This window comes from Nerophis lumbriciformis, linkage group LG28, assembly GCF_033978685.3.
Source record: "Nerophis lumbriciformis linkage group LG28, RoL_Nlum_v2.1, whole genome shotgun sequence".
Classification (NCBI taxonomy): domain Eukaryota; kingdom Metazoa; phylum Chordata; class Actinopteri; order Syngnathiformes; family Syngnathidae; genus Nerophis; species Nerophis lumbriciformis.
This window is the reverse complement of record NC_084575.2, coordinates 2,717,021-2,839,082: the sequence shown is the minus strand read 5'-3', so window position 1 is coordinate 2,839,082 and position 122,062 is coordinate 2,717,021. Positions and strand designations below refer to the sequence as shown.

General features: G+C 40.8%; 2 protein-coding genes, 8 non-coding genes and 2 pseudogenes across 10 annotated transcripts; 3 read left to right on the top strand and 9 right to left on the bottom strand.

The window, feature by feature from the left end:
* Positions 1–4,367: 4,367 nt before the first annotated feature.
* LOC140680178 (uncharacterized) lies at positions 4,368–69,770 on the bottom strand. The gene is made up of 4 exons (XM_072916558.1): positions 69,749–69,770; positions 67,714–67,974; positions 4,437–4,973; positions 4,368–4,375 (listed from the first exon to the last, which is right to left on the bottom strand). The coding sequence occupies exons 1-4, from the start codon at positions 69,768–69,770 to the stop codon at positions 4,368–4,370; spliced, it is 828 nt and encodes a 275-aa protein (XP_072772659.1).
* Positions 37,149–37,221, bottom strand: trnav-cac (transfer RNA valine (anticodon CAC)). The gene has a single exon. It is a non-coding gene; the product is annotated as a tRNA-Val (tRNA).
* trnav-cac (transfer RNA valine (anticodon CAC)) lies at positions 41,610–41,682 on the bottom strand. Its single transcript has one exon. It is a non-coding gene; the product is annotated as a tRNA-Val (tRNA).
* Positions 43,882–43,955, top strand: trnan-guu (transfer RNA asparagine (anticodon GUU)). Its single transcript has one exon. It is a non-coding gene; the product is annotated as a tRNA-Asn (tRNA).
* trnan-guu (transfer RNA asparagine (anticodon GUU)) lies at positions 45,076–45,149 on the top strand. The gene has a single exon. It is a non-coding gene; the product is annotated as a tRNA-Asn (tRNA).
* trnav-cac (transfer RNA valine (anticodon CAC)) lies at positions 47,724–47,796 on the bottom strand. Its single transcript has one exon. It is a non-coding gene; the product is annotated as a tRNA-Val (tRNA).
* On the bottom strand, positions 50,840–50,911 carry trnap-agg (transfer RNA proline (anticodon AGG)). The gene has a single exon. It is a non-coding gene; the product is annotated as a tRNA-Pro (tRNA).
* trnap-ugg (transfer RNA proline (anticodon UGG)) lies at positions 53,304–53,375 on the bottom strand. Its single transcript has one exon. It is a non-coding gene; the product is annotated as a tRNA-Pro (tRNA).
* trnap-ugg (transfer RNA proline (anticodon UGG)) lies at positions 53,648–53,719 on the bottom strand. Its single transcript has one exon. It is a non-coding gene; the product is annotated as a tRNA-Pro (tRNA).
* On the bottom strand, positions 56,631–58,876 carry LOC133570730 (uncharacterized). Its single transcript, XM_072916518.1, has 2 exons — positions 57,925–58,876; positions 56,631–57,420 (listed from the first exon to the last, which is right to left on the bottom strand). Exons 1-2 carry the CDS (start codon positions 58,874–58,876, stop codon positions 56,882–56,884), a joined length of 1,491 nt encoding a protein of 496 aa, XP_072772619.1. The 3' UTR covers positions 56,631–56,881.
* A 7,978-nt stretch (positions 69,771–77,748) lies between the features above and the next one.
* Positions 77,749–77,857, bottom strand: LOC133571230 (5S ribosomal RNA; annotated as a pseudogene).
* A 1,359-nt stretch (positions 77,858–79,216) lies between these two features.
* LOC133571242 (5S ribosomal RNA) lies at positions 79,217–79,325 on the top strand (annotated as a pseudogene).
* Positions 79,326–122,062: the final 42,737 nt, after the last annotated feature.

The window sequence follows — 122,062 nt, the reverse complement described above, 5'->3', positions numbered from 1 at the left end:
GCAGCTCCGGAGCCGCGGGTTGCCGACCCCTGGCCTAAACATATCCACATATATAGGGTGTATCATGACATGGCCTAAACATATCCACATATATATGGTGTATCGTGACATGGCCTAAACATATCCACATACAGTATATATGGTGTATCGTGACATGGCCTAAACATATCCACATATATATGGTGTATCGTGACATGGCCTAAACATATCCACATATATATGGTGTATCGTGACATGGCCTAAACATATCCACATATATACGGTGTATCGGGACATGGCCTAAACATATCCACATATATATGGTGTATCGTGACATGGCCTAAACCAGTGGTTCTCAAACTTTTTTTGTCATCCCCCACTTTGGACAAGGGGGAGTTTTCAAGCCCCACCTGCCCCCATCGGCCTAACAGAACGCTAATGCCAAGCTTAACATTTTCAAATTTATTGAACATCAAGTAACATCAAGTTGTATACATTCAAACTCAATAACATAAAATAACATAAAGTTCAATAATGAATAAAATAACTGTGCAGTTGTGGTATAACTTGCCCATCCATCCATCCATTTTCTACCGCTTATTCCCTTTGGGGTCGCGGGGGGCGCTGGAGCCTATCTCAGCTACAATCGGGTGGAAGGTGGGGTACACCCTGGACAAGTCGCCACCTCATCGCAGGGCCAACACAGATAGACAGACAACATTCACACTCACATTCACACACTAGGGCCAATTTAGTGTTGCCAATCAACCTTTCCCCAGGTGCATGTCTTTGGAGGTGGGAGGAAGCCGGAGTACCCGGAGGGAACCCACGCAGTCACGAGGAGAACATGCAAACTCCACACAGAAAGATCCCGAGCCCGGGATTGAACCCAAGACTACTCAGGACCTTCGTATTGTGAGGCAGATGCACTAACCCCTCTCTCCCACCGTGCTGCCTGGTATAACTTGCATCAAGTTCAATAATAAATAAAATAACTTGCATCAAGTTCAATAATAAATAAAACAAAAGTGTTATAACTTGCATCAAGTTCAATAATAAATCAAAAAAAGTGTTATAACTTGCATCAAGTTCAATAATAAATCAAATAAAAGTGTTATAACTTGCATCAAGTTCAATAATAAATCAAATAAAAGTGTTATAACTTGCATCAAGTTCAATAATAAATCAAATAACTTGCATCAAGTTCAAAATAAATAAAATAAAAGTGCCACTTTGCAATCTTTGCAAAAAAAAAAGGAGGAGCTATGCATTTGGCAGGACAGGGCAAGTGACAGCACTTTGCCCCGGGAGAGCCACCTTGCTTCACTGTGAAACACATACTTGCCAACCCTCCTGGATTTTCCGGGAGACTCCCGAAATTCAGCGCTTCTCCCGAAAACCTCCCGGGACAAATTTTCTCCCGAAAATCTCCCGAAATTCAGGCGTACCTGAGGGACGTGTCGACAGCATGTTTTCACGTCCGCTTTCCCACAATATAAACAGCGTGCCTGCCCAATCACGTTATAACTGTAGAATGATCGAGGGCGAGTGCTTGGTTTCTTACGTGGGTTTATTGTTAGGCAGTTTCATTAACGTCCTCCCAGCACGGCAACAACACACAACAACAGCAGTCACGTTTTCGTCTACCGTAAAGCAGTTCGTCTGCCGTAAACAGCAATGTTGTGACACTCTTAAACAGGGCAATACTGTCATCTAATGTACATGCATATGTGACATTAACATCTAGGGCTTTTAGAGAGTGCAGTGCACAACTGCGCACACAACAAGGAGACGAAGCAGAATGCATCATCAGAGAGGGTGTTCAGCATGGTTAGAAAAATAGTGACAGAGAATAGAACAAGGATGGACAATTCAACCCTTAACTCAACAATGAGTAGATGAGTGTTATGTGTGTGTATATATGTAAATAAATGAACATATATATATATATATATATATATGTGAAATACTTGACTTGGTGAATTCTAGCTGTAAATATACTCCTCCCCTCTTAACCACGCCCCCACCCCCACCTCCCGAAATCGGAGGTCTCAAGGTTGACAAGTATGGTGAAACAGCACGGCTGTATGATCAGCTCCCATTTCCTCACACAGTGCAGAGAACAGTCGCGCTTTCAGTGGTCGTGTTTTGATCAAATTTACCGCGCTCACATCTGTTAAAACCTCATTGAGTTCGGGGCTGAGCTGCCATGACGCGAGTTCTTCCCAGTGAATGACACAGTGTCTCCAATGCGCATTTGGCGCAACCCTCTTTATTAGAGCCTGCAGCTTGTTTCTTGACCCTGCCATGGTCTGTGCGCCATCAGAGCAAAAGTCCACACAGTTTTCCCATTTAAGGTCGTGTTCTTTGAGGAAACTGTCCATTATCTTGAACAGCTCATCAGCAGAGGCTCTATTTTTGATGTATTTGCAAAACAGCAAATCCTCGCACAGTGACTCACCATTCACAAAGCGGACGTATGCGATGAACAGGAAGTCTTTATTGCTGTCAGTAGCTTCGTCCACTTGTAAAGCAAAACGACTTTCTTTTCATTTGTCTCCGAGTTGTTCCTCAAGATCACTTGCAATGTCGCATATACGTCTCGCAACTGTGTCGTTTGACAGTGGGACAGCTTTTCATTTTGCTGCGCTTGTCTCGTCAAGTTTGTTCCGCTTAGCCCCGCCCCCATTAGTTACTGTTGCTATGTCTGTCAAACTTTTGCTCCTACCTAGAAATGTAAAGCCTACAGGAAAAATAAGTAATTTACATTTATTTATATAGCGGATTTCACAGACAGAATCACAAAGTGATTTACAGTGTGTATAGAAAATGAAAGCATAGTAAAAAAAAAAAAAATCTAAAAAAAAAAAAAAAGAAAAAAAAATTAAAGTGAAATTCCCTCCCGTTCCTCGCGCCCCACCTGTCATGTCTCTATTCCCCACCAGTGGGGCGCGCCCCACACTTTGAGAAACGCTGGCCTAAACATATCCACATATATACGGTGTATCGTGACATGGCCTAAACATATCCACATATATATGGTGTATCGTGACATGGCCTAAACATATCCACATATATATGGTGTATCGTGACGTGGCCTAAACATATCCACATACATATGGTGTATCGTGACATGGCCTAAACATATCCACATATATACGGTGTTTCGTGACATGGACTAAACATATCCACATATATATGGTGTATCGTGACATGGCCTAAACATATTCACATATTAATAAAAGCCCATATCGTCCAGCCCTAGTTAGAATGTGATTTATTTATTTTTTTAGTGTATGAGCATGAAGTGATGAAGCCTACTTGGATGAGTCTTCTAAGACAAAGTGAACAGTCCAGTTGTGATGGATTGAATGCCCTGAGAATAAAATGATATGTGCTTACTTGGACTGTGATGAAGCTGTGAGGACTCAGGTGCTTTGTCTTCATGCTCTTCAGTCTTCACAGAGACAACAGTCAGTGGAAACTTGCTGACATCATCCTCCTCCTGCCCTACAACACACTCTCCCTCCTCTTCCTCTTTAAAATAGGGGGGCTGTGGATCCTCTGAAGTGAAACTGTCCCCCTGCAGATGAGGGAGACATTCTTCTTGGTGTCCAATCAGCTGATGGATGTCTACAGGACACAAACAAAACATATTTTAACTCCTACATGCTAAATATTAAATCGTACATGAAATATAGGGCTGTGGCTATTGAAAATGTTATTAATTAAGTGTTCTACTGGAAATGTTTACGATTAATCGAGTAACTGGATAAAACAGTGTGGCTTGGTTAAAGACGAATTTAAGCGACTTTAAGACAATTCACTTAATAATGAACGGCCAATTGGTTTGAGATGGTATGAATTTAAGATGTCATCTTTAGATCAGGCTTTGATGTTTCCACAATTACTGCCACATTTAAAAATTAAAGTACCAATGATTGTCACACACACACTTGGTGTGGCCAGATTATTCTCTGCATTTGACCCTCCACCCTTGATCACTCCCTGGGAGGTGAGGGGAGCAGTGAGCAGCAGCGGTGGCTGCGCCCGGGAATAATTTTTATGGTTATTTAACCCCCAATTCCAACCCTTGATGCTGAGTGCCAAGCTGGGAGGTAATGGGTCCCATTTTTGGAAATGTTCCCTTCGAGTAAAATCTTTACCGCAGATTGAACATGAAAAAGGTTGTTCTCCAGTGTGTGTTCTTATGTGTCCTTTTAAACTTTGATTTCTTACAAAACTCTGACCACATTCTGAGCAGGAAAAGGTTTTTCTCTAGTGTGTATTCTCTTGTGTTTTTTCAAATTGTGCCTATGAGTTAAACCTTTACCGCAGATTGAACATAAAAAAAGGTTTTTCTCCAGTGTGTGTTCTCATGTGTCTTTTCAGATGACTAGGATATTTGAAAGTTTTGTGACAGTGAGAACATGTGAAGTGAGTGTTGTCAGTGTGACATGTCTTATTATCTTTAGAGTCTTCATCATCAGTGTCAGGAGAGTGTGACGTTGTGTCCTCACTATCTGATAGTGGAGCTAAGATCTTGTCTGCTTGTGATCCTCCACAGTGGTCTCCATCAGCTTCTGTTGTCATGTGTTGTGTTGAGCTGCTGCTTGGAGGCTCCGCCTCTCTCTTCTCCTCACTTTCACTTTTGACCTCATCATCTTCACTCTTCACAGGGACACCAGTCACTGGCATCTTGGTGACATCAACCTCCTCCAGTCCTTCAAGATGCTCTCCCTGCTGACTGATGCTGTGTTCCTCCTCTTCCTCTTTAATGTGAGGGGTCAGTGGGTCCTCCTCTTCCTCTTTAATGTGAGGGCTCAGTGGGTCAAACGCTTCCTCTTTAAAATGGGGTGTCAGTGGGTCCTCCTTTTCCTCTTTAAAATGGGGGATCAGTGGGTATTTTTCTTCCTTCTTAATGTGGGAGGGCTGTGGCTCCATCCTGAAGCTCCACTGCTGTTGCTCAGGGTGAAGATGTTCTTCACAGACGTCTGCAAGACAAACACACCATCTCTGCTCAGTTACACAATGCATTCAGTACTTTTACATGGACTTAGGAAAAACAAGTTATCGTATGTAACTGTCTTGAAATCTCAGTGACGCACAAACACGCTGCTCTTTACAACATTATGCACAGGACAATAAAAACAAACCAGGACGACAGGACTTTTCACTATGGATAGACGATATGGTTTAAAATTGATTTTGCGATATATTTTTTCATATACAATTACTAATAAAACCATTTTAAAAACAGGCTACACAGGCTCCTTATTTAGTTGCTGAAATATGCAGTAAAATATTTCATCATTTCCAGTATTATTTTCTCAAAGAAAGTAACCAGATATTAACAGTAAATAAACAAGTACATTAATAATAATTGTTTCGACAAATTAATACAATTAGAAATGACACAATATGTTACTGCATATGTCAGCTGCCAAATTAGGAGCCTTTGTAACCAGTTTTGAAATTCTTCTATTAACAATCATATACCAAATGATATATGGTGACATGTATTGTTATTAGGATATATATTTTAGGTCATATCGCCCATACCAAACATTGGTTCGCCGAGTCATTTTGTTTGGCCCACCAAATATATTTATTTTTTATATTCTTCAGATGTGTGTGTATTAAGGGTGTAACGGTACGTGTATTTGTATTGAACCGTTTCGGTACGGGGGGTTCGGAGGTGTACCGAACGAGTTTCCACAGGAACATATTAAGTAGCGCACCGCACGTTGTGTAAACAATGCACACCGAGGCACAACACACGGCATGCTAGCAGCGACCGGGCTACTACAACGTGTAAAAGCCAGAGCTGGAAGACCCTCTTGCCTCGTTAAGATCTCCCGTTTGGGAACACTTCGGCTTCGCGGTGCGATACAAAAATGGATAACATTGCTTCAACGAAGAGAAAGACGAACAAACACAGCTACCACCGCATTCAAGCAGCCTCTCCTCGGTGAGTCAGGCAGGGCTAAAGCAATAACGAATGCCGTTGGTGTTTTTATAGCAGCAGTTTTAAGACTATATTGCATTAAAATCTATATTTTGAGCCACTTCTATGGTGGAAGAACAATGAGCCCATATATATCCCCTTACTGCCAAGTTAGCCAGGCACTACCTCGCCATACCTGCTACCTCCGTGCCCAGCGAAAGGGTATTTTCCACAGCTGGAGACATTGTAACTGCAAGCAGGTCTGCTCTTTCTGCACACAATGTAGATAAACTGATTTTTCTGGCAAAAAACATGAAGATTGAGTGAAAGTCACCAGGATAAAGGCTGAGGGGGGAAAAGAAAAGTTAATCTGAGGATGAGTTGACTTGAAACTGTTTAATGTTGCACTTTTTGTATGTAGAAGAAAAGTGTTGTCATTTTATTTAATCTGAGCAACAACTTGAAGCAGTTTAATGTTGCACTTTATATGTAGAAAGGTTTTGTTAAGAAACCAAGTCTGAGCCTTATCTTATTTAGTTTTCATTTTATATATATATATATATATATATATATATATATATATATATATATATATATATATATATATATATATATATATATATATATAAATATATATATGTATATATATATATATATATATATATATATATATATATATATATTATATATATATATATATATATATATATATATATATATATATATATATATATATATATATATATATATATATATATATATATCTGTCCAGAGTCGGGACCCGGGGTGGACCTGTGCATCGGTTGGGGACATCTCTGCGCTGCTGATCCGTCTCCGCTCGGGATGGTCTCCGGCTGGCCCCACTATGGACTGGACTCTCACTATTATGTTAGATCCACTATGGACTGGACTTTCACAATATTATACTAGACCCACTCGACGTTCATTGCATCCGGTCTCCCCTAGAGAGAGGGGGGGGGGGGGGGGGGGGGGTCACCCACATCTGCGGTCCTCTCATTCACATCGACGTCCCACTGGGTTGTGAGTTTTTCCTTGCCCTTTTGTGGGCTCTGAACCAAGGATGTTGTTGTGGCTTGTGCAGCCCTTTGAGACACTTGTGATTTAGGGCTATATAAATAAACATTGATTGATATATGTTGACCACATTAACCCTGGAAATGGACCCTGTGTGTATATGTATGTTATTGTTAAGCTTAGCATTCATGACTGCCTGCTGTTGCACTGATCAGCCTAGTGGTGGCTCACATCCATCACACACAGAGCTATTTTAAAGCAATGTTAAAAGGATAAAGTCATTGTTTACAAATGTTGGTAAATAAATAACCAGAAAATGTATATTTTGTTGTTTTCTTAGCGTACCAAAAATGAACCGAACCGTGACCTCTAAACCGAGGTACGTACCGAATCGAAATTTTTGTGTACTGTTACACCCTTAGTGTATATGTTTAAAATGTGGTACTCCTGTTCTACATCACGTGGAATTGTCATGTCATGGGGATGGTGTGCTTTTAACTAAGGGTGTGACGATACGGTCAGCTCACCAAAGAATACTCGATATTGGTTTTAGGAGAACGAGACGATATTCTGGTGGTTAACATGATTCTTACACATATGTGTACTTCATGTGTATATGAATGTACTTCCCCTTGTGTGCTTAGTTTTTACTGTAACTTCATTGTGGATAATATCTATAAACAACCTCAATTGTTTTTCATCTTTAATTTGAAGGACTGTTTACTTATCTGACAAATTCAAAGGAAACTGCACTTTTTTAAAATGTCGCCTATCATTCACAATCCTTATGTAAGACCTATGTTTTTCATTTTCATGAATTATAATTAGTGAAGAAACATGAGCAAAAATCAGCTAACATTGGAGTCAATGGGAGCTGTGACGACCGGGACGCATGGTGATGCGGGGTTTCGTTCTCCCAGGATGCAACGGACTTCGGACACAGCGTGAAGGTAAAATAAATGATTTATTTACCGGAATAAATTATACTGGAACAAAGAAAAGGGTGCTCATAGCACATAAGGCAAAAACTAAAAGAGCTAGCATGGGAGCTAGAAGGTAAAAAAGGAGTTTAGCGTGGAAGCTAACAGGTACAGAGCCAGAAGTCGTCAACTGTTGCATAAAAACAAACTACGAAGCCAGAACGAATGACAGGGAGGACAGACTTAAATAATAATGTCAGTGATGACAAACAGGTGCGTGTCGGGAACAAACGCGGCAGGTGAAAATAATAAGCAGCCATGGCAACAAACTCAGGTGTACAAAACAGGTACTCAAGGAGTCCAAAACTAACCAAAAACACAAGTATCTTGAAAACGTAAACAAAAAATATGATCCGGGCAGCGGATCATAACAGGAGCTCCTCTATTAGACCCACAAAGTCCTCCAAATAACCATCCAAAAACTGCCAACAATACTCCATTTACATTTTGTGACCTGAATAATAACCAAGTATTAGCGATATTGTTATTATAAGCGCTAACGTTAAGGACCTACTTTTAGCGGCGCATTGATCACAGAAATAACTAGCTTATGCTGCTATATTGGGGCAGCACAGTGGAAGAGGGGTTAGTGCATCTGCCTCACAATACGAAGGTCCTGAGTAGTCTTGGGTTCAATCCCGGGCTCGGGATCTTTCTGTGTGGAGTTTGCATGTTCTCCCCGTGACTGCGTGGGTTCCCTCCGGGTACTCCGGCTTCCTCCCACCTCCAAAAACATGCACCTGGGGATAGGTTGATTGGCAACACTAAAATTGGCCCTAGTGTGTGGATGTGAGTGTGAATGTTGTCTGTCTATCTGTGTTAGCCCTGCGATGAGGTGGCGACTTGTCCAGGGTGTACCCCGCCTTCCGCCCGATTGTAGCTGAGATAGGCTCCAGCGCCCCCCGCGACCCCAAAGGGAATAAGCGGTAGAAAATGGATGGATGGATGCTGCTATATTGACATACTGAGCTGCTTTCTCGCCTCTAAGATGGTGAAAGCTAATTCTAGATTATAAATCATGCCTCTCATTTATATGGTGAAGGTTGTGGACATAAACCGAGAACTTGGTCAACTTTGACATCCAACTTAGACCTGGAGATGGCAAGAAAGACACGAAAATATGCTCTTTTGCACCCACCCTTTTTTAACCCTTTGTGAGGATTAATTCTTCATCTAAACGGGAAGATATGAACATTCCATCAGTCGGCATCCCAGTGAGAGCAGACATTGTATGCTTAAAATGAGCAAGATATGTAAATATGACATGTTATTAAGAATGTTACTACATTACATACTGTATATATGTACAGTGTGTATTTAAAATGTTGATGAAGGTTTTAGGATGTTATTTAGAGCACTTTATAGGCAGAATAGAGCGGCTACTAATGACTCAATTGTTAGCTAACTTTTGCGAAGGTTTATTTTCTATTGAGGATGCATTAACCATCGACCTGCTCAGTGGCCTTGTGGTTAGAGTGTCTGCCCTGACACTGGAAAGTCGGGAGTTCAAACCCCGGCCGAGTCATACCAAAGACTATAAAAATGGGACCCATTGCCTCCTTGCTTGGCACTCAGCATCAAGGGTTGGGGGTTAAATCACCAAATGATTCCCGAGCGCGGCCTCCACTGCTCTCACCTCCCAGGGGGTGAACTTGGGGATGGGTCAAATGCAGAGGATCATTTCACCACACCTAGTGTGGGACTACCGTTGGGACCTTAACTTTAACTTACAAAGGGACTGTGAATGATTCCAAAAAGTGCAGTTCCCCTTGAAATGAGAAAACAGAACAAAAACATATCATGTGAAGTGAATTATATTTATATAGCGCTTTTCTCTAGTGACTCAAAGCGCTTTACATAGTGAAACCCAATACCTAAGTTACATTTAAACCAATGTTAACTGGGAGCAGGTGAGTAAAATGTCTTGCCCAAGGACACAACAGCTACGATGGCAGAAGCTGGGATCGAACCTGGAACCCTCAAGTTGCTGGAACGGCCACCCTAGCAACCGAGCTATACCGCCCCAAGTAACAAGAACAAAATACATGAATAATAAAATGCCTCATAGCAAATGTGATGAATTTATCTTATTACTGTCCTTTTTCGGGCTTTCCCTTTTAAAGGGCAAAGTCCTCGCAGGGTCTTTTGTCCTAATGACTGTCTGGTTCAAGTGAGGAGACTATAATTTAGACTTAGACTTATACAAACTTTAATGATCCACAAGGGAAATTGTTCAACACAGTAGCTCAGTTACAATGATGGAAAGTGTAAGGATGGAAAGTACAATGCAGGTATAAATAGACTAATATAGCGATAAAAAATCTAACATATATACGAATATATACATGATATGTGTACAGTATATTATATATACAGATATATTATATTTAGGAAAACTATTTATTTACAAATGGACTAGAATAAGTCACTCATTTTTACAGGTAGCTAAAGTTGGGATATAATTCAGTTAATGAAGGATAAGGTGATTAAGAAATGTTTAATATAGATTAGAATAGGCCGTGCAACTAATCATATGTCCTGAATTCCAGTTGAAACTGGGTGCAAGTTCATGCCCACGCACATACACTCTTATCGCCCACATTCTTGCCACGGTTTACGTGGCTTCTTGGCCCAGGTCTGAAGGACAACACCAGATATGAAGTCAGAGTCCAGGGAGAAAAAAGCACCAGTCAGTGTTGCACAGAAGGAACCTTCCTGGTGTTACCTGACGGCACGACCACCAAGCTGCGACACCACTACAAAGGCTCCTCCATGCTCGTGCTCGTACCACAGCCTGAAGTACCAGCAATGGCTGACATCTACTAGGTACGCCTCCTCCCGGGAAGGAGTGAAGGACAAGGACTGCTCCAACTGTTCTATCAGTGAAAGCCCTGGCTGACTGAGCTGCGTCCGTATGTACCACCACCTGTTATGATCACCAGTCAGACGACTCATACCAGGAGGCCTTAGACTTCTATATATGTTGGAAGTCAGGGTGTGGCTGATCATGTTGACCTTCCATTGCAACAACTAGCATGGTATAAGATGGACACCATTGCTGTCCCACATTGTTCCCTTGCTCTCTGTCCCGCCTACCAAGCCAAAGACTTAGGTCCAATGACGAAACAGGGCGTAGCTGCTGCTGATTGGACCGACACGCAAATACCACATTTTCAACCCTCCCTGTTGTCGGTTAAAAACATAGCTATGGGCTGCACTTTGGACACACCTGCTGTAGGAGCTAGCAGCTACACAACAGCTAAGCTAAAACAGCACATTTAAGCATATCAAATAATTATAGTTGCTTAATACGTACACAAAGTCTCCAAAACAGAAGTCGGATAGAAAATATCCAGTAACAAAGGTGTCCGCATCGTTCAACTTTCTACGCCATGAGCTTGACTAATGAATTATTGTGGCCACTAGGTGTTGTGAAAGATCAAATCAAACAATTGCAAAAGCATCCGTCATAAGGTTAGTGTTTTTATTATATTTGTGTCAATATGTATAAGCATCCTCAGCCTTCCCGGTAAGGTCTATTCAGGTGTACTGGAGAGGAGTTTACGCCGGATAGTTGAACCTCGGATTCAGGAGGAACAGTGTGGTTTTCATCCTGGTCGTGGAACTGTGGACCGGGTCTATACTCTCGGCAGGGTCCTTGAGGGTGCATGGGAGGTTGCCCAACCAGTCTACATGTGCTTTGTGGACTTGGAGAAGGCATTCCCTCAGGAAGTCATGTGGGGAGTGCTCAGAGAGTATGGGGTATTGGACTGTCTGATTGTGGCGGTCCGCTCCCTGTACGATCAGTGTCAGAGCTTGGTCCGCATTGCCGGCATTATGTCGGACATGTTTCCAGTCAGGGTTGGACTCCGCCAAGGCTGCCCTTTGTCACCCATTCTGTTCATAACTTTTATGGACAGAATGTCTAGGCACAGTCAGGGCGTTGAGGGGATCTGGTTTGGTGGCTGCAGGATTAGGTCTTTGCTTTTTGCAGATGATGTGGTCCTGATGGCTTCATCTGGCCAGGATCTTCAGGGGGATGAGAATCAGCACCTCCAAGTCCGAGTCCAAGGTTCTCGCCCGGAAAAGGGTGGAGTGCCATCTCCGGGTTGGGGAGGAGACCCTGCCCCAAGAGGAAGAGTTCAAGTACCTTGGAGTCTTGTTCACGAGTGAGGGAAGAGTGGATCGTGAGATCGGCAGGCGGATCAGTGCAGCGTCTTCAGTAATGCGGACGCTGTATCGATCCGTTGTGGTGAAGAAGGAGCTGAGCCGGAAGGCAAAGCTCTCAATTTACCGGTTGATCTACGTTCCCATCCTCACCTATGGTCATGAGCTTTGGGTCATGACCGAAAGGACAAGATCACGGGTACAAGCGGCCGAAATGAGTTTCCTCCGCCGGTTGGCGGGGCTCTCCCTTAGAGATAGGGTGAGAAGCTCTGTCATCCGGGAGGAGCTCAAAGTAAAGCCGCTGCTCCTCCACATCGAGAAGAGCCAGATGAGGTGGTTTGGGCATCTGGTCAGGATGCCACCCGAACGCCTCCCTAGGGAGGTGTTTAGGGCACGTCCGACCGGTAGGAGGCCACGGGGAAGACCCAGGACACGTTGGGTAGACTATGTTTCACGGCTGGCCTGGGAACGCCCCCGGGAAGAGCTGGACGAAGCGGCTGGGGAGAGGGAAGTCTGGGCTTCCCTACTTAGGCTGCTGCCCCCGCGACCCGACCTCGGATAAGCAGAAGAAAATGGATGGCTGGATGGCTGGATAGATGGATTTGTAACACAACTTGATGTTTCTTGAAAAAAGCGTCCAGTAGTTGATGTTGTCGCTCCTTCTCCTCTTTTTTGGACAAAGTTCCTCCTCATACTCTGCTATTGTTTTTTGTTTTTTCCTAACATTACAAATATTTCTTCAACGGCAGCAGTTAGTCGCTGATTCACCAACACTCACATCATTTGTAATGTAGACATGTTCACACAATAATAACACTTTACACTTACATTGGATCTCTACTTAATGTAGACATGTTCACACAATAATAACACTTTACACTTACATTGGATCTCTACTTAATGTAGACATGTTCACACAATAATAACACTTTACACTTACATTGGATCTCTGCTTAATGTAGACATGTTCACACAATAATAACACTTTACACTTACATTGGATCTCTACTTAATGTAGACATGTTCACACAATAATAACACTTTACACTTACATTGGATCTCTGCTTTGATGTGTCGATCACTTCCGCCTCTCTTTGTTAGCAGCTAACAAGCTAAGCTAAGCAGCAGGCTAGGCTAGCAGGTCAAAGTGCACTCAGACTAATGTATCCGCATACAAACAATGAATAAGGACGTTTACTCTGTTAAACGACATACATGTGCACATGGACGTTGTAATTAAGACCAAGAAACCATAATAACCAAAACAAGGTATTCTCCGTCAGACGCCAGCTTGTTTTGTTCTTCCTCCTGTGTGACGTCATCGAGGTGTTCTCAACCGCGGAACAAATGTTGTCCAAACACGTGTTTCACTGGGACAATAGTGAGTGGTGCACACTTCCTTCGCCCAGCCACAGAACAACAGAAAGTGCCATTTAAGAGTTGCTGGTGTAACAATAAGAAGAATATATTCCACTCCTCTCTTGTACATGCGGCTTATGAGGTAATATACATTATATATGTTTATATTATTTACCTGATATGTTGTTCGAAGCTAACGTGCTAGCGTTAGCCAGCTAGCAGGCCTTTGTAGCAAATGCGAGCGTCTGAGGAGTGTATTTTATATGTTCTCTATGAGAATTATATTGACTTATTTAATACCTTAACTGTTTTTTTGCTGTATAGTACAGTCACGCTTAACATCATTAAATATTTGTAACTAGAAAGGAACGAACGTCTCGTCATTTAAGTCTGGAATAAGTCACATGGTATAATACTAATAATAAAACATTTTACTTGGTATGGGCGAGGGCGGACCTACGTCACTTCCGCCCTCCAATCCCCTAGCAACGCGGTCGCCATATTGAATTCGTTGAAAACAAACCAGCTCACAGCGAACACAGCATTGACAGAAAAGGCATTTAACGAGGTTTCACGGCATTTTAAACTGTTCTAAATGGCGTATGATTATGTAAATAGTTTTTCCAGTGAGGCTAGGTTAAGATACGAGTTAAAATGTTCTGTAGTTGGATTAAACGACTGCCCTTACCGCCTTCCAGCAGATGCGTGGACTGATAATCCTACACAATGGCCGGACATGGAATTTGGAAATCTTTATGTCTACCTCACAAGCGCACCAGGTCGGTTGTTAGCTTCGGTTGTTATATAACAAATAAATCACATAAAAATTGTTAAATCACCCAAGGTATGTTGATAAATGATAATAAGGATGACACGGTGGCTACCAGTATCTGTATATTTATTATATCTGTAGAGAGCTCATTCAAATTCAGTTCAGTATTATGATTTATTATTTGCTGAATTACTGGAAATAGCCTTTATACCGTATGTTATTGTTGTGCAACAACAACAACTTCAGCTGTCGAACGTTATTCAGTAAAAATTCAACGGGTTCAACATTAGCATGGACGGTATAGCCAAGTTGTGGTTAAGAAGGTGGATTTTTGTTCCTTATATTTACCAGAAACGAAGTGATCCGAACACACGACCCGGGATTTTGGGGGACTCCAGTGAGAACCGTCCTCGTTTTCCCGGTGTAAAGCTGCGAGCCATTTGTCTCGTCTCTGTGGGCTTTTAGCACGCTTTGGCAGAACAAAATACGACCTTTGTTTTCCCTGTTTCCAGTTGTGGTTTGCACAACCAAAAAAACAGTTTTTTGGCATTTTGGAGGCAGAATGACGGGTTTAATCAGCGCAGGTCGACAGGTTAAAGAGTCATGGCGACGGTTTGTTTTCAACGCCAGTCAGGTTGCTATGGCTCGAAGAACCCGTATGTAGCTCAGTTGCCCGGATGTCGGCCCTGCCCCATAGCACTTTTCAGTGTACTCAAAGACGCTTTACAGGATAAACATTAAAATTATTATTATTATGACAGTGTAACATAATATATTACACATACATTGCAGTAGTCTACTTTGTGTTGGTGCTAACTTTATTAGCAATAAATACAAATTATGTTGTTTGCACGCACTTCTATTACCTTGATGACATCCACCCATCCATTTTCCTACCGCTTGTCTTTTTTTCGAATGGGCGGGGGTGGGGTGCTGGAGCCTATCTCAGCTGCATTCGGGCGGACATATGAAAATGCAATCAACTGATGCTTGTTATTACGAATACACTATTTGCACAATTGTAAATGATTATATATATATATATATATATATATATATATATATATATATATATATATATATATATATATATATATATATATATATATATATATATATATATATATATATGTAACGGGTATAAGAAATACTTTGACTATTTGAGTGAAATTTCTGCTAAAATATGTATATTGTTTGTTATGCAATGAGAGGTCCAATTGCGCCATCTGCTGGTACCTGAAAGTCTGTAAATATGACCGCAAACCGGAAGCTTATTGGCAGACTTCCTGTTCTCTGCTAATGGTAAGCCACGTTCTGATATTGCTCCGCAAAATATTATATATTACACTAAAGTTTACGTGAGATTTATTGTAAGATACACAGTTATTTAATAGCAGTTGAAATGCTACGTTGTGGAATTTTCGTTTTGAATTGGTTGTTGCTCACGTCAGATGTATTACTATTTTGCACTGAAGTCGATATTATTTTCCCCCTGTAGACATCGAAATCAGCAGAGGTGCTAACCACATATTGTGTGTCTGATCACTCATTGCAGGTAATAATTGTTGCACTATGTGCGTTTTACGTGTCAAGACGTTCATATTTAAATTTGTATTGTTCGCCATTTTAACACGCGAACAACGTGGTCTGTCATTTTTGCTAGTCACCACCAGAGGGTGCTAAAAGTCCATTTAATTATTTGTGTCATGTCTTGTATTGTACTTTGTATTTTTCTATGTTCTATTTCATAAATATATAAAAAAGGATGATGTTGGTTAAAAACCAAGTTAAAAGTATGTTGTATTAAAAGATAAAAGCAAGTTAAAACCACTATACGATCACACACACGTTAAAAAGTATACTGTTAAAAGCCATTGTATTAAGTCACATCTGTAATTGTATTTCATGTAATTGTAAAAATATGAAAATGTTATGTACTTGGGCAGACTTCCTGTTCTCTGCTAATGACATCGAAATCAGCAGAGGTGCTAACCACATATTGTGTGTATGTGCGTTCTGATCACTCATTGCAGCTACCAGTAAAGAACCACATCATCCAATCCAGCCTGTGTATGGGTTCTTGGCGGGACGGGTACACAGCAGTTACATATATATATATATATATATATATATATATGTAAGTAAATATTTAATGAAATAAATGTTAAATAATAAAAATGGCTTTAATATACTGTACACAAATTGAACATGCATCAATATTTTGTTTGTAATCGAATCATGAGGTACCCTAATATTCTCAAAAAAATATATATATTTATATATATATATATATATAAATATATATATATATATATATATATATATACACTATCTTTCAAAAAGTATTCGGCCACCTGCCTTCATTCACATAAGAACTTGAAGTGCCATCTCATGGAATTGTCCAACATGTTTTGGTATCCTGGAGCATTCAAAGTTCCTCTCACTGGAACTAAGGGGCCAAGCCCAACTCCTGAAAAACCAACCCCACACCATAATTCCTCCTCCACCAAATTCCACACTCGGCACAATGCAGTCCGAAATGTAGCGTTCTCCTGGCAACCTCCAAACCCAGACTGGTGCATCAGGTTGCCAGATGGAAAAGCGTGATTCATCAGTCCAGAGAAGGTGTCTCCACTGCTCTAGAGTCCAGTGGTGACATGCTTTACACCACTGCATCCCACGCTTTGCATTGGACTTAGTGATGTATGGCTTAGATAAAGCTGCTCGGCCATGGAAAGCCATTCCATGAAGCTCTCTGCGTTCTGTATGTGGGCTAATTGGAAGGTCACATGAATTTTGGAGCTCTGTAGCAACTGACTGTGCAGAAAGTCTTTGCACGATGCTGACCTCTCTATCAGTTTACGTGGCCTACCACTTGGTGGCTGAGTTGCTGTTGTTCCCAAACTCTTCACTTTTCTTATAATAAAGCCGACAGTTGACTTTGGAATATTTAGGAGCGAGGAAATTTCACGACTGGATTTGTTGCACATGACAGTTCCACGCTGGAAATCACTGAGAGCGGCCCATTCTTTCACAAAATGTTTGTGGAAACAGTCTCCATGCCTAAGTGCTTGGTTTTATAAGTGATTAGGACACCTGATTGTCATCATTTGGATGAATGGCCAAATACTTTTGGCAATATAGTGTATATATATTTTCACGCCAGCACATTTCTTAAGGTGTGAGTGAGGTTCAACCAACATACTATCGCACAGCCACACTTGCTGGCACTTGTTACACGTGCTTCGCTGCACTTCTGTTGTTTTTTTGTTGGGTTTAAGAATGTTGCTTTCGCAGAAGGAAGAACGAGGAGAGGATATTGCGTGTAAAAGTAAAGCCAACCGATCACAGCTCTGCAGTCCTGGTCACCGTTGACGTGAGGTCGGACTATTTTGGAGGTGCACGTGACACGTCAAGGTTGGCTGGTAGGTTGGTAGTGGGAGGAGCGAGTTGGCGTCACTCGATGCTGCAGCACAATGAAACTTGTATCTGTGCAGACTGACTTAATGCAATCATGACGGTATTAAAATCCCAGCAGGAGGTTTTCTATAAGTTGTTACTTTTTAATCAATAATTTATGTAAATGCAAAAAACAAGATCAATTACACAATTCATAATAATCAATAACTGATGATTATTCCATGTGTAGAAGAACATCACCAGAAAGTGGTGTCTGTCCACTTGGAAAATATTATATTTGATAGACTAAAAAATATTTGACACATCTGAGCTGAAGTCTGTTTGTGTTGTCTTGCGGACGTCCAACAGATGAACGCTCGTCAAGAAGAACGTCCCCTTCAGCAGCAGGAGGATGCACAGCCCCCCCACATTAAAGAAGAAGAGGAGGATCTCTGGGTTACTCAGGAGGAAGAGTTTCTTCCAGGGCAGGAGGAGGATGATGTCAGCAAGTCTCCACTGACTGTTGTCTCTGTGAAGACTGAAGAGCATGAAGACAAAGCACCTGAGTCCTCACAGCTTCATGACAGTCCAAGTAAGCACATATCATTTTATTCTCAGGGCATTCAATCCATCACAACTGGACTGTTCACTTTGTCTTAGAAGACGCATCCAAGTAGGCTTCATCACTTCATGCTCATACACTTCAAGTCTTAAATCTAATCAATGGAATTTAGAGGGGAACTGCACTTTTTTGGGGATTGTTTTCTATCGTTCACAATTATTATAAAAGACATGAGGGTGGATATATAAAAATAAATAAATCACATTCTAACTAGGGCTGGGCGATATGGCCTTTTATTAATATGTGGATATGTTTAGTCCATGTCACGATACACCATATATATGTGGATATGTTTAGTCCATGTCACCATACACCATATATATGTGGATATGTTTAGGCCATGTCACGATACACCATATATATGTGGATATGTTTAGTCCATGTCACGATACACCATATATATGTGGATATGTTTAGGCCATGTCACCATACACCATATATATGTGGATATGTTTAGTCCATGTCACGATACACCATATATATGTGGATATGTTTAGGCCATGTCACGATACACCATGTATATGTGGATATGTTTAGAACACGTCACGATACACCATATATATGTGGATATGTTTAGTCCATGTCACGATACACCATATATATGTGGATATGTTTGCCTTAGCCTTAAATGAACACTTGATGCATATAATCACAGCAGTATGATGATTCTATGTGTCTACTTTAAAACATTATTCTTCATACTGCATTAATATATGCTACTTTTAAACTTTCATGCAGAAAGGGAAATCACAACTAAGTCAATTTAGCAAAAGTGTATTTATTAAACAGTTATTAAGCAGTGGCACAAACATTCATGTCATTTCCAAACAGAAAGTGCAAGATTGTCAGAGACATTTTAAAACAAGCTATTAGTGCACTTTTGTGCATGATGTCACTAAGATGACATATCAAAACAACACTAAATTAAAGTGCACTTTTTGTACCGAACGCCACTACAGTAGTTAAAAACAAATAAAATGCACTTTTGTGCATGATGTCACACAAGATATTTCAATAAGTGTCAAATAAAAATGAGCTGCATAATAGGAAATCAAATAGTGTATATCCTTCACTATGTGGTAGGTTCCTGCGGACGTTATCTCGTTCTGTTGTTGACTATTTGTTTCATACGGTGTTGATGTGGAAATGGTTGCTTGGGCATTTTGTGGGTGTGGCACTGAACAGAGATGTTGACATGCAGAGTTTCAAGCACTCTTCATTCTCTAGCGGGTGACTTTTCAAATGATGCTACATTAGCAGTGCTGCTACTTTTTGTAGCAACGCTTTTGCCGCATACTTGACACATAACGGTTGTCTGTTCAACATCTTCCCGCTTGAAGCCAAACCACCGCCAGACGATGGACCCCCTGCTGTTTTTCTTGGGAATTAATTCTTCCTTCATTTGTTACCAGATTGGCACCTTCTTTCTCTCGTATTACCACTAGCACCACAGCTAACGTTACCATGCCGCTACCTGTCTGCTCCGTGAGAGCGTATGACGTTGCACACGTGACAGTATGTGACGTATGTAAGAAGGTGCGCTTGTTTTATGTCTCTGTGAGAAGGAGAGACAAGAAAGAGTGAGAAGAGCCTGTAGTGTAATGCCTGCAGCTAAAAGCAACTGTGTGAGAACGTATACTCCAATATCACCATATAGTCATTTTCTATATCACACAGAGACAAACCCACGATATATCCAGTATATTCCATACATCACCCAGCCCTAATTCTAACTCATAAATGTAAATAAAAGTCCACTTGCAATGGAGCCAATGGGAGGTCCTCTATAACCATCCAAAATACACCAACAATACTCCATATGCATTTTGTGGCTTGAATGTCCACCAAATGTTAGTTGAGTTGAGTTGAGTTGACTTGACTTTGAATTTATTTGGAACATGCAAGCATACAACATGATACATCACACATGCATGCATACAACATGATACATCATACATGCATGCATGCAACATGATACATCACACATGCATGCATACAACATGATACATCACACATCCATGCATACAACATGATACATCACACATGCATGCATACAACATGATACATCACACATGCATACAACATGATACATCACACATGCATGCATACAACATGATACATCACACATGCATGCATACAACATGATACATCATGATACATCACACCTGCATGCATACGACATGATACATCACACATGCATGTATACAACATGATACATCACAATTTCCAGTTTGTCTTTTCAACATGTTTGAAAAGGAGTAGGAAGAAGCAGAGCTTATTTAATTCTACCACTTTTCTTTTACATAACAGTTGCTAACACTTTAGTTCACTTCCTGTTCTCAATGTATTCACAATATACTCCATAAGTAATCACAATACAAATAAATAAATAATAATGAGTGAAGTAAGTTATATTTCATATGGTGAGATGAGTAAGATGATGTAGAAAATGAATGATGGATGAAATAAATTGAGAATGTTTATCTTCTTCTTTGTACTTTGTAAACACTTTAAGTGTGAAGAGTTTCTTGAAGTGGATCATATTAGTACATTGTTTGATTGCTTTGCTTCATCCATTCCATCATTTAATTCCACATACTGATATACTGAAGGTCTTAAGTGTTGTACGTGCATACAAATGTTTTAAATTACATTTTTCTCTAAGATTATATTTCTCCTCTTTTTGAGAATTGTTGTACATTCTTGGCTAGCAGGTTATAGTTTGCTTTGTGTGTCATTTTAGCTGTTTGCAAATTCACTATGTGGTGGAATTTCAGTATTTTTTATTCAATAAATAAAGTGTTTGTATGTTGTCTATATCCAACATGATGTATTATTATAACTGATCTTTTTTGTAACACAGTTAATGAATGAAGTGTACTTTTGTAGTTGTTTCCCATATTTCTACACAATAAGTCAGATATGTAACACTAGTGAGCAGTAGAGAATATGAAGTCATTTTTGGTCTACAACATGTTTTGTTTTATTCATTATTGACGTGTTTCTTGCTACTTTATGTTGTTTATTTTTTACATGAGATTTCCAGTTCAATTTATCATCAATTATTATACCTAGACATGTGATTTCATTTACTCTTTCAATTTCTATTCCGTCTATTTGTATTTGTGTTTGACTTTCTCTTCTACTGTTACCAAATAGCATTATTTTACTTTTACTGAGATTCAAAGATTGTCAAAGCATCTTTTTAATGTGTTCATTTCTTCTGTTATTATTTGTATTATCTTCTGTGTGTTCTCTCCTGAACAGAAAGCAGTTGTGTCGTCTGCAAATAAAACTAACTTTAAGTCCTTTGTAACTTTACAAATGTGGTTTATATAAAGATGAAACAATCTTGGTCCCAGTATTGATCCCTGGGGTACACCACAAGATATATCTAGCCGTGTTGACATATTTTCACCCATCTTCACATATTGCTTCCTGTTGGTTAAATAGCTTCTTACCCAGTTCAAGACCAAACCTCTGATGCCATATCCTTCTAGTTCTGTTATAAAAATATCATGATTAATTGTGTCAAATGCTTTAGTTAAGTCCATGAATACTGCGGCCGCACATTCTTTACCATCTATTGCATTGCTCATTTCCTCTGTTATTTGGATTAATGCTATCCATGTTGACATATTTGCTGTGAATTCTGGTGTGTAGTTAGTAAACTGGTGTATGTCTCCATTCTTAGAAATTGGTACGACTTTTGCAATTTTCATTTTGTCAGGGAATTTGCCGGTTAGAAATGATACATTGCTGATATATGTCAGAGGTTCTGAAATGTCTTCTATAACCTTTTTTATGGTTACCATATCTATTCCATGACAGTCGGTTGAGGTCTTGGATTTACAATGTTTTACAATTTTGGATCTCCTCTCTGAGCTGCCACCTTAACGTGGTAGAGGAGTTTGCGTGTCCCAATGATCCTAGGAGCTATGTTGTCCAGGGGCTTCTATGCCCCCTGGTAGGGTCTCCCAAGGCAAACTGGTCCTAGGTGAGGGATCAGACAAAGAGCAGCTCGAAGACCTCTATGAAGAACACAAACAAGGAACCCAGATTTCCCTCGCCCGGACGCGGGTCACCGGGGCCCCCCTCTGGAGCCAGGCCCGTAGGTGGGGCACGATGGCGAGCGCCTGGTGGCCGGGCCTGTCCCCATGGGGCCCGGCCGGGCACAGCCCGAAGAGGCAACGTGAGTCCCCCCGCCAATGGGCTCACCACCCATAGCAGGGGCCATAGAGGTCGGGTGCAGTGTGAGCTGGGCGGAAGCCGAAGGCAGGGCACTTGGCGGTCCGATCCTCGGCTACATAAGCTAGCTCTTGGGACGTGGAACGTCACCTCGCTGGGGGGGAAGGAGCCTGAGCTAGTGCGTGAGGTGGAGAAGTTCCGGCTAGATATAGTCGGACTCACTTCGACGCACAGCAAGGGCTCTGGAACCAGTTCTCTTGAGAGGGGCTGGACTCTCTTCCACTCTGGCGTTGCCGGCAGTGAGAGGCGACGGGCTGGGGTGGCAATTCTTGTTGCCCCCCGGCTCAAAGCCTGCACGTTGGAGTTCAACCCGGTGGACGAGAGGGTAGCTTCCCTCCGCCTTCGGGTGGGGGGACGGGTCCTGACTGTTGTTTGCGCTTACGCGCCAAACGGCAGCTCAGATTACCCACCCTTTTTGGATTCACTCGAGGGAGTACTGGAGAGTGCTCCCCCGGGTGATTCCCTCGTTCTACTGGGGGACTTCAACGCTCATGTTGGCAACGACAGTGAAACCTGGAGAGGCGTGATTGGGAAGAATGGCCGCCTGGATCTGAATCCGAGTGGTGTTTTGTTATTGGACTTTTGTGCTCGTCACAGATTGTCAATAACAAACACCATGTTCAAACATAAGGGTGTCCATATGTGCACTTGGCACCAGGACACCCTAGGCCGCAGTTCCATGATTGACTTTGTAGTTGTGTCATCGGATTTGCGGTCTCATGTTTTGGACACTCGGGTGAAGAGAGGGGCGGAGCTTTCTACCGATCACCACCTGGTGGTGAGTTGGCTGCGATGGTGGGGGAGGATGCCGGACAGACCTGGCAGGCCCAAACGCATTGTGAGGGTATGCTGGGAACGCCTGGCAGAGTCTCCTGTCAGAGAGAGTTTCAATTCCCACCTCCGGAAGAACTTTGAACATGTCACGAGGGAGGCACTAGACATTGAGTCCGAGTGGACGATGTTCCGTGCCTCTATTGTCGAGGCGGCCGATTGGAGCTGTGGCCGCAAGGTGGTTGGTGCCTGTCGTGGCGGTAATCCTAGAACCCGCTGGTGTCCAGCGGTAAGGGATGCCGTCAAGCTGAAGAAAGAGTCCTATCGGGCTCTTTTGGCTCATAGGACTCCGGAGGCAGCAGACAGGTACCGACAGGCCAAGCGATGTGCGGCTTCGGCGGTCGCAGAGGCAAAAACTCGGACATGGGAGGAGTTCGGGGAAGCCATGGAAAACGACTTCCGGACGGCTTCAAAGCGATTCTGGACCACCATCCGCCGCCTCAGGAAGGGGAAGCAGTGCAATGTCAACACCGTGTATGGTGAGGATGGTGTTCTGCTGACCTCGACTGCGGATGTTGTGGATCGCTGGAGGGAATACTTCGAAGACCTCCTCAATCCTACCAGCACGTCTTCCTATGAGGAAGCAGGGCCTGGGGAATCTGTGGTGGACTCTCCTATTTCTGGGGCTCAGGTTGCCGAGGTAGTTAAAAAGCTCCTCGGTGGCAAGGCCCCGGGGGTGGATGAGATCCTTAAGGCTCTGGATGTTGTGGGGCTGTCTTGGTTGACAAGACTCTGCAGCATCGCGTGGACATCGGGGGCTGTACCTCTGGATTGGCAGACCGGGGTGGTGGTTCCTCTCTTTAAGAAGGGGAACCGGAGGGTGTGTTCTAACTATCGTGAGATCACACTCCTCAGCCTTCCCGGTAAGGTCTATTCAGGTGTACTGGAGAGGAGGCTACGCCGGATAGTCGAACCTCGGATTCAGGAGGAACAGTGTGGTTTTCGTCCTGGTCGTGGAACTGTGGACCTCGGCAGGGTCCTTGAGGGTGCATGGGAGTTTGCTCAACCAGTCTACATGTGCTTTGTGGACTTGGAGAAAGCATTCGACCGTGTACCCCGGGAAGTCCTGTGGGGAGTGCTCAGAGAGTATGGGGTAACGGACTGTCTTATTGTGGCCGTTCGCTCCCTGTATAATCAGTGTCAGAGCTTGGTCCGTAAGTCGGACCCGTTTCCAGTGAGGGTTGGACTCCGCCAGGGCTGCCCTTTGTCACCGATTCTGTTCATAACCTTTATGGACAGAATTTCTAGGCGCAGTCAAGGCGTTGAGGGTATCTGGTTTGGTGGCTGCAGGATTAGGTCTCTGCTTTTTGCAGATGATGTAGTCCTGATGGCTTCATCTGGCCAAGATCTTCAGCTCTCACTGGATCGGTTCGCAGCCGAGTGTGAAGCGACTGGGATGGGAATCAGCACCTCCAAATCTGAGTCCATGGTTCTTGCCCGGAAAAGGGTGGAGTGCCATCTCCGGGTTGGGGAGGAGATCTTGCCCCAAGTGGAGGAGTTCAAGTACCTCGGAGTCTTGTTCACGAGTGAGGGAAGAGTGGATCGTGAGATCGACAGGCGGATCGGTGCGGCGTCTTCAGTAATGCGGACACTGTATCAATCCGTTGTGGTGAAGAAGGAGCTGAGCCGGAAGGCAAAGCTCTCGATTTACTGGTCGATCTACGTTCCCATCCTCACCTATGGTCATGAGCTTTGGGTCATGACCGAAAGGACAAGATCACGGGTACAAGCGGCCGAAATGAGTTTCCTCCGCCGGGTGGCGGGGCTCTCCCTTAGAGATAGGGTGAGAAGCTCTGTCATCCGGGGGGAGCTCAAAGTAAAGCCGCTGCTCCTCCACATCAAGAGGAGCCAGATGAGGTGGTTCGGGCATCTGGTCAGGATGCCACCCGAACGCCTCCCTCGGGAGGTGTTTCGGGCACGTCCGACCGGTAGGAGGCCACGGGGTAGACCCAGGACACGTTGGGAAGACTATGTCTCCCGGCTAGCCTGGGAACGCCTCGGGATCCCCCGGGAGGAACTGGACGAAGTGGCTGGGGAGAGGGAAGTCTGGGCTTCCCTGCTTAAGCTGCTGCCCCCGCGACCCGACCTCGGATAAGCGGAAGAAGATGGATGGATGGATGGATACAATTTTGATTATTTCTTCTTTTGTCACGTTCTTAAGAAACATGGAATTGGGATTTCTGTCTATGAGCTCATTCAAGTCCTCAACTGATCCATCATCTGCATTTGGAAATCTTTGTTCCACATTGTTTCCGATATTAACAAAGTAATCATTAAAACGTTCAACTATTTGGTTCATATTGTCATTTTTTGTATTTCCATGTAGAAAGTACTGGGGGTAATCTTTCTTAGCAGCATTTTTAATGATGCTATTTAGGATGCCCCATGTTGCTCTCATGTTGTTTCTGTTCTTCTTTAATAATTGTCTGTAGTATTCCTTCTTACATGTTCCTAGTATACCAATTAGCTTGTTTTTATATTTATTATACTTATTTTCTGCCTCTATAGATGTCTGGGTTATTAATATTCCATATAATGTCTTTTTTTTTGTGACAAGCATTTTTCAGTCCTTTTGTCATCCATGGTTGGTTGTTTTTCTTTTGCTTCTTACTAACTTCTTTCCATGGACAACATAAACATTGATATTATACATCTGGGCCAATACATACATACATATATATATATATATATATATATATATATATATATTTGATGTGGCAAGCTACTTTTGCAGTGTAGCTTGTAGTGTAGCGTGCTACAATTCTCTGAGGATAGCTTAGCTCCATTTAATTGAGAGTAACTTGTAGCTTAGCTTACTACATTGTCCAGGTAGCTTGCCCATCACTGTCTATTTGGCCTAGCTCACATGTCAATAGTTTGAATACTGCAAACTTCAATACAGTAACACCTCATTTGTTCTGCAGACGTCCAGCGGGTGTCAGCGGGGAGTCATGAAGAGGAGTGGCACACCAGTGTGGGACAGAAGGAGCTACAGGCCCCCTCCCACATTAAAGAGGAGCAGCTTCATGATGAAGATGAAGCTCAGTCCTTACAGCTTCATCACAGTCAAAGTGAGGAGAACAGAGGGGCGGAGCTTGTAAGTCAACACATCACAGAAGCTGATGGAGAGCATTGTGAAGATATCAAGTCAGAACCAGACAGCATCTTTGCTCCACTGTCAGACATGGACCACATGATGTCACACTCTTCTGATCACAGTGACCACATCCAAAAACCTTTGGAGAGTAAAAATGACTCTAAAGGTGATACGAGACATCACACTAACAACAAACACTTTGACTGCTCTGATTGTGGGAAATCATTTACATGGAAGAGTCATTTTACAAGACACATTAGAATACATACTGGAGAGAAACCTTTTACTTGCTCTGTTTGTAAGAATAGTTTCTCCAGAAAGGAACAAATGACCATACACATGAGAACACACACTGGAGAGAAACCTTTTGCTTGCTCAGCTTGTGCTAAAAGATTCAAAACTAAGAAGGAAATGATATTTCACATGAGAACACACACAGGTGAGAAACCTTTTACTTGCTCTGTTTGTAAGAAGAGTTTCTCCACAAAACCTACCATGACCACACACATGAGACTACACACTGGAGAGAAACCTTTTGCTTGCTCATATTGTGCTAAAACATTCATCACTAAGAAGGAAATTATATTGCACCTGAGAACACACCTACATGAGAAACTTTTAACTTGCTCTGTTTGTAAGAAGAGTTTCTCCAGAAAGGGTATCATGACCACACACATGAGAACACACACTGGAGAGAAACCTTTTACTTGCTCTGTTTGTAAGAAGAGTTTCTCCATCAAGCAAGTCATGACCACACACATGAAAACACACACTGGAGAGAAACCTTTTGCTTGCTCAGCTTGTGCTAAAAGATTCTACACTAAGAAAGAAATGATATTACACATGAGAACACACACAGGTGAGAAACCTTTTACTTGCTCTGTTTGTAAGAAGAGTTTCTCCAGAAAGGAAAACATGACCACACACATGAGAACACACAATGGAAAGAAACCGTTTAGTTGCACTGTGTGTGATAAGATGTTCAGGTATAAGTATCAGGTCAGTAAACACAAGTGTGTAACAGTCATGGAAGCTGCAGGGATGTAAAAACACTTAAACAGTGATTGTGCTAAATGTAGTTTAAAAACACAGCATGTTTAATATGAATGTATATTTGATGTTGTATGTAGTGCTTCTCATCTTCTAGTCTTATATGTTGTCCTGTACTTACTTTTTAAGTTGTGTGCATGTATTGAATATTATATATGTAGCTACTATTTTATTTTATTTTCTCATCTTTGAAGAGAGGACATCTTATTATTTTCATTTGCATTTTTTTCCACACATTTTTTCCATTGCATTTTATTGATGTTATTTTCCAACTAAAAGTATGAATGAATAAAATGGTAAACAAAATGTGGACTCTGGTAGATTAGCAGCATTGTTACATCATGGATGTTAACTACTGCAACACATCAACAAAGAAGAAAAATGCTGAAGTTAGCAACACATCACTGAACTTTAGAGCCATCGTGAGTGGAGTTGCTTGTTTTTATTGCTGCATTTGTACTTATTTCACCTCACATCTTCACTTTTAATCCTAAAGTCTTCTTCACATATATTGTTGTAGGCTTCTAACATTTATGTTTCTGATGTGTGTGTGTAGTCTGTGGAAAGGGTTGTTGTCCCTTGTGGATCCAATTGTTCACTTGCACAGATACATCCTCATCATCATCATCATCATCATCATCATCACCGGTCCGCTACTGGACGAAACCTTAGCATTAATGTTTTAATATAAGTGTGACCTCATTATTCCTTGATAATAAGACTAAAAATACAGATTTAAGCACTGTATTAGAGTGCTTCTTGTAGTACTCCAACTCGCCACACTGAGAAGTGGGGGCGATCATGAGCTAGCAGATGTTATTAGTTTATTATTCTTCGGTCAATGGTCAACAAAATAAACAAACAGTTGTACATTCATAGAATGAAAATGAAAATGTTGCAGACCGAAAGTGTTTAGGCTGAAGTTCAACACTTATAGCGCCTAACCCTATAAACAATGTCAAGTACAAGATGAACTTCCGAAAATTATGAAATGTCTTTTGTACAACATATTATAAATACACATTATACACAATATGAACATTGTTCAATTATATACACAGTAAAGGCATGTGAAATATCCTTATACGCGTATTAAACCTTTGTACCAATTTATATACGATATACAAACAATTATACTTCCATTATTATTTATATCCCACATTTAGTATATGTTGCTATCATGCTTTATCAGCGAGGAAGACAACATTTGTGTTTACTTTTTTGTCAGATCCAAGTTTTATTGCTCTGCTGAATAAATGAATCACTATGGCTGCCAATATGGAGGATTATTTATATATTTAAGATCAAATACTTTCCTTAACAGCTAGAAAAATGACACCACAATAAAAGTGAAACAGCAGCAGGACTCAGTAAATATTTTATTCATTGACTAATTAATAAACTATAAAGAGTAACATGACAGTGGATATTTCACAAGAGTTGACTAAAAAGTGTAAAATGGGAATGCTACATAAAATGCTTAACATAGACTGATACTGATACTGTGTAATCATTTATTTGTCCTAACATTATTTTGGGATATAAATTGATGTCCCCCCAATGTTAAACTCATTTCTACGCTCACTGTGTGAAGACTGGAGGTTAATGTACTAATAAAGTAAAAAGATGTAGCACAAATGATGTGTATATATGGTAGCCAATAACAAGTCCGCCTGTAAGGCACACAAACACATTTATTCAACATCGTTATGATGTAACATGGAAGATGCTAACGTTAAGCTAACTAGCGAGGTGATTCTGTGAAGAGCTGCTCCGCAAAGTTGGCATACAACCAAAACATACTTTAAAATGTTATTATTAATGTTCACTTTCAATGTATTTATTTGGAACATGTCAAAACTTTACAAGCATAACTTTTGCTCAAGTGATCAAGCGTCCAACATGAGTGGAAGAAGCAGAGCTTGTCTGGTCCCCCCCAGTGTAAAAACTAAATGCTTGTCTGGTCCCCCCCAGTGTAAAAACTAAATGCTTGTCTGGTCCCCCCCAGTGTAAAAAGTAAATGCTTGTCTGGTCCCCCCCAGTGTAAAAAGTAAATGCCACTCAATGATGTGTTGAGTTGAGTTGAGTGTATTTATTTCTATGTGACATTTAAAACAAGCTCAGTTGGCCAAAGTGCTGTACAGACATAAGACATAAGGTGCACATAGTGTCACATTAACATGGTAACACAGGAGGATGAATACAATACAATAGTAAAATATACCTTAAAAGAAGTGCAGAAAATATCACCTAAAATACTAAAATGTAGTAAATAAATACAAAAGGATAAAACAAGCAATAATTAAAAACAGCCAAGATGCTGCCTAACTGGATTTGAACGCCAGGGAGTAAAAATATGTTTTTATATTGAAATAGTCTCAGAGACTGGGAGGATCTAATAGATAGTGGAAGGTTGTTCCACAGTCTGGGCCCTGCCACTGAGAAGGATCCATCTCCTCAGCCCAGTTTTTGGGACAGCCAGGAGGAGCTGGTCTGAAGACCTCAGGGTCCTGCTGGGTTAGGTTTAGGGTTACCCTAGCCCCCTACTGTACTGTTTACTTGTTGAAATACCCTTTTTAGAGCAAATATCTACCCACATGGACACTTTGCTGCTGCCAAAAATGTATTTCAAGTAATATTTTGATATTGACACACAGGGGCGTCACTAGCTTTTAAGGACATGGGGGCTTAGCCCCCAGGAGATGCACAGGATGCGAGCGAACGTAGCGCACGAGCACAAATCTTCACAAACGTCTAACAAAGACTTAGAAATGATTCATTGTTATTATTATTATTTCAGTGGGTTTATTTTCAATGTGTGTTCAGTACAACAACAACAATGACATTTTGTTGACAGCATCAACAAGAAACAATGACTTGCATGATCCTTCAACATACACTGAAACACAATGAAAGTCATGGCATTAGCCTCGATGTTATTACTTCACAACATAGAGGCTAATGCCACCACTTTTGCTCACAATACTATAATTGTTTGTTCCCAAATATTTTGAAGTTGCACAGATTACATTTTGGGAACATATGTGACTAAAATGGTTGTAAATTCAAGCCCTGGAAATATTACTTAATTACTTGAATTAAAGTCATATCTGGACCGGGATAATTTGGCTTATATAATATATATATATATATATATATATATATATATATATATATATATATATATATTATGGCAAGCCGTTAAGGAAATGAAATATATATGGAAGTCTGAATAGAAATGAGAAAGGTTTATATATACTGTAAATACGAAAGACTGCTGATGTGAAAAAGAGCCAAAGCTGTCAAAGAGCTGAGGGACCATCTTCAAAGTGCAATGTTGAAACAAATAATGTAAACAATAAAATGTAACTTCCAGGGCTTGAGATTAATGTAGTCCCGTCGTCCCGGGGACGGTAAAAAAATGCACGGGACGAAATGAAATGCTCCCCGGGACGATGGCTTTTAACCATTTTTTTTACTTTTTCTTTTTATGTATTTATTCATTTTACATTTTGTATTCAATGTCTTGGTTTTTCCTCCCTCTGAAAATCCTATGAAATGATTAACACCCATCCATCCATCCATTTTCTACCGCTTATTCCCTTCGGGGTCGCGGGGGGTGCTGGAGCCTATCTCAGCTACAATCGGGCGGAAGGCGGGGTACACCCTGGACAAGTCGCCACCTCATCACAGGGCCAACACAGATAGACAGACAACATTCACACTCACATTCACACACTAGGGACCATTTAGTGTTGCCAATCAACCTATCCCCAGGTGCATGTCTTTGGAAGTGGGAGGGGCCTATCCCCAGGTGCATGTCTTTGGAGGTGGGAGGGGCCTATCCCCAGGTGCATGTCTTTGGAGGTGGGAGGGGCCTATCCCCAGGTGCATGTCTTTGGAGGTGGGAGGAAGCCGGAGTACCCGGAGGGAACCCACGCAGTCACGGGGAGAACATGCAAACTCCACACAGAAAGATCCCGAGCCCGGGATTGAACCCAGGACTAGTCAGGACCTTCGTATTGTGAGGCAGACGCACTAACCCCTCTTTCACCGTGCAGCTATTAATGTAACAATACAATACAACAAATATATTTAATGATGCTTTTTCCATTATTTTAACAATAGGCTAATGTATATTACTTGATATAGATTCTACAAGAAACACAAAAGTTAAAAAGTAAATAATTTGCAATTGCAGACACAAGGTTTGGTGCAGCTTCACTCATTGTAAAGGAGGACGGAAGTCCACGCAGGAGAAAAATGACTACAAAGATGGTGTATTTAGAGCGGGAAAGTAACTTTTTGTCAAACACAGACCAGGTGTAAAGTGGAGCTAATACATTTTACTACAAGCAGTGATGAATACTTACTTTCTTGAAAACCTTTCTTATCTCCATTTTGCATCCGTTCACGTTCTTGTTCTGCAATCTGCAGTGCTGTGTGCTAATGTGCTTCGTACACCTGCAGGACCGCAAGCAAGGTCGCAGAGAAAATGCGGACTGGATTTTGAGTGATGTGGGCATTTTCTATATGAAGAAGTGGAATGGATTGGATACCGACGCACTAAAGGGGCTCGCTACCTTACGCTATGAAGTGAGGGGAAACTGAGTGAATAATGACAGGTTATATGATTATTTATTTAAACTCATATTCGGGCCACTTTATAATGAATATGTCAGCATGTATTTGTAAAATAAAAATATATAACACCAAATGATTTAGGGGGGCTTAAGAATATTTTAGGAGGGCTTGAGCCCCCCTAAAATAGGCCTAACAACGCCAATGTTGACACATCTCATCTCTGCATACTCTACTAGAATACCCTTATGAGCATTACATATACTGTATATAAATCAAGTACCTATTTTACTGTTTACTTGTAGAAATACCCTTTACAAAGTTAAAATATGCCAAAACAACCACTTTGCTGCTGCCAAGAAATGATTTCAAGTAATATTTTGATATTGACACATCTCATCTCTGCATATTCTACTAGAATACCCTTATGAGCATTACATATATCAACACCTACTGTACTGTTTACTTGTTGAAATACCCTTTTTGGAGCTAAAAACTACCCAAATGGCCACTTTGCTGCTGCCAAAAATAGATTTCAGATAATATTAACAATAATAACAAAATGTCAAAGCATTTCTCTAAAAAACAACATTATACATTGTGAAAATGTAAACGATAGCAAGAATATACATACAAATTTAGGAAAATTTCACTAGCAAACACTTTGTTTAAAAGGTTTTTACTGTACCAAAATTCTAAATAAGTAAATAAAAATGACTGATAAACACTGGAAAACTGTCACTGAATGTCTTAGTGTGATGTCATTCTGTCACAGACAAATGCTACACAGCTCCATGCTGGTGCTGAGAGGAAAAACATGTGTTATATTTGTGTCATTTTTTTATATATATTTATATATATATATACACACGCACACACATACATATATACAGTATACATATATACACACAAACACTCAATTTGACATACAAAATAACTACTATTTTTAAGAACAAGTTACAGTAAAATATAATACATATAACATATAATATATATGTATATAAAAAAATATATAAACATATATACATGCTTATACATATGTATATTATATATATATATATATATATATATATATATATATATATATATATATATATATATATATATATATATATATATATATATATATATATATATATTATATTATATATACACATATAAACTATATGGGTATACATTTGCTCCAAAAAGGGTATTTCAACAAGTAAACAGTACAGTAGGTAGTTGATGTTGATATATGTAATGCTCATAAGGGTATTCTAGTCAAATATGCGATGTGTAAATATCAAAATATTACGTGGAATCACTTTTTGTCAGGCAATGTTACATTTAATGACAATGTTACATAAATGAATACATCCAAACACGTTGTACATATTTATTATGTGCAGGAAGAAATAACAGTTACAATTGTGTGTATCTTCCAAACAAGAAAGAGGTTTTATCACATCACCATGGGACTAACAACACTCCTTTAAATCTCATCAATACCACAGAAGAGGCAAACTGTCCTTTTCCAGGCACCATAAAGTCTTAAATAATGTCAAACACGTAGCGATACAACAACCAGGAAGATAAAGTGTTTGTCTCACACCTACTAATCCACTGTGGACACACCAAGACACAAATGGAGGTTCAGTGACCTCCGCCAAGGAAAGACATTTTTGACAGCCATTCACATTTTGCCACAACACACATGAGGGAAAGTCCTAGTTGGAAATACTAATATTGTGTGTAAGTCACGTGATACATGTTGTGTGTAAGTCACGTGATACATGTTGTGTGTAAGTCACGTGATACATGTTGTGTGTAAGTCACGTGATACATGTTGTGTGTAAGTCACGTGATACATGTTGTGTGTAAGTCACCTGATACATGTTGTGTGTAAGTCACGTGATACATGTTGTGTGTAAGTCACGTGATACATGTTGTGTGTAAGTCACGTGTGTAAGATGCCAAAAAGAGATGTGAGTTGTTTTCAAGGCTTTGGTCCTGAAAAGATGGAAGGCTTTTGCTGGGCGCGGTGGATATTTGGAATGGAAGAAACCTTGGAGGGGACCACAAGTGGTAATGATGATGCCAGCCTATTTCATCCTAAACTTCATTGCAAAAGGACGCTTTCTTCTTTCCTTTATTTTTTTCCGGAAAAACATTTCGGCGACGGGGTTTTCAATTTAAAAGCTTTAATTTGCATTTTCTTTGCAGCCGACTTGCTTCCTCTCGTCGAAACGAGGAAGTGTCCTTCGGCCCGTTCAATCCCGGGTTGGGGTTGATGGAAGGAGTTTGGAAAAAAAAACAAATGTGAGAAAAGTTGGGCCCCCCGCGACGGTCCCCTTTCCTCTTTGGTCCGGGGTCTCCCCTTACGACTGTCCTTCGCCATTCTTTCCTCCTCTTTTTTAATATTTGTACAAAACTTCACTCGCCCAAAAAAAAAGAAAAGTTTTCGAAAAATGTGGTAGGGGGGGGGGCTCCAACAACTTTGCCGACTTTACGCTTGGTGACAGAAAAAAAGTTTTCGTGCACAACTTGAGTCCAGCTTTTCTTCCATGTTAAAATCGGTAATGATAACAATCTTTTTTCGTGTTTTTCTGAGGTAAAAAACAAAAAAAAAAAAAAAGTTTCTCCCCCTTACCGTTAAACGCCGCCTCGGGAATGGGGGGGGGGAGAAAAGAAAAGGCCCTTTTTAGAAAAAATCTTTGACCTGGTCCTGGCTATTTGGGCGTGCTTCAGTTGGGACAAAAAAAGCATGTAAAGGATCTTGGACTATTTTGGACAAAAAGCCTTCCCACCTGACTTGTCAATGAGCTGCAGAGACTGAGAGGGCATCATCTTCTACCACCACAAAACAAATGAAGCAAGAAAAGTCTTTTCCCAACCTTGCAAAGGGAAGAGGCGGAGAGAAGCAGTTTGTCGCTACATGCGGAAACAAATGCCAAATGGTGTGTGCATCATCTAATAGTGGCCTTCAGATTTCTGTCCTGGGAGTTAAAGACATACACTTGGTTGTCTCCGGTACTGAGAAAGACATGATTCCGTAGTAAGGAGCCCACTTTCACAATACACCACTGTGAGAAATAAGCAAACTCCTTCCTTCCATCTTTATTTACAGCGGAAGAGAGACCACCACTGTTTCCCGCGCCTCAAATTCTGACCAATAGCAGTTTGCATTTAGCGGTCATCAAGTCTTTATTTTGTCTCTTACTGTGGTGTTGTCTTTATTTTGATATGGCATACAGGATGTGATGTTATTATGCTTGACACATTGACTCCTCTGGAGAATAAACTGATCATTACAACTCATATTAGTCGATTAAAGAAAGTGAATTTTGGTTTGATTTATTGTTTGAAATACTTAAACTATAGTATTGTTGTTACTTCAATGTTTACGCCAATCAAGCACTTGATGGCGTTGTGTTGCTAGACTAGGAAGCGGAAGTAGCGTTCATGAGGAGTTTCCATCATACAATTATTGATATTGTCTCTCAGTATGCAAAATAAAGGGACTTTGATTTATTGCATCAAATGTTAGTTGTAGTATTTACATGTTTTTCTTCAACAGTTGGGCAAGACAACCACAAGGTGGCGTAGGCCGCACCAGCACTTGTGTAGCTCAACCATGAAGAAGAAAACTATCCAATCAAAACATTTTCAAGAAAACTGTCATATTTCAATTCGCTTTGCATGTTTTTTTTTTTGCCATTTTTACAACTTTTATCCGGCTTTTAAATCAAGCCCAAATGGAGCTTTTTAACGAAAGTGAAACATTTACGATGTACTTTTGGGAGAATAGGTTACAAACTTTTGAAGGGTGGCCTTTTGACAAAGACTGGAAAATGTGAGTTTTGAGTCCAAATTGAAAAGAAGTCAGTTTTAATTGTAAACATTGCAGATAAAATGACAAGACGCATGTAGCAGCTTTTTGTTTATAGCATTTCTTTGTTGCAAAGTAGTGTTGTTGAAGCAAGTCTTTAACTCTTTCATTCTTAATAATCAAATGTAGATACTTTTTCTTATGCCTTCTGATCTCTCTCTCTCTCTCTCTCTCTCTCTCTCTCTCTCTCTCTCTCTCTCTCTCTCTCTCTCTCTCTCTCTCTCTCTCTCTCTCTCTCTCTCTCTCTCTCAAATTTGCAAAAAAATTTCTAGTTAAAACGTTTGCAACATAACTTTCAAGCCATGCTTTTTTAAACTAATGTAAATTACTGATAATCAATGCTATCGCCTCAAATTGGCTATCATTAATTCAGTCTAGGGTTATAGACATCGTGTTGAAATCCCATGCTGTTCCAGGCACTGTAGCTGTCAGTCAAGGTGCCTGTTTGTTAAATAGGAGATGTTGGGCTCAAATCCCGTCAGTGTCTTGACGTTTTTTCTGTAACACTTTCTCAGTTTGTTTTCAAACCACATGAATGCAAGCCAAATTATATTCGTTTTGAATAAAATCCCAATGGATCCACAGAGTTTGATGTTTACTGCAATGTTTTCTTCAAAAAAATGCCATTTTAAATGTGGATTGAACCAGGACTCAGAAAGAAACACAACTTCAGATGGGTTCCAAATCACTTTGTAATTTAAGACAGCAGAGTGGCGCAGCGGAAGCGTGCTGGGCCCATAACCCAGAGGTCGATGGATCGAAACCATCCTCTGCTATGATTTAGGTTTCAGGTGACTATTTGACTGGTTCTTAATTTGAAAGCAAGGCCAACACTCATTCAGACTGCAGCTGTCTTCTCTAACTCTTTGGGAATTACACCTATGATTCCTGCTAAAAGAGAGGTTAAACATCTTATCAGTCAATCTAAACAGTACAGTTGCAATCCATTGAAAGCCCTGAGAATACAGTGACTTGAATGAATGAGAAATTTCACAGGTTTGTGCGTGACATTTTCATGGAACCCAGCATTCATGATGTTGAAGCCTGAGGTCTGCCTATATGAGAACCCTCTAAATTTGGTGTTGTGTGTGCTCGGCTGTACATGAGGTGGTCAGCTATGTTGCAAACTACTTTATGATGAAACACAGGACCTTGCTATCATTTATTTCCTTGCTTATTTATAGAGGTAAGAAGGAAAGTAAAAAGACCTTGCTTCCACCCTGTTTCGAACAGGGGACCTTTCGCGTGTGAGGCGAATGTGATAACCACTACACCATGGAAACTGCTGCAAGTTGTAGACCTTTATCAAAACTTACAAGTTGATTTCCGGCCAATGGAAAACATGGTGCTCGCTAGTCTTATTGCTGTTATTAGCTGCATTGCATTTCTTGCCTTTTATGGATGTTGTTAAATCCCTTGTGCACGTAGAATGTGTTCTACTTTGTAGCATGTTTTGTCTGTCGCGGCCCGCATTTCAAACGTTCTTCCTCTTAACCGAGTTTAGAAAACTTTTTTTACTCCACAGGCATTGGTGGTTCAGTGGTAGATTTCTTGCCTGCCACGCGGGAGACCCCGGTCCGATTCCCGGCCAATGCATTCTGTTGCTTTTATTACATTTTAACTAATATTCATAAGGGACAAAAGCAATGTTCGTGAAAACCTCAAGACGCAGGCATTCCACCCAAAAGGCATATTGGACTCGCCGAAGGCTGAAGCAGTGTACTTCCAGTTACGCTAATCCAAAGACAACGACATCGGGACATCGTAACATAAGATTTTATAATTTTTTGGGGAGTAAGTAATCATGTAAACCAGTACCGTATTTTCCGCACCATTAGCCGCACCTAAAAACCACAAATTTACTCAAAAGCTGACAGTGCGGCTTTTAACCCGGTGCGCTTTAATAAACACGTAAACCAATAAGTCTCTGTGGCGCAATGGGTCAGCGCGTTCGGCTGTTAACTGAGAGGATGGTGGTTCAAGCCCACCCAGGGACGAAATCTTGACTCGAGCACAGGGGTTTGAGGGTTTTCTTGTAGAGCCCACGTCCTTCTCTAAATTTGCAAAAAAGTTTCTAGTTAAAACGTGTGCCACAATTGCAATATAACTTTCAAGCCATTCTTGTTTAAACTAATGTAAATTACTGATAATCTATGCTATCGCCTCATATTGGCTATCATTAATTCAGTGTAGCATGTTTGGTTCATCGCAGCCCGCATTTCAAACGTTCTTCCTCTTAACCGAGTTCATAAATCTCTTTTACTCCACAGGCATTGGTGGTTCAGTGGTAGAATTCTTGCCTGCCACGCGGGAGACCCGGGTCCGATTCCCGGCCAATGCATTCTGTTGCTTTTATTACATTTTAACTAATATTCATAAGGGACAAAAGCAATGTTTGTGACAACCGCAAGACGCAGGCATTCCACCCAAAAGGCATATTGGATTCCCTTAAGTCTGAAGCAGTGTACTTCTACTTACGCTAATCCAAAGACAATGACATCGGGACATCGTAACATGAGATTTTATAATTTTTGGGGGAGTAAGTAATCATGTAAACCAGTACCGTATTTTCCGCACCATTAGCCACACCTAAAAACCACAAATTTACTCAAAAGCTGACAGTGCGGCTTTTAACCCGGTGCGCTTTATATATGGATAAATATTAAGATTCATTTTCATAAAGTTTCGTTCTCGCAACTTCGGTAAACAGCTGCCATCTTTTTTCCCGGTAGAGCAGGAAGCGCTTCTTCTTCTACGCAAGCAACCGCCAAGGTAAGCACCCGCCCCCATAGAACAGGAAGCGCTTCTTCTTGTACTGTAAGCAACCACCCGCCCCCGGAAGAAGAAGAAGCGCGCGGTGCATGCTGGGATATGTGACGTTTCATTTCCATTTGTGTGTTTATGTAAAGACCCCAAAATGGCTCCTATTAAGTGTGTTGTCTGTCTAATTATAAATAATGCAGACGATGCGTGTTAACTGAGTTCTCAACGTTTACTCACAGCGTGCTCATAACCACATTCTAACTCCCAGCATACAACAACGCTTCTCAGGGCTACCGCGCATGCTCGTAACTATCGTTGCATGCTGGGTAGTGTAGTTGTTATATTTGCTAGCTCATAACATCACAGTAAGAGACACGCTTACGCGCTTAATTCAATACTCGCCGTCATTCCGGGTGGATTGACAAAAGACCTCCAGCCGCTAGATATTGGTGTCAACAGGGCATTCGAAGCTAGACTGCTAACTGCGTGGGAACAATGGATGACAGAAGGCGAACACACCTTCACTAAGACAGGGAGGCAGCGCCAGACGACGCCAACATCTGCCAGTGGATCGTAAATGCCTGGGCAGATATTTCGGTCACAACTGTGGTCCGAGCTTTCCGGAAGGCAGGATTCACAAAACTGCTGGATAACAGTGACAATGACTCCGATTACTTCGACGAGACGGAGCCGGCCATTTTGGATCTCACATTTGCCCAACTTTTCACTTCGGACACCGAAGACGAAGGATTTACGAATGAAGAATAACTTCAGAAAGTGAGCGCTATGTTTATTTTGTGTGTTGTGACATTAACGTTCGAGCAACATTATGTTGCTATTGCTCTGCACTATTTTGAATTTTACTATGTTTGTGATTGCACATTTGCGTACATTTTGGTAGTGAACAGAGTTGTTAGAACGCTGGTTTTTAATATATTATTAAAGTTTGACTGACCTATCTGACTGTTTTTTTGACATTCCCTTTAGCGCAGCGTAGGCGCGGCTTATAGTCCGGGGTGGCTTATTGGTGGACAAAGTTATGAAATATGCCATTCATTGAAGGTGCGGCTAATAATCCGGTGCGCCTTATAGTGCAGAAAATACGGTAAGTCTCTGTGGCGCAATGGGTAGCGCGTTCGGCCGTTAACTGAGAGGATGGTGGTTCAAGCCCACCCAGGGACGAAATCTTGACTCGAGCACAGGGGTTTGAGGGTTTTCTTGTACAGCCCATGTCCTTCTCTAAATTTGCAAAAAAGTTTCTAGTTAAAACGTGTGCCACGTTTGCAACATAACTTTCAAGCCATTCTTGTTTAAATTAATGTAAAATACTGATAATCAATGCTATTGCCTCATATTGGCTATCATTAAATCAGTGTAGCATGTTTGGTCCGTCGCAGCCCGCATTTCAAACGTTCTTCCTCTTAACCGAGTTCATAAATCTCTTTTACTCCACAGGCATTGGTGGTTCAGTGGTAGAATTTTCGCCTGCCACGCGGGAGACCCGGGTCCGATTTCCGACCAATGCATTCTGTTGCTTTTATTACATTTTAACTAATATTCATAAGGGACAAAAGCAATGTTTGTGACAACCGCAAAACGCAGGCATTCCACCCAAAGGACATATTGGACTCACCGAAGGCTGAATCAGTATACTTCTAGTTACGCCCATCCAAAGACAATGACAATCGGTCAGCGCGTTTGGCTGTTAACTGAGAGGATGGTGGTTCAAGCCCACCCAGGGACAAAATCTTGACTCGAGCACAGGGGTTTGAGGGTTTTCTTGTACAGCCCATGTCCTTCTCTAAATTTGCAAAAAAGTTTCTAGTCAAAACGTTTGCAACATAACTTTCAAGCCATGCTTGTTTAAACTAATGTAAATTACTGATAATCAATGCTATCGCCTCAAATTGGCTATCATCAATTCAGTGTAGGGTTATAGACATCTTGTTGAAATCCCATGCTGTTCCAGGCGCTGTAGCTGTCAGTCAAGGTGCCTGTTTGTTAAATAGGAGATGTTGGGCTCAAATCCCGTCAGTGTCTTGATGTTTTTTCTGTAACACTTTCTCAGTTTGTTTTCAGACCACATGAATGCAAGCCAAATTCTATTCATTTTGAATAAAATCCCAATGGATCCACAGAGTTTGATGTTTACTGCAATGTTTTCTTAAAAAAAATGCCATTTTAAATGTGGATTGAGTTGCCTATCGCCTCATTTTTGAGCCCATGTCCTTCTCTAAATTTGCAAAAAAATTCTAGTTAAAACGTGTGCCACGTTTGCAACATAACTTTCAACTTACTGCAATGTTTTCTTCAAAAAAATGCCATTTTAAATGTGGATTGAACCAGGACTCAGAAAGAAACACTACTTCAGATGGGTTCCAAATCACTTTGTAATTTAAGACAGCAGAGTGGCGCAGCGGAGGCGTGCTGGGCCCATAACCCAGAGGTCGATGGATCGAAACCATCCTCTGCTATGATTTAGGTTTCAGGTGACTATTTGACTGGTTCTTAATTTGAAAGCAAGGCCAACACTCATTCAGACTGCAGCTGTCTTCTCTAACTCTTTGGGAATTACACCTATGATTCCTGCTAAAAGAGAGGTTAAACATCTTATCAGTCAATCTAAACAGTACAGTTGCAATCCATTCAAAGCCCTGAGAATACAGTGACTTGAATGAATGAGAAATTTCACAGGTTTGTGCGTGACATTTTCATGGAACCCAGCATTCATGATGGCGAAGCCTGAGGTCTGCCTATATGAGAACCCTCTAAATTTGGTGTCGTGTGTGCTCGGCTGTACATGAGGTGGTCAGCTATGTTGCAAACTACTTTATGATGAAACACAGGACCTTGCTATCATTTATTTCCTTGCTCATTTATAGAGGTAAGAAGGAAAGTAAAAAGACCTTGTTTCCACCCTGTTTCGAACAGGGGACCTTTCGTGTGTGAGGCGAATGTGATAACCACTACACCATGGAAACTGCTGCAGGTTGCAGACCTTTATCAAGACTTACAAGTTGATTTTCGGCCAATGGAAAACATGGTGCTCGCTAGTCTTATTGCTGTTATTAGCTGCATTGCATTTCTTACCTTTTGTGGATGTTGTTAAATCCCTTGTGCACGTAGAATGTGTTCTACTTTGTAGCATGTTTTGTCTGTCGCAGCCCCCATTTCAAACGTTCTTCCTCTTAACCGAGTTCATAAATCTCTTTTACTCCACAGTCATTGGTGGTTCAGTGGTAGAATTTTCGCCTGCCACGCGGGAGACCCGGGTCCGATTCCCTGCCAATGCATTCTGTTCCTTTTATTACATTTTAACTAATATTCATTAGGGACAAAAGCAATGTTTGTGACAACCGCACGACGCAGGCATTCCACCCAAAAGGCATATTGGACTCGCCAAAGCCTGAATCAGTATACTTCTAGTTACGCCCATCCAAAGACAATGACAATCGGTCAGCGCGTTCGGCTGTTAACTGAGAGGATGGTGGTTCAAGCCCACCCAGGGACGAAATCTTGACGCGAGCACGAGGATTTGAGGGTTTTTTTGTACAGCCCATGTCCTTCTTTAAATTTGCAAAAAAGTGTCTATATAAAACGTTTGCAACATAACTTTCAAGCCATGCTTGTTTAAACTAATGTAAATTACTGATAATTAATGCTATCGCCTCAAATTGGCTATCATCAATTCAGTGTAGGGTTATAGACATTGTGTTGAAATCCCATGCTGTTCCAGGCGCTGTAGCTGTCAGTCAAGGTGCTTGTTTGTTACACAGGAGATGTTGGGCTCAAATCCCGTCAGTGTCTTGATGTTTTTTCTGTAACACTTTCTCAGTTTGTTTTCAAACCACATGAATGCAAGCCAAATTCTATTCGTTTTGAATAAAATCCCAATGGATCCACAGAGTTTGATGTTTACTGCAATGTTTTCTTCAAAAAAATGCCATTTTAAATGTGGATTGAACCAGGACTCAGAAAGAAACACTACTTCAGATGGGTTCCAAATCACTTTGTTACAAGTAGTTTGTCAGGATATTCACCAGAGTAAGCATCTTGTAGTTTAAGACAGCAGAGTGGCGCAGCGGCAGCGTGCTGGGCCCATAACCCAGAGGTCGATGAATCGAAACTATCCTCTGCTATGATTTAGGTTTCAGTTGTCTATTTGACTGGTTCTTAATTTGAAAGCAAGGCCAACTCTCATTCAGACTGCAGCTGTCTTCTCTAACTCTTTGGGAATTACACCTATGATTCCTGCTAAAAGAGAGGTTAAACATCTTATAAGTCAATCTAAACAGTACAGTTGCAATCCATTGAAAGCCCTGAGAATACAGTGACTTGAATGAATGAGAAATTTCACAGGTTTGTGCGTGACATTTTCATGGAACCCAACATTCATGATGTTGAAGCCTGAGGTCTGCCTATATGAGAACCCTCTAAATTTGGTGTTGTGTGTGCTCGGCTGTACATGAGGTGGTCAGCTATGTTGCAAACTACTTTATGATGAAACACAGGACCTTGCTATCATTTATTTCCTTGCTTATTTATAGAGGTAAGAAGGAAAGTAAAAAGACCTTGTTTCCACCCTGTTTGTAACAGGGGACCTTTCGCGTGTGAGGCGAATGTGATAACCACTACAACATGGAAACTGCTGCAAGTTGCAGACCTTTATCAAGACTTACAAGTTGATTTTCGGCCAATGGAAAACATGGTGCTCGCTAGTCTTATTGCTGTTATTAGCTGCATTGCATTTCTTGCCTTTTGTGGATGTTGTTAAATCCCTTGTGCACGTAGAATGGGTTCTACTTTGTAGCATGTTTTGTCTGTCGCAGCCCGCATTTCAAACGTTCTTCCTCTTAACCGAGTTCAGAAACCTCTTTTACTCCACAGGCGTTGGTGATTCAGTGGTAGAAATCTCACCTGCCACGCGGGAGACCCGGGTCCGATTCCCGGCCAATGCAATCTGTTGCTTTTATTACATGTTAACTAATATTCATAAGGGACAAAAGCAATGTTTGTGACAACCGCAAGACGCAGGCATTCCACCCAAAAGGCATATTGGACTCGCCGAAACCTGAAGCAGTGTACTTCTAGTTACGCCCATCCAAAGACAATGACATCGGGACATCGTAACATGAGATTTCATAAATTTTTGGGGAGTAATTAATGATGTAAACCAGTAAGTCTCTGTGGCGCAATCGGTCAGCGCGTTCGGCTGTTAACTGAGAGGATGGTGGTTCAAGCCCACCCAGGGACGAAATCTTGACTCGAGCACGGAGGTTTGAGGGTTTTCTTGTAGAGCCCACGTCCTTCTCTAAATTTTCAAAAAAGTTTCTAGTTAAAACGTGCGCAACGTTTGCAACATAACTTTCAAGCCATTCTTCTTTAAACTAATTTAAATTACTGATAATCAATGCTATCGCCTCATATTGGCTATCATTAATTCAGTGTAGCATGTTTGGTCCGTCGCAGCCCGCATTTCAAACTTTCTTCCTCTTAACCGAGTTCATAAATCTCTTTTGCTCCACAGGCATTGGTGGTTCAATGGTAGAATTCACGCGGAAGACCCGGGTCCGATTCCCGGCCAATGCATTCTGTTGCTTTTATTACATTTTAATTAATATTCATAAGGGACAAAAGCAATGTTTGTGAAAACCGCAAGACGCAGGCATTCCACCCAAAGGGCATATTGGACTCACCGAAGGCTGAATCAGTATACTTCTAGTTACGCCCATCCAAAGACAATGACAATCGGTCAGCGCGTTCGGCTGTTAACTGAGAGGATGGTGGTTCAAGCCCACCCAGGGACGAAATCTTGACGCGAGCACGAGGGTTTGAGGGTTTTCTTGTACAGCCCATGTCCTTCTCTACATTTGCAAAAAAGTTTCTAGTTAAAACGTGTGCCACGTTTGCAACATAACTTTCAAGTCATTCTTGTTTAAACTAATGTAAATTACTGATAATCAATGCTATCGCCTCATATTGGCTATCAATAATTCAGTGTAGCATGTTTGGTCCGTCGCAGCCCGCATTTCAAACGTTCTTCCTCTGAACCGAGTTCATAAATCTCTTTTACTCCACAGGCATTGGTGGTTCAGTGGTAGAATTCTCGCCTGCCACGCGGGAGACCCGGGTCCGATTCCCGGCCAAAGCAATCTGTTGCTTTTATTACATATTAACTAATATTCATAAGGGACAAAAGCAATGTTTGTGACAACCGCAAGACGCAGGCATTCCACCCAAAAGGCATATTGGACTCCCTGAAGTCTGAAGCAGTGTACTTCTAGTTACGCTAATCCAAAGACAATGACATCGGGACATCGTAACATGAGATTTTATAATTTTTTTGTGCAGTAATTAATCATGTAAACCAGTAAGTCTCTGTGGCGCAATCGGTCAGCGCGTTCGGTTGTTAACTGAGAGGATGGTGGTTCAAGCCCACCCAGGGACGAAATCTTGACTCGAGCACAGGTTTTTGAGGGTTTCCTTGTACAGCCCATGTCCTTCTCTAAATTTGCAAAAAAGTTTCTAGTTAAAACGTGTGCCACGTTTGCAACATGACTTTCAAGCTGATTCCCGGCAAATAAATTCTGTTGCTTTTATTACATTTTAACTAATATTCATTAGGGACAAAAGCAATGTTTGTGACAACCGCAAGACGCAGGCATTCCACCCAAAGGGCATATTGGACTCACCGAAGGCTGAATCAGTATACTTCTAGTTACGCCCTGTACAGCCCATGTCCTTCTCTAAATTTGCAAAAAAGTTTCTAGTTAAAACGTGTGCCACGTTTGCAACATAACTTTCAAGCCATTCTTGTTTAAACTAATGTAAATTACTGATAATCAATGCTATCGCCTCATATTGGCTATCATTAATTCAGTGTAGCATGTTTGGTCCGTCGCAGCCCGCATTTCAAACGTTCTTCCTCTTAACTGAGTTCATAAATCTCTTTTACTCCACAGGCATTGGTGGTTTAGTGGTAGAATTCTCGCCTGCCACGCGGGAGACCCGGGTCAGATTCCCGGCCAATGCATTCTGTTGCTTTTATTACATTTTAACTAATATTCATAATGGACAAAAACAATGTTTGTGACAACCGCAAGACGCAGGCATTCCACCCAAAAGGCATATTGGACTCACCGAAGGCTGAATCAGTATACTTCTAGTTACGCCCATCCAATCACAATGACAATCGGTCAGCGCGTTCGGCTGTTAACTGAGAAGATGGCGGTTCAAGCCCACCCAGGGACGAAATCTTGACTCGAAGACAGGTGTTTGAGGGTTTTCTTGTACAGTCCATGTCCTTCTCTAAATTTGCAAAAAAGTTTCTAGTTAAAACGTGTGCCACGTTTGCAACATAACTTTCAAGTCATTCTTGTTTAAATTAATGTAAAATACTGATAATCAATGCTATCGCCTCATATTGGCTATCATTAAATCAGTGTAGCATGTTTGGTCCGTCGCAGCCCGCATTTCAAACGTTCTTCCTCTTAACCGAGTTCATTAATCTCTTTTACTCCACAGGCATTGGTGGTTCAGTGGTAGAATTTTCGCCTGCCACGCGGGATACCCGGGTCGGATTTCCGGCCAATGCATTTTTTTGCTTTTATTACATTTTAACTAATATTCATAAGGGACAAAAACAATGTTTGTGACAACCGCAAGACGCAGGCATTCCACCCAAAAGGCATATTGGACTCACCGAAGGCTGAATCAGTATACTTCTAGTTACGCCCATCCAAAGACAATGACAATCGGTCAGCACGTTCGGCTGTTAACTGAGAGGATGGTGGTTCAAGCCCACCCAGGGACAAAATCTTGACGCGAGCACGAGGGTTTGAGGGTTTTCTTGTACAGCCCATGTCCTTCTCTAAATTTACAAAAAAGTTTCTAGTTAAAACGTTTGCAACATAACTTTCAAGCCATGCTTGTTTAAACTAATGTAAATTACTGATAATCAATACTATCGCCTCAAATTGGCTATCATCAATTCAGTGTAGGGTTATAGACATCGTGTTGAAATCCCATGCTGTTCCAGGCGCTGTAGCTGTCAGTCAAGGTGCCTGTTTGTTAAATAGTACATGTTGGGCTCAAATCCCGTCAGTGTCTTGACTTTTTTTTTTGTAACACTTTCTGAGTTTGTTTTCAGACCACATGAATGCAAGCCAAATTCTATTCGTTTTGAATAAAATCCCAATGGATCCACAGAGTTTGATGTTTACTGCAATGTTTTCTTCAAAAAAATGCCATTTTAAATGTGGATTGAGTTGCCTATCGCCTCATTTTTGAGCCAATGTCCTTCTCTAAATTTGCCAAAAAGTTTCTAGTTAAAACGTGTGCCACGTTTGCAACATAACTTTCAACTTACTGCAATGTTTTCTTCAAAAAAATGCCATTTTAAATGTGGATTGAACCAGGACTCAGAAAGAAACCCTACTTTGGGTGGGTTCCAAATCACTTTGTTACAAGTAGTTTGTCTGGATATTCACCAGAGTAAGCATTTAGTAGTTTAAGACAGCAGAGTGGCCCAGCGGAAGCGTGCTGGGCCCATAACCCAGAGGTCGATGAATCGAAACCATCCTCTGCTATGATTTAGGTTTCAGGTGACTATTTGACTGGTTCTTAATTTGAAAGCAAGGCCAACACTCATTCAGACTGCAGCTGTCTTCTCTAACTCTTTGGGAATTACACCTATGATTCCTGCTAAAAGAGAGGTTAAACATCTTATAAGTCAATCTAAACAGTACAGTTGCAATCCATTGAAAGCCCTGAGAATACAGTGACTTGAATGAATGAGAAATTTCACAGGTTTGTGCGTGACATTTTCATGAAACCCAGCATTCATGATGTTGAAGCCTGAGGTCTGCCTATATGAGAACCCTCTAAATTTGGTGTCGTGTGTGCTCGGCTGTACATGAGGTGGTCAGCTATGTTGCAAACTACTTTATGATGAAACACAGGACCTTGCTATCATTTATTTCCTTGCTTATTTATAGAGGTAAGAAGGAAAGTAAAAAGACTTTGTTTCCACCCTGTTTCGAACAGGGGACCTTTCGCGTGTGAGGCGAATGTGATAACCACTACACCATGGAAACTGCTGCAGGTTGCAGACCTATATCAAGACTTACAAGTTGATTTTCGGCCAATGGAAAACATGGTGCTAGCTAGTCTTATTGCTGTTATTAGCTGCATTGCATTTCTTACCTTTTGTGGATGTTGTTAAATCCCTTGTGCATGTAGAATGTGTTCTACTTTGTAGCATGTTTTGTCTGTCGCAGCCCGCATTTCAAACGTTCTTCCTCTTAACCGAGTTTAGAAAACTCTTTTACAGCACAGGCATTGGTGGTTCAGTGGTAGAATTCTCGCCTGCCACGCGGGAGACCCGGGTCCGATTCCAGGCCAATGCATTCTGTTGCTTTTATTACATTTTAACTAATATTCATTAGGGACAAAAGCAATGTTTGTGACAACCGCAAGACGCAGGCATTCCACCCAAAAGGGATATATTGCACTCACCGAAGACTGAAGCAGTGTACTTCTCGTTACGCTAATCCAAAGACAATGACATCAGGACATCGTAACATGAGATTTTATAATTTTTTGGGGAGTAATGAATCATGTAAACCAGTAAGTCTCTGTGGCGCAATCGGTCAGCGCGTTTGGCTAGTTAAAACGACGTTTGCAACATAACTTTCAGCCATTCTTGTTTAAACTAATGTAAATTATTGATAATCAATGCTATCGCCTCATATTGGCTATCATTAATTCAGTGTAGCATGTTTGGTCCGTCGCAGCCCGCATTTCAAACGTTCTTCCTCTTAACCGAGTTGATAAATCTCTTTTACTCCACAGGCATTGGTGGTTCAGTGGTAGAATTTTCGCCTGCCACGCGGGAGACCCGGGTCCGATTCCCTGCCAATGCATTCTGTTGCTTTTATTACATTTTAACTAATATTCATAAGGGACAAAAGCAATGTTTGTGACAACCGCAAAACGCAGGCATTCCACCCAAAGGGCATATTGGACTCACCGAAGGCTGAATCAGTATACTTCTAGTTACGCCCATCCAAAGACAATGTCAATCGGTCAGCGCGTTCAGCTGTTAACTGAGAGGATAGTGGTTCAAGCCCACCCAGGGACGAAATCTTGACGCGAGCACGAGGGTTTGAGGGTTTTCTTGTACAGCCCATGTCCTTCTCTAAATTTGCAAAAAAGTTTCTATTTAAAACGTTTGCAACATAACTTTCAAGCCATGCTTGTTTAAACTAATGTAAATTACTGATAATCAATGCTATCGCCTCAAATTGGCTATCATTAATTCAGTGTAGGGTTATAGACATCTTGTTGAAATCCCATGCTGTTCAAGGCGCTGTAGCTGTCAGTCAAGGTGCCTGTTTGTTACATAGGAGATGTTGGGCTCAAATCCCGTCAGTGTCTTGAAGTTTTTTCTGTAACACTTTCTCAGTTTGTTTTCAAAACACAAAATGAATGCAAGCCAAATCCCCCCCCCCCCCCCAGACCCCAGATTGTAAATAATGTAAATAATTCAATGTGATTCTCTTGTGTGATGACTGTATTATGACGTTAGTATATATATGAACCCCGACTTAAACAAGTTGAAAAACTTATTGGGGTGTTACCATTTAGTGGTCAATTATACGGAATATGTACTTCACTGTGCAACCTACTAATAAAAGTCTCAATCAATCAATCCCTTGAGTGTGTGCAGTTTGGAAAATTGAGCTAAGAGTTTTAAATCACTGTTAAGGGGTTGTCCAGGAATTGAACCCGGGACCTCTCGCACCCTAAGCGAGAATCATACCACTAGACCAACAAGCCCCAAAAAATATAATTTTAGATAAAAATCTCATGAATAGTGAGATTTTAACAGGGAAATCAGAATCCCATGCAGCCCTTACTCTTCCGGGCTACATTATACACCCCTGCTACCACCAAACCCCGCCCCCACCCCAACCCTGCTCCCCCACACATCAACCCCCCCCCACCCCCCACCCCCTCCGTGCGTCGGTTGAGGTGGGCGGGGTTTAGTAGCGGGGGTGTATAATGTAGCCGGGAAGAGTTAGGGCTGCATGGGATTCTGGGTATTTGTTCTGTTGTGTTAAGGTGCAGATGTTCTACCGAAATGTGTTTGTCATTCTTGTTTGGTGTGGGTTCACAGTGTGGCGCATTATTTGTAAGAGTGTTAAAGTTTTTTATACCGCCACCGTCAGTGTAACCTGTGTAGTTGTTGACCAAGTATGCCTTGCTGTCACTTACGTGAGCAAGTAAAAGCCCCGTACAACGTGTGGTTGGGCCGGCACGCTGGTTGTAGTGGGCACTAAATGCTGTACCATCACGGCACGTTCGAGAGAACAGTTGCCCTGAAATTTGTAGTCTGCCAAGTATGACGCTGTCAAGCGCCATTCATATAAAACTTGCGGGCCGCACTAACATTCAAATTTCATATTGAGGTGATGGCTGCGTGTCTGAGACCCTTGGTTTATACATAGCACAAAGCAAAAAAAAAAACTTTGAATGCAGTGTTATTTCATTCTAAATTTCAAAAGATTTTTGTGGCTCCCATTGTTTTCTTTAATTTGTGAAACTGGTCAAAATGGCTCTTTGAGTGATAAAGGTTGCCGACCCCTGGACTAGACCAACAAGCCCTGAAAAATCAAGTTTCATCAAAAATGTTCATGAATTGCGAGATTTTAACAGGGACATCATTCTGAAACTGGGTTGGTATATTGCACTTTTACCACTAATTTAAAGGTATGTCTATTTTCATGCAAAAAAGAACTTAAGGTTACAAGCTCTGGACCTTTTGCACCCTAAGCGAGAATCATACGACTCGACCAACATAAACCGCAAAAACATGTTTCAACAAAAAGTCTTACAAATTGTGAGATTTTAACAGGGAAATCATTCTGAAACTGTGTTAGTATATTGCACTTTTACCACTAATTTAAAGGTATGGCTATTTTCCTGCAAAAAAGAACTAAGGGTTACAAGCTCTGTCCTAAAACAATTAAAGGTTGTAAATTGAGCCACCACTGTATTCGATTTTATACATTTTCATTGATCCCTTCATTGTGTGCAGTTTGGAAAATTGAGCTAAGACTTTTAAATCACTGTTAAGGGCTTGTCCAGGAATTGAACCCGGGACCTCTCGCACCCTAAGCGAGAATCATACCACTAGACCAACAAGCCCTACGGCAACAGTTACCAAATTCTCAAAAAAGTTTATATTTTATCTGGGGAAACAACCTGTAACTGCACTTTTATTAACATAAATTTTGATTCACTACAATTTTCATGCATAAATGAACAAGAGCTTTTTCAGTAATTGAACCCCAGACCTCAGGCGAGAATCAAACAACTAGACCAACAAGTTCTGACTTGTCATTTTGCAAGAATCTCAATAAATGTGACATGTTGATAGGGAACAATCTAAAACTAGGTTAGTATATTGCACTTTTACCACTAATTTAAAGGTATGGCTATTTTCCTGCAAAAAAGAACTAAGGGTTACAAGCTCTGTCCTAAAACAATTAGAGCTTGTAAATTGAGCTACCACTGTATTTGATTTTATACATTTTCGTTGATCCCTTGAGTGTGTGCAGTTTGGAAAATTAAGTTAAGAGTTTTAAATCTCTGTGAAGGGCTTGTCCAGGAATTATACACGGGACCTCTCGCACCCTAAGCGAGAATCATACCAATAGACCATCAAGCCCTATGGCAATTGTTAACAAATTCTCAAAAAAGTTTATATTTTATCTAGGGCGATAACCTGTAACTGCAATTTTATTAACAAAAATTTTGATTCACTACAATTTTCATGCATAAATGAACAAGAGCTTTTTCAGTAATTGAACCCCAGACCTCAGGCGAGAATCATACGACTAGACCAACAAGCTCTGACTTGTGATTTTGCAAAAATCTCAATAAATGTGACATGTTGATAGGGAACACAATCTAAAGCTATAGGTTAGTATAATACACTTTTACCACTAATTTAAAGGTTTGGATATTTTCCTGCAAAAAAGAACTAAGGGTTACAAGCTCTGTCCTAAAACAATTAGAACTAGAAAATTGAGGTATCACTGCATTTTTTTAAATTATTTTCATTGATCCCTTGAGTGTTTGCAGTTTGGAAAATTGAGCTGAGGGTTCAAAAGCACTGTTAAGGGCTTGTCCGGGAATTGAACCAGGGACCTCTCGCACCCTAAGCGAGAATCATACGACTAGACCAGGGGTCGGCAACCCGCAACTCCGGAGCCGCATGCGGCTCTTTGATCACTCTGATGCGGCTCAGCAGCTTACTTGCTGAACCCCCCGATTTTCCTGGGAGATTTCCGGATTTCGGTACCTCTCGCAGAAAACTCCCGGGATTAATATTCTCCAATTTTCACCCTAACAATAATAATAAGGGCGTGCCATGATGGTACAGCATTTAGCGCCCTCTTCAATCTGTACAAACAGCGTGTGCCAGCCCAGCCCTTTGTTGTATGCATCTTCTACTTGCACACGCAAGTGACAGCAAGGCATACTTAGTCAACAGCCACACAGGTTACACTGACGGTGGCGGTATAAAAAACTTTAACACTCTTACTAATAATGCGCCACACTGTGAACCCACACCAAACAAGAATGATAAACACATTTCGGGAGAACATCTGCACCGTAAAACAACATAAACACAACAGAACAAATACCCAGAATCCCATGCAGCCCTAACTCTTCCGGGCTACATTATACACCCCTGCTACCACCAAACCCCGCCCCCACCCCAACCCTGCTCCCCCACACATCAGTTGCCCTGAAATTCGTAGTCTGACGGAAAAATCGGGAGGGTTGAAAAGTATGACGCTGTCAAGCGCCATTCATATAAAACTGGCGGGCCGCGCTAACAAACATTCAATTTTCATATTAAGGTGATGGCTGCGTGTCTGAGACCCTTGGTTTATACATAGCACAAAGCAAAAAAAAACAACTTTGTATGCAGTGTTATTTCATTCTAAATTTCAAAAGGTTTTTGTGGCTCCCATTGTTTTCTTTAATTTGTGAAACTGGTCAAAATGGCTCTTTGAGTGGTAAAGGTTGCCGACCCCTGGACTAGACCAACAAGCCCCGAAAAAACAAGTTTCATCAAAAATGTTCATGAATTGTAAGATTTTAACAGGGAAATCATTCTGAAACTGGGTTAGTATATTGCACTTTTACCACTAATTTAAAGGTATGGCTATTTCCATGCAAAAAAGAACTAAAGGTTACAAGCTCTGGACCTTTTGCACCCTAAGCGAGAATCATACGACTCGACCAACATAAACCGCAAAAACATGTTTCAACAAAAAGTCTTACAAATTGTGAGATTTTAACAGGGAAATCATTCTGAAACTGGGTTAGTATATTGCACGTTTACCACTAATTTAAAGGTATGGCTATTTTCCTGCAAAAAAGAACTAAGGGTTACAAGCTCTGTCCTAAAACAATTAGAGCTCGTAAATTGAGCTACCATTGTATTTGATTTTATACATTTTCATTGATCCCTTCATTGTGTGCAGTGTGGAAAATTGAGCTAAGAGTTTTAAAACACTGTTAAGGGCTTGTCCAGGAATTGAACCCAGGACCTCTCGCACCCAAAGCGAGAATCATACCACTAGACCAACAAGCCCCGAAAAATATAATTTTAGACACAAATCTCATGAATTGTGAGATTTTAACAGGAAATCATTCTGAAACTGGGTTAGTATATTGCACTTATACCACTAATTTAAAGTTATGGCTATTTTCCTGCAAAAAAGAACTAAGGGTTACAAGCTCTGTCCTAAAAAAATTAGAGCTTGTAAATTGAGCTACCATTGTATTTGATTTTATACAATTTCATTGATCCCTTCATTGTGTGCAGTTTGGAAAATTAAGCTAAGAGTTTTAAATCACTGCTAAGGGCTTGTCCGGGAATTGAACCCGGGACCTCTCGCACCCAAAGCGAGAATCATACCACTAGACCAACAAGCCCCGAAAAATATAATTTTAGATACAAATCTCATGAATTGTGAGATTTTAACAGGGAAATCATTCTGAAACTGGCTTAGTATATTGCACTTTTACCACTAATTTAAATGTATGGCAATTTTCATGCAAAAAAGAACTAAGGGTTACAAGCTCTGTCCTAAAACAATTAGAGCTTGTAAATTGAGCTACCACTGTATTTGATTTTATAATTGTCATTGTTCCTTGAGTGTGTGCAGTTTGGAAAATTCAGCGAAGCGTTTTAAATCACTGTTTAGGGCTTCACCGTGAATTGAACCCGGGACCTCTCGCACCCTAAGCGAGAATCATACCACTAGACCAACAAGCCCCAAAAAAAATCAACTTTCATCAAAAATGTTCATGAATTGTGAGATTTTAACAGGGAAATCATTCTGAAACTGGGTTAGTATATTGCACTTTTACCACTAATTTAAAAGTATGGCTATTTTCCTGCAAAAAAGAACTAAGGGTTACAAGCTCTGTCCTAAAACAATTAGAGCTCGTAAATTGAGCTACCACTGTATTTGATTTTATACATTTTCATTGATCCCTTCATTGTGTGCAGTTTGGAAAATTAAGCTAAGAGTTTTAAATCACTGTTAAGGGCTTGTCCAGGAATTGAACCTGGGACCTTACGCACCCTAAACAAGAATCATACCACTAGACCAACAAGCCCCAAAAATTATCATTTTAGATAAAAATCTCATGAATTGTGAGATTTTAACAAGGAAATCATTCTGAAATTGTGTTATTATATTGCACTTTTACCACTAATTTAAAGGGGAACATTATCACCAGACCTATGTAAGCGTCAATATATACCTTGATGTTGCAGAAAAAAGACCATATAATTTTTTGACCGATTTCCGAACTCTAAATGGGTGAATTTTGGCGAATTAAACGCCTTTCTAATATTCGCTCTCGGAGCGATGACGTCACAACGTGACGTCACATCGGGAAGCAATCCGCCATTTTCTCACTTTCGTCGGTGTGTTGTCGGAGGGTGTAACAACACGAACAGGGACGGATTCAAGTTGCACCAGTGGCCCAAAGATGCCAAAGTGGCAAGAAATTGGACGAAATTTGTTCAAAATACGAGGCTGTGGGGAAAGCCGACGAAATGGTCAGTCGTTTGTTCCGCACACTTTACCGACGAAAGCTATGCTACGACAGAGATGGCAAGAATGTGTGGATATCCTGCGACACTCAAAGCAGATGCATTTCCAACCATAAAGTCAAAGAAATCTGCCGCCAGACCCCCATTGAATCTGCCGGAGTGTGTGAGCATTCAGGGACAAAGGACCTCGGTAGCACGGCAAGCAATGGCGGCAGTTTGTTCCCGTAGACGAGCGAGCTAAACCCCCTGGATGTCTTGGCTCACACCGTCCCTTATGCCACCGAAGATGATCAAGAGAAGAATATCGACCCTAGCTTCCCTGGCCTGCTGACATCAACTCCAAAACTGGACAGATCAGCTTTCAGGAAAAAAGAGCGGATGAGGGTATGTCTACAGAATATATTAATTGATGAAAACTTTATTCATTACTCGCGGTTTTACGTAAATTATTATACATAAACTGTGTTTGCCAATAATTTAGCTTAACAATATTTATTTTTTTCAATCATTCGAGTACATTCGGGTAGTCTTGTGTAATGCAGTATTTTGTGTCTATTTAGGTATGGTTAACCTGAGTGCTGAAATCGTGGAAAAATATATGTTCTTAGCGCGCCTGAAATGGGCTGTCTGCACTCTCAAAGTGCATGTTGTTGCCAAATGTATTTCATATGCTGTAAACCTAGTTCATAGTTGTTAGTTTCCTTTAATGCCAAACAAACACATACCAATCGTTGGTTTGAAGGCGATCGCCGAATTCGTCCTCGCTTTCTCCCGTGTCGCTGGCTGTCGTGTCGTTTTCCTCGGTTTCGCTTGCATACGGTTCAAACCGATATGGCTCAATAGCTTCAGTTTCTTCTTCAATTTGGTTTTCGCTACCTGCCTCCACACTACAACCATCCGTTTCAATACATGCGTAATCTGTTGAATCGCTTAAGCCGCTGAAATCCGAGTCTGAATCCGAGCTAATGTCGCTATAGCTTGCTGTTCTATCCGCCATGTTTGTTTGTGTTGGCATCACTATGTGACGTCACAGGAAAATGGACGGGTGTATATAACGATGGTTAAAATCAGGCACTTTGAAGCTTTTTTAGGGATATTGCGTGATGGGTAGAATTTTGAAAAAAACTTCGAAAAATAAAATTAGCCACTGGGAACTGATTTTTAATGGTTTTAACCCTTCTGAAATTGTGATAATGTTCCCCTTTAAGTGTTTTTAAATCCATGCAGCTTCCATGACTGTTACACACTTGTGTCTACTGGCCTGATACTTAAACCTGAACATCTTATCACACACAGTGCAACTAAACGGTTTCTCTCCAGTGTGTGTTCTCATGTGTGTGGTCATGATTTGCTTTCTGGAGAAACTCTTCTTACAAACAGAGCAAGTAAAAGGTTTCCTCCCAATGTGTGTTCTCATGTGTAATAAAAGTTCCTTTTTAGTGTTGAATCTTTTAGCACAAGCTGAGTGTCAGGTTCAAACACTGATGACATATATTCATCAGACAAGAAGCAAGGAATCATGCAGAGACAGAGTTCAATATAGCTCATAAGGAGAACACATGGAGCTGCACACTTAGTCACAGTCTCGCCCTACGCTCTAAGGTTCAGCTCCCGCGTCCCTCTATTTATTCAAGAGTTCCACAGTCAACATCACTGAGGCCGCCTCTAAAAGGAGTGGTCACATATATTATGCAAAGCAGGTCCAGGACGCACAATACGTGACAGAATGTGGTGGGGGCCTTGTGATTTCGCCTTGTCTCGGCTTTGTCTGCATGTTGTCATCTTATCTTCATTGAGGTCCTTAAAGTCTCTGCTTCGTCTGCGTGTTGTCGTCTTATCTTCGTTGAGGTCCTTGAAGTCCTTGGCTGTTAGCGGGCTAAAACAAAGAAAACATCTGTGGCTGAGGCCACCCCTCAGACAAGAAGTTTTTGTCCTTGCACAAATAGAAAAGTCTAACTTGAGCACAATAACTAATAACTAAAGCAACAGACTTTAAGGATACTAAAGTTAGTGTGATAATATATACATAATTATTCTAACACTGAGCAAGCAAAAGGTTTCTTTTCAGTGTGTGTTCTCATGTGTAATATAATTTTCTTCTTAGTGTTGAATCTTTTAGCACAAGCTGAGCAAGCAAAAGGTTTCTCTCCAGTGTGTGTTCTCATGTGTATGGTCATGTCACCCTTTCTGGAGAAACTCTTCTTACAAACAGAGCAAGTAAAAGGTTTCTCTCCAGTGTGTGTTCTCATGTGTGTAGTCATGTGTTCCTTTCTGGAGAAACTCTTCTTACAAACAGAGCAAGTAAAAGGTTTCTCACCTGAGTGTGTTCTCATGTGTAATATAATTTTCTTCTTAGTGTTGAATCTTTTAGCACAAGCTGAGCAAGCAAAAGGTTTCTCTCCAGTGTGTGTTCTCATGTGTATGGTCATGTCACCCTTTCTGGAGAAACTCTTCTTACAAACAGAGCAAGTATAAGGTTTCTCTCCAGTGTGTGTTCTCATGTGTGTGGTCATGTGTTCTTTTCTGGAGAAACTCTTCTTACAAACAGAGCAAGAAAAAGGTTTCTCACCTGTGTGTGTTCTCATGTGTAACATAATTTCAATCTTAGTGTTGAATCTTTTAGCGCAAGCTGAGCAAGCAAAAGGTTTCTCTCCAGTGTGTGTTCTCATGTGTAATATACTTTTCTTTTTAGTGTTGAATCTTTTAGCACAAGCTGAGCAAGCAAAAGGTTTCTCTCCAGTGTGTGTTCCCATGTGTATGGTCATGTCACCCTTTCTGGAGAAACTCTTCTTACAAACAGAGCAAGTAAAAGGTTTCTCTCCAGTGTGTGTTCTCATGTGTGTGGTCATGTGTTCCTTTCTGGAGAAAATCTTCTTACAAACAGAGCAAGCAAAGGGTTTCTCACCTGTGTGTGTCCTCATGTGTAATATCATTTCCTTCTTAGTGTTGAATCTTTTAGCACAAGCTGAGCAAACAAAAGGTCTCTCTCCAGTGTGTGTTCTCATGTGTCTGGTCATGTGTTCCTTTCTGGAGAAACTCTTCTTACAAACGGCGCAAGTAAAAGGTTTACCACCTGTGTGTGTTCTCACATGTAATATAAGTTCCTTCTTAGTGTTGAAACTTTCAGCACAAGCTGAGCAAGCAAAAGGTTTCTCTCCAGTGTGTGTTCTCATGTGTGTGGTCATGTCACCCTTTCTGGAGAAACTCTTCTTACAAACAGAGCAAGTAAAAGGTTTCTCACCTGTGTGTGTTCTCATGTGTGTGATCATAACTTTCTTAGTGTTGAATCTTATAGCACAAGCTGAGCAAGCATAAGGTTTCTCTCCAGTGTGTGTTCTCATGTGTGTGGTCATGTCACCCTTTCTGGAGAAACTCTTCTTACAAACAGAGCAAAAAAAAGGTTTCTCTCCAGTGTGTGTTCTCATGTGTGTGGTCATGTGTTCCTTTCTGGAGAAACTCTTCTTACAAACAGAGCAAGCAAAAGATTGCTCACCTGTGTGTGTTCTCATGTGTAATATCATTTCCTTCTTAGTGTTGAATCTTTTAGCACAAGCTGAGCAAACAAAAGGTCTCTCTCCAGTGTGTGTTCTCATGTGTCTGGTCATGTGTTCCTTTCTGGAGAAACTCTTCTTACTAACGGCGCAAGTAAAAGGTTTCTCACCTGTGTGTGTTCTCACATGTAATATAAGTTCCTTCTTAGTGTTGAAACTTTCAGCACAAGCTGAGCAATTAAAAGGTTTCTCTCCAGTGTGTGTTCTCATGTGTGTGGTCATGTCACCCTTTCTGGAGAAACTCTTCTTACAAACAGAGCAAGTAAAAGGTTTCTCACCTGTGTGTGTTCTCATGTGTGTGATCATGACTTTCTTAGTGTTGAATCTTTTAGCACAAGCTGAGCAAGCATAAGGTTTCTCTCCAGTGTGTGTTCTCATGTGTGTGGTCATGTCACCCTTTCTGGAGAAACTCTTCTTACAAACAGAGCAAGTAAAAGGTTTCTCTCCAGTGTGTGTTCTCATGTGTGTGGTCATGTGTTCCTTTCTGGAGAAACTCTTCTTACAAACAGAGCAAGCAAAAGATTGCTCACCTGTGTGTGTTCTCATGTGTAATATCATTTCCTTCTTAGTTTTGAATCTTTTAGCACAAGCTGAGCAAGCAAAAGGTTTCTCTCCAGTATGTGTTCTCATGTGTTCTGTAAAATGACTCTTCTTTCTAAATGATTTCCCACATTCAGAGCACTCAAAGTGTTTGTTGTTAGTGTGATGTCTCGTATCACCTTTAGAGTCATTTTTACTCTCCAAAGGTTTTTGGATGTGGTCACTGTGATCAGAAGAGTGTGACATCATGTGGTCCATGTCTGACAGTGGAGCAAAGATGCTGTCTGGTTCTGACTTGATATCTTCACAATGCTCTCCATCAGCTTCTGTGATGTGTTGACTTACAAGCTCCGCCCCTCTGTTCTCCTCACTTTGACTGTGATGAAGCTGTAAGGACTGAGCTTCATCTTCATCATGAAGCTGCTCCTCTTTAATGTGGGAGGGGGCCTGTAGCTCCTTCTGTCCCACACTGGTGTGCCACTCCTCTTCATGACTCCCCGCTGACACCCGCTGGACGTCTGCAGAACAAATGAGGTGTTACTGTATTGAAGTTTGCAGTATTCAAACTATTGACATGTGAGCTAGGCCAAATAGACAGTGATGGGCAAGCTACCTGGACAATGTAGTAAGCTAAGCTACAAGTTACTCTCAATTAAATGGAGCTAAGCAATACTCTCAATTAAATGTAGCTAAGCTATACACTGCAAAAGTAGCTTGCCACATCAAATATATATATATATATATATATATATATATATATATATATATATATATCTATATATATATATATATATATAAAGATATATATATATATATATATTGGCCCACATGTATAATATCAATGTTTATGTTGTCCATGGAAAGAAGTTAGTAAGAAGCAAAAGAAAAACAACCAACCATGGATGACAAAAGGACTGAAAAATGCTTGTCACAAAAAAAAGACATTATATGGAATATTAATAACACAGACATCTATAGAGGCAGAAAATAAGTATAATAAATATAAAAACAAGCTAATTGGTATACTAGGAACATGTAAGAAGGAATACTACAGACAATTATTAAAGAAGAACAGAAACAACATGAGAGCAACATGGGGCATCCTAAATAGCATCATTAAAAATGCTGCTAAGAAAGATTACCCCCAGTACTTTCTACATGGAAATACAAAAAATGACAATATGAACCAAATAGTTGAACGTTTTAATGATTACTTTGTTAATATTGGAAAAAATGTGGAACAAAGATTTCCAAATGCAGATGATGGATCAGTTGAGGACTTGAGTGAGCTCATAGACAGAAATCCCAATTCCATGTTTCTTAAGAACGTGACTAAAGAAGAAATAATCAAAATTGTAAAACATTGTAAATCCAAGACCTCAACCGACTGTCATGGAATAGATATGGTAACCATAAAAAAGGTTATAGAAGACATTTCAGAACCTCTGACATATATCAGCAACGTATCATTTCTAACCCGCAAATTCCCTGACAAAATGAAAATTGCAAAAGTCGTACCAATTTATAAGAATGGAGACATACACCAGTTTACTAACTACACACCAGAATTCACAGCAAATATCTCAACATGGATAGCATTAATCCAAATAACAAAAGAAATGAGCAATGCAATAGATGGTAAAGAATGTGCGGCCGCAGTATTCATGGACTAAACTAAAGCATTTGACACAATTAATCATGATATTTTTATAACAAAACTAGAAGGATATGGCATCAGAGGGTTGGTCTTGAACTGGGTAAGAAGCTATTTAACCAACAGGAAGCAATATGTGAAGATGGGCGAAAATATGTCAACACGGCTAGATATATCTTGTGGTGTACCCCAGGGATCAATACTGGGACCAAGATTGTTTCATCTTTATATAAACCACATTTGTAAAGTTACAAAGGACTTAGTTAGTTTTATTTGCAGACGACACAACTGCTTTCTGTTTAGGAGAGAACACACAGAAAATAATACAAATAATAACAGAAGAAATGAACACATTAAAAAGATGCTTTGACAAAAACAGACTATCTTTGAGTCTCAGTAAAAGTAAAATAATGCTATTTGGTTACAGGAGAAGTCCAAATGGACAGAGTAGACATTGAATGGGTAAAATAAACCGGATTTTTGGGTGTAATAACAGATGATAAATTGAACTGGAAATCTCATGTAAAAAATATACCACATAAGGTGGCAAAAGACATTGCAATAATGAATAAAGCAAAATAAGTCCTGGGACAAAAATGACTTCATATTCTCTACTGCTCACTAGTGTTACATATCTGACTTATTGTGTAGAAATATGGGAAATAACTACAAAAGTACACTTCATTCATTAACTGTGTTACAAAAAAGATCAGTTATAATAATACATCATGTTGGATATAGACAACATACAAACACTTTATTTATTGAATCAAAAATACTGAAATTCCACCACATAGTGAATTAGCAAACAGCTAAAATGATACACAAAGCAAACTATAACCTGCTAGCCAAGAATGTACAACAATTCTCAAATAAAGATGAGAAATATCATCTTAGAGAAAAATGTAATTTAAAACATTTTTATGCACGTACAACACTTAAGACCTTCAGTATATCAGTATGTGGAATTAAATGATGGAATGGATGAAGCAAAGCAATCAAACAATGTACTAATATGATCCACTTCAAGAAACTCTTCACACTTAAAGTGTTTACAAAGTACAAAGAAGAAGATAAACATTCTCAATTTATTTCATCCATTATTCATTTTCTACATCATCTTACTCATCTCACCATATGAAATATAACTTACTTCACTCATTATTATTTATTTATTTTTATTGTGATTACTTATGGAGTATATTGTGAACACATTGAGAACAGGAAGTGAACAAAAGTGTTCGCAACTGTTATGTAAAAGAAAAGGGGTAGAATTAAATAAGCTCTGCTTCTTCCTACTTGTTCTGTCGCTGTCCTGGGGGCCGCTGTCGCTGTTCTGGGGGCCTCACCCCACCAGGACAAGGAACTGTGTAACCTTGACGAGGTGCGACAGCTTAAACCTACCTGGTGCCTGCCTGGGCTCAGTGCATGGTGAACCTGTAACCTTCGGGGGGCTCACGGCACCAGGATGGCACTAATGAGCAGCTTCCGCCGAACCCCCTGCCATACGTAAGGGGTTCACAGCCTGTCAGCATGCTGTAAGGTGGCAGCCCCACCAGCTGACTAGCCATCGCAGGGCCAACTACCCAGCATGGTGAAAACTAAACAGTTACGAATCCAACCAGAGCAACTAGATTTAACCGGACGGACTACCCTGGCAACAGACCCCTGCATGCCCTCGAACTACGACATTTGGATCTCCGTTACAAAACCCGCATTGCCTGCTGGAATGTCCAAACACTCCTACGCCCCGGCTATGCAACACTTCTCTCCCATGAACTCTCCAACTACAACATTACACTCGCTGGCCTTTGCGAGTCACGCTGGCGCGGTACTGGAGAGACCACCGCCGGCGACCACCTTTTTCTCTGGAGTGGCCCAAATGATGGTAGAGGCCTCTACGGCGTAGCCCTAGCCATCCCGCTATACCGGAGGAAGTCAATCATCAGCTGGAAACCAGTCAGTGATAGACTGCTCTCTGTCCGTCTATTACACCAACATGGGAAGATGACAGTTATTGTCGCCTATAGCCCAACTGATGTCACCCCAGACCAGGCAAAGGACACCTTCCACGACCGGCTACATGACGCCATCCTGGCAGCCCCCCCTCATGACATTGTCATCGTCCTCACAGATGCCAATGCTACAATCTCCACCCAGGACCTCACCCTCCCGGCAGTAACAGGTCCCGTCTTTATCAACAGCACCACCAATGATAACGGCCAACGATTGCTTAATCTGTGCAGAGCCACCAACCTCTGCATCGCCGACACTTGGTTTCCCCGGAAGCGGATCCATCATTGGACCTGGTACAGCCCAGATGGAAAAACAAAGAAAGCCATCGACCACATCCTCATATCCCGCCGCTGGAAAACATCCATCACCAACTGCCGTGTCTTCAGAGGTGCACAGCTTGGTAACACCGACCACCGCCTGCTGATAGCCGACATGCGGCTGAAGTTCAAGGCAGGGGCATTAACTAATGCCTCCCCCAGGCTAGACTCCTCACGACTGCAAGACCCGACCATCATGGAGACGTACAGATGTTCCATCGCAAACCGATTCAATGCCCTCTCCAGTGGGATTGATAAAGAATGGCCTCACTTTAAAAACAAGGTCATTGAGGCTTCCAAAGAATCAATCGGGCGGACGAGACCTGCCACCAAGAAGCCCTGGATATCACAAGACACACTAGATATCGTGAATAACAGACGAGCAGCCCGTCTGCAGGGAGACCTGGACCTGTATCGACGCCTCAACAGCCAACGCAATCTGCCTATTCGACGCGACAGGGCGAACTTCTGGAGCAACCAGGCGACAGCCATGGAGACGGCTTCCCAAAACAACAACCTGCGGCAGCTTTTCAACCTGCTCCGCAAAGGGAAAGTGGGCCCCCGCCAGCGCTGCTTCCTAGTCAAGGATCAGGCTGGCAACATCCTCTCCACTGAAGCGGATTGCATCAGCCGCTGGAAGGAGCATTTCAGCGAGCTCCTCAACCATCCCCCTGCCCCAGAAGACCCCACCCCTACCACCCACACCACCAAAATCCCGGACTGCTCCACCGCCCCTGTCTCTCCAGCTGAAGTCAGAGCAGCCCTAACGAAACTCAAGAATGGAAAAGCCCCTGGCTTATGTACCATCACAGCAGAGATGCTGAAGGCCAGAGGAGACAACATCATCCTCTGGCTCACACAGATCATCAACCATGTGTGGGTCTCTGAGTCGCTGCCTGATGACTGGAGGCGGGGCATTATACTACCATTTTGGAAGCATAAGGGAGACCAGCTGACCTGCAGCAACCATAGAGGGATCACACTCCTCTCCATCCCCGGTAAACTCTTTACCCGCATATTACTCACCCGAGCTCTACCTGCAACCAGAAGCAGACGCCGCCAAGAACAGGCCGGCTTCATGCTCAATCGTTCCACCATGGATCACATCTCTGCCATCCGGCTCTTAATAGAAAAGGCCCGGGAGCTCAGAAAGGACCGGCACCTCTACATTGCCTTCATTGACCTTAAGGCTGCCTTCGACACTGTGGACCACGGGTCCCTCTGGAACATCCTGAAGTCCCTCGGAGTCCCAACTAAAATCACCACACTCTTTCAGCAGTTGTATCAGGGTGCAGAAAGCTGTGTGCGGGTGAGCTGTAAAGACTCTGAGTGGGTCAGGCAAGGCTGTGTTGCCGCACCAGAACTATTTAACTGTGTCATCGCCCACCTGATGTCCAGAGTCTGTGTGCGAGTCCCCGGGGTGTCACTTGGAAACTACACCCTAAAGGACCTCGAATACGCCGATGACACCACCCTGTTCAGTGAGACCGCTGACCAGCTCAGGGAGGCCCTTGGTGTGTTTGATGAGGAGACCAAACAGCTCAGCCTGAAAATCAGCTGGTCCAAAACCGAACTCATGCATATCGGCGATGGACCAGACCCACCACCCTTCTTATTTGAGAATACCCCTGTCCACTTTGTCCCTACCTTCAGATACCTCGGCTCGACAGTCACCAACACCGGCGACCTCAAACGAGAGGTGGACCGCCGTCGCACCCTTGCAGCCTCCGTCATGCAGTCCCTGTGGAGACCGTTGTGGCGACACCGGCACATATCTCGGGACACCAAGTTGAGGGTCTACAATTCCTCTGTCATCTCTGTCCTTCTGTACGGCTCGGAAACATGGCCGCTGAATAACATCCTGGCGGCCAGGCTAGATGGCTTTGATTCCAGAGCCCTCAGGAGGATAGAAGGCATCACGTGGAGCCAGCATGTCACCAACAAGACCCTAAGAGAGCTAACCCAACAGCTCCCAGCCTCTCGTCTCGCGGCAATGCGGCGAGTGCGCTGGTATGGCCATGTCATCTGCCTGCCGGGGGAACACCCCACGCGCAAAATCCTGGACTTCAACCCGCAGCGAGCTGGCTGGAGACGCCCTAGAGGCGCCCCCAGGACTCGCTGGCTGGATGTATTAGCCCAGGACCTTAAGGCCTGCAATGTGACTATGGCACAAGCTCAACACCTTGCCCACAACAGACCCAGATGGAGAGACCTGGTTGCTATGGTCGGCTCTACGCGCCCTGAAGTGCAAGAGGACTAAGTAAGTAAGTAAGTAAGTCTTCCTACTCCTTTTCCAACATGTTGAAAAGACAAACTGGAAATTGTGATGTATCATGTTGTATACATGCATGTGTGATGTATCATGTTGTAAGCATGCATGTGTGATGCATCATGTTGTATGCATGCATGTGTGATGTTTCATATTGCATGCATGTGTGATGTATCATGTTGTATGCATGCATGTGTAATGTATCAAGTTGTATGCATGCATGTGTGATGTATCATGTTGTATGCATGAATGTGTGATGTATCATATTGTATGCATGCATGCATGTGTGATGTATCATGTTGTATGCATGCATGTGTGATGCATCATGTTGTATGCATGCATGTGTGATGTATCATATTGTATGAATGCATGCATGTGTGATGTATCATGTTGTATGCATGCATGTGTGATGTATCATGTTTGTATGCATGCATGTGTGATGTATCATGTTGTATGCATGCATGTGTGATGTATCATGCTGTATGCATGCATGTGTGATGTATCATGTTGTATGCATGCATGTGTGATGTATCATGTTTGTATGCATGCATGTGTGATGTATCATGTTGTATGCATGCATGTGTGATGTATCATGTTGTATGCATGCATGTGTGATGTATCATGTTGTATTCATGCATGTGTGATGTATCATGTTGTATGCATGCATGTGTGATGTATCATGTTGTATGCTTGCATGTTCCAAATAAACTCAACTCAACTAACACTTGGTGAACATTCAAGCCACAAAATGCAAATGGAGTATTGTTGGTGTATTTTGGATGGTTATAGAGGACCTCCCATTGGCTCCATTGCAAGTGGACTTTTATTTACATTTATGAGTTAGAATTAGGGCTGGGTGATGTATGTAATATACTGGATATATTGTGGGTTTGTCTCTGTGCGATATAAAAATGACTATATGGTGATATTGGAGTATACGTTCTCACACAGTTGCTTTTAGCTGCAGGCATTACACTACAGGCTCTTCTCACTCTTTCTTGTCTCTCCTTCTCACAGAGACATAAAACAAGCGCACCTTCTTACATACGTCACATACTGTCACGTGTGCAACGTCATACGCTCTCACGGAGCAGACAGGTAGCGGCATGGTAACGTTAGCTGTGGTGCTACTGGTAATACGAGAGAAAGAAGGTGCCAATCTGGTAACAAATGAAGGAAGAAATAGTTCCCAAAACAAACAGCAGGGGGTCCATCGTCTGGCGGTGGTTTGGCTTCAAGCGGGTAGATGGTGAACAAGTATGCGGCAAAAGCGTTGCTACAAAAAGTAGCAGCACTGCTAATGTAGCATCATTTGAAAAGTCACCCGCTAGAGAATGAAGAGTGCTTGAAACTCTGCATGTCAACATCTCCGTTCTGTGCCACACCAACAAAATGCCCAAGCAACCATTTCCACATCAGAAGGAGATATCGTCCGCAGGAACCTACCACATAGTGAAGGACATACACTATTTGATTTCCTATTATGCAGCTCATTATTATATGACACTTATTGAAATATATTGTGTGACATCATGCACAAAAGTGCACTTCATTTGTTTTAAACTATTGTAGTGGCGTTCTGTACAGAAAGTGCACTTTAATTTAGTGTTGTTTTGATATGTCATCTTAGTGACATCATGCACAGAAGTGAACTAATAGCTTGTTTTAAAATGTCTGACAATCTTGCACTTTCTGTTTTGAAATGACATGAATGTTTGTACCACTGCTTAATAACTGTTTAATAAATACACTTTTGCTAAATTGACTTAGTTGTGGTTTCCCTCTCTGCATGAAAGTTTAAAAGTAGCATATATTAATGCAGTATGAAGAAGAATGTTTTAATGTAGACACATAGAATCATCATACTGCTGTGATTATATGCATCAAGTGTTCATTCAAGGCTAAGGCAAAATATCCACATATATATGGTGTATCGTGACATGGACTAAACATATCCACATATATATGGTGTATCGTGACATGGCCTAAACATATCCACATATATATGGTGTATCGTGACATGGACTAAAAATAGAGATTTTAATAAAAGGCCATATCTCCCAGCCCTACTTAGAATGTATTTTTGTTTATATATATATATCCACCATCATGTCTTTTAAAAAGATTGTGAACAATAGAAAAATTCCCAAAAAGTGCAGTTCCCCTCTAAATTCGTGACATGGCCTAAACATATCCACATATATATGGTGTATCGTGACATGGACTAAACATATCCACATATTAATAAAAGGCCATATCGCCCAGTCCTAATTAGAATGTGATTTTTTTTTATATATATATAGATCCACCATCATGTCTTTTATAATGATTGTGAACGATAGAAAAATTCCCCCACAAAGTGCAGTTCCCCTCTAAATTCCAATGATTAGATTTAAGACTTGAAGTGTATGAGCATGAAGTGATGAAGCCTACTTGTGCTGAGTCTTCTAAGACAAAGTGAACAGTCCAGTTGTGATGGATTGAATGCCCTGAGAATAAAATGATATGTGCTTACTTGGACTGTGATGAAGCTGTGAGGACTCAGGTGCTTTGCCTTCATGCTCTTCAGTCTTCACAGAGACAACAGTCAGTGGAAACTTGCTGACATCATCCTCCTCCTGCCCTACAACACACTCTCCCTCCTCTTCCTCTTTCATGTGTGGATCTTCCTCTTCCTCTTTCATGTGGGTGTGCTGTGGATCCTCCTCTTCCTCTTTAATGTAGGTGGGCTGTGGATCATCCTCTTCCTCTTTAATGTGAAGGGGCTGTTGAACGTCTGTTGGGTAAATAAGTCAATAAGATAAAGAGAGAATAGAAATAGTTTTGGACTGACACTGTTAACACAATGACATTATTTGTGTTCTTTCGTGTGTTGTGTTAAAAGAGTGTAACAAAACAACCAATAAAAACACGGGATATACTTCCTTTTGTCCCAGCCACTAAAATTTATTCAAAAGTGAGTACAAAAACAGACTTGGAAATTTGATGAGGAGCAAGTTTTATTATAAGTACAAGGCAGCATTGATTGAGGCATTCTTAACTTTACACTCACTGATATAAAGTGTGTAAATATTGTATTCTGTATACGGTCTATGACACCTAAACTTTATCTCTAAACTTAACCACAATTTGTGGTGTAGAATGACGTCTGGAACTCAAGATAGTTCCACATGTCTGGGAACGCCACCGACGGATAATCCTTGATATTACTCAACAAATCTTTAGGGATCTATTCCGTTTCATAATTAGATTTTTTTCTCGTATCTGCTTTTCGTAGGAAGATCTCGGCCAGGGGTGTTTAAACTAATTTTAGATAGGGGGCCACATGGAGAAAGATCTACTCCAAGTTGGCCGGACTGTTAAAATCACGGCAAGATAACGTAAAAATAAAGAAAATTGCAGATTGTTTTCTTTGTTTACAAATAGAACAAACACATTCTGAAAATGTACAAATCATGTTTTTTTTTTTTTTACATACAATAGTATTCTATCTTTAGTTGTCCTTTTTTACACTTTCAGAATCAATTATGTGATAATGTTCATCAGTCAACTCATTGGTGTTCATTTTCAATCCATCAAGATAAATAAATAATATCAAAATCAAATTACAGGATGTTATTGATGTAGTTTGCTCATTTTCCCCGACTGGTGCGCTAACATCATGTGTTTTAGTTGTGTTTTAGATATGTAGCATCATATACAAAGATACAAAGAATTGCTATTGCGACATCTAGAGGACACATTTAGAACAGAAGTTTCTTTCATTCAAAAATTTCGACTCATTTTTGTACTTAGCAAACTCATCCCGTCTCATTCACTCATTCACACACTAATGGCGAGATCTGCCATGCAAGGCGCTTACCACGACCCATCAGGAGCAAGGGTGAAGTGTCCTGCTCAAGGACACAACAGACGTGACTAGGTTGGTAGAAGGTGGGGATTGAACCAGGAACCCTCAGGCACGGCCACTCTACCAACCGCGCCACTAGCCTTCCACCATCGACCTGCCTCCTAGCCTTCCACCATCGACCTGCCTGCTAGCCTTCCACCATCAACCTGCCTACCAGCCTTCCACTATCGACCTGCCTCCTAGCCTTCCACCATCGACCTGCCTGCTAGACTTCCACAATCAACCTGCCTGCCAGCCTTCCACCATCGACCTGCCTGCCAGCCTTCCACCATCGGCCTGCCTGCTAGCCTTCCACCATCGGCCAGCCTGATAGCCTTCCACCATCGACCTGCCTGCTAGCCTTCCACCGTCGACCTGCCTGCTAGCCTTCCACCATCGACCTGCCTGCTAGCCTTCCACCATCGACCTGCCTGCTAGCCTTCCACCATCGACCTGCCTGCTAGCCTTCCACCGTCGACCTGCCTGCTAGCTTTCCACCATCGACCTGCCTGCTAGCCTTCCACCATCGACCTGCCTGCTAGCCTTCCACCGTTGACCTGCCTACCAGCCTTCCACCATCGACCTGCCTACTAGCCTTCCACCATCGACCTGCCTGCTAGCCTTCCACCGTCGACCTGCCTACCAGCCTTTCACCATTGACCTGCCTGGTAGCCTTCCACCATCGACCTGCCTACTAGCCTTCCATCGACCTGCTGTTTGCCTCCAGCCATTGGCTTTGTCTACGGGCTTCCACCCGTCGGCCTTGGTTGCTAGTCTTTAGCCCTGTCTGCTAACATCTTCAAAAGTGGTAAAACAAGTGGAACTTCTCCTCTCACTATGTCACAAATTATTATATTGTGTTTTATACTTTCGTGTGGTTTTACTGGTGTCCCAAATGGGTCTGGTCACCCCCACCCACGAGCTATGCTACTTCAAGATGCACAGTTTGACATATTTGATAATTTGACATTTCATCATCGTGACAGCTACAAAATAACCTCGGCCTTATCTCAGTTGAAGATTTCTGTGACTTTGGACAAAACCAAATGGCTGCATACTATGGTAGAGTCCATTCATTCTTATTGTTTCCTTGTTTTGAGAGATCACGTCAACATTACTGCATCCTCCCCTATTGTGAGAACTTACTTTCACAGATTAAAGACTGACTCAAAAGATGGTAACTTTAAGCGCAAATGTTTAGTTATAATATTGTTATTGCTCTCGGGAAATGTTGAGACTAATCCAGGCCCTGATACACCTACACAAGGTTTTCCACCTACAGATTTTAAAACTAGTCTTGGGATTATTCATATCAATGTTCGGAGTTTACTCCCTAAGCTGGATATGATAAAGATCTGGATAAACTCAACAAATGCTGATATTGTAGTCTTATCTGAAACTTGGCTTAAACAATCTGTGCTTAATAAAGATATTTACATTCATGGCTATAATGTCTATCGTACTGACCGACAAAGAAAAGGTGGTGGAGTGGCCATATATATTAAGCAGAGGTTTGATGTTAAATTAGTGCTCTCTGAATCAGTAAGTAAAGAACTTGAACTGTTAGCACTTGAAATTGAATTAGCTAGAAATCACCACATTATGGTAGTGGGGTGTTATAGGCCTCCATCTGCCCCTAGTACAGGGGTCGGCAACCCGCGGATCCGGAGCCGCATGCGGCTCTTTGATCACTCTGATGCGGCTCAGCTCCTGATTTTCCTGGGAGACTTCCGGATTTCAGTGCCTCTCCCAGAAATCTCCCGGGACAAATATTTTCAGATTTTCACCCTAACAATTATAATAAGGGCTTGCCGTGATGGTACAGCATTTAACGCCCTCTACAACCTGTACTTACAGTGTGCCAGCCAAGCCACATGTTGTATTCAACTACTGCTTGCTTACATAAGTGACAGCAAGTCATACTTGGTCAACAGCCACACAGGTTACACTGACGGTGGCCGTATAAAACAACTTTAACACTCTTACTAATATGCGCCACACTGTGAACCAAAACCAAACAAGAATGACAAACACATTTCGGGAGAACATCCGCACCTTAACACAACATAAACACAACAGAACAAATACCCAGAATCCCATGCAGCCCTAACTCTTCCGGGCTACATTATACACCCCCGCTACCACCAAACCCCGCCCACCCCAACCTTGCTCTCCCCCAACCATCACCCCCCAAACCCCTCCGTGCGTCGGTTGAGGTGGGCGGGGTTTGGTGGTAGGGGGGGGGGGGGGTGTATAATGTAGCCCGGAAGAGTTAGGGCTGCAAAGGATTCTGGGTATTTGTTCTGTTGTGTTTATGTTGTGTTAAGGTGCGGATGTTCTCCCGAAATGTGTTTGTCATTCTTGTTTGGTGTGGGTTCACAGTGTGGCGCATTATTAGTAAGAGTGTTAAAGTTGTTTTACACGGCCGCCGTCAGTGTGACCTGTGTGGCTGTTAACCAAGTATGCATTGCTGTCATTTGTGTGAGTTAGCAGAAGCCTCATACATCCTGTGGCTGGGCCGGCACTCTGTTTGTACAGGTTGTAGAGGGCGTTAAATGCCGTGTCATCACGGCACGCTCGAGAGAATAGTTGCCCTGAAATTATTCGTAGTCTCCCGGAAAAATCGGGAGGGTTGGCAAGTATGACGCTGTCAAGCGCCATTCATATAAAACTCTCGGGCCGCAGTAACATTCAATTTTCATATTAAGGTGCGGGCCGCGTGTCTGAGACCCCTGGTTTATACATAGCACAAAGCAAAAAAAAAAACGTTGTATGTAGTGTTATTTCATTTTAAATTTCAACAGAGTTTTGTGGCTCCCATTATCTTCTTTAATTTGTGAAACTGGTCAAAATGGCTCTTTGAGTGGTAAAAGTTGCCGACCCCTGCCCTAGTAATTCCCTATCTACTCTTGTGAAGCTTCTGTCTCAACTGAAATACAATTAAATAGTGATTTGAACTGGGACTGGCTCACATTTGTGTCTGACTCTTTGAAAGCACAGTGTGAATCTCTAAATTTAACACAATTAATTAACTCAGCTACAAGACCTAATCCTAAATGCCCTCAAAAAGCTACACTCATTGACTTAATTCTAACAAATATGCCCTTTAAATGTGTTGTATCTGGTGTTTTCCCTAATGATGTGAGTGATCATTGTGTGATTGCAGTAGTGCGAGACACAAGGATTCCTAAAAGCAAGCCTCGTCTTCTTGAAAAACATAATATGAAATTATTTGAGACGCAAGCTTTTTTTACATGACTTGCATCTTTTTAATTGGGATAGAATTGCTCTTTTTGATCATGTTGAACTGGCTTGGAAATATTTTCACAAAAACTGTTTGAGTATAGTGAACAAACATGCCCCTTTTAAAATGTAGGGTTAAAGGACGTGACAATCAGTGGTTTACATCAGACCTGTCAGATGTATTGCATGAGCGTAATGCTGCTTGGGCCAGGGTACGCAAGTCAGGGTTGGAAGCAGATTGGTTGAATTTTAGACAATTAAAAAATCAATTTACCTCTCTCCTTCGGAAAGTCAAATCAGAATTTTATTTCTCCACAACAACTGAAAACCTCAAACACCAAAAGAAGTTTTGGAAAATCATCAAATCTTTGTCCGCCTGCTGTAATTCAGTCAATCTCCCACCTAGTATACTTGTTGATGGTGTCAGAGTAAGTGACAGAAGAGAAATGGGTAGTCATTATAATAATCATTTTATTTCCTCTGGTTTTCTCTATAATTCTGACAACTTTACTGAAGTTCCGCTAACAAAAAGAACCGTTGAAAATACCCAAGTTTTTAACTTTACGCCTTTTACCACAACAGAGGTAATGAGTGCTCTAAAACAACTTAAACCTAGAAAACCAGCTGGCTCAGATAAGTTGGAGCCGCTCTTCCTAAAGTTGGCAGCTGAAATTATAGCTGGACCACTGACTCACATTTTTAACCTTACTCTAATTTCAAATGAAATCCCCTTGGATTGGAAATCTGCCCTTGTAATCCCCCTATTAAAAGGAGGTGACCCGAGTAATCTAAATAATTACAGACCGATCTCTAAACTCTCTGTTCTGGCAAAAGTGCTTGAATCCCTTATCAGTGAACAGATAAAATAGTTTTTGGACACCAACTTTATTCTGTCACCATTTCAGTCAGGTTTTGGCAGAAATCACAGTACTGTTACTGCTGCTATGAAGTTTATAAATGATGTAACTGAAGCTCTTGACAAGAAGCAGTGCTGTCTGTCCCTCTTCATTGACTTTTCAAAGGCATTTGATACTGTTGATCATGTCATTTTAATCAAACGTCTTTCAGCTATTGGTTTTTCTCAGCAAGCAGTTGGATGGTTTGCAAATGACCTCACAAGCAGAACTCAGGCTGTTCAGATAGAGGGTTCCTTCTCGGACGTACTGCAAGTGAAAAAGGGTGTCCCTCAAGGTTCTGTGTTGGGCCCATTATTAATTAATAATTAATAATCTTGGACGGAATATTCCGAACTCAACTTTCCATTCCTACGCTGATGATACTGTCATATACTGCACAGCACCCACTCCTGCTGAGGCCTTTAAATATCTACAACAAGCATTTGACAGAGTACAAGAACAACTTTGCTATCTTCAACTGCTTTTAAATGCAGAGAAAACAAAGTGTATGTTCTTTACCACATCAAAAACTGTAAGATCAGCACTGTGTGAGAACATTTGAACAAGAAATGGGCTACAAAATTGTGTTAGTATCTGATTTTAAATATTTAGGATTTTTAATTAATGACCACTTGAGTTTTAAGGAACACATTCAGTGTGTTGTAAAAAAAACTGAAACTTTTACTGGGATTTTATTATAGAAACAAGTCTTGCTTTTCTTTTATTGTGAAACAGAAATTGGTGGAAACAACCTTTTTACCTGTTATTGACTATGGAGATGTGTTGTACATGAATGCTACTGCTGGTTGTCTCCACAAGCTGGATAGTGTGTACCACGGGGCACTGAGATTCATCACCAACTTACTCACCATTGTGTGTTATACTCAATGGTTAACTTACTCACCATTGTGTGTTATACTCAATGGTTAACTTACTCACCATTGTGTGTTATACTCAATGGTTAACTGGACATCTTTATGTGCGTGACGCCTCAATCATTGGTATGTGTTCATCTACAAAACCATTCTGGGTATCACCCCATCTTATCTGGCATGTCTTTTAACAAAGAAACAAGGAAGTCACAATCTGCGTTCAATGAATGTTCTGCAATTTGTCGTCCCCAAAGTAAGAACTGAACTGGGCAAGAAAGCATTTAGGTTTTCAGCAGCGAAGGCTTGGAATAACCTACAATCCAATATTCAACTTCAAACCCTTGTTACATTGAATGAGTTTAAAGCTTCTGTGAAAGGATTGCAGTCTACCTTGTCTGTATGCACATGTGTTATGTCAGCAAGTTTTAATGTTGTACATTTTATGTTTTATGTGTTGTTTACTGTTTTTAATGTAACCTTGCTGCTGCCCTCTTGGCCAGGTTTCCCTTGGAAAAGAGATCTTTGATCTCAATGGGATTTTTACCTGATTAAATAAAGAAAGAAAAAAGAAGAAAAAAACAGCTGTTTATTTGAAGTCTTAAAGAAGTCAACTATGTGTGCAGTGCAAGGTGAAATGCAGTTATGTCATCTTCTTGTCAATAACACACACACATCAAACTTTTGCGTGTTGTTGCTTCCTTATTTGTCATTATTCAAAGCTGATGTTAATGTGTAGCAGCGGCAGCTGAACTCAATGTGACAACGTGTAATAGATACGTCAGTCAGCTGGAATTAAAAATACAAATAGTTGTGTCATTAGTCCAGAATCTTCACGGTCCTCATGGACGACATAATTAGGAACCAGTACTAAAAAAAATGGTACTTGGTATACATCCCTAATCTTCACCACTAAACCTTTGAAATATGCTGACATATGTGCTGCTAAAGGTAAATAAACAGTAGCCATATTGAATGTTTGCCTTCATTTGACCACGTGAGGTAAGGAGGACGGCCTCTAGGTCACATGGTTACACCCCAGCAATTACACTGTTGATGATTGATGAGCATTCATTTTTAAATGGTGGTGTTAAAAAGCAAGTATATCTCCATCTTTAGTCATAAATACTACCTACTCAGTGGCCTAGTGGTTAGAGTGTCCGTCCTGAGATCGGTAGGTTGGGAGTTCAAATCCCGGCCGAGTCATACCAAAGACTATAAAAATGGGACCCATTACCTCCCTGCTTGGCACTCAGCATCAAGGGTTGGAATTGGGGGTTAAATCACCAAAATGATTCCCGGGCGCAGCCACCGCTGCTGCCCACTGCTCCCAGGGGGTGATCAAGGGTGATGGGTCAAATGCAGAGAATAATTTCGCCACACCTAGTGTGTGTGTGTGACAATCATTGGTACTTTAACTTTTAACTTTAACTTTAAATGTGGCCCCCGGATGAACATGTGTCACAAACATTGTATTAGATGATATGTGGATGTTGTGCTTACTTGGACTGTGATGAAGCTGTGAGGACTCAGGTGCTTTGTCTTCATGCTCTTCAGTCTTCACAGAGACAACAGTCAGTGGAAACTTGCTGACATCATCCTCCTCCTGCCCTACAGGACACTCTCCCTCCTCTTCCTCTTTCATGTGTGAGGGCTGTGGATCCTCCAAAGTGAAACTGTCCCCCTGCAGATGAGGGAGACATTCTTCTTGGTGTCCAATCAGCTGATGGATGTCTACAGGACACAAACAAAACACATTTTAAGTCCTACATGCTAAATATTAAATTGTACATGAAATATAGGGCTGTGGCTATTGAAAATGTTATTAATCAAGTGTTCTACTGGAAATGTTTTCGATTAATCGAGTAACTGGATAAAATAGTGTTGCTTGGTTAAAGACAAATTTAAGCGACTTTAAGACATTTCACTTAATAATGAACGGCCAATTGGTTTGAGATGGTATGAGATCAAGATGTCATCTTTAGATCAGGCTTTGTTTTTTCCACAATCACTGCCACATTAAAAAGTTAAAGTACCAATGATTGTCACACACACACTAGGTGTGGCCAGATTGTTCTCTGCATTTGACCCATCACCCTTGATCACCCCCTGGAAGGTGAGTGGAGCAGTGAGCAGCAGCGGTGGCCGCGCCCGGGAATCATTTTTATGGTGATTTAACCCCCAATTCCAACCCTTGATGCTGAGTGCCATTTTTATAGTCTTTGGTATGACTCAGTCGGGGTTTGAACTCACAACCTACCCATCTCAGGACGGACACTCTAACCACTAGGCCACTGAGTAGGTGGATGTAGCAGGTGTTGTAGTAGGTTAATGGCTGCACCAATATGAAGGAAATAACAGGTCAGTATAGCTTTTACACACATAAATAACTTGTCAAACCTGCCAGCTAGCAGGCTAGGTTTACAGCGTCAGTTACCATGGTAACTGACTCTGACTTTGTCTTACCTCTCTTATTTTTGGAGGTCAAACTCTGGAGCTTTACATACTCAGGAGTTTGCACTTAACCTGCTCTCTGGAATATTCCCCCGGTGACTGTGTGAGTTTTGTGTAAACATGTTGATACACTTTGTTACAAACTGAGAGGAACATCAACCTCTCATAAATATTGTGTGTCTGAACATCCTCACATGACAATTCATCTTCCTATAGACAATCTATTGAAGAAAAGTGTTCATAATAAATATAAAGTTAGTAAAGATGTGAGAGTAAGAAGTAAACAAACCTGTTGTGTGTAACACAACTTGATGTTTTTCATGTTGTCGCTCCTTCTCCTCTTTTGTTGGACAAAGTTCCTCCTCGTACTCTGCTATGGTTCTTTCGCACATTTTCACACAATCACAACACTTTACACTCACACTTGATCTCTGCTTAGCGATGTGTTTTCATCTCTCTTTGTTAGCAGCTAACAAGCTAAGCTAACTAGCAAGCTAAGCTAGCTGGAGAAGTGCGCTCAGACTAATATACAAACAGTTATTATGACTCTATTTAATAGAGTGTAATAAAGGACATATATGTGTACATGGACGCACAGATTAAGAACACTGAACTGTGACGACTGCAATAACGTCTTCACCGTCAGACGCCATCTTGCTTTATCCTCGCCTTGTTTGGTTCGCGCGCAGTTTTGTCAGATCTCGCGAGAGAAAAAATTAACCAGCTCTTTTCGAGATCTTGCGAGAGAAACAAGTAACCAGCTCTTCCCCCCCACCTCCGGTGAAAATAAAAATAAACTTTTGCATTTTCAAAACAAAGACATACAACTTATTTTGGTAAATAAACAGTAGCTTATATGACCCCTTTAAATCCTAAGTTGGCTGATCAGAGCGAGACGAGTCGTGGCTCCTCAGCTTCATGCAGGACGGAGTGGTAGGAGGCGTGGGCGAGGTTGACTGACTGCAAAAGACCACACCATTATTTTTAAATTAATCTAAATATTGCTCTAGTTGGTATTTATGTTTTAAATCCTGTTGTAAAGGTTTGTACCTTCAACTGTAGTTGTAAATATTAAGTGGAATTGTATTATAATAACCGAATATATTCCCTTATTTTGGAATAGTTGCAATTAAAGCAATACATGAATCACAACAGCTGTAGTCTCAGCACTTTGTAGCGCCCTCTGGCGTGAGTGTAAAAGCTTACAGCACCTGGTATTCCCAGGCGGTCTCCCATCCAAGTACTAACCAGGCCCGACCCTGCTTAGCTTCCGAGATCGGACGTGTTCAGGGTAGTATGGCCGTAAGCCGAAAGACGAGGTAAAAGCAACCTTTTTAAATGGAACTCTTACAGACGGGATGGGAGACAATTGTTATTTATCTTAGAGCCTGGCGCGCATGCGTACACTAATGTGCTTTTTCTGTCTGTGTGATTGTCTTCCTTTGCTACGGCGGTCAAGTTGCTTTCACGGTGGATATTTGCCTCCGGAGCTCCAGCGGAAGCTCCCCCTCACTGTGCCCACACTGCTCTCTCATGCTGCGGGGAGATTGCAGGAGAGGTGCCGCTCTCAACACTACTTTATGCTTAGGGACCGTCAATAAATTACTATTGTCTTCGAAGATGTATATCTGCTACATCAAAACACTGATTCATCTAAAAGGAGGTCAAATAAATAGTCATACATTTTTAATATCGTTCCTGATTTTATAATTTAAATATTTTTTTAATGTAAACAATAATTATTTGTTTTAAAAGCCTCCATGTCATCATGCAACTTAGTAACCAAATTCAACTTTATATTAGTCGTGTTAACCTTTTATTTTAAAATAGGATCAACAATATTTTTAAATTAAAAACAAATGTTTCTTTTCAATAGATTCCTGGTCATATGACCTAAAATCCCAAATTCACTTGATATTTGAAGTGTTTTCTCTAATGTGTTTCACACCTTTTTTGTTTTAAAATGTACGTTCAATTGGATTTTATATAAATTTGTAATATTGAAAACCATGGTTTCATTTTTAGCTCCCGCAACAACTACGACTATCCAACATAAAACCAACTTGACTCTCATTTGGAGCTCATAAAAATGTTGATAATTATCTGTATAAGACATATCATGCACATGATCTTTATTAAAACACTTTTTTTAAAATAAAACCCTATTTTAAAATAAAAGGGTGTGCGTTACACTAAAAGGTTAGCATGACTAATAAGTGGAATTAGGTTACTAAGTTGCATGACATGGAGACTATTGGGAAAATATCCTCTTTTTTTTAATATTAAACATGGATATATATGTTAAAATTTTGAAATAATGGACAAGCACAATAAGGAGGTATGACTAATTATTTACCTTCTTTTAGATGAATCAGTGTTTAGATGCAGCAGATATACATTTTTCAAGACAATAGTGATTTATTGACGGTCCCTAAGCATAAAGTAGTGTTGAGAGCTGTGATGAGGTGGCATCTGAATGCAGCTGGGATAGGCTCCAGCACCCCCTGCCACCCCAAAAGAGACAATGGATGGAGAGCTGCACCTCACACAGCCAGAAAAAGCACATTAGTGTACGCATGCGCGCCAGCCTCTAAGATGAATAATAATTGTCTCTCACCCCGTCTGTAAGAGTTCCATTTATAAAGGTTGGATTTATATCGTCTCTCGGCTTACAGCCATACTACCCTGAACACGTCCGATCTCGGAAGCTAAGCAGGGTCGGGCCTGGTTAGTACTTGGATGGGAGACCGCCTGGGAATACCAGGTGCTGTAAGCTTTTACACTCACGCCAGAGGGCGCTGTTTCTCACTTCTTGCAAAAAAAAAGGTTTTTATTTCACTTTCAGTTCAATTTACCCTAACCTGTCTAATATTGATCCATCTTTGGGCTGTTTTTGCCATCTTACCCGGCTACAAAAACACATGTCATATTATAAATTGACCAGTCACGGACTTTTGAGCGCTGATAGTCCGTCAATATGTTCAACACCGGGGTGATATGAACCAATCAGCGTGCCTTATTCCAACATCTCACACTTTCTAAGCCAATCAGATCCGCCTCTGTCCAACTTTCTTCAACACATTTAATATTTGGCCAATGACAGAACGGCTGCTTTACTTCCGGCCTCATTAGCATATTTCAACATTTAACCAATCACGGATGATGATGACATTCCGCTACCTCCCAAGAAAGGAACTTCTTTTCAAAACATTTTATACTTTTTTAACACTAGAACGTACAAACAATATTACATTTTCTGCAGCTGATAAGAAGAGGGGAGAGTATTATTCACCTGTTCACGTTTAGTAAGGTGAAGATACACAACTACAAGAAGTGAATGCAGTAACAGTTTGGCCCTACAGACGTTCTAGCAATATAACAATATAACAATGTATCATAATTAATACACAATATGAGAATGTGTGCTGTATAAATGAATGAATTAATTACTTAATTTAATTAGAACACAACACGAGCAAAACCATGACAGTAATATGCAGGGATTACTTAAACTGATGTGTTGTGTTATTTTAGTAATATGAAAGTGTTGTTGTTATTGTTTTATTTCATTTATAATTAATTGAACACAACATTAAACCGAGTACAAGACCAAATGTGCCAGATTTTGCTAATGTATTGTGTTGATTAACAATAGGAAATATATGACAATGATTTACTCGTCAATTACTTTATTTTATTTATAAAAGTTTAGACCCAAAATTAAAAGGCATACAAGAGCCCATGTATTTAAAAAGTATTAGTTTGCATTTCTCTTGAAGGACTTGGATCAATAAAGGCAGACACAACGTCTTCAAATCATGTCAGACTCGAGGTGGACTGTTGGCCTGAAACAGTTTGTCAGCACTGGGACCTGAAAAATACTTCTGACCTAAAAATACTCATACATAAAAACAAACAAAAAAAGAGCAAACAGGTGAAAGTAACGAGAAAAAGTTGCAATGTTGACTCTTATAATACAAAGTGTTTTTTTTCCTTTAAAGCTGTCATTGCTCAAAAAATAATAATGAATCAAAATAATGTTGTTATGAATTATTGACATATTGAAGGCTCCAATTACTGCACATTAAAAATTCCACTTTGAAATATTTGTTGGGGGAAATATTACATATTTTGTGTGTTTGCATATAAAAGGCAACATTTTCTTTGACAAAAATAGCATAAAATATAAAATATATTAACGTATAATTGACGGATATATCTCAAGTTGATATCAAAGTTAAAAAAATAAAAAATAGCGTATGTGGGAGGGGCGTGTTCTTCACATCACCTGTGGGCGGGGCATGTGCAGGAGCCAGCTGTGAAGCAGATGCCAGGTGAGTGGATATCTCAGCTGGAACGAGTTATCTAATCACCTGTCTCTTTATTAGCAGCGTTGGTGACCGCAGGGAGGGAGCTGAAAAGCCAGAGGAGGAAAGAGGAAAGACTTTTGGAGAATTGAAGAAGGAAAAAGACTTTGTAACATTGAAAAATAACACATTGTAACCTTGGCAACAAGCCTGGCCACAGTCTGTCGGTCCTGACAAGAACCCTGCGACACAGAATTGTCACAGATGTATTTTTAACACTTTTATAAGTGGGGCTCTGAAGATTTCAGTAGGATTTTGGTTATAAAAACGTTTCTTTGCTCAACATATAATAAAGAATCAAAATCAATGTTGACCTATAGAAAGCTCCAATTAGTTCACATCAAATAGTCCACTTTGAAATATTTAATAGGGGTGGAAATGTTGCATATTTTGTGTGTTTGCCATAAAAAAACAAGTTTTCTACCACAAAAAGGGTACAAAACAAAAACAAAACAAAAAAAAATTAATATAAATGAATAATTGATGAAGAGATCTGAAGTTGGATTGAAGAGGAAAAACAAGATGGCGGAGTAGAGCATGTCCAAAACTGAAGCTCCCCTGTGCATGCTCTAAAAACTCTTAAGCTACTTGGATTTCTGCCATAATTTTTTATTTTATGAACAACGCTTTCCTTATTTGTTGCACACCCGTTACACAAGTTTAATGAAAAGGGCAACAATGGAGTCGGGTGCGTCCTCGTCTCAAACTCCTGTCGTCACTGAGGCCTATCTTGAGACTTTACTCAGGAAATTTTTCAATGAAGCTGAGGATAGATCCCAAAAGAGATTCCAGAGATTGGAGGATCAACTTGGTTCAATTCAAGATACTTTATCCAAGCACGCTGCCGATATTGAATCTGTCCGCAATGAAGTGTCTTCTATTGAAACACGTGTCCAGAGCAATGAGGACGCTATGCTCAATTTCACTAGCATGCTCACGAAGATTGAGAAAAAAATGATAGATCTCGAGGACAGAAGCAGGAGGGATAACATTAGAATCATCAACATCAAAGAAGGCGAAGAAGGAAATAACGCGCTGTCTTACCTGTCCGCCAACATCCCCAAGTGGTTCCCCGCCTTGGCTGCAAATCCTCCGGAGCTCATGCGGGCTCATCGCATCGGCCCCCCGCGACAATCTCCCCGTCCCAGGGCGATTATTGTGAAGTGTCTGAGGTACACGGATAGGGACCGCATCCTGAAGGAGGCTCGGAAAGTTCCTCTTCAGCTCTCCGGTAACTCCGTTCGCTTTGCCCCGGACTACAGTGACGCGACGGCCAAGCTGAGACCACCCTGCTACTCCACTATGTACAGCGCTCGGAAAGCTGGTTTTGAAGCCTTTCTCATTTATCCAGCAACTATCAAACTCTCCAAAGGCTCCCAACAACACTTTTTTGACAATCCAGCAGAGGCTGAAAAGTTTATCTCCGCAGCCTCGTAAACTCCACTGAACTTGGGGTACCCACACAGAGACATGGACATACGACACTTGGTAAGACTATTTTTGTTTGATTTTTCTTCAGTGAGACTTTTTCATCGTTGTGCTTGTGTGCTGGAGACAGGCATGGATCTGTTTACTTCCTGGGTCGTTGACGCGTCATGTTGCCACGTGACTGTTTTTATTTTTTCTTTTTTCTTTTTTTTTTACTAAACCACTATTATTTTGTACACAGAAGATATATACAAGTTTTATTTTTATTTGTTTCTATTTGTTATCCGAACCTAACTATGAAAATGGTGTGATGAATGGAAATTATTTAGGAAACTATTTTTGCATTTTGAAGTTGTTCCATATGAAATATGTGATACTTACCACGCCTCATACATATATAGTGTGCATATATGTGTGTATATATATGTATATATATGTATGTATGTATGTATATATATATATATGTATATTTTTTTTGTTAATATTACTTCTTTAGTTTTTTACTTTTGCAATTGGATATTTAGAAGCTCTTTGGGGGAGCTTTTTGTTTTTGTTTTGTTGTGTTTTTCCATGTTTATTTTATTGCCTGCAGTGTACGAGTGTATGTTTTTGTGTGTGTGGATGAGAGATTGTTTATGTGTTTGCTTGAATGGTCCAGTTGTGTGCATGTTTGTGTTGTGTGTCTGTGGCCCACAGTCCTTGACCATATGCTCTCTTCTCTTGTTCATGTTTCATGAACAGAGGAATGATTTATCTGACCATGATCACACACCCTCTTCTTCTTTTCATGTTTTTGAAATAACTCTATATGGATAGTTCTGATAGTGAATTCTCCTCTGAAATAGAGGAGAATGATGATTTGATAAACTCCCACAATTTGGAATCGATCAGTTTCTCAGACCACATCAACTACAAATCACAAAGATTTATGAGCGAAATGGATCCAGATAGAAATGCTCCTCAAAACACCAACAATGATTGTTTATATTATACTGACGTCACATTTGATAAAACATTTATGCAAGATAATAACATATCTCTAGTACATTTTAATAGCAGGAGTCTATACTCTCATTTTGATGATATCCAGGACTATTTGAATCAATTCAAATCTCCATTTAATATTATAGGTATTTCAGAGACATGGATGAATGAGAATACAAGTAATGAGTTTGAATTAAATGGGTATGAAATGTTTTGCACCAACCGTAAAAATAAGAGAGGAGGAGGTGTGGCTCTGTATGTGGACAAAAATATCAGCTGTAGTATTGTAAATGATATGTGTTTAGCTGTTGAGGAACTCTTCGAATGCGTCACTGTGGAATTATCATTTTCAAATAGGAAACACATTATTGTAAGCTGCGTTTATAGGACACCAGGATCCGACTTGAAAATATTTAATGAATGGATGGAAACATTATTTAAGAGAAACAAAAAATATATAGTATGTGGTGACTTTAATATCAACCTTTTGAATCCTAATAAACACAAACACACAGCAAAATTTATTGACACCATGTTCTCCATGGGCTTATTCCCACTGATCACACGACCCACAAGAATCACAACACACAGCACCACACTTATTGACAACATATTTTGTAACTTTGTAGATCAGACTGTAACTGGAGGCTTGTTAGTTAGTGACGTCAGTGATCATTTACCCGTGTTCATGGTGTACAATATTAACTGTAAAACATCCAAACCTGTAAATAGTGAATATTATCGTAGAGCCACAACAGAAAGATCATTAACAGCACTAAAGAATGATTTAGCAAAACACAACTGGGATTCTGTTTTTCAAACGTCAGATATAAATGCAGCTTATAATTTATTTCATGACATTTTTTTCTCACTTTATGATACACACTGCCCCATCAAAAAATGCACTATAACTAACTCCACAAAAACTCCATGGATAACCAAAGGGCTTGCAAACGCTTGCAAAAAGAAAAAATATTTATATAGGACTTTTTTTAGGCATCAAACCATAGAAACAGAACAAAGGTACAAAACATATAAAAATAAATTGACCAGCATATTAAGAGCAAGCAGAAAAGAATACACCACCAAACTATTAATCCAAAAGAAAAATGATATAAAGGGAATTTGGAAGGTATTAAATACAATTATTGGGCATGGTTCAAGCAGTCCTTGTTATCCAGAGTTTTTTGTTGAGAACGACCAAATCATTAGTGACAAGAAGATGATTGCTGACAGCTTCAATATGTTTTTTGTTAATATTGGGCCTGAGCTGGCAACAAAAATCCCAATTAATGATGAACAGCCCATGGAACTTATTGAAAAAAATCCTTACTCGATGTTCCTTACTCTGACTGTCGAAAAGGAAGTCTTAGAGATTATTCAGAAAAGCAAGAACAAAACATCACGTGACATTTATGACCTCGACATGAGGACGGTCCGGAACGTAGCGGAAGAAATCATCAAACCATTCACATACATCTGCAATTTATCTTTTCAACTTGGACAATTTCCTTCACAAATGAAACTCTCAAAAGTCATCCCCATCTTCAAATCTGGAGACAAACACCACTTCACAAATTACCGGCCCATCTCCCTTCTGCCACAGTTGTCAAAAATATTGGAAAAATTATTTGATAATAGACTTCGTGGCTTCATTGAAAAGCACACATTATTATATGATTGTCAATATGGGTTCCGACAAAATAGGTCAACTTCATTAGCTTTAAGTGATTTAATAGAGAACATTACTAATGGTATCGAGAAAAACAAATTTGTTATAGGAATTTTTATTGACCTGCAAAAGGCTTTCGATACCATTGACCACCAGATTTTGGTAAATAAACTGGAAAACTATGGCAAAAGGGGAGTGGCAGGGAAATGGCTGAAGAGCTACTTGAATGAGAGACAGCAGATTGTTCAGATCGACCAACATCAATCTACATTCATGAACATAACCTGTGGAGTCCCCCAGGGGTCGATACTAGGACCCACACTATTTATAATGTATATCAATGAAATATGTAAAGTATCAACACTGCTGAAGTTCATCCTCTTTGCTGACGACACAACCATTACATGTGCAGGTGATGACCTGAAGCAACTTTTGGCCTCTATAACTGAGGAGATGATCAAGTTAAAAACTTGGTTTAATACAAACAAATTGTCTCTCAATTTAAAGAAGACCAAAATCATGCTCTTTAGCAATCGCAAAAGTGAAATACCCATCAGGATTGTTATTGATGATACACCAATAGAATATGTTCAACAAAATTCATTCTTAGGAGTGGTAATAGATGAAAATATATCATGGAAGCCTCATATAAGTTACCTGAGGAAAAAAAGTTGCCAAATGTGTTGGAATGATGAGGATATCATGTCATTTATTGAACACCAATGCTCTGCTTTTATTGTATCATTCATTTATTATGTCGTATTTAAACTATTGTGTTGAAGTCTGGGGAAATTGTTATAAATCCCATCTACAGCCTTTAGTCACTCTGCAGAAAAAGGCCATTAGGATTGTGTCCAATGTTCACTACAGACATCATTCAAATCCACTATTCATGGAGTTAAAACAACTTAAACTGCACGATGTGGTCAATTTTAAAACTGCTCAAATTATGTTCAGGGCATCCCAAAACTCTCTACCATCCAATATACAAAACCTATTCCAGGATAGAGATGCTCACCATAGTTACAGTCTAAGAGGAAACAACAAATTATATTTTCCTAAATTTAGAACAACTTTAAAATCAATGTGCATTTCAGTGCGTGGAGTCAGTCTGTGGAACAACTTAGGGGACGAGTTAAAATCCTGTTCTAGCATGATTCAATTTTTTTTTTTTCTTTTTTTTTTTTTTTTGTGTCCTGTCCAGCTTCTCAGGCAAATCATATAGTTGATGTAGATGCCCATGTCGGCTGTTCAGATTGACTTTACAAAAGAGAAGTGTAGGATACTTCTCTTGTTGCCTTATTTGTATTTGACTTTATTAAATGTATTTATATTATCATTTAGTGCAGCAGGGCCGGAGCAGGAGGGGATAGAAAGAGAAAAAAAAAGAAGACAGAGGGGGAAATTGTGGGGACAAGAGGGGGATTAGACAGAGAGACAAAAACAACAACAGCAAACAACAACAGCAAACAACAACAACAACAACAATAGAGCAACATCAGCAAATATGACATGTACAAATATGATGGTAAAAGTAATAGCAAATAAGCAGTTAGCGAAAAATAAAAAATAATACAGAAATGACAATGAGCATTATTACACTACAAATGGATCAATACAAATACCAATAGAAATAGCGCTATTGATAATGAACAATACCAATAATTTACCTTTATTATCAACAATACAGTTGTTTAAATGCAACAATACATATACGTAATGATAACGTGAGATACGAAAGAATGCAGAAAAATGGAGGGGGAGAAAGAGAAGCAACCTACATTAACCTTGTAGATTGTTATAGTCACAATAGGTTAAGCTTTGTCAGTGTGCCATGTGTTACACCCAGTTTACCCTAGGGCAACAACGTTAATATATGTTTGATGAAACGTGATTATGTGCATGAGTGTAAGTATGCATATGTACTTGTATATGTACAGAATGTGTATATGTGTTTGTACAATGAATGTATATGTACAGAATGTGTATATGTGTTTGTACAGTGAATGTATATGTACAGTATGTGTATGTGTATGTTTGTATATTGAATGTGCGTGTGGATGTACGAACATTAGGTAGGTAAATATGTACTGTATTTGTGTATGTATGTGGGAGCGTAGGTACCTATGTACGTATGTGAGCATATGTGAATTTGCATGTACAATACATTCGACTCCCAGAGTGCGTGGGAGCCAGAGCACGGCCCCATCACCCCCGAGAGCCCAACCCACAAACAGGAGGCGTGGTGCCCAGGGAACCAGGGACCACCGCCCCCACGCAGCCAAGCCGGCCAGCGACAGGAACCCCAGAGCCCGACCCACCGTACCGCCCACAAGGGCCAGCAGCAGGCCGCAGACAGACGCACCCGGCAGAGGACAAGGCACGAGAAAAGCAGGGGACAGCCAGACCCCAAGCCAGCGAGAGACCACACCCCACACGGGCAGAAAGGCGAGACGCCCCGCCCGAGGGACCCAGAGACTCCCCGCAACCGGACGGGAAGACCGCCCCCGCCCCACCGGCAACCGGGCCCCCACGAGCCCACCCCCCACCCCCGGAGAGCGCGGCGAGGCCAGCCCCCGGCCACCCCACCCAAACCGGCCGCCGCAGGACCACCCAGGCACAGGGCCACGGGAACCACCCACCCCACCCGCAGGGACCCCAACGATGGAGATGGAACAACCAGCAACCGCCCCGCCGAGCCCCCCCCCTGAGGGAGGGGAAAAATTAAAAAATAATATTAATAAAATATATTAAAAAATAAATAAATAAATAAATTAATTAATAAAAAAAAAAAGAATTAAAAGAAGATCACAGACATGCTGACAAACAAGGTCACTACCCCAGCAACTGGCCGACTCGCAGCACCTCGGAATACCTTGCAGCACCAAGCTACCACAATAGACGCAGGGACTAGGCCCAACAGGCCCCAACCAAGACGGGCACCCGGAAGGGATGGACAGCGGGACCCAGGAGCTCCAGACACGCAGTTCGGATGCAGTTCAATTTAAAAGACTGTTTAAAAAAGAAGTACTGAAGAAGTACGAGGAGGAAAGAGAGTGATGCCCTCAGCACGGAGCGATGAGAGAGAGGTGTATGGTCAGAGAGTGTTTGGGCCTGTGTGTGTGTGTGTGTGTGTGTGTGTGTGTGTGTGTGTGTGTGTGTGTGTGTGTGTGTGTGTTTTTGTCTCATCTTGTCTTGTCTCATAGTAACAGTGGTACTATTGTATTGTTAGTGTACAGGAGCTCTTCTTGTTTTTGTTTGTATAGTATTGTTCTTGTATTATATTGTTTATGTTAAATGTGGAATGAGTGAGAGGGGTTGGGATATTATAAGCATTTGCTTCATCCAACCCCTTTTCAAGCCTTGCATAAATGTCACTGCCAAAATGTAAAAAAAAAAAAAAAAAAAATGTGTGTTGTTGTACTGTGCAGGTTTGAAATAAATAATTCAATCAAAAAAAAGTTAATCTAGAAATTTATGGATTAAGGGTAAAAAAAACAAAAAACAAAAACATTTTTAACATTTTTATAAGTGGGGCCCTGAGGATTTTAGTGTGACTTCCTAAAAACTGTCTTTGCTCAAAATATAATAATAAATCAAAATCAATGTTGTTATGAACTATTGACCTATTTAAGGCCTCAATTACTTCACAAAATATTCCCCTTTGAAATACTTTTTGGGGTAATTTGTTATGACCTGTAACGCCAGGTCATATTCTGGTATTTGTTATTATTTCTCCTTAGTTGAGTGTTCTTTTCTGTTCCAGCGCTCCCTTTGTTGCCACGGACACTCATTTAAAGGAGCCATATGTAATTATGTGGCCAGAAATGGTACTGCAATCACAGTCAAAATTCTGACTGAGGTTGCCAGATAAATGAAATGATAAATGGGTTGTACTTGTATAGCGCTTTTCTACCTTCAAGGTACTCAAAGCGCTTTGACACTATTTCCACATTCACCCATTCACACACACATTCACACACTGATGGCGGGAGCTGCCATGCAAGGCGCTAACCAGCAGCCATCAGGAGCAAGGGGTGAAGTGTCTTGCCCAAGGACACAACGGACGTGACTAGGATGGTAGAAGGTGGGGTTCAAACCCCAGTAACCAGCAACCCTCCGATTGCTGGCACGGCCACTCTACCAACTTCGCCACGCCGTCCCCACTCGCCACGCCGTCCCCACTCGCCACGCCGTCCCCACTTAAGGTAAAGATACGCAGCCGAATCCAGCGCGATGGACTGGGCTACTCCATTTTACACAGAAATATGGCTATTTTCAGGAAGAAGTACGTCATGCCTGCGTACAATATCACAACAAATGGCAACCACATTGTTATTGTCAGTACAATCAGAAGACAAAGACTAAAACAATGGTTGTACTAGTGAAAATAATTAGAGCAGGGGTCTCAATCTCAATTTACCTGGGGGCCACTGGATGCAGAAACATGCACTTTTTAATTAATTCACCTTCTTTGAATGGCTTTCCCGCCCTAGCAACATACTTGCCAAACCTCCCGATTTTTCCGGGGAACTCCCGAATTTCAATGCCCCTCCCGACAATCTCCCGGGGCAACCATTCTCCCGAATTTCTCCAGATTTTCACCCGGACAACAATATTAAGGGCGTGCTGTGATGGCACTGCCTTTAGCGTCCGCTTTTTCACCATACAAACAGCATGCTGGCCCGTTCACATGTTGAATGAGGCTTCTGCAGACACACGTAAGTGACTGCAAGACATACTTGATCAAAAGCCATACAGGTCACACCTCATGAAGGTGGCCGTATAAACAACTTTATCACTGTTACAAATATGCGCCACACTGTGAACCCACACCAAACAAGAATGACAAACACATTTCGGGAGAACATCCGCACCGTAACACAACATAAACACAACAGAACAAATACCCAGAACACCTTGCAGCCCTAACTCGGGGCGGGACGGGGTTTGGTGGTAGCGGGGGTGTATATTGTAGCCCGGAAGAGTTAGGGCTGCATGGGATTCTGGGTATTTGTTCTGTTGTGTTTATGTTGTGTTACGGTGCTGATGTTCTTCCGAAATGTGTTTGTCATTCTTGTTTGGTGTGGGTTCACAGTGTGGCGCATATTTGTAACAGTGTTAAACTTGTTTATACGGCCACCCTCAGTGTGACCTGTGTAGCTGTTGATCAAGTATGTCTTGTAGTCACTTACGTGTGTCTACAGAAGCCAAATACAACATGTGACTGGGCTGGCACGCTGTTTGTACAGGCTGTAGAGGACGCTAAAGGCAGTGTCGTCACGGCACGCCCTTAATATTGTTGTCTGGGTGAAAATCGGCAGAAATTTGGGAGAATGGTTGCCCCTGGAGAATTCCGGGAGGGGCACTGAAATTCGGGAGACTCCCGGAAAAATCGGGAGGGTTTACAAGTATGACGCTTTCAAGCGCCATTCATATAAAACTCGCGGGCCGCACTAACATTAAATTTTCATATTAAGGTTCGGGCCACAAATTAACGTCTCGCAGGTCGCAATTGGCCCGCGGGCCGCGTGTTTAAGACCCCTGCCCTAGTGTGTGAATATGAGTGTGAATGTTGTCTATCTGTGTTGGCCCTGTGAAGAGGTGGCGACTTGTCCAGGGTGTACGCCGCCTTCCGCCCGAATGCAGCTGAGATAGGCTACATCACCCCCCGCGAACCCGAAAGGGACAAGCGGTAGAAATGGATGGATGTTTCTTTTCAAAATATTCCTGGTCATATGACCTAAAATCTCAAATTCACTTGATATTCGAAGTGTTTTTTTCTAATGTCATTCACACCTTTTTGTTTTAAAATGTAAGTTTAATTGGATTTTATATACATTTGTAATATTGAACATCTTGGTTTCTTTTCTAGCTCCTGCTACAACTACGAATATCCAACATGTAACCAAATTAACTCTCAATTAGAGCTAAAATAAAATATATATTTTTGATAATTATCTTTATAATATTCATCATGAACTATGACTCACAACTACGACTCTTACTGGCCTACTGCCTTCGGTAATGGCACCATTACCGATAGTTCGGAAATCGGCACAATCTTGTGGGGTTTTTTTAGCCAAGGAACAAACAAGGATTGTCCCAATTCAGCTGGTATACATCCACTGTTGTAAATGATGTTGCACAACGTTAATAACTTGTTAATAATTTTGTAGTGTATTTTCCGTAACATAGGGCACACCAGATTATAAGGCGCACTGCCGATGAGCAGGTCTAGTCAGGTCTATTTTATACAAAAGGTGCACCGGATTGCAAGGCACATTAAAGGGGTCATATTGTGATTTTTTTTTTCTAAATTTAAAACCCTTCCTTGTGGTCTACATAACTTGTAATGGTGGTTCCGTCCATCCATTTTCTACCGTTTGTTCCTTTCAGGGTCGCGGGGGGTGCTGGAGCCTATCTCAGTTCTTTGGTGAAAATGTTTCATAAATTATGTTTTACAGATCATCTTCAAGCCGTCTTCTGACCGACGCTTCAGGATGTTCTGTGGGCGGTCTTATTTACGTGGCTTGGACAGCGTCTTCTCCCCGTCATCTTTGTTGTAGCTGTGTAGCGTGCAAGGACGGGAGTGGAAGAAGTGTCAAAAGACGGAGCTAACTGTTTTAATGACATTCAGACTTTACTTCAATCAATAACGGAGCAGCATCTCCTCATCCGTGGCTCACTAGTGCAACAACAACGCCGGAAATGTTTCCCGTGAAAAACCTTCCGACTCTCTAATAACTAAAGTCCGTGGGTGAATAATGTAAACTCACGACACCGGTAGTTTTTAGGGCTTCCATGGCGAGATATAAGTTAGAACTTTACACTACTTTATATTAGAAATGGCAACAGCAGAAGATGAATGTCTCATAACAAGAAGATAGAGAAAAAGAAGAAGCTTATCGACTGCGGTGTCGATATGGTGCCGGACTACAATGGCGGAGGTGCGCAAATTGTCAGGACTTATGCAGATCTCAAATACACATCAGCAGGTACCAGAAGGTAAGAAAAGTTGATTTTGCATAATATTGTGTAACAAAACGCCATATAATGTCTCCTAATAGGTGCCATTTTGCGGTCCTTATACACACACCATAATAAAAGCCGTATGTTGAATCATAGCACCTCTGACTACGCTAGCCGTAATGCTCCGACAATCCATCAAGCGTTGCTGCTTCTTAGCTTACCAAAGTCATATTAAAACATTTTGAAAGATTGTTATGTTCAAAATTCTCAGGCACCAAATAAAATAGCTTCGAGGTCGGTAAGCACAACCAGAATTATTCTGTCGATTTTTTAAAAAAATTATGAATTTTAAGTGTGCCTTATAGTCCAGAAAATACGGTATCATGTTCATTTAGAGCTTTCAGTGATGATTCTGTTAGTATATCATCTGGACCGTTAGCTTTTCCTTTCTTTATTGTAAATATTGCAGTTATTACTTCCCCTGTTATATTATTATGTCCATCAGTTAACTCTATAAATTGCATTTTTGCTCAGTTTGTGTCATCATATAGCTCAGTTACATATTCAACCCATCTGGTTGCTATCCGTTTTGGTCTTTGATAGCTGCCTTTTTCCTAGTTTTTCTATGTGATTTTCCACCCCGACGCATCACTACCTTATCGTGATGAGATGGTTCGCGCGCCTCCATGACCTCAAGAGCTATGTCGGCTGGAGTCTAATACTCCTGGCAGGGTCTCCCATGCCGAACAGGTCGAAGGGTAGAGACCAGACCAAGAGTGATCCCACCAGTTCTCCAGGTTAGGGGTTAGACTTAGGGCCAATAACCCGCTCCCGTAAAAAAGAGTTTATTACAGAAACCCATAGCAGAGCAAATTCACTAGCGGGAAACGCTGTAGCCAGTCCTCGAAATGAGAGAGACACCATGACCCAAGGGCCAAAGCCAACAGAACCAACGGGACGCCCTAAGGCCGAAAAAGCTTCTGCTGCACCCCAGAAAAACGATGAAGATTGGAAATTGTAAGGTTCGAACACTTTACACAAGTGGCAATATAGCACTGGCAGCAAAATAACTAACCACCAAAGGAATCAACATCATAAGAATCTGCTAAACACACTGGACAGAACAAGGAAAAGTAGAATTGGCAGAAGGAGAAACAATCATTTACTCTGGAAGAGACGACGACAACCACAGGCAAGGCGCAGGCATACTAATGTCAAAAACTGCAGTAAGAGCCCTGATTGATTGGACACCTGTCAACGAAATAAATATTTAAGCCAGGTACCATTACCAACACATCAAACTGACTTTCATACACACCTATGCCCCAACAGAATATGCAGAAGAACAAGCTAAGGACAAATTCTACAAGACGTACTTGACAGGAGGAACAAACACGACATGTTGATTGTGACAGGGTTATGAGAGAGTCATGGGCAAACATGGGCTCGGAAGAAGGAACAACAATGGAGAACGACTCTGCGAAATGTGTGACATGAATGAGCTGGTCATAACTGGGACTCGGTTCCCACAAAAAGACATACACATGGCAACATGGGTATCTCCAGATGGGAAGACCAAGAATCAGATAGATCATACACTTGTCAGTAAGCGTTTCAGGAATTCAGTAGATGATATACAAGAGCGGGCAGCACGGTGGAAGAGGGGTTAGTGCATGTGCCTCACAATACGAAGGTCCTGAGCAGTCCTGGGTTCAATCCCGGGTTTTAGGATCTTTCTGTGTGGAATTTGCATGTTCTCCCCGTGACTGCGTGGGTTCTCTCCGGGTACTCCGGCTTCCTCCCACCTCCAAAAACATGCACCTGGGGATAGGCCCCTCCCACCTCCAAAGACATGCACCTGCGGATAGGTTGATTGGCAACACTAAATGGTCGCTAGTGTGTGAATGTGAGTGTGAGTGTTGTCTGTCTATCTGTGTTGGCCCTGCGATGAGGTGGCGACTTGTCCAGGGTGTACCCCGCCTTCCGCCCGAATGCAGCTGAGATAGGCTCCAGCACCCCCCGCGACCCCAAAAAGGGACAAGCGGTAGAAAATAGATGGATATACAAGAGCATACAGGTCTGCAGACATCGGAAGGGACCACTATTTGGTTTGCACAACAATTAGGCTGAGGCTTAAGAGAAAACCTAATGAGAAGAAAAGCGCCAGAGTCAAGTATGACGCGGCAAAGCTGAGGAAGGAAAACATCTGGAAGACATTTCCCAACAGTCTAAGAAATAGGTACCAAGTCTTGGAGGAGGAGAAGCAGGGTGGAGTGGAAGATAAAGAGGTGGAACGCGACTTCAGAGTAATGGAGAAGGCTTACATGGAAGTAGCCGAGGCAGTCCTGGGCAGACCATCATCTTTTGCAGATGGATCATTGTTACCAAGCTCCTTGTGGCAGCCTCGTGATTGTAAGTAATAGGTTATGTGTTTGGTGATCTCTATCATTGTCATCCTTTTGATGTGATACATGCTAATTCTCTTTATTCTCTATTTCAGGATTATGATTGTGGCAGTGTAAAGAATGCAGTTTGGAACTAGCAAGCAGGTATTTGTTGTTGCAGCATTTTAGGCAGACTCACGGGCATTTAAGGGGCAGTTATCGCTATCCATGTCCATATACACATTGCCCATGCAGTTTTAGTGAGCTACTAAATCATACATACAAAGTTCATGGTAAACAGCAAACTCCCACATGCAAAGACCTAACAACAAAAAGAGATTATTTTCAACACATAAATCGACATCTGAGGCGTAATGAAACGGTTCCATGTATATTTTTAGCTTGCTCATTTAAAACAAATGTATACAGTACATTTAACACACACAAAAGCAGGAAACACAACCAACATTCATTGATAGATTTTAGAGCTAATGTCAGACAAATCTGAAGCTGGGCCAATAGAGTCTGTCGATACAGATCATGAATTTGAAACACTTAGTTGTGACAGTGACGTGCGGTGAGGTTGATGGCTGGTGAGGCACTGACTTCATCACAGTCAGATTTACAAACATATGAACCCTAAAGAGTATCTTATTCACCATTTGATTGGCAGCAGTTAACGGGTTATGTTTAAAAGCTCATACCAGCATTCTTCCCTGCTTGGCACTCAGCATCAAGGCTTGGAATTGGGGGTTAAATCACCAAAAATGATTCCCAGGCGTGGCGCCGCTGCTGCCCACTGCTCCCCTCACCTCCCAGGGGGTTATCAAGGGGATGGGTCAAATACAGACGACAAATTTCATTACACCTAGTGTGTGTGTGACAATCATTGCTACTTTAACTTAACTTTAACTTTACACATACAAACTGTAGCACACAAAAAAGCACATTTAATAAAAAAAACGTTATTATGGTCTTACCTTTACTTACAAATGAAGTCCATGCGCCGCAACTAAAGGCCTCACTTAAACTTTCCACGTGCAAGATTGAATCTATTTAAAAAAGTGTAACCGAGGGTTTATAAATGTCGCCTATACTGTATGAAACTACAAAATAACAAACACGGAGGCTCCAGTTTACACCACTTTATTTACCTTCTTTCAAAAACTTCCGCTCCACCCCATGTCATCACTTCCGCTCTTAGCGCCTTCAAAATAAGAGCTCGAGGCATATACTGTATAACAGCGCATAACAGGAACTTAACATCACAAAGAGGAAAGCCCATGAAAATAGGTTACAAAAGTTATTTAATAAGAAGCCAAAAAGTGCAAAAACAATAATGTTCGTGTTGGAGGAGTTGTGAATTAGGTACACCTGCAGTCTGCAGGTGTACCTAATGTTGTGGCCCTGCAGTCATTCACAACTCCTCCAACACGAACATTATTGTTTTTGCACTTTTTGGCTTCTTATGAAATACATTTTTTAAATAGATTCAATCTTGCACGTGGAAAGTTTAAGTGTGGGCTTTAGTTGATATAACAATTCTACGGCGGGGGTGCAGGAGGCGGGGCTACTGGAGCCTCAGCCAGTGCGTCTTTTGCAGCCGTTTTATGATTGCTCAGCACAATAAATACGTTACACACATACAGTTGTTGACAAAATACACTGTACATTATATACCTCAGCTAACTAAACTATGGAAATGTATAATATAATTCATATAGCAATACAGTCTCACTGCACAGCAGGCCAGCAGTTAGCCAAGTCATTGTGCAATCCATGTTGAGGCACTGAGTGACGTGCCTCAACTGGCTGCTGTTCACCGCACCGTCTCTTCTCAGTATTTGAACGGCAAATGTGAAAATTCAGCGATTTTGAATAAAAATAATCTAAAACTGGTGAAGTTAAATGGAAAATAACTGTATAGTATAATCACTGGATACATATAACAATTTAATAATAAAAAAAATCTTTTTACATTTTTTTTCTTTCCATGATGACAGGTGAGGCCCCGCCTCACCTACCTCTAGTGGCTGCACGTCACTGAGTTGTGATGATGCAACAATTGAAATTGCAAATATCTATTGAACAGGAAATTGCTTGTATTTTATTGAAGTTATAAAATATTGTTCATATTCTAAAGTCAGTTATTGATGAGGTCTTAAGTACAGCATCTTGGCCTGTCACAAAAGTTTTAGTTTGCGATGTATTTCAGCATCATAAACTACAAGTTCAAGAGTCACTAACTGATGAGCTGTCCACTGTCCTATGCCAATCTAATCAATTAGGCGTAGCTATCGCAAAGGACGGCCCCCTTGCTACTGCATATAAACGTAAACAGTACTAAACATCTCACTTTTCTGTTTTAGAGCCAGTTGTCAGGTGCAAACACTGTTGACATCTACTAATCAGACAAGAAGCAAGGAATGAATCAGAGACGGAGTTCAATTTAGCTCATGAGGAGACACGTGTTTTGGGCTGTACTCTAGTTACAGATCCAAACTACGTTCTAAAGAAAAGCCCGTGCGCCTCCTCCATTTATTAGGAAAATGGCCCTATTACATCACGGTGACTGAGGGAAGGGGGTAATCTCGACAACTCCAGTAAGACACAATATATGATAATACAAAAATGCAAATATGTTGACACTTGGTGATATCGCCCAGTCTCTTCTCTGCTTTGTCTGGTCTTGGAACCAAATATTCGGCCTTGGCTGCCAGCAGGCCGAGTCTGCACACAACACTGATAACGAGGCTAGCAATCTTTTGGATTGCTAGCTCTGCACAAATTGACAATACTTTATAGTATGGCCCTTAAGCGTAAAGTTATGATGATAATATATACATAATTATTCTAACATTTCCCTCCTGTTTATCACATAACTTCCCCAGAATCTTCTTATCCCCAATAACTTCTTCTTGCGATTTTCAGTTAATAGTTCATTTCTTTAGGGCCAAGTTATGTTTATACTCAGAGTTCAACATCATCCTATTTTTATATATATATAGTCACCAGGGTCTGGAAACAGATCAGGAACACCGTCCAGGTAGGTATCCTCGTCATCAGATTCATCTTTCTTGTCGTCCGCCAGAAGGTGCATCTGAACAGTTCTATCATCTGCTGGGCTAATCGCTGTGGTAATCAGACGGTTAAGCAGAGAACCCAGACAGGGAATACAACTACATCCACACAACGTCAGTTTTGCTGCAAACACAGCCATAGATACTAGAATTGATGATACCAAGGACTTGTATTTGCCGAACACATTCAACCATCCATCCCACATAGGTGAGTGCTCTTCCATTTTACCGTTGAGGGTGCGAAGGCCTTCCAGTGCTCTAGTCAGGCTATCTTCTGCATCAGTGTATTTTGGTATGAAGTACAACACTGTTCACCCAATATTGCGCACACATCTCCTTTTTCCGCTAACAACATGTCTGGCGCCATACGGTTTTGAAAGGCCTTAAGGGAGGTTGCGGCGAGTTGATCAGTGACGACTTCAAGTCCGGCCTTTGTCCAATTTCCTAATCTCTGTACGTTGTAGTGGACGTAGTTTATTCTGTCAACATTCTTGTTAATCGTACACCACCAGCAGACGGATGATTCGAATCCAGCTGCAACTTGATTTACCAATTTGTACTCGTCAGGTACACCTCTGGGGACACCTATTGTATCGATATAAGTTGGATCTCCAACACTTTGCCAGTTTACATCACGTGTAGTTCTTTTCCAATGTTCGGATATCAAACTGTTCAGACGTGTTAACAATTTTTGTACAAATATTGATACATTTACTATGTGTAAGCAGTTGTCTGACGATAAGTTTCCTAACTGTTGTCCAGAGCCTAGTATGTTAATGCAGGTGTAATTAGCTTTTGTCACATGTTTATCAAATATTGGTTTCTGCTTTGTTTCTTTTGTTACAGGCTAGATTTTGTCCCATGTAGTGCAATTCCATTCAGGAGTTGTTTCGCTGATTACTTCAATTAAACCTTTTTGCCATGAGTAACCAATTAACAGCCAAAGGAGGAACCAATTATTACACACCAGTTGTTACTTTGAACATTTATCCACATCATCAAATGGTACGCTTACAACTGTGACTTCCAGCGCGTTTAGAATACTCTGGGTTATTCGGTGTTGCGCATGGTTTGATTTATGCAAACAATCACCAGGAAATATGGGTCTAGTCCACTTGACCATGCCCATAATTGGAAACCCCATCTGGACGTGTTGAACAGTGTGGAATTGGGTGGTCTATTTTGTCCATCAGGGAGTGATATGGTTAACACTAGATTTGGGCCTTAATGTTTCAGAGTTATTTGACTTTTAAAAAATTTAGCTTCTTCACTATCTCCCGGGGCCAGTAATTCATTCATTCATTATCAATAGACAATTCAAAACTTTGGCAACTGAACACATATTTACACACCTATGCTTGAGAAGGAACAGGATAAAGAGAATCTTATATTTCCTGCCCCCTTCAACATAATAAGTAGTCTTACTTAATGGATAGCCCAGATTCACAAGCTTACAAACCAAACAAATGCATCCAAATATAACAAAAAATAATATACACCTCACGGGATGATACAAAACAAATACAAAACCAGACACAAAATAAGTAGAATAATACATATAATCTATACTACAGTATAATATATGTAGTGACCAGAGTGTCCACTTCCCCCGTATTGTATGTCCTGTGAGGTACCACCAGTAATTTGGCCAGTCTGTTCCCGTGGTGGGAATCCTTTTAAGTTTAACACGAGCGAGCAGTAGAGAATATGAAGTGAGTTTTGGCCCAGGACGTATTTTGCTTTATTCATTATTGAAATGTTTTTTTTTCCACCTTATGTTGTATGTTTTGTATATAAGATTTCCAGTTCATTTGATCATCTATTTATACTCTCCAAAATCTTGTTTCTTTTACCCTTTCAATATCTACTCTGTCTATTTGTATTCGTGTTTGATGCTCTTTTCTACTGTTACCAAATAGCATTATTTTAGTTTTACTGAGATTCAAAGAGTCAAACCATTTTTTTAAATTTGTTCATTTATTCTGTTATTTGTATTATCTTCTGTGTGTTCTCTCCTGAACAGAAAGCAGTTGTGTCGTCTGCAAATAAAACTAACTTTAAGTCCTTTGTAGCTTTACAAATGTCGTTTGTATACGGTAAATATTAAACAATCTTGGTCCCAGTATTGATCCCTGGGGTACACCACAAGATATATCTAGCCGTGTTGACATATTTTCACCCATCTTCACATATTGCTTCCTGTTGGTTAAATAGCTTCTTATTCTTGATTAATTGATTTACAAATTGAGGTCCATTGTCATGTATAGATTTAGTTATACCCTATCTTGGTATTATATCTTTGCATAATGCTTTTACTACTGTTAGCACATCTGCTTTTCCTTTAAAAAATATTTCTACCCACTTTGAAAATGCATCTACTATGACCAGACAACACTGTTTTTCTTCACTCCTATTTTGTTCAATAAAATCCATGCATAGATGCTGGAACGGGTGTTTTGGTTTGGGGAATTGGCCTCGCACAGGTCATGCATGACCTACAAATTTTTATTTTTATTTATTTTTTGAATAAGAATAAAAGCTGTAGGTAGTATAGTACTTCTGTATAAGGGTCACCATCCCTCCTGTTGAGACATGAGTACAACCATGGCTCAATACTGCTGCCCACTTATACAGATTTTTTTGGTAAAATTCGTTTATTGTCTGGACATACATAGATGTCATCTTTGTTCAACGTGGCTCCGTTTTTTGTTTTTGTTCTTTTTTTTTTGGTTTATCTTTCCATTTATCTTTTTCTTTTGGAGTACTTTGTTGTTGCATGTCTTTTAGTATATCATTATTCATTTCACTAGTTTGTAGTTTAAAACCTTGTATTTCTTCTTCTGCTGTTTGTTTTGCTGTTTTGTCCGCAAACGTGATATTGTCATGATCCGTGGTCCGGATCATGTTTTGTTTAGTTATGTTCTGTTAATTTTGGACTTCTTTAGTTCCCGTTTAGGCTTCCTTGTTTGTTTTTGTCACCATGGCGACTTATTTTGTTCACCTGTCTCTGATTAGTGCTCGCCCGCTCACCTGCTTCCCGAGCACCAATCAGAGGCATTATTTAAGTTACCTCTGCCAGTCAGTGGGCCTGGCTTCATTATTTATGTCACACTGTTTGTGTCACGCCTGTACCAATTAAGTTTCTTGTTCCATGCCATAGCTTCTGTTTTAGTCTTAGCTTGACGTGTTTTAGGCACGCCTTTCTTTTTATGTTGTTTGTGTTTTTTGGTAGTTGGATGATTTATGTTAATAAATCCCATCCTACCTTTACACCTTCGTCCAGAGCCGTCTTTTTGCATTGAAAGAACGAACCGCAGCAAGCTGCATAACCCACGTGTGACAGATATTGCGTCCGTTCCGTTGGTGTGTGCCACACATTTGCACATTGCTATTTTAGCTGCTAACTGTACCGCTTTTAATATTACTTTTAATAGTTCTCCATGTGTTACAAGGTTTCCCGTTGACGTTATCATTCCTCTATTTTGCCAGTGTTGTGCAAATGTGTGCACTGTTGAGAATGCATATTGACTATCTGTGTGTATTGTAACATTTTGATCTTATTAATTTACTTGCTTTAGTGTTACTAGTTGTGCCGCTTGCATTGAGTCATTTGATGCTCATTTGATAGCTTTCAAAACTTCAGTTGCTGTAACAACCGCACATATCCTATTCTATTTTTATTTCACAGAATGCTGCTTCAGCTTCTAAATTCCACTCTATTGGTGTTGACATTTTTAGATCTTTTTCATACATTAATTTACTTAAAGGAGCTACTATTTCTGTGTAATTTGGTATCCAACTTCTACAGTAATTAGTTAATCCTAGAAATGACAATTTGCTTCTTTGTTTGTAGTTTTGGTGCTTGCAGCACTGCTGTTTTTCTGCTTCCCACAATAGTGCGTCCATCTTTGTTTAGAGAATGTCCTAGATATTTTACTTCTGTTTTGCATAATTGGACTTTTGTTTTGCTTACTTCGTGTCCTTCACTGTGTAGATGATTTAATAAGGCTAATGTATCTTTTCTATAGGTTTCCTTATCCGGTGATGCTAATAATATGTCATCCATGTATATCAAGACCTTTTTCTTCCTCCTGGAGGGTCGAATTTGGACATGCTTGCATGCATTGCTTGTGAAAAGATTGTCTGACTTTCCGCATACCCTTGAGGTAGTCTTGTATAGGTGTATCTTTTCCCTTTATAAGTAAATGCAAACCAAAATTTACTTTCTTTATGTATTGGTATCGAGAAGAATGCATTACTGATATCAATCACTGTGAAATGTGTCCAATCCTGCATATGATGTTTAAAATTACAGCATTTATTGTCCTAATAAACACTAAATCAATATTCCTAATTCAAATGTTATACGTATTACTTCATGTAATTTTAAGTAACATTTTAAACCCACTAAAAACTGTCTAAGTGTATTAACTATAATTTTACAACTCAGAAGAGACATTCTTCCAATTCTTAATGTTTTATTTGTAATTATTATTCAACAATTATTCAAAGCAAACAGTTGAAATGGTTATATTACTCACATTATATTATCAAAAATCTATAGCTAACTGAAAGCTGTTGAGATTGCCATGCCTCTTTATTTATTTAATGTTATGCCATTATCTTATCGTAGCTCACCACCCAGATGTATGGTGTACTGCAAATGTCTAAAAAATATTCTAACCTAAGAATGTTAGACTACACTTTAAAGTTAAACAACTTAAAACTTACACTTAATACATTTATTTTCTAACTTGCATTCCTGGTGCGCCATACGCACACACACACACACACACACACACACACACACACACACACACACCCACACACACACACACACACACACACAAGGTTATGTGTGTGCGTGAGTGCACATTCTAAGAGATAAGGCGAACACACTCGAAGAGCGTTTTTCTCTCTTTTTTTTTTTTTTTCTTCCTCAGCCTCTAAACATGTAACTTATTTTATATCATTTTATCATGCTATACATATCGACTCTTATTATAGTTATTAATCTAGGTTTTTATTTGTTCCATTATTTTAATTATAGATATATATACATATATATTTGTATATATAAAAGCGCTATTTATATATCCAAACATACATGTATATCTTCAATCTACATTTTCTTCATATCTTATTTCAATATCCCCCATTATCTCTCGTTCGCATTAGTTTATTCCATTCTTCCTATTGATTTCTTCCCATTTCACTTAAACTACCAAACAAACAAATACACAAACTTGCAGCGAACCACAACCAACAGCCTACCACTTGTGAATACCTTCATTTGTCACTTTCTCATCTTTTCTTCACTTTCGTTTTCCTTTACAAACAACATCCTGTATCCATCTCTTCCTTACACTTCACACAATGTTTCTATTTTCTGTTCTCCTCTCCTAGAAACCATTCACGTAACGTAAGGTTATAAACATTCTTTTTCCATATTTTCTCAATCCATTCTCTTCACCCTCAATCTTCCTTCACCTGCTCTCTCTCTCTCTCTTTCTCCCTCTCTCTCTTTTCACAATACAAACACAACAATCCAGAATAAATCAGTCTTATAAAATACAACATGGTCAGCAGCAATCCAAAACCTTTTAATGTCATGCATCTTTATTTATCTCTTAACAATCATTCCTCCTTCATAACCTGAATTTTAGAATTTTAAACTTTAGATATGATTTAGACAAAAAAAAAAATCCTTTGTCTCACACGCCATTAGACTGTACAACTCCTCTCTGGGGGAGCTAGGATGACAGGGGATGCAAAACAATAACAGTGCAATACTTTTTCATAACATGGTCATTAATGCCTAGTTTCTCTTGTGATATTCTTATTTTACTGTTATATTTTCATTGTCATTGTTGCTTTTTATTTTTATTCTATTATAATATTTTTCTATTTTGTTTCCATTTATACCCCCATTATTTACTTTTTACTTTTTAAACTCAATCTCAATTTTGTACACTGCTACTGGGATTTAAATTTTCCTGAGGGAACTCTCCTGAAGGAATCAATAGAGTGCTATCTATCTATTACTAATCCGAGCACAGTTCATGACGTCTCGTCCTTGTAAACACTGGACAGACTTCTTATCTTGCAGACATTTATTTCCATTTAGTTTTATTCTCTACATGTAATTCTACATGCTTCAGTGTCACATAGAAATTAGCTTTCTTTGTTATTTATTTCAATTATTATTTCTGGTTTACTTGCTGTCTGTTTACTTAAGTTCTCATAACTTAGTATGTCCTCTGATTAGAATTTGTTTAACGCTGATCTACGTTTTGTTTTTTCTCAGGACAGTCTCGTGCTAAATGTCCTTCTCTGCCACAACGCCAACATGCAGTAGGGTGTAACCGCTGCCGTTGTTGTTTTCTCCTATTTTGGTTATAATAGATTGTAATAGACCATATCAGATCTGCGTTTCTTTGGGTCCCTCTTTCCATTTTGAGAATTTGGAGTAATCCGTCGTACTTTACAGAGCCGAACTTATAAGGATTACTTTTGTCTTTGTTGTAAGATAGTGGTTCAATTTATTATTGTGGTACACGTCACTTCTACTGGAGGTTTTTCCCCCAGTGGAGATGTCTTGTCTGATGCCTCCACAATAACCCACTATTACTTCTCACAACTTTAGTATGGAGTGATCGCCTAGTGGCGATAACTCCCACACACTCTCACGTTCATACCTTTCACACTTGTTTTACGGAAGTTTCAGTACTTGTGGACTCCGACGTCCTTATATGGCCTCTTCTGTTTTAGAATTGTCGGTTTTTACGTGGACTCCGATGTCCTTAATTTGGTTTATTTTCAATGTTGAATCTTACGGAAGTTTCATTCTTTGCGGACTCCGACGTCCTTCTGATTTGTAGGCCTTTTTACCTGTTAGAGCCTAGGATTTACAGGGTTTGTTTTTGCGTCGTAACCCTTAGTCACACGCTTTTTGTATGCGTCGTAACCCTTAGTTACACGCTTTTTTTTTCTTCTTCTATGCGTCGTAACCCTCAGTCACACGCTATTTTTCCTTTGAAATTCAAAACGTACTCACTGAAATCTGCGTTCCTTCCTCTTGTCCTCGGTTCCCCGTCAGTCGTCAGATCCAGCCAGGGTGCAGAAAAAGCAGCTCCTCAATGGGAGATGTGGGTGCCATGGTCTTCTGGTTTTACTCACCAGGCTGGAATCGTCAGACGTGTTGGGATCCGGCTCGAAGGACCAAAGAGATGTCAGGTGCAAACACTGTTGACATCTACTAATCAGACAAGAAGCAAGGAATGAATCAGAGACGGAGTTCAATTTAGCTCATGAGGAGACACGTGTTTTGGGCTGTACTCTAGTTACAGATCCAAACTACGTTCTAAAGAAAAGCCCGTGCGCCTCCTCCATTTATTAGGAAAATGGCCCTATTACATCACGGTGACTGAGGGAAGGGGGTAATCTCGACAACTCCAGTAAGACACAATATATGATAATACAAAAATGCAAATATGTTGACACTTGGTGATATCGCCCAGTCTCTTCTCTGCTTTGTCTGGTCTTGGAACCAAATATTCGGCCTTGGCTGCCAGCAGGCCGAGTCTGCACACAACACTGATAACGAGGCTAGCAATCTTTTGGATTGCTAGCTCTGCACAAATTGACAATACTTTATAGTATGGCCCTTAAGCGTAAAGTTATGATGATAATATATACATAATTATTCTAACACCAGTTGAGTACATACCAGATGCCCAGTGGAATAAGGCCAAGGCAAAGCTGCAGCCAACTTCAAGAAAGCGACAAAGGCTGAAGTTTACTACATACCACTGCACCCAAAAGGCCAAACCACAGAAAGCTTGGAAAGTGAGAGAATGGCTTTGTTGTCAGAAATAAAAAAGCGTGACAATGAAGTGGTGATAAAAGCAAAAATGGAAAAAAAACCTTCTCCCACAGACGACGAGAGGTCGTTGAACAGAGGCCCATGATAGAGGGATTCAAAAAGCGGTGGCCTTCCCTGTTCCAGCAGAGTGAAGTAAGTTAACTTGTATTTTTATGTATTTAACTGTAAGAAAATGGCAAATTTTTCTAAATACATTTTATTGAATATTTTTCAGATAAATGAGGAGTTCTTGTGGATCACTACTGTCATGACTGTGTGATCATGTTTTGTTTTAGTCATGTTCGGTTTTGTTTTTGGACTTTTTGTGCACTTTTGTTTGTTTTGTCACCGTATCAACCATTAGTTTTCACCTGTCACGTCACGCACCTGTTTCACGTTTTGAGTCACGCACCTGTTTTCACTAATCATGTCTGTAGTATTTAAGTTCATTGTTTTCAGTTTGTCTTTCTGGCGACATCCGGATTCATACCCGTGTCACACTCTTACCTCTGCGCACTTCATAGTCCATGCCAAGTAAGTTTTTTGTTTATTAATGCCACAGTTAGTGTTTTTGTTTAATTGTTCACAGTTTCTGCCTATGTGCAAGTTTTGTTTTCAATAGCCTAGTTTTGTACCTTCCTTTTTGATATATAGTGTTAAAATAAATCATCTATTCACCTTCACGCCATGTCTGGTCCAAATCACTTGCACTTCGGGAGAACAAATCACGCCATAGTTCTAGTCGTGACAACTACAAAGCCACTGCAGTCAAAGTTTGTGTCACAACTGGACCACTTTTCACTCAAGCTGATGCACATCTTCAAAAGCAGAGGAGGAGTGAAGGGGCAACAAATCAAAGAAGTTCTGGCAAACATAGATTTGGTAAGTAGAAATGGTAGAACTGTTTTATTGAATTGATTTATTTATATATAGTAAGTGGCCTAAGCTTTGTGCAAAATAGTTTAGTGTTTCCCTTTCATTCATCCACTTTTTTGGTGTGCAAAGCAACTACAAGCTGGTTTGTGGCCTTTATGGTTGTGTGCCCTGCTCAGAAATGTGTTACAGATGTTATACTCTAGTCTTCAGAAGCTGTGCTGGTTTATCTAGTTTTCTTTACACCCTCTAGTCAACTTGCCCCCCTCCCTGTGCCACTGTTGCACCAATATTTAGCTACATTCTGTTTAGATTTTCCACCCTGCTTTAGTGTGACGACATTGACATCAGGAGGGAGTGCATCCTGAGAAGCCTTGTTATCTACCTCAATGAAGATCCACACACTTTCTTCAAGGAATATCTGCTAAGTTAATAGTTTGTGTTACACAGTAGCATGAAATAGTCTTACCCATTCTTATTTACATATATTGTGGTCCTCGGAGCTAAACACACTACAACTTTTTGAATAAACAATGGGGATCCTTGAATTTGTATTTTTGTTTGAAATTTACTGGTAAGTGCAAGAAAAGAAATAGTCAGAGTCTCGTAAGCTGGTAGTGGCAAACGGGCGGAGGCCCTGTGGAGTAAAACAGCTATTTCTGTGCCACAGGTCCTTCTCTATAGGGATGTGGTTGCCTAAAGGATCATGCTGCAGTAATTGCATTATGTTCATGGCTGCTTGCTCAACTTATTTACTGGACAATTTCAAATATTATGTATATATATATATATATATATATATATATATATATATATATATATATATACACAGGTAAAAGCCAGTAAATTAGAATATTTTGAAAAACTTGATTTATTTCAGTAATTGCATTCAAAAGGTGCAACTTGTACATTATATATATTCATTGCACACAGACTGATGCATTCAAATGTTTATTTCATTTAATTTTGATGATTTGAAGTGGCAACAAATGAAAATCCAAAATTCCGTGTGTCACAAAATTAGAATATTACTTAAGGCTAATACAAAAAAGGGATTTTTAGAAATGTTGGCCAACTGAAAAGTATGAAAATGAAAAATATGAGCATGTACAATACTCAATACTTGGTTGGAGCTCCTTTTGCCTCAATTACTGCGTTAATGCGGCGTGGCATGGAGTCGATGAGTTTCTGGCACTGCTCAGGTGTTATGAGAGCCCAGGTTGCTCTGATAGTGGCCTTCAACTCTTCTGCGTTTTTGGGTCTGGCATTCTGCATCTTCCTTTTCACAATACCCCACAGATTTTCTATGGGGCTAAGGTCAGGGGAGTTGGCGGGCCAATTTAGAACAGAAATACCATGGTCCGTAAACCAGGCACGGGTAGATTTTGCGCTGTGTGCAGGCGCCAAGTCCTGTTGGAACTTGAAATCTCCATCTCCATAGAGCAGGTCAGCAGCAGGAAGCATGAAGTGCTCTAAAACTTGCTGGTAGACGGCTGCGTTGACCCTGGATCTCAGGAAACAGAGTGGACCGACACCAGCAGATGACATGGCACCCCAAACCATCACTGATGGTGGAAACTTTACACTAGACTTCAGGCAACGTGGATCCTGTGCCTCTCCTGTCTTCCTCCAGACTCTGGGACCTCGATTTCCAAAGGAAATGCAAAATTTGCATGGTTGGGTGATGGTTTGGGGTGCCATGTCATCTGCTGGTGTCGGTCCACTTTGTTTCCTGAGATCCAGGGTCAACGCAGCCGTCTACCAGCAAGTTTTAGAGCACTTCATGCTTCCTGCTGCTGACCTGCTCTATGGAGATGGAGATTTCAAGTTCCAACAGGACTTGGCGCCTGCACACAGCGCAAAATCTACCCGTGCCTGGTTTACGGACCATGGTATTTCTGTTCTAAATTGGCCCGCCAACTCCCCTGACCTTAGCCCCATAGAAAATCTGTGGGGTATTGTGAAAAGGAAGATGCAGAATGCCAGACCCAAAAACGCAGAAGAGTTGAAGGCCACTATCAGAGCAACCTGGGCTCTCATAACACCTGAGCAGTGCCAGAAACTCATCGACTCCATGCCACGCCGCATTAACGCAGTAATTGAGGCAAAAGGAGCTCCAACCAAGTATTGAGTATTGTACATGCTCATATTTTTCATTTTCATACTTTTCAGTTGGCCAACATTTCTAAAAATCCCTTTTTTGTATTAGCCTTAAGTAATATTCTAATTTTGTGACACACGGAATTTTGGATTTTCATTTGTTGCCACTTCAAATCATCAAAATTAAATGAAATAAACATTTGAATGCATCAGTCTGTGTGCAATTAATAAATATAATGTACAAGTTACACCTTTTGAATGCAATTACTGAAATAAATCAAGTTTTTCAAAATATTCTAATTTACTGGCTTTTACCTGTATATATATAATGAACAGGCAAATTGGGAACAGGTGGGTGCCATGATTGGGTATAAAAGTAGATTCCATGAAATGCTCAGTCATTCACAAACAAGGATGGGGCGAGGGTCACCACTTTGTCAACAAATGCGTGAGCAAATTGTTAAACAGTTTAAGAAAAACCTTTCTCAACCAGCTATTGCAAGGAATTTAGGGATTTCACCATCTACGCTCCGTAATATCATCAAAAGATTCAGATAATCTGGAGAAATCACTGCATGTAAGCCGCTAAACCCGTGACCTTCGATCCCTCAGGCTGTACTGCATCAACAAGCGACATCAATGTGTAAAGGATATCACCACACGGGCTCAGGAACACTTCAGAAACCCACTGTCAGTAACTGCAGCTGGTCGATACATCTGTAAATGCAAGTTAAAAATCTCCTATGCAAGGCGAAAACCGTTTATCAACATTACCCAGAAACGCCATCGGCTTCGCTGGGCCTGAGCTCATCTAAGATGGACTGATACAAAGTGGAAAAGTGTTTTGTGGTCTGACGAGTCCACATTTCAAATTGATTTTGGAAATTGTGGACGTCGTGTCCTCTGGACCAAAGAGGAAAAGAACCATCCGGATTGTTATAGGCGCAAAGTTGAAAAGCCAGCATGTGTGATGGTATGGGGGTGTATTAGTGGCCAAGACATGGGTAACTTACACATCTGTGAAGGCGCCATTAATGCTGAAAGGTACATACAGGTTTTGGAGCAACATATGTTGCCATCCAAGCAATGTTACCATGGACGCCCCTGCTTATTTCAGCAAGACAATGCCAAGCCACGTGTTACATCAACGTGGCTTCATAGTAAAAGAGTGCGGGTACTAGACTGGCCTGCCTGTAGTCCAGACCTGTCTCCCATTGAAAATGTGTGGCGCATTATGAAGCCTAAAATAGCAGAAGGGAGACCCCCGGACTGTTGAACAACTTAAGCTGTACATCAAGCAAGAATGGGAAAGAATTCCACCTGAGAAGCTTCAAAAATGTGTCTCCTCAGTTCCCAAACCTTTACTGAGTGTTGTTAAAAGGAAAGGCCATGTAACACAGTGGTGAACATGCCCTTTCCCAACTACTTTGGCACGTGTTGCAGCCATGAAATTCTAAGTTAATTATTATTTGCAAAAAAAAAAAAAGTTTATGAGTTTGAACATCAAATATGTTGTTTTTGTAGTGCATTCAATGAAATATTGTCATGATCTGTGGTTGGATCATGTTTTGTTTAGTTATGTTCTGTTAGTTTTGGACTCCTTTTAGTGCCTGTTTGTGCACCTTCTGAGTTTAGTCACCATGGTTACTTATGATTTTCACCTGCCTCTGATGTTTGGGACACACCTGGGTCTAATCAAGAGACTACTATTTTAAGCCTGCCTTTTGCGGTCACTGGTCGTGGCTTCATTGTTTGCTTCATGCAAGCTGTCAGCGGAAAGTTTGGTGCTTTCAAGTCCATGCTAAGTGTTAGCTTCTTTCTTCCCCAGCCTATGCTAAGTCTTAGCTTCGTGTCTTTTAGGCACGCTTGCCTTTTTCTTGTTTTGCCTGTGTTTTTGTAAGTTGGATGACTTATGTTCAATAAATCATTCCTAACTTCACGTCTTGGTCCGGAGCCGTCAGTTTTGCATCTTGGGAGAACAACCGCGCAGCAAGCGTAAACCCACACCTGACAAATATGGCTTGAAAAGGATTTGCAAATCATTGTATTCCGTTTATATTTACATCTAACACCATTTCCCAACTCATATGGAAACGGGGTTTGTGTGTGTGTGTGTGTGTGTGTGTGTGTGTGTGTGTGTGTGTGTGTGTGTGTGTGTGTGTGTGTGTGTGTGTGTGCGTATCTTTAAATTCAACATGGATACAGGATTTGTCATCAGGAATATCTTTAAATTCCACATGGATACAGGATTTGTCATCAGGAATATCTTTAAATTCCACATGGATACAGGATTTGTCATCAGGAATATCTTTAAATTCCACATGGATACAGGATTTGTCATCAGGAATATCTTTAAATTCTACATGGATACAGGATTTGTCATCAGGAATATCTTTGAATTCAACATGGATACAGGATTTGTCATCAGGAATATCTTTAAATTCAACATGGATACAGGATTTGTCATCAGGAATATCTTTAAATTCAACATTAATACAGGATTTGTCATCAGGAATATCTTTAAATTCAACATGGATACAGGATTTGTCATCAGGAATACCTTTCAATTCCACATGGATACAGGATTTGTCATCAGGAATATCTTTAAATTCCACATGGATACAGGATTTGTCATCAGGAATATCTTTAAATTCCACATGGATACAGGATTTGTCATCAGGAATATCTTTAAATTCCACATGGATACAGGATTTGTCATCAGGAATATCTTTACATTCAACATGGATACAGTATTTGTCATCAGGAATATCTTTAAATTCCACATGGATACAGGATTTGTCATCAGGAATATCTTTAAATTCCACATGGATACAGGATTAGTCATCAGGAATATCTTTAAATTCCACATGGATACAGGATTTGTCATCAGGAATATCTTTAAATTCCACATGGATACAGGATGTGAATGTCTGGACTACTTGATGAGACTCTCCATGACAGCAAAGTCAGCGTTTCAAACAATTCCTGTAAGTATTCCACTTTGTGATAGTGACATCATTCACCTCTTCATTCCTAACAGACGTAACATGCATGCAGCATATTTTGTTCTTCTTTTTTAGAACTTTTGTATTGTTTTAGAGTATTTTCCTCTTCATCGCTAGACGTTGTTGACATGGCCATCTTGGATCTGTGCGGCTACCTGATTGGTGGAATGTGAAGCACGTGACAAAAAGGTCACCTCTTGAGACAAATATATTGTTACGCCAAGCAAGAAATAGTCCCCACTTTAAAGACTCATTTAAAAAATTGCCTGGATGTCCAGTGGAGAACTTTTTTTTTCTCATTGAAAAGCAAAATATCTTTTTTAAGAAGCAACAATGATTTAGTGGCCAGACATGAGAACCACATGACACCAAACACGGCTTCACCTTACGGCCTATTATTACATATTTTGATTGATGTCAGCCATTGTGCTTTTCTTTATTTTATTGTATGTTTGACTTCCTCTTATAACACAGTATCTACTGAAATGTTGAATGTATAAAACATCATTGTTTAGCAAAATGTACCATGTGTATGTTCAATTGTACAGCTTGCTATTCACTTATTTGGAAGCCTTTTTTTCATTTGTTTTTGTATGTTTCATGGTTTCAATTCAAATGAAAGTATAGCAATGCTAAAATACTTGTCTCAAATGTTAGGTATATGTATTAATGTCCATTTGTGAGAGAGATTCTGTTTCCAGAATGAATGTAAATACATTTACAAGACAAAACAGCTGCATAAGATTTTCGTTTTTTGGTAATTCCTATTTTTATACATTTATGGCTCTAAAAAAAAAAAACACCAGGATATTTTGTGGGGAACTTTTAACCTAATGTCCACAATGACATTGTCTATGCAAACATGCAAAAAAAGAGTCGTGCCCAGACGTGGGAACCAAAATCACTTTCTAGCCACTTTTTCCTGGTTCACCTTTTGGCCTACTGGCGTTCATATCCAGTTAGGCAGGATGTCTTGTTGTTTTGTTTATTTCTTGTTTTATCCTTTTTTTTAATTAATTTATTACATTTTAGTATTTTAGATGATATTTTCTGCAGTTCTTTTAAGGTATATTTTACTATTGTATTGTATTCATCCTTCTGTGTTACCATGTTAAAGGCCTACTGAAAGCCACTACTACCGACCACGCAGTCTGATAGTTTATATATCAATGATGAAATCTTAACATTGCAACACATGCCAATACGGCCGGGTTAACTAATAAAGTGCAATTTTAAATTTCCCGCGAAATATCCTGCTGAAAACGTCTCACGATGATGACGTTTGCGCGTGACGTCACGGATTGTAGAGGACATTTTGGGACAGCATGGTGGCCAGCTATTAAGTCGTCTGTTTTCATCGCAAAATTCCACAGTATTCTGGACATCTGTGTTTGTGAATCTTTTGCAATTTGTTCAATGAACAATGGAGACAGCAAAGAAGAAAGCTGTAGGTGGGAAGCGGTGTATTGCGGGCGGCTGCAGCAACACAAACACGGAGCGGCTATGTCGTATCCGGTGTTTCATTGTTTACATTCCCGGAAGATGACAGTCAAGCTTTACCATTGGCCTGTGGAGAACTGGGACAACAGAGACTCTCACCAGCAGGGCTTTGAGTTGGATACGCAGACACGGTACCGTGAGTACGCATGCAGTTGCGGCTTCCAAACATTTGATCGCTTGCCCGTACGTGCGTGCCGCTATATGCATGTCCATCCATCCATTTTCTACCGCTTATTCCCTTCGAGGTCGCGGGGGGCGCTGGAGCCTATCTCAGCTACAATCGGGCGGAAGGCGGTGTACACCCTGGACAAGTCGCCACCTCATCGCAGGGCGCACGTACGCAACTTTGGGGAAATATATGTGCTGTATGAACTTTGGGGAGGTGAACGGTACTTTGGGCTGTGGGATTGAGTGTGTTGTGCAGGTGTTTGAGTTGTATTGGCGGGTTATATGGACGGGAGGGGGGAGGTGTTTGTTATGCGGGATTAATTTGTGGCATATTAAATATAAGCCTGGTTGTGTTGTGGCTAATAGAGTATAAATAATTATTGTGTTTATTTACTGTTTTAGTCATTCCCAGCTGAATATCAGGTCCCACCCGCCTCTCACAGCATCTTCCCTATCTGAATCGCTCCCACTGCCCTCTAGTCCTTCACTCTCACTTTCCTCATCCACAAATCTTTCATCCTCGCTCAAATTAATGGGGTAATCGTCGCTTTCTCGGTCCGAATCGCTCTCGCTGCTGGTGGCCATGATTGTAAACAATGTGCAGATGTGAGGCGCTCCACAACCTGTGACGTCACACTACTTGTCTGCTACTTCCGCTACAGGCAAGGCTTTTTTATCAGCGACCAAAATTTGGGAACTTTATCGTCGATGTTCTCTACTAAATCCTTTCAGCAAAAATATGGCAATATCGCGAAATGATCAAGTATGACACATAGAATGGACCTGCTATCCCCGTTTAAATAAGAACATTTCATTTCAGTAGGCCTTTAATGTGACACTATGTGCACCTTATGTCTTATGTCTGTACAGCACTTTGGCCAACTGAGCTTGTTTTAAATGTCACATAGAAATAAATACACTCAACTCAACTCAACACATCATTGAGTGGCATTTACTTTTTACACTGGGGGGGACCAGACAAGCATTTACTTTTTACACTGGGGGGGATCAGACAAGCATTTAGTTTTTACACTGGGGGGGACCAGACAAGCATTTAGTTTTTACACTGGGGGGGACCAGACAAGCATTTAGTTTTTACACTGGGGCGGACCAGACAAGCATTTAGTTTTTACCCTGGGGGGGACCACACAAGCATTTAGTTTTTACACTGGGGGGGACCAGACAAGCATTTAGTTTTTACACTGGGGCGGACCAGACAAGCATTTAGTTTTTACCCTGGGGGGGACCAGACAAGCATTTAGTTTTTACACTGGGGGGGACCAGACAAGCATTTAGTTTTTACACTGGGGCGGACCAGACAAGCATTTAGTTTTTACCCTGGGGGGGACCAGACAAGCATTTAGTTTTTACACTGGGGGGGACCAGACAAGCATTTACTTTTTACCCTGGGGGGGACCAGACAAGCATTTAGTTTTTACACTGGGGGGGACCAGACAAGCATTTAGTTTTTACACTGGGGCGGACCAGACAAGCATTTAGTTTTTACCCTGGGGGGGACCAGACAAGCATTTAGTTTTTACACTGGGGGGGACCAGACAAGCATTTACTTTTTACCCTGGGGGGGACCAGTCAAGCATTTAGTTTTTACACTGGGGGGGACCAGACAAGCATTTAGTTTTTACACTGGGGGGGACCAGACAAGCTCTGCTTCTTCCACTCATGTTGGACGCTTGATCACTTGAGCAAAAGTTTTGCTTGTAAAGTTTTGACATGTTGCAAAGAAATACATTGAAAGTGAACATTAATAATAACATTTTAAAGTCATTTTTGGTTGTATGCCAACTTTGCGGAGCAGCTCTTCACAGCATCACCTCGCTAGTTAGCTTAACGTTAGCATCTTCCATGTTACATCATAACGATGTTGAATAAATGTGTTTGTGTGCCTTACAGACGGACTTGTTATTGGCTAACATATATACACATCATTTGTGCTACATGTTTTGACTTTATTAGTACATTAATCTCCAGTCTTCACACAGTGAGCGTAGAAATGAGTTTAACATTGGGGGGACATCAATTTATATCCCAAAATAATGTTAGGACAAATAAATGATTACACAGTATCAGTATCAGTCTATGTTAAGCATTTTATGTAGCATTCCCATTTTACACTTTTTACTCAACTCTTGTGAAATATCCACTGTCATGTTACTCTTTATAGTTTATTAATTAGACAATTAATACAATATTTACTGAGTCCTGCTGCTGTTTTACTTTTTGTGGTGTCATTTTTCTAGCTGTTAAGAGAAGTATTTGATTAAATATATAAATAATCCTCCATATTGGCAGCCATAGTGATTCATTTATTCAGCAGAGCATTAAAACTTGGATCTCACAAAAAAGTAAACACAAATGCTGTCTTCTTCGCTGATAAAACATGATAGCAACATGCATCTGCTAGCTCATGATCGCCCCCACTTCTCAGTGTGGCGAGTTGGAGTACTACAAGAAGCACTCTAATACAGTGCTTAAATCCGTATTATTAGTCTTATTATCAAGGAATAATGAGGTCACACTTATATTAAAACATTAATGCTAAGGTTCCGTCCAGTATTGGGCCGGTGATGATGATGATGATGATGAAGATGTATCTGTGCAAGTGAACAATTGGATCCACAAGGGACAACAACCCTTTCCACAGACTACACACACACATCAGAAACATAAATGTTAGAAGCCTACAACAATATATGTGAAGAAGACTTTAGGATTAAAAGTGAAGATGTGAGGTGAAATAAGTACAAATGCAGCAATAAAAACAAGCAACTCCACTCACGATGGCTCTAAAGTTCAGTGATGTGTTGCTAACTTCAGCATTTTTCTTCTTTGTTGATGTTTTGCAGTAGTTAACATCCATCAAATCAAATCAAATCAACTCTATTTATAGAGCACATTTAAAATTTACCACAGGGGTAGCCAAAGTGCTGTACAATGAGCAGGTTAAAAGATAAAACGAGTACCGAGCAAACACAACACAACACAAACAGAACACGATAAAAAATAAATAATTAAAATAGAATTAATAAAAACATAAAAACATAAAAACAGGATCACAGCAGGTGTATTATGGGGCGCCATTGCAGGATGGATATCACTCAGTGTTAAAAGCCATGGAATAAAAGTATGTTTTTAAGAGAGATTTAAAAACAGGAAGAGAGGAGGCTTGTCTAACACTCAGGGGTAGGTCGTTCCAGAGCTTGGGAGCAGCAACGGCGAAAGCTCTGTCACCTCTAAGCTTCAGCCTTGTGTCAGGGACCGTCAACAGCAGCTGATCGGCTGATCTTAAGGATCAGGTGGAGCAGTAAGGCTGAAGGAGATCGGAGAGATAGGTTGGCGCGAGGTTGTTTAGACATTTAAAAACAAATAAAAGGAGTTTAAAATGTATTCGGTAACGCACAGGGAGCCAGTGAAGGGACGCTAAAATAGGGGTGATGTGCTCACGTCTGCGGGTCTGTGTTAGCAGACGAGCAGCAGAGTTCTGCACGAGCTGCAGGCGGGCGAGGGAGGCCTGGCTAATGCCAACATACAGGGCATTACAATAATCAAGACGAGTCGAGATAAAAGCGTGGATTAATTTCTCAAGATCATGTCTTGATAGAAGCGGTTTCACTTTCGCTATTTGGCGTAATTGATAAAAGCTTTTTTGAACGACGCTGCTGATTTGTTTTTCGAATTTAAAATCGGAGTCAAACTTTACCCCCAGGTTTGTGACAGAGTCGCTGAGATACGGGGTCAGAGTGCCGAGGTCAACGTTGGGGGAGGGAGAGCGACTTGGACCGAACAACATAACTTCTGTTTTATCTTCATTTAGGCTCAGGAAGTTAGCTGAAAGCCAGACTTTGATGTCGTGCAGGCAGTCAATAAGACGTTGAACCGTGTTATTTTGTGCCATGGGAAAATAAATCTGGCAATCATCGGCATAAAAATGAAATGCAATACTGTACTTCCTAAAAATAGAACCAAGGGGGAGAAGGTAAAGCGCAAATAAAATTGGGGCAAGGATTGAGCCCTGGGGGACCCCATGTGGTAAAGGAGCTGTGGACGATATAAAACTGTCTACTTTTACACAAAAACTCCTGTCGGTTAGGTACAACCGGAACCAGTTGAGGGCGACGCCCTTAATGCCCACACAGTTCTCAAGACGAGTGATTAAGGTGGCGTGGTCGACGGTGTGGAACGCAGCAGACAGATCTAAAAGCACCAGGACAACATATTTACCAGAATCAGTGGACAGGAGGATATCGTTAAAAACTTTTAGAAGCGCTGACTCTGTGCTGTGGAGGGCTTTAAAACCGGACTGGAACAGCTCAGTGATACCATTATCCTCTAAGAAGGGCAACAACTGACTGTAGACAACCTTCTCTAATATTTTGGAAATGTATGGAAGATTAGAGATAGGTCTGAAGTTAGAGAGGAGAGAGGGGTCGAGGCTGGGTTTTTTAAGTAGAGGTCGTACCACTGCATGTTTAAACTCTACTGGAACTATTCCAGAAGAGAGGCTACTATTGATAATGTTAAGGACACTTGATCCAATAGTAGCAAGTACCTCCTTAAACAGGCGAGGTGGGAGGGCATCTGCAGGAGAACCAGAGGGCTTCATATGACTAACTGTGTCACTTAAAAAAGAAAAGGACACCGGCTCAAACTGATGGAAAACAGAAGAGAAATGCAGGGGAACAGAAGGGTCATATGAAGGCTGAGATAGACTGGCTCTAGTTGACACAATTTTGTCAGTGAAAAAATGGAGACAATTTTCACAGAATTCAAAAGAAGCATCAAAACCAGCAGATTTGGGAGCATCAATGACAGTGTTAATAGTTTTAAACAGAACTCTGGGGTTGTTACAGTTAGAAGATATAATCTGAGATAGATATATATTCATTTCTGCTTTTACAGTCATCTGAAAGGAAAACAGGCTTTCTTTAAAAATGGCAAAGGACACATGCAGCCTGTCTTTTTTCCATTTTCTCTCTGCTCTTCTACATACGCGCCTGGCAGCCCGAGTGACGTCATTCAACAAGGGCTGAGGCGTGGCTTTAGAGCGGCGGCATTTGAAAGGCGCGATCGTGTCCAATGTTTGTAAACAGATAGAGTTGAACCCAGAAACCAACTCTTCAGTATTCAGACACAGATGCTGCAGAATTATCATCACAAAGAGTCGAAAAAATAGAGGAGAACCGAGCAGGAGACGAAGAATTAAACATGCGAGAGCGTTGGGGCGGTGCGCACAATTTAACTGGACACTGCGTGGCAATATCAAACAGGATCGGCATGTGATCAGAGAACACAGCGTCGCAAATGTCCAAATTAAAAACACACAAACCATACGAGAGCACTAAATCGAGTGTATGCCCGCGTTCATGTGTAGAACCACACACAGACTGTACAAAGTTAAATGAGTCGATTATATTCAGGAAGCTCCTGGAAAGCGGCTCGTCTGGACAGCAGGTGTGAATATTAAAATCACCCACAATAAGGACACGATCATATTTGGGCAGGATTTCAGCCAGAAATTCAGAAAAGTCAGTTATAAAGTCTTTGTGGTACTTGGGTGGTCGATAGATGACGGCACACAGGACGACATCAGAAAGACCCAGTTCAAACATGCACAGTTCGATGTAACAATGCTGCTAATCTACCAGAGTCCACATTTTGTTAACCATTTTATTCATTCATACTTTTAGTTGGATAATAATATCAATAAAATGCAATCAAAAAAATGTGTGATTTTATAAGACACAAAAAAAAACAAATTTAAATAAGATGCCATCTCTTTAAACAATGAGAAAATAAAATAAAATAGTAGCTACATATATAATATTCAATACATGCACACAACTTAAAAAGTAAGTACAGGACAACATATAAGACTAGAAGATGAGAAGCACTACATACAACATCAAATATACATTCTTATTAAACATGCTGTGTTTTTAAACTACATTTAGCACAATCACTGTTTAAGTGTTTTTACATCCCTGCAGCTTCCATGACTGTTACACACTTGTGTTTACTGGCCTGATACATAAACCTGAACCTTTTAACACACGCAAAGCAACTAAACGGTTTCTCTCCAGTGTGTGTTCTCATGTGTCTGGTCATGTGATGCTTGTTGGAGAAACTCTTCTTACAAACAGAGCAAGTAAAGGGTTTCTCTCTAGTGTGTGTTCTCATGTGTGTGGTCATGTTACGCTTTATGGAGAAACTCTTCTTACAAACAGAGCAAGTAAAAGGTTTCTCTCCAGTATGTATTCTCATGTGTAATATCACCTCATTCTTAGAGTAGAATCTTTTAGCACAAGCTGAGCAAGCAAAAGGTTTCTCTCCAGTGTGTGCTCTCATGTGTGTGGTCATATTTCGCTTACTGGAGAAACTCTTCTGACAAACAGAGCAAGTAAAATGTTTCTCTCCAGTGTGTGTTCTCATGTGTGTGGTCATGTGTACCTTTTGCAAGAAATTCTTCTTACAAACAGAGCAAGTAAAAGGTTTCTCTCCAGTGTGTATTCTCATGTGTGTGGTCATGTTAGGTTTTGTGGAGAAACTCTTATTACAAACAGAGCAAGTAAAAGGTTTCTCTCCAATATGTGTTCTCATGTGTCTTGTAAAATCAATTTTTAGTCTAAATGACTTCCCACATTCAGAGCAGTCAAAGTGTTTGTTGTTAGTGTGATGTCTCGTATCACCTTTAGAGTCATTTTTACTCTCCAAAGGTTTTTGGATGTGGTCACTGTGATCAGAAGAGTGTGACATCATGTGGTCCATGTCTGACAGTGGAGCAAAGATGCTGTCTGGTTCTGACTTGATATCTTCACAATGCTCTCCATCAGCTTCTGTGATGTGTTGACTTACAAGCTCCGCCCCTCTGTTCTCCTCACTTTGACTGTGATGAAGCTGTAAGGACTGAGCTTCATCTTCATCATGAAGCTGCTCCTCTTTAATGTGGGAGGGGGCCTGTAGCTCCTTCTGTCCCACACTGGTGTGCCACTCCTCTTCATGACTCCCCGCTGACACCCGCTGGACGTCTGCAGAACAAATGAGGTGTTACTGTATTGAAGTTTGCAGTATTCAAACTATTGACATGTGAGCTAGGCCAAATAGACAGTGATGGGCAAGCTACCTGGACAATGTAGTAAGCTAAGCTACAAGTTACTCTCAATTAAATGGAGCTAAGCTATCCTCAGAGAATTGGAGCACGCTACACTACAAGCTACACTGCAAAAGTAGCTTGCCACATCAAATATATATATATATATATATATATATATATATATATATATATATATATATATATCAGTGTTTCCCACAGGACAGGCATCTATTTGTGGTGGTGTGGTCGGGGGGCGGCAGCGGCGATGACCAAGAAGAACGTGGAGTTGGAATATAATTACAACACTTTATGTACATATTTATATACAGATTTGAACAATTAGTTATTCACTGAAATATATTTATTAATTGTGGTTCTTATAAAAAATATATCTTATAAAATATAAAAGCTAAAATGTCTCTTAAAGCTCTGCCCCTTTAATTAGTGCATACGAAATAATTTAACTTTAACTTTATCAATAAAGATATTAAACTTACCGTGCTGGGTGTTATACAGCCATGACTTAAATTGGGGCATTTTTAGCCATACTGGATCGAACCCACCCTGCGATGAGGTGGCGACTTGTCCAGGGTGTACCCCGCCTTCCGCCCGATTGTAGCTGAGATAGGCTCCAGCGCCCCCCGCGACCCCAAAGGGAATAAGCGGTAGAAAATGGATGGATGGATGGATCGAACCCAGTCGCTCAATGTTTTGTCGTGGTCCTTTCTATAAGGCACATAAGAATATAAAATAGGACCCTTTTCATGAGAAAAGTGCATTTCTGATCTGACCCTGCTTTATTTCTCAGTGTTTTCTGAGTCTCACCTGTTGCCTCCACCCTAGCTGGCTCTACATGCTGCCTGTCTTCCTCCTCTCCTACAACATCTCCCTGCGTACTTACTATCCCTTCCTCCTCACCCTCTCTTACTGCCTCAGCCAGCTGCGGCACTAGTTGAAGCCTGGAAGTATTGGAAGCAAATTAATTTTCACACTGATGGACGTCTGTTCACTTTCCTTATGAGATTTCTAAGTGTCTACACCGTTTTGATAATACCTCCTGTGGTCCGGACTGTAGGCCCACCTCCTCTCCAAGTCCAGCCCTTTTCGGCTGTTGAAAATATTTTTCTATACTCATCTGCGTGAAGGAGTGATCCAACATTAGAATTTATTACTAACGAGCAGAAGCGCTCTATGTACAGTGCCGTCTAACCTTAAGCGGCAGCAGCTCAACACATGCAGGGTTCAACGTTAAGCTTTTTTTCTACTTGCCCGTCTTCTCAAATCTACTTGCCCCAATATTTTTACTTGTCCTGCCTAGGTTTTTTTTCTGGCTGTGTAATGCTCATGGCTTATATTTTATACTACTTACTACTACACAGTATTTATTATTATTATTATCTATAATTACATTTAAATGGCATTGCATACATGTAAAATTAAATGCTATTTGACATTATTTGACCAGTAGCAGTTACACCCATCTGAACAGGTCAGCCACCTGTTTGAAGCCCGATCACAGTTGAAATCTTGAAATGAAGGGCCTTTAATGGCCAAAACATTAACCTGCACAACATTTTAACAGCTGGTTGGCTCAGATTTTATTCTTTTCATTGCATTCACATGCTGCAGTGGACAGTGGACAATTTAGCTTCAGTATTATTGCAGTACCTGAAGCACCGTCTCCACGTGTGTTTATTGACAACAGGGTTATAACCTGGACACGTTAGCTCGTCGGTATGAAAACAGGTGACTGTTACTGCGTGCGTCTGCCCCGGCCCCCGAGTCAAACAGCGGCGGTGTTAATGAAGCAGCATCAGGCTGCTCACCGTCAGTGAAACGCTCGGTGAAATCGCGGATTAACGTTAAATATATGACGAGCCGCGAGCGATGCAGCTATAACCTATCTCATCTGGTAGAGCACCCGCTGCGGCGACCCAGTTCGATTCCACCTGACAGTCGCTTTGCTCCGCGTCAATCCCCCCTCTCCAGTCTCTCTCCAGCTGTCCTT

Coding starts and splice junctions, on each gene's coding strand:
- LOC140680178 (XM_072916558.1), bottom strand. CDS start 69,770: ATGGTGGAAGGCTACCAGGCAG. Junction 67,975..69,748: donor GGTGGAAGGCTACCAGGCAG/GTCAATGGTGAA, acceptor TTTACCCAACAG/ACGTTCAACAGCCCCTTCAC. Junction 4,974..67,713: donor ACAGCTTCATCACAGTCCAA/GTAAGCACATAT, acceptor TTTGTCTTGCAG/ACGTCTGTGAAGAACATCTT.
- LOC133570730 (XM_072916518.1), bottom strand. CDS start 58,876: ATGACCACACACATGAGAACACACACTGGAGAGAAACCTTTTACTTGC. Junction 57,421..57,924: donor ACATGTGAGAACACACACAG/GTGGTAAACCTT, acceptor GAACACACACAG/GTGAGAAACCTTTTTCTTGC.